General features: G+C 44.3%; 2 protein-coding genes across 2 annotated transcripts; one reads left to right on the forward strand and one right to left on the reverse strand.

The window, feature by feature from the left end:
- Nucleotides 1–58,531: 58,531 nt before the first annotated feature.
- Nucleotides 58,532–85,472, reverse strand: THAP12 (THAP domain containing 12). Its single transcript, XM_061150704.1, has 5 exons — nucleotides 85,129–85,472; nucleotides 71,682–71,802; nucleotides 67,950–68,057; nucleotides 62,874–62,910; nucleotides 58,532–61,419 (listed from the first exon to the last, which is right to left on the reverse strand). The coding sequence occupies exons 1-5, from the start codon at nucleotides 85,215–85,217 to the stop codon at nucleotides 59,486–59,488; spliced, it is 2,289 nt and encodes a 762-aa protein (XP_061006687.1). The 5' UTR covers nucleotides 85,218–85,472; the 3' UTR covers nucleotides 58,532–59,485.
- A 165-nt stretch (nucleotides 85,473–85,637) lies between these two features.
- Nucleotides 85,638–114,726, forward strand: GVQW3 (GVQW motif containing 3). The gene is made up of 2 exons (XM_061150716.1): nucleotides 85,638–86,672; nucleotides 114,466–114,726. The coding sequence occupies exons 1-2, from the start codon at nucleotides 86,208–86,210 to the stop codon at nucleotides 114,724–114,726; spliced, it is 726 nt and encodes a 241-aa protein (XP_061006699.1). The 5' UTR covers nucleotides 85,638–86,207.
- Nucleotides 114,727–121,896: the final 7,170 nt, after the last annotated feature.

The following is a 121,896-nucleotide window of genomic DNA, read 5'->3' on the forward strand; positions in this document are numbered from 1 at the left end:
GCCTCTTCCTTCACATCCCTCCTCTGGACTTTGTCACATGTCCCCCAGGCTCCCTGCCTCCCTGCGCCTGCCTCACCTCCTCCAGAGTGCACAGACATCACCCCACCCAATACAAACAGCTCCTCAGGGCAGGTCTCTGGCAGGTGCCTGGCACGGAGGAGGTACGTGGAGATGTCTGCTGAAGGACCAGCTCCTGGCACAGAGAACCGGACCGGAAATGCTCAGAGCTGGAGGGGACCTGGCCCATTGGGGCCCCGGCATGTCCTGGTGTGGCCCAGGGACCAAGACAGGGTGGAGACAGCAGTGGCAGGAGAAGGGACTGAAGAGCACATTCAGGGTAGACGGAGAGGGCCTTGGATGCTGGGTTGAGGGGTTGGAGAGGCCACCACACAGGACACATTTGCTCCAGGAAGGAGCCCTGTGTTCACAATCTGGAAGAGAGCCAGGAAAGTAGGAAGAGACCAGGACAGTGGGCCTGGAGACTGTGGCGGGGTCAGGAAAGATTCCAGAGCCTTGACGGAAGTGCCAGGATGGTCACAGGGGAAGGTGCCCAGCTCTCTAGACGGGGGCCTTGCTGGGACTGGGTCTCCCATCACAGGGCAGAGGCGGGGAGCAGGGTGCAGTGTTCAGTAGCCACAGTGCCAGGAGCCCAGTGCAGCCTCAGCGCAGTGGGGGCAGACCCTCACTCTAGGACAGTCCACCTGGGCAGGCCTGGGACAAGGGCAGTCACCACCCACCCCAAGACAAACTTGACCAGTGTGGGGTGGGGGAGCTGGCGCTCCCATCTACATCCCCTCAACCTAAGGGTTTCTACTTCATCTGGAGTTGGACACAGCCCCTGTCCCACCTCTCTCCTGACACCCAGGGCCTCCTTCCCACCAGCACCTCCTCCTCTGATTTCCCCGGAGCGTTTCTCTGTGCTTTAAGGCTGGGATCAAGGATGCCTCTTCTTGACAGTCTCCCTAGGCCTTCCCCACTCTGGGTTCCTGGGCTTCCTGGGCTTCCCAGCTCGACACGATGTGTTAGCGACATCTGAGTCTGCGTCCTTTGCCTGGTGCTCCCAGGATCACTCTGAAGTCTGGGACTCCTGGATGTGACCCAATCAGAGGTGTGTGTCCCCAGGATGCTGAGTGACTTTAGGTAATCCACGGCTCCTTGAGCCTTAGTTTCTTAGCCTGTGAAGTCTGATGATCACCACCAGACCCATCCTGCAAGCTGTCAAGGGCCTGTGGAGTTGTGTGGGTAAGAGCATCTCTAGATGTTCTAAGCATCTGGCTCAAGGGGCCATGTGTCATCACCGAGCATCCTCTGGGATGCAGGTGCTATTTGTGCCTGGCACCCATTGGGACAGGAGAGAGGAGGCTGCTCCCTGTCTGGTCTGTGGTTTCATCTGAGCCACCCGCACCTCGAAGGCCCTGCTCCTCCCTGCCCTGCCCTGTCTGTCCCAGAAGCCGCCCCCCACCCAGAACCTCATTGTTCTCAGAGTCCTTCCTCCTGAGATTCTGCTCCCAGTCTGGAGCTCTGGAGAAAGCACGCATTCCAAGGATTCCACAGCCCCGACATCTGCTCTCAGCCTCCTTCAAAGAGGCTGCTGGAACTGGGGTCCTCCTCACAGAGGTGCCAGGCAGTGTGCCCCTCCCAGGCCCCTCAGGCGTTACTGCTTAACTGCTTCTGAATTTCTTCCAGGGGTGCTGAGGAAGGGCTCGTGCCATGGAGTGTGCAACTAGGGAGGCCTGGCTAGGATGGTGGAGTTCAACCTAGACCCAAAGCCAGGGAGGCCCTGGTGAAACCACTGTCCTCCTGGGACCTCAGTTTCCCTGAGAGTTACAGAGGTAAACCCTGTGTTACAGAGATACAGGGTATGGTGGTCCTATACTTGGGTTTTGGACTCTAGGCCCTGGCCCTGCCTTTGACCTGCGCAGGGTGTGATATCTCTGTATGCCTCAGTTTTCTCCTCCATCAAATGGGAATAATACCAGCACCTAGCTCACAGGGGGCTGTGTGGTTTAGATGAGCTATATAGACACCGCTCCCAGCTCAGGGCCTGGCCACATGAGCACAAAGGGGAACAGCCATCCCTAAGGGGCCTTCCAAAAGTGCCCCTCACCCGCATCACCCCCTGCCACTCTTTGCTCCCCATCACAGACTCTCCATGCGGTCCTGCCCTGTGCCTTTTGCCATGTTGACCATCCCATCTCTTCATCAAGCCCCAACTGTGGACCTAGCACAGTACACACCACACAGCCACCCAGGGGTATGGAGGGAATGAGGGAACTTAAATAAGGGAGAGAATAAGAAGAATTCTTGCGAGCTTCTCAGGCTCTGGACTGAGCCTCTTTTATGCTCTCCTGGCACTTCTCTTCCTGGGCAATCTCATCCCCCACCCTCACCTGGACCCACAACAGCCCCCCTCACTTGTCCCTCTGCCCCCAAAGGATGCTCAGATGTCCAGGTGGGTTTTTTATGTCTCTTTTCCAAGACTCAGTGTTTCTTGGGGCAGGACCAGGACACGCTTATGGACCTGTCACCCCAGTGCCCATCTGGGCTCGGCAGTGAAGATACTCAGTCATGGAAATCCTCTAGTGATTGTGACCCTACCTAGGACTGAAACCTCGCCTTGGGCCCTCTCCCCAGGCTCCACTCTCCGGCTGCATTGACCTTGAACACGCACTGCCTGCTCCTTCTGGTTCAGCCTCCACAAGTTGTTTCTACGACTGGGGCCACCCTCGGCCCTCACTCCGGGCTGTTTCCAGAGCTCCTCTCTGCCTCCGAGGGGCTGAACGGGGCAGGGCCCTTCTGGTGGGCATCACACAGAGAGTTGAACAGAGAAAGGACTGAACCCAGGCCAGCCTAGGGCCATATGGCCACTTTCCTGCCCCTCACCTGCTCCTAGTACCCACTGAGGCCTGAGACTTTCCACCCACACCATCCCACGTCCTCCTATTCCCACCAAGACTCGACTCAGATGTTACCTTTCCCTGAAGCTGCTGCTGACCTAGGGCAGGCTTGGTCACCCCAGCCTCAGGGCACCCCTGCGTCATTCATTAGCTGTCTACCAGTCAGTCTCCTTTCCGCACACCAGGCCTGGAGTTCGTTGAAAGCAAGATCTGAGCCTGCCTCCATCTCTGAGTTCCCCACTCCCAGATAGGGGGATCTCAGTTGCATTTGGTGTTGACTGATGAGTAAAAGACAAGGAAAGGAGGACAGATGAATGAAGTGACTGAAGAACACACCCATCTCCAGAAGGCCTCCAGCCAGCCAGTCCTCAGCCCCTCTGGCATCCCTGCTGAGGCCTCCTAGGCCAGGCAGCAGTGGGCCTCACCCTGCCCTTGCTGGCCTTGATTTGCGGGATCCCTGAGGTGGTGAAAGGGGCCTGGGCCCCCTTCCCCTTCCTGCTTGGCCTACATGCACCTCTTGGAGGCTCTGAAGCTGAGAACTCCCTCAGAGGAGGCATCTCTCAACGGCATCAAGGAAGGGACACGGTCCGCTTGGTCAGCCCATTTGTCAGCTCAGTGGTCGACACCTGCCTGCCTTGCAGGAGATGGGCTTGCCCTGGCCCCCTCCCTGCCTTGTTTCCCTTGGAGCCAGTTCCCAGAGCTGTCTGCTCCCCATGAGCAAAATCCACTCATTTCCTTCTAAAAATACAAACCACTTCCTGCCTTCACAGAGAACTGCCCTGGTGAAATGGGCCGTGGTCTCAGAATAGTCTGGGCATCCCTCTCTACCACCCAGCTGGTCAAGGATATGTCCCCCGCCCCATCCCCCATCCCAGTTCATATATGTCCCCACAGACACACATGCTCAGCCCATCCACAGTCTTGACCCCAAGCCTCCCATCTGTCCAGCCCTGCAAAGAGGCCTGGGACAGGTGCAAAGTGTTCTTTTATTCAGTAGACTCACACCAAGCATCGTTTCCATGCCAGGTCCTGGGCTGAGCACTGGGATGACAGGAGTCCATGCCCTGGTCTTTCCTCAAGGCTTTGACCATCTGGATAAGGAGACCTAGGTATGGAGAAAAGCCAGATCCTGTAAGCCCACATCTGAGTTTGCATCCTGACTTGGCCACTCCCAGGGCTGTGTGGCCAGGGGAAACCCTGGAACCTTGTCCCTGAGTCCAGGTGGCACAGGCTGTGCAGAGGAGCAGAGGTGGTGAGCAGATGCCACGAGATGTTCTCAGAGGGGCTCTCTCCTGGGCAACCTTAGACTGTCCTTAGTTATAAGCCGGTTATAAGGCAACAGATACTCAGGGCGGAGGGAGCAATTCACTCTGAAAGTGCTGAAGAGATTCCCAAGTGGGTGAGATTGCCTGGAGCCTCCAGAGGTGGGAGCCTGGAGCCTGCCTCTCACTACCTCCAGAAGGGCCTCCAGCCCAGGCCTCCCATTGGACAGAAGGGGACACTGAGGTCCAGAGAGGAGTGGGACCTAATCTCAGTGGAGTGTAGCTGGGAGAGACTAGGACAGGAGGCGGCCCTGAACCCAGGTTCACTATAGGGGTCCCCACACCCTAAATGCAGGGGAAGAGGAGGATGTGAAAGAAGGGGTGTGGTCTGCAGAGGAATCGGTGGCAGGGGAGGGCACAGATGTAGATTCCAGGGCGCTAATAAAGAGTCTAACAGCACCAGGACACCCCTCATGCCCTGCAGACTCCACCTGTCCAAAACCTCAGCACCCACCCTTAAGCCAGCTTTCCCCGCATTCTCTTTCTCAGCGGGAGTGCTCCTATCCTCCTAAGCCAAGCCAGAGCTTGGCCATTCCTGGAATATCCCACCTCTCCCTCCTCCCCACAATGAGCCTGTGACAAGGCCTGGCGGCCCGGCCTCTTGCAAACCTTTCCCCTGTGAAGCTGTGAGCTCCTGTAACTCTCACGCACTTCTGGAGGAGGTCAGACTGACACAAGTACTTTGGAGGATGGTGCTGCTGTCCAAGCTGAATATATGCATTACAGCTCCTGTGAACCAGCACTAGGAATGGCCCCGGTGATGTGATGGTAAGTGCTGACCACCAGCTCTTTTTAAAAAGCCCCAATTTGTAGCACTTGGCAATGCCTATGGTGCAGATAGTTTCCCAGGGTCTGTTTCGAACTATGTACCCAGGCCATGTCACGGAATGCAGAGTTGGGAAGAGAGGCACGCAGTGGGCCCTAGTGCTGGCACCGCTAGATACATCCCACACAAAGGACTAGAATATCCATAGCAGCTCTGCTCCTAATAGCTCCAAACTAGATGCTGCCACATGCTGACCACAGTAGAAACAGAAAGCTAGCTCTGGTCTGTTCACACAGCGAAACATCACACAGCCACGTGAGAGGACAAGCTGCTGAGGCTCCGTGCAGCCCCACGGGTGACCTTCACGTGTTCTGTGTTGAACGAGAGCAGCCGGACGCAAATGGGGACACACTGCCCTAAGAAGCCCCAGCGCTGGCAAAATAAACCTGCAGTGATGGAGGGCAGGTTATCCCTGTCAGCCTGGACGAGGTCCTGCCTGGACAGAGCCCAGGGCGCTCGCCTCTCTCTGTTCCTGCTAAGTCATTACCCAGGCGGGTTCACTTTCGATAATTTATTGAGCCCTGTGTTTACAATCTGAGTGCTTTCCTGTATTGTGGTATACTTCAATAACGAGAGAAAAACCAACACCCAACCTTCTTGACTGCCTCCAACCACCCTATGCTAGCTCTACCAAGCTTCTTTTTATTTTTTCTCAAAGCATATCAGTGGACACAGCTTTTACTCATTTTTCCCCTTTTTTATATTGAGACATAATTGGCATACAATAGTATATTAGTTTCAAGTGTACAACATAGTGATTCAATATTTGTATATGTTGCCAAATTATCAGCACAATAAGTCTAGTTAACATCTGTACCACATATTATTACAAAATTCTTTATCTTATGATGTGAACTTTCTATAAAATAAATTTATTTATTTTTGGCTGTGATGTGTCTTCTTTGCTTCACGGTCTTTTCTCTAGTTGCGGTGAGCAGGGGCTACTCTCTAGCTGCCGTGTGTGGACTTCTCACTGCAGTGGCTTCTCTTGTTGCAGAATACAGGCTCTTGGGTGCGCAGGCTTCAGCAGTTGCAGCACGTAGGATAGACTCAGTAGTTGCCGCTCCCAGGCTCTAGAGCACAGGCTCCATAGTTATGCTTTATGTGGGATCTTCCCGGATCAGGGATCAAACCCACATCTCCTGTGTTGGCAGGTGAATTCTTTCCTGTTCAGCCACCAGAGAAGCCCTGTGATGAGAACTTTTATGATCTATTCTCTCAGCAATATACAGTGTAGAATTTTTAATGACAATACCCCCAAGCTTCTTCACATTCATTCAAAAGCTAGTCACTGAGGGCTAACCATGTGCCAGGCCCTCTGCCCCACCACTCTCTAAAGGATTGTCATTTTGCACATTCCCTCTGTTGTAGGACCTTCCCGTAGCTTCGCTGCCTGATGAACTCATCTTCAAAATTCAGGCCAGGCTTCCTCTCCCCATCCTCCCAGGGAACTCACTGACCCCAGGCTGTGTTAGGGGCCTCCCTTCAGGCCTTCTACAGCCCCTGAGCTTCCCTTTGTCCTAGCCCTGAGCAACTGGTTTGTTGTTGTCATTGCCTGTGTCCACACCTGTCTCCCCACCAGACTGTGACCTCAACCTGGACAAAGGCCACGTCTGATTCATCTCGGGGTCCCCAGCCCCAGCTTGGGGCCTGGAGTGGAGCCAGCATCAGGAAAGGGTGTATGGAGGGACTTCCCTGGCAGTCCAGTGGTTAGGTCTCAGCACCTCCTCTGCAGGGTGCATGAGTTCGATACCTGGTGGGGGAACTAAGATCCCACATGCCACTTGACACTGCCAAAAGGGCATATGGAGTAAGCGGAGGGAAGGGTGATAAACGAGCCAAAGGAGCATAGTCCTGGAGTTTTCCAGGAGATTCTGATTTCACGATTTCTTTCCAGTTGCCCCCATAAGAGCTCAGCTATTGGCAGACATGCAGACCATGTGTCTCTACTGATGTTTCAGAAAGCACAGTCTAGGCAGAAAGCATCTCTGTGCAGGCGCAGGGCCTGGGGGGGGGGGGGAGCATGGGGTACGCAGTGGGCTGTGAGGCTTGAGTTGGGGTTTGAGCTCTGAGTCTGTCTCAGTGGGTCCTTGTTCCCTCTGCTCCCCAAATTTCAGTCCCCAACCTGTGATTGGAAACTAGAAAGTGTTTGAGGGTCCTTGCAGGCAGCCATTTCAGCCCTTGGTCTTCTCCAAGTTGCCCTTGGGTTTCACGCTCTAGTGCCTGTGGCTCTGGCAGGTGAGACCAACAGCAGCAGGGGTGGAACCCCCAGCGCATTAATGGGACTTGTGTTTACCCAGGCCGGGCCCATAAAATGCCTCAGGCGGAACTGTGCTTGGCTTAGAGTGATCTGGCATTGTCCGTTCCAGCTCTTGAATCTTGGAATGGACCACCTGGATAGGCATCTCATTTCCTAGACACCTTGGGAAACTCCAGAGGGAAGCCTGGCAAGGTCTCGGAGCAGAGGAGTGAACAAAGTTGTGTTTGTAAAACTTGGGGCCCTGAGGGGTTGATTTGTCCAGCCCCCAGTCCCAGGCAAGGATCCCCTGCAGGCTGCATAATGGCCTAAGGGGAGAAGGACTTGAGCTTGTCCTGCATGCTAGCTCTTAGCAGAACCCTGCACTGGTACCCAGGAGGCACGGCCCTCTGACACGTCACCTCTGCCCAGTCTGTGGCTTCTTTCCCTACATTGTTTCTGCGCTCCTGAGGGCAGGGATTTGAGTCTCTTCACCCTTCTGTCCCCAGCCTGGCCCTTCTAAGCTCCTCCTTTGTGTTCTGCCCTGTGCTGAGCTCTTGGGGCCAGAGAACCATCAGATTCAATCTTTCCTTTGGGTCATTTATGTCTAGCAGGAAAAATAGCTGGATACTCAATGCACCAGATGGTAAGTCAGGAATCCATCCATCCATCCAACTAACCACCCACTGTCCATCCCTCCATCTACCCATCCATCCTTCCATCCATCTCTTGACAATAGTCTCATCAGGTTCTGGGAAGCAAAGCTATAAGTGCAAGCTTTGGGGTCACATGATTTCAAGTTCAGAACTGTCCTGTATTGCATGACCCTTGGCTTCTCTCTCCATCTCTCTCTGGGCCTCAGTTAAAAAACCTGCCTCGCTGGGTAGTTGTGAGATTCCCTGAGACAAGACAGGCAAACTGATGGGAACAGTGCCTGGCACCAAGGCAGACTCAGTTGGAAGGTAATGAGTCTCTTCTCTGGAAGATACTCTCAAAATATGTTCTTACAGCCACATATTTTTTAAAACTTTTGTAAAAAGTAAGTTATTTTGGCCACAAGGGTAGCACTTTTTCTCCCTGAATTCCCTCCATCTTCTTTTCCTATTGAATGGTGTTGAGTGGCTGAGGCACTTTGGAGATCTGGCTAAAGGGAAGTTGAGCTGAGGATACATCTACAGCATTGGGGGGTTAGTGATGTGTATGTATATCCTTTGTAGTCACATATGGATACAAATATTGTTAGCTGTCCTGGCATAGAAACAGCTTCCAGCATGAAGACCCCTGTCTCCCACTGTGCCAACTCCTTTTAGCCTTGGAACTGCACCCAGCCTCGGGAAGTATCAGTGGGAGAAAAACAAGTCTTGAAATGAATGCACCTGGAAGTTAGTCTGTGGAATATTCTTTCAAGTATCAGTTGTGCCAAACCGCAGGCAAAGAATTTGGGCCTTATCAAAATAGAAGCTCTCTCCCATCAACAATGGCACTGATAACAAAGCCTGTATAATTAGAAATTATAAATACAGCTTTTTGTCTTGCTGGGAATCATGTGGAATAGAACTGATCCAAAGTTCTGTGTTTGTAGGGCACTGTCTATAGTTGTACACAAATGGTAAGTAGTTCTCTGTCTAAAGGGACATATTGTATGTATCCCAACCAACAGTAAACTAGTTTTAACTGATCAGACAAGAAGAAAGACTGAAATATCTTTCTACAGATGATATTACAAAAGTTATTATGAGGAGGCAAAGAAAGAGCATGTAATCCAAAATTACATGGAAAAAAAGTGTTATAAAGGTATTTCTGACAATTTTTTTAAAGATTATATTTATATTTTTCCAAATTTTTTGGTGTTTGTGGTAGTCATCCACTTTTTAAAATTTTAATTAACTGTGACTTTTTTTCTCATTCTGATTATCCGCCTTTGTACTTGGTTTTGTAATTTTTTTTTTATTATTTTCCTCTCAAAGAGTGCTCCCAGAATTGTGTAGTTTTCGGGTCCCACAAAACTGGATCAGGCCCCGCCTAGCACATAGTAAGTGCTCAGTAGTGCTGGAAATTTCTGAGTTGGTCCTTTTTGCTCTAGCCAGGATGCCAGTCAAGGCCTTCCCCATCCTCCCACCATAGAACCCAAAGCCCCCCAACTCATGTTGCAATTATCAGCAGATACATGGTAGCAGATAGCAGGGCAGAGGCAAGGCCAATGCTGGCTCAGACAGCCAGTGTCTCTATCACACATCTGTCTGTCCCACCAGAAGGAAGGCTCCCGGGCAGAGATGTGTCTGACTTCTCTGGGTCCCCAGTGCCCAGCGCGAGCCTGGTGTGGGTGAGGCCCTCAAACCCTCGAAGCGATCTGTCTTGGGCTCAGTGCCAGCCATAGCTGGCACTAGTTCCTTCACTTTTCATCCAATGGACCAAGAAGAGTTTAGTTTGGTGGTGTTAAACTGAAACCTCAGGACCCTCAGAGGGGCCCGGGAGCAGCCAAGAGGGTGGAGGGAAGGCTGAGAGGTTGGGTTTCTGAGGCTCTCCACTCACCTCCCTCAACCAGGAGCACTTCCTCTTTGGTGGATGTATTCACTGGGGTTCTGCTTACGAGTTCCTCTGGAAATATGTTGCAATGTGAGAAACAGGATGGAAAAGCGCTGGCATGTCCCTGCCTCCCATGCATCATAGGAATCCAGCTGGGCAGAAGGGATGGCAGACCTAGGTACTATCCACGCTAAGCTCACAGGTATTTGCTGAACAAATGAATGAGTGAGTGAGTGAGTAGGGTCCCCTTGGGCAAAGTGAGGACCAATAGAAAGGCAGCACAGGGAGGGAGAGGTTTGGACCAGTGTCTGTAAGGACCTTCTGGGCAGGGTGGCCCCCCCACAGAGGCACTGCCCTGGGAGGAGGAGCTCCCCATCAAGGGAGGGCTGGAAGAGTCTACTCTGGAAAGGGCCCCCGGTCAGGACTGCTAGAGCCAAAGTTCTGGCTCCTGAAGATCTGGTGTCTCTGAGATTCTTTCCACAGAGGTTCTGGGGACCAGAGCTGATCATATCAGGAAGAGAAAAGTACGGGCAGACTGGAGATCCAGCAGGCTGAAAGGTGACCCCTCTGAAGGTCTGGAGGAGGCGGGGGCCTCCACACCAGACAGCCTCCTGGTCTAAGTGGCCCAGGCCAGCCTGCCACCAGCTCACCGTGTGGCTTCCTCTAAGTCTTGTCCCCTCACCGCCCTCATCTGCTCTGTCGGCTCTCAGGATTGTTCTACAGCAAAACAAAACCCTATCCTCCCACACAGTTCGCAACCTGAAAACACAGTTACATTATTCCACTTACATACAGTGGGGGAGGGGGGGTTTGGATGCATTTCTTAGATGCAAGAATTTCTTACTCTACTTGGAGGTGGAGGGCTGTGAGGTGGCCCCGAGAACAGGCCCATTCTAGTTCTCATCTTCCCCAGAGCCACCTCATTCTTCAAGTCCCTTTGGCTCTCCAAACCTCAGTTTCATATTCCTTAAAATGAGTGTATAAGACTGTTTTACAAAATCAAAACAAACCAAAAAAAGAAAAAGTTCTTAAGAAAGGGATGGCTCTTACCTGATCCTAGGACTTCAAGGACAGATGTGATGCCTAGGAGACACCCACCCTGGGCCTGGCTCCCACGGATGCCCCCACTGGCCCCCAGGCCAGGCGCCAGCATGGAGAGTAGGCCAGCGTGGGGAGCAGCCCTACCACACGCCGCTTCTGAAGCTGCTCGCTCCTCTCACGTTGGCCCCAAGCCGGGAGGACATGGAAACTCTGAGGGCCTCAGACTCCACGTGTTTTATGAGCTCCAAGAACACAGCAGCCCCGTAAAGTCACTTCAGATGGCTTACAAGCCCCAAGACCAACCGGGATCACCTGACCCAGGGAGCCCTGAGCTCACTGGGGGAGTGATGGGGCCTCAAAACCCAAGGACGGGCCTCCAGGGCCAAGCGACTAGACCACCAAGGTGAATCCCCCGCCTGCCTCACTGCTCCTGTGGCCTGACAGACTTGGGAATGCATGTCAACCCAGCCAGACCCAACTGAGAAGGCACTGCTAGATGCTCCCCTGTGCTCTGGGTGAGCTGAGGATGGACTCGTCCCCAAACCCAGGCTGAGCCTGTGTGGCTCCTGAGAGCAGTATTAGGAAGAGAGCCAGAGAGGCTGCTCTTCTGCTTCCATCCCGTGGGGCCCTGGTCAAAGGTGTAGTCTTCGCAGTCAGCCCCGGGTTTAACCCCACTTTTGTAGCCTTAAGTGCAGCACCAGCAAGCCAGCTCCCCACTTTATCAACTCTTCAGTGAGAGTAAGAGCGGCTGCTTCTACCTCACGTGGTTGTTGTGGGGGTCAAACAAGATAAATGTGCCCAACAGGTGCTATTATTTCATCCCAGCTTTGCCTTCCAGGCACGATGGTGTCAACACCTGCCTCAGTGGATGGGCACATTTTGTTCTCATCACAGCTGCTTCTCTCAGGGATTTACCCCACTCCACTTGACTCGGTCTTCTTTCTTTTTTTTTTTTTGACTCGGTCTTCTTGGTCCAGGATTGCCAAGATCTTCCAACAAAAATCTTGGCTCAGGTGTCCACCATCCACACCCAGGAGCTCCCCTCAAACTCTCTAACCTGATTTTCAGAGGGCCCTCCTCCACCCAGGCCACGTAGACCTATCATTGCCCTCTGGATCCCCCAACCCGAAGGACCCAATGTGCTTCACTCACACAGGTAATGTTACTACTACTGATAATAATAATATTTATGGAGTGCTCAGGATTCCTTCCCAGGTGGCTCAGTGGTAAAGAATCCACCTGCAATGCAGGAGACGTGGGCTTGATCCCTGAGTTGGGAAGATCCCCCGGAGAAAGAAATGGTAACCCACTCCAATATTCTTGCCTTGGGAAATCCCATGGACAGAGGAGCCTGGGGGGCTACAGTCCAAGGGGTCACAAAAGAGTTGGACACACCTGGGCAGCTAAACAACAAGAACAATGGAGTGCTCACTCACCGTATATCACATGTGATACATCATTGAGTTACATGAACACACTCAGTTGATCCTCACAGCCACCTTATGGGATAGGTGCCCACACTACCCCATTTCGGATGAGGGCACTGAGGCCGCGAGAGAAGTAACCTGCCCTGAAAGGTGGGTCACGCAACTGAAAAGTAGCAGAGCTGGGGTTCGAGCTAGTGAAGTCCGGCCACAGAGCCCCAGAATGACCACTCTTGACTCATACTATATGTTCACTCACAAGACCTGAATGGGGACTGGAGGGCATGGAGAACACGAGGAGGAGGGGGTGATGTCTGGTCTTGGCATTCTGGAGGGGCCCTGTCACCTGCAGTGTTATTCTCACCACAAGGACATCAAAGTGAGGGTGGTGTTTCTGGGATATGTTCTCTGGACCACCTACCTGAACTGGAGCTTTTCACAGGAGCTTGTGGAAATGCAGAGTCCTTGCCCTGACTCCTGATCTGAATCAGAGTTTTGGGGAGTTGAACTTGAAAGCCCCCCAAAAAAGTGCTAGAGTAGAAATTTCTGCCCAGATGCCTAAGTCCATTCAAATCCTGATTTAAGGGCCTCTGGGCAAGCCATTGAGTTTCTCTGAATCTATTTTTTTCATCTATAATTAAGGAATGATGATAAAATTGACTTCAGGAATGGTGTAAGTTTCCTTGGAATAACACATATGTAACTGGCCTGTGGAACAGGCTAAATTATGTAGTGTGCAAATGATTTTAAAAACTTAATTTTTTCATCATTGTCACTCAAACCTGCCCTAAGGTCTCTCCCTCTCCAGCCCTAACAAGGACCTAGGCTGGACCCCAGCATTCCCGTTCCAGGTTAGGTATAAAGAGACAGTCTTATTTTTAGGTGGAAATGGGTGCACTCAGTTTGACCTCAGAAGGTCACTCACACACGATTTAAAATTCCCTCTCCCCTACTCAGGCCCATTTCCAGATTTAGCCACTGGGAGGGGGACAGGAGCTGAGGGGCTTCTATTTCCTCACTTCCCTCCACTGTGTCACTCACTGTTTTCAGAGTCAGGTCTGGATGAGGGGACAGAGTAAAGGGGTGCATGGAGGGGTAGACTCAAAGTGACAACAGCCAGGCTTGCCTAAGGGGTGCTGGAACCTGGCTTGGGGTTGTGGGGGGTGTCCCTTTGCGGTAGCAATGTCCCAGACCAGCTTTCTATCTTTGGGTGTATTGTGGATTTTTCAATGTCTCCCACTCCTTGCTAAGAAAAATTTGTTGACATGGGTGATGCCCCCTCTTCCAGTTGATGTCCACTTTCCCCCCAGTCCCAGGCAGACACCTTTGGTTTGGGTCACCGGATCTTGACAGATAGCAGACCCTCGACTGGTCCTTGCTATATGATTCATGCCTCACTCCATTCCAGAGTGCCCAACTGACCCACAGAAATCTTGTTTTCTTTGTCTGCAAAGCCTAGCAGGGCAGGGTTGACCCTGCAGCCCGCTCTCCTCTCTCTCCAGCCTCAAGGTTTCAGACGCTGTTTCAGGAGAGAATCAGACACATAGCCCTCTGCCCCAAAACTCCAGGACCGACACAAGGAGGGGACAGACCTTGCACACCAAGCCAGTCCTTCCAACTCCTCCTTGGACTGAAAGTGAGTGTCAGACACAGAACTGGTCTGAGGTCATCCTTTTGTCCTGTCCTGCACAGATGCTTTTGAATGTGGGGTGCTGGGTATCAGTGGTATGCAATTCAGGGCCTCAGCATCCAAGTCAAAGAAGGTGTCCATAAAGAATTCCAGACCCTTCTCTTCCTAAAACAAGAGGAGCTAGGGATTCAAGAAAGGAAACAGAAAAGCACAAGCAGGGCTACACAAAAGCATCAGGCAGAGCAGAGCCTCCGCAGGCTCCCGGAGATGCATGTAAAACCAGGGATTGGATGGATTCGGTTTTAATTAAAAAGCAATAGAGGCCCAGATATAAAGTATCATGATACTAATGGTCCAGGAAATCTGGAACCTTAAATCACAACAATGTCTCCCCAGAGGGCAGGCCTGGGACCCCAGGATTAGATAGGGGGCTCGGCGTGTGCCAAGGCAGGAAATACTGAAGGTGAGTGCAGATTCCTCCCTGCTAAAGCATTCAGATAAACAGCGGGTGAGAGCTCAGAGGGCGCTGGTCCAATTTGGCACTGTCATTTCACAGATGGGGAAACTGAGGCTCAGAGGCAGGGTGGGTCCTGCCCTAGGTCACACAGAGAGCAGAAGCAAAGCCAGAACCAGAACCTGAGCTGGAGGCCATGTCCCTGTATCAGCACTGTGATCACACCCCAGGATGAATGCTTTCCCACAGTCCCTTCCCAGGGTCCTCCAGTGGGGTCTGGGCATCTGCCAGGGTCACGGAGCCCAATGATTTTTTTAGTTTCTGCATGGCTCTTGGGTGGTGGTGGTGAGCAGGGTTAATCTAGAAGCCTCACAAACAGGGTGAGCCAGCTGTCTCCCCTAGGTCAGGGGCCATCTGCACTTACATCATCCAGAGTGGTCCTCACCACTGGCGGAATCGCCTTCCATCAGCGACTCACCGAGTGACTCTAGGAAACCTTGACAGCCTCTCCCTATCCAGCCTCGGTTTTACCATCTGTATGATGAGAAGGCTGGACTGGACCCTCTGTAGAGGCCCCTCAGTGCTGACAGCCTGTGAGTCTATGAGTCTATTAGCCTGCCATTCCATCCTCCAAAGAGGGGTATTGTGAAGACAGCGACCAGCAGGGTGGAGTAATGATGAATGAGGAGAGAGGAAGCATTTTGAGCTCCCAGGGAAAGACTGCAACACAGCCCCCAGCTGCAGGGATCCTTCTGTGCCCCCCTAAATTCTCTGGATTTCCCTCCTCAGGGCTGGCCTGAGCCCAAAGTCAGACACTTCATTCATTCATCCCACAAGGATTTATCACTTCCTGGAATGCTCTGTGCTTCTACAAATCTTGAGAATGTCTGAGAGCATCTAGCCTAAGTGGGTGGGTCTCCCTGCTGCAGCTGAGTAAAAGGCAAGTGGCCAGCCATTGACTTCTTTGGCCATATCAATAGAGATTGTGTCCGAATCCAAGGAGGTGATTTTCTCAATCTACTCCACACTGACGAGATTCCTAGAGAGCAGTGATCAGTGTGGAACTGTGTGACCAGAGGAGGTGACTAGGGAGGTGAGAACTCTGGAACCTGGAGAAGAGCAGATGGGGGGCAAAGGTGCTAGTTCCGTATCTCTACAAGGATGCTGGGAATAGGTGGCCCTGTGTGTTCGGTGGAATAACAGACCCAAGAACTAGAAGACAGCAGAGATTTCTGGTTCAAGCTCTCTTCCCACAGCCTCCTTGACTGATAAACCCCTACCTGGCATCTGCTCCCATAGTAAGAAGACTTTGGCAAATACAAAGCTCTGCTTATTGGTGGTGCCGCCACTGGGTACCTCTGCACCGACCTCTGCCAGAACCCAGGTAGGGTGTTTACCAACCTTCTTTTATTTAATTCTCACAGCTCCCAGATGTTAGAATTATATCTCATTCTCTACAAACTCTGAGGTTCAGACAACCCAGCAACCCTCAGAGTCCTACAGCTAGTAAGAGCAGTGCTAGGATTTGATCTCAGGTCTCTTTGGTTCCAGAGCCATTTACACCAGGAAGCAGTCACCACTTTCCCAATTCAGCAACAAAGAACTTTGTGCTCCAAAGTTCTGTCCAAACGCACGACACCCTTTCATGGGTCACTGCCTTGCCTAGAGCTTCCTCTGCCAGGAATGCCTTCCCTCCACACCGGTTTGAAGACTTCTTTTCTCAGGGTTATGTCTTTCTTCGTCTCTGTTTTACACACAGCAGCATCATCTTCATCTAGTATGTTTTCTGACATAAAGTAGGTACTCACTCCATGTTTATCTAATCAATATATAAATGCATCAGCAATTCCATCCTCAACGAAACTCTCTCTTACTGTGAAAACTCTTTCCTGCCTTCTGTCTCCAGCTGAGTGACCTGGTTTTGGGGCTCCCTCAGTGTGCTTCCCTGTCCCCGTCCCACACACACACCAACAGGCCCCCAGCAACTCTCTAGACCCCAGCACTGGAAGAAGAGGGGGCTCAGAAAGGAATGCGAATTGCAGTGGAACACGAACCCCCTAATAAAACTTGTAGATGGCTTTATCTAAGCTCCGATTGTTACAGAAAAAGAAACTGAGGCCCAGAGAAGGCAGTCCTGACCAGAGAAATGTGAAGAGGAGGCCTGTGGCAGCACAGGGCCGGAGCTGGCCCCAAGCTGCCCACAAGTCAGCCTTTCCCGCAGCTCAGCCAGCGAGGCCTGCCTCTGGGGCCCTGGAGGGGTGAGTCGGGGGTCAGGGGGGTTACAAAGGCTCCTGCCTCCCCACGGATGCCTTTCGTTTTCCCAGCCAAGGGCCTGCTCCCGCTGGCTGGAGGAAAGGCCCCCGGTGGGCGCTGAGTGTGGGGCTGAGATTCAAAGGCTGCCTGCAGCAAGAGCTGGCCCTCCACTTCTGCCATAAATTTATAACCCCGAAAAGGTCCAGTGTTTTTGGACGGAGGTGGGGAGGGTGAGTTTTTCCGTGGTTGGCCCCATGGCCCTACAGAGTCAACGGCTTGTTGGAAAGTCTGATGGAGATAAAGTATACTTTCCACACAGCGCTGAGGGGTGGGGGAGGCAGGGCCTGCCCACAGGGACCCCACGTGTAGGAATCTTAAGGCAAGTTTATCGCCTGAGCCCCAATCTGAGCAGGCCATTTCCTGTCTGGCAGAGACTCCCACATTTCTCAGGTGATGTTCATGCTCCCTTATCTGGATTCAAAAAACAAAGGGTCAAATTGGGGGAGAGGGGGAAGTTGACTCCATACCCCTAGGCTCTTTGGGGGGCTCTCTGGGGCTCAGAGCCATGCCTGAAGTTCCCAGCCCTGCAGAGGGCAGCCAGGACCCCAAAGTGGAGTACCCCGGCAGAAGTGGCGGCAGGGACCCAGCACATTGAGCATTTGATAAAGATCTGTAGAAAGAGCCCCGCCTGCCCAGGAGAAGGCAGCAAGGAGGCCCAGTTCCTGGGGAACCCCTCACGCTGCCTGGAGGCTGGGGCTGAGCCCCAGGGCCCACCTCTGCCACCCCTCACCACATAGCTTCAGCACTGGCCTTTACTCTCTGCAGCCAGACTTACACCAGAAACTGCTGGAATCCCCAAGCAGTTTCCTCAGGTACGGGCCACCAAGAGCCACACTCTGCAGAATAGGAAACCAAAACGGGAAGAAAGTAACTGGTCTCAGGTCAGTGGCTGAGCTGAGTCATGAACGAGGCACCTGGTTCTTCACCCAGTGTGGCCTGTGCAGCTGAATGATCACCCGGGCCTGAGCTGGGGCCGTGACAGGGTCACAGTATTAGCGCTGTGGGCGACACTTGAGACTATAGAAACTTCCTTGGCACTGCCTCGGCCCCAGGTTCTGTTCTGGCCCTGGGGGCATGGGAAGGTGGGGGAGGTCAGATCTGCCCTGTGCCCCATTTTCTGAAGAGACAGGGCACAGCACTAGGGGTGTTAAGGGCAGAGATGGGGCAAGGATCAGGTGCTCTCTAGGGAAAGTAGGGGAGAGGGACAGCCTTACCCAGGAAACCACAAGAGCAAAGGCCCAGGGAGGTGGGAACAGGGGTGCAGACAAAGCTCGCAAGTCAGAGAAATACAGAAGGATACAGAGCATCTCATGTCTGGGGGGAGTAGGTGGGACTGAAGGAAGAGCGCAGGGTGGGGGCTGGACCAGGGGAGGGCTCTAGGAGCCTGTTAAGGAAATGGGCTTCACCCTCAGCCCAGAGGGGTTCAAATACATCCTTCACACAGCAAGCTGCAGGCAGAGCCTAGACAGCGGCCCAGATGCCCAGCTCTCTCTTGCACCCACCCACTCACCACAAAGAGCCACATGTCCCCTTGCCTGGAATCGTGAGGGACAGAGGCTTGGCCATGGGTGAGGACCTCCTCAAGTGACCCCTTCAAGCCCCCCACTCACCCACTCCACCCACCCACCCAGACCTTGGGAATCGGGCCTTAGCCAGACCTGCCAGTCCTTACCGTCCCTAACCAGGAATTTGCTTCCTAAAGTCTTTGTTTAATGAGGGTCGTTTTCTCCCAACTTGCAGATCAGGCTGAAAACAAAACAACAATCCTGGCCTCTCCCTCTGCAGCTCTGCTTTCCCACCAAGGAAGGAGCAAGCCCCCACACCCAACTCACTGCTGCCTTTCAGAACTCCCAAGGGTCAAGGTGTGGTGGGTCACACCTGCCCCACCACCGAGGGAGGGGCCCGAAGCACAGAGTCCATATAAATTAATTTAATTGGGCCCTATTATCACTTTGCTCCGAGCCTGCAAGTCTAATCTAGCGTTGAAGTAATTCATTGAGTGTGAATGTTCTGGAGCCAAGACTTCCCTCTGCTCTCGGAACAGAGCTCTCCATGGTTGGCCTGGGCCCCGGGCCACTGCAGCCTGGCTCAGCAGAGGGGCTGTGTGGGGAGCAGGGCGGGCAGGAGAGGCCTTAAAATAGTTCTTTGCTTTGGCTGCGTCCCCTGACTTTCCCAGAATGAGGCCCCGGTCCACACCTCCAATACACACACACTTGGCCACAAAGGCACACAGCAGGGGGACACTTGAGCCCTCACAGAACCCAAAGCTGGCTGAAGAGCTCCCCGGAGACCTCGGTAAACCCCAAACGACAACAAGAGGTTGGACAAGTCTTCCTTGCCCTTCTGTGCCTCAGTTTCCCATCCTGCCAAGTTTCCTGATTTCTCACTTTAGCAGCTGTGTGACCTTAGGTAAGTAATGAAATCCCTCTGAACTCAGCTTCTTCATCTGTGAGATCCAATGATGTTTATCCCATGGGGTGATTAGGGCGATGAAATGAATACATCTGTAAAATGATTAGAACCCTACCTGGCATACTGTTAGTGCTCCGCAGATGTTCTCCCATTATCGTTGTGAGACTCAGATGGGATGGGGGCAGAGAGCCCTTCATGCTACTGTAATTGGTGAGGCCAAGGTGCACACTGTAGTTACAACTTCAGGAAAGTAGGAGGAAGCTGTACGGAGTGGTTCCCACGGAAGTTTTGTCCCAGGAGCAGGGCACCTGAGAGCTGAGAGAATGCGAGTTTTGCAGCGTGGTGTTGTTATGCTTAGATTTGCATACTTTATGGTGCAATTATTCATACCCTGATGCCAAGCTCATTAAGCAATCAGGCACCATGAACAGAACCCACCTGGGCTGGGCCCCAGTCTGAAGGAGAGACATGGCCTGGGGGCCCTGGTCTGCGGGAAGAAGCAGCACACCCATGTCTGAATTCAAGGGTGCACACCACACCCCCACAGGGGACTCAGGCCCTGCCAAGGACCCTCTCGTGAAGAGGCAAGGGGCACAGGCCCTAAAAGGGGTGGGGCAGATGAGGATGTCCTTGTCTTCCTGCTCCTTCCCTTGCCCACCTTGAAATACCAACCAACCTGGAGCATGGGACCCTCCACAGCCGTCCCCCAACCCCAGCCCCTGTGCCCCAGGCCCTCGGCCTGTGCTAACCCCTGAGCCACACAGCGTCCAGAAAGGCAGAGTCTGCATATTAGCGCTACTCCTAACATTAATACTGATTTACAGATAGGAAAAGTGAGGGTTGGCAGGTCCAGCCAAAACCTCTCCCCAATAAAAATAAAGTCAAACCAGAGGTTCCTTCCCACTGATATTCGCTCCCTAATTTGGGGATTATATGAGATGGGAGTTATGGTTTGGGGCAGTAAGTAGGAAAAGCCAAGGGAACTTTAGGAGATCTGGGTAAGGCCCTGCATGTCTTTGGACCTCAGTTTCCCCATCAGAGCAATGGGAGTGATCAGCTCTGTCTCCCACTGGGCCCTGGTGTGGATTGGCTGAGACCACTACTTATAAGCCTCACATGGGGCAGGCACACATCAGGTCCACACAAGATAGAGCAGATGTGAACACAGTCCTAGAGCTGCCAGGTTAGGACAACAGTCAAATTGCTCTGACAAGTCTTATTTATTTATTTATTTTTATTTTTGACTACACTGGGTCTTCAATGCTTTTCGTGGGCTTACTCTAGTTGTAGAGAACAAGGACTACTCTCCGTTGCAGTGCATGGGCTTCTCATCGTGTTGGCTTCTCTTGTTGTGGAGCACAGGCTCTAGGTGTGCAGGCTCAGTAGTTGTGGCACACAGGTTTAGTCGCTCTGCAGCTTGTGGCATCTTCCCAGAGCAGGGATCAAACCCATGTCCCCTGCATCAGCAGGTGGATTCTTATCCACCACACCACCAGGGAAATCCCAAGAATAGGCTTCTTGATAATAAATCCTTGACCCCTACATCTAGCCCTAGATGGAGAGAATCTCTACAATGGGTTGGAAGGTAGGAAATCAGGCCCCCAGCCTCCTTACCCAGGATGGAACTTCTCTGGTTCTGTGGCTATTGACCGTGTTGTCAGGGGAGAGCATCTACTCCCACTTATTCTCTTCCCTCTTCCCAGGGCTCAGCAGAAGCAGAAGAAAGATTCAGACAAGATTCATCCAGGGCTCTGTGGCTGAGGCAGCTCGAACCTGTCCCACTTCAACTCCCCTCCAGGCATGGACTCAAGAGGAACTGGCCAGGCCTGCCCTCGGAGGGGCTGCTGCTGCACCCTCCAGGGAGGCTGCCAGAGCTCCAGGACAGTGGTGGTGGCTCCCCCTGACTCTCCATTCTGAATTCTCTTCCTCTCATCTACGTTCCTTCCGTCCACCGTTTATAACTGGATACCACTGTGCAAGTCACTGCAGCTCCCCAAGCCTCAGTTTCCTCATCTTTCAAATGGGATAATAAACTGTACATCTTCTCAGAGCTGTGAGAACTACCTGCAGTGTACAGAGAGCAGAGGTAAAGCACTTGACAGATACTTCTAGATGGCTGGGAAGTTGGGCATTTTGTTTTGTTTGTTTTGCTTTGTTGTTTATCCTGTCTAACCCTTGATCCTGGGAATGGCAGGGCCCAGCTCTGCCTCACCTGTCTTTCCACTAAAACACGTTACTTACATCACCTGCTGGCTCTCTGCCGGTACCCAGGCTGTGCCTCTGAAGGGCGTTGGGGGACCAGGGATGGAACCAAGGGCCAAGTGAGGACAGTCCTAAGGCTGTGAAACACCAGCAGGAGGTGTGAGATCATCCCCTCCCTCTTGGGTTCCCCAGAAGTGGCTTCTGCAACGTTCCTCTAAGTCCCAAGTGAGGTCGCCTGGCAGAGGGATCAGCCATTCACAGCCCCTGCACTGGGTCATTTAATTATGTGGCACCTCCTCAGACCCACTGGTACTCTGCTGCCCCCATGGCTCCCCAAGGGTGTAGCTGGTGCCAAGGGCAGAAAGAAAGGTTGGGGGCAGATGGACGAGCTGAGACTGAGAAGCCATGCCATCACACAGCAATCACAAAAGCAAATCTTGGAACCTCTGCAAGTCTCAGTTTCCCCATGCATCACGCAAGGGTGACGACATGTACCTCACACGTACTGTGCTGGGCCAGCCAGGACCTTCTCATGGAATGAAGTGCTGGGAATGCTATGTCAGCCGTCAGCCCTTCCCGGGGACTGGACGGCTCTACTGACAAGGATCGCTCCCCCTTCCAGAGGCAGCCTTTGTCAAGGATGGACCAACTTGCAGGAGGGAGGGCCCAGCTCCCCACCACAACTGGGCCAAGTCGGAGGCAGTCCCAGCTCCAGAGCTCCACATGGGCCTGGCCGAGGCCATCTTCTCCCTCTGCCCAACCCTGCTTCCTCCTTGCCATCCATAGCAGGTGGTTCCAAGAGCACACCTAATAAACACCTTGCGAGCCCGTCTCCATCTCAGAGAACGCCTCTCACAGAAGCCAACCCATGACAGATGCTGCCTGAGACATGATAAATGCCTGTCCCAGTGTGTCATTATTTACAGGGCGTTCTTTGTCTAATTAAGTCTCTCACTGGGCTCTAAGCTCCAAAAAGACAAGGACCATGCTTATTCTTGTGTATTTCTAATCCTCGTACGTAGAAGGTGCTTAATGAAGATGGGAAGAGAAGGAGGGTTTCCCAGGTGGCTCAGTGGTTAAAGAATCTACCCTCAGTGCAGGAGACACAGGAGGCTCAGGTTCGATCCCTGGGTCGAGAAGACCCCCTGAAGGAGGGCATGACAACCCACTCTAGGTATTCTTGCCTGGAGAATCTCCATGGACAGAGGAGCCTGGCGGACTACAGTCCATAGAGTCACAGAGTCAGACAGGAAAGAAACAATTGAGCACCTACGCGCCAGAGAGAAGGGAGGTAAGAAGTGGAGAAGTAAAATGATATTGACAGAGGGAAGAGGGGAGGGAGTTGGAGAGTATACATGGAAACTAACTAGATTCGAAAGGGCAGGTAAGACAGCTTCAGGAGAGCGATGTTTAAACTGAGAGCTGATGGACGGTGGAAGGTGGCCAGCAGCGGATGCCAGCAGGAGAGGATGGAGGGAGCAGAAAGACACATTCTTGCAGACAAAGACAACAGCCCAAGCAAAGACTGAGGCAGGAATTGGGGGAGTTGGAAGAAAACTGGGCATAGATGGCCGAGGGGCACAAGATGAGCCTGGAAAGGTGAGCACAGCTGGACACAGACACACAGAACATGGCTTTAGTCTACAGGCAATGGGAACCTGGAAGAGTTTCCAGCAGAGAGAGACAAGGTCAGATGTGCATTTTGGAAAGGTATCCCCCTGCCACATGGAGGAGGGGTGAGAGAGACCAGTCAGGTAAATGAGACCTGAGTGAGGAGGGTTCAAAGAGGGTGGTGCTGGTGGAGACAGAGAAAACTGGAAATAGCAGAAACATATTTGAAGGTGGTAGCCTCAGAAAAACTATGACAAACTTAGTGTATTAAAAAGAAGAGACATTAAAAAAATAAAATAAAAAATAAAAAGAAAAGACATTACTTTGTCAACAAAGGTCCGTCTAGTCAAAGCTATGGCTTTTCCAGTAGTCACGTATGGATGTGAGAGTAAAGAAGGCTGAGCACCGAAGAACTGGTGCTTTTGAACTGTGGTGTTGGAGAAGACTCTTGAGAGTCCCTTGGTCAGCAAGGTGACCAAACCAGTCAATCCTAAAGGAAATCAACCCTGAAAATTCATTGGAAGGACTGATGCTGAAGCTGAAGCTCCAGTACTTTGGTCACCTGATGCGAAGAGCTGACTCACTAGAAAAGACCCTGATGCTGGGAAAGATTGAAGGCAGGAGAAGGGGATAACAGAGGATGAGATGACTGGATGGCATCATTGACTCAATGGATGTGAGTTTGAGCAAGCTTCAGGAGATGGTGAAGAACAGGGTAGCCTGGCGTGCTGTAGTCCACAGGGTTGCAAAGAGTCAGACACGACTGAGCGACTGAACAACAATCCTCAGAGCTCACTGCTTGCTTGTTTGGGTGTCAGAGGTAAGTGGGAGGGAGAGAGGAGTCTGGAAAGATGCTGACATTTTAGGCGTCATTTACTGACCTGGGAAAACTGGAAGAGAAAAATGTGGAGCTAATGACGCTCAAGTGTTCTGATTTGAGGAGCCTGGGGGCACCCAAGGAGTGAAGTTCAGGCATCTGTGAGATATAAGAATCCATTGTTCAGTTGCTAAGTTGTGTCTGATGCTTTGCAACCCCATGGACTGCAGCACACCAGGTGTTCCTATCTTCTACCATCTCCCAGAGTTTGCTCATGTTCATGTCCATTGAGTTGGTGATGCTATCTAACCATCTCATTCTCTGCTGCCCTCTTTTCCTTTTGCTTTCAATCTTTCCCAGCATCAGGGTCTTTTCCAATGAGTTGGCTCTTCACATCAGGTGAGAGAATAAGAATCCATACCTGAGAATAAAGTCCAGGCTAGTGACAGAGATATGGGGACAGCTGGGAGATGGACTGTGGGTCTTTGAGGGCAGGGACCCAGTGGGGGTCTGCTCTGCCATCATAGTATAGACTAGGCTTGGGACAGCAACCCTGCTGGGTAAATATTTGCTAGATGGATGTATGGACTAATGGATATATGTGTTCTCCCTTGGAGAACTTTAAGATCTCTCAGGCTGTGATGCCCACCACCCAGCCCAGGCCTGAAAAGTGACCAGGACACAGGATGTTACTGTATTCACCACCCTCTGTGTGAAGCTGAGGGAGAGAGAAAGAAGAAGAAGGAGGAACAGGACATAGTCAGCGTCCTGTTTGTACAGACATGTTGCTGAATTCCAGAGAGAGACAGAGCCAGGCCTGGCTCCTAGTCTAGAGTTTTTTCCCCACAAACAGCCTCTCCATCTTTACAAGCACCTTCAGGAATACTGGGCAATAGTTATCTTCTTGAAACAGATAAAGAAACGAGGCCCAGAGGAAGTCATCCAGTTGCCCAAATTCACACCTTCAGGCAGAACTGGAGGTTGAAGTAAACCAGTTTGGAGTTTAAGACTTGATTTCAGATTCCCAGCTGGGTCACGGGTCACTTAGTGCTAAGGGCCCACCTGACCCCTCCCTCTGCAGGTCCCAGGTTCCTCACTGAGAGGCTGGCCCCTAAGCTGTGAGGAGGGGTGCAGGCTTGGTGACCTGCAGAGTACTGCAGACCATCCAACCCTGGGAGTGGATTCCAAGACCTGCCCCCAGCAAAGCTTTGGCTGATGTCAGTGGGTCCGCTGGCCAAGCAGGCTTGCTCAGGGCAGGAAGATCAGAGCTGAGATGGAGCAATTCTGAGATGAGGTGATGTGAAGCAGCGTGGGGTTAAAGCAACTTGGTAGGCCCTTCTCACACCCTGGCCTTGTGGGGCTCAGGGCTGAGGGGACAAGAGCGGGGCAGGGCGTGGGGGGCAGCATCATGCTGGGCATGCGCCTCACTCCCAGTTTCTGAGGGGCTGCTGGAGGGTCCCATCACCCCAGTGGACAGATGGGAGACTTGAAGCCAGAGTGGAACAGGGCTCTACCCAAAGTCTTCAGGTGCCTCTTGGTAGAACTGAGGCCCGAAATTTGCCAACTGAGGATATTTGACCTTTCTGTTTCTTTCATACATTTATTTGTTCATTCATTCATTTATTCACCCATCCAACGACCTTCCTTCTTGGCTGTGTCATGGGAGCTGCAGACTCAGAGAGGAATCAGACAAGCCCTGCCCTCAGGGAACTCCTGGTCTGATGGGCAAACAACCACATTACTAGTCAATGACAACATGGAACTGTTGTGACAACAATTCACAAGTCTGGAGAGCTGGGAGTGAAGCCCAGTGCAGCCTGGGGTACAAAGTGACTTCCTGGAGAAGGTGGAGACTGTGGGAGAAGAGGGGCCCCCAGGGGCGAATTCCCAGCAGAGCGGGGATCACAGAGATACGAGAGCCACGTGGGAGGACAAGACGCAGGAGCCCAGAGGGGACACCCCACTGCTAACTCAGTACCCACCCAAATCCTGGTTCTCTCCCCCTCCTCAGACTGGCACTGTTTACCCCTCAGTGGTGAGGGGGAATGGAGAGGAAATGACACTCCAGCCAGTTGCCAGGGACAAATGTGGCTCTGCGCTCAGGGCCCCAAGGGTCAGCTCCTTCCCTGGGCTGGGACTGAACACCCATAAGGGCAGGTCCCCTCATCCAGCCGCCTGTCCTTGAGACTTAGTTCATTCACTCATTCCTTCCCACAACAAACACTTCTTAGGCCCATACTACGTGGTCCATGGGGTCGCAGAGAGTCCTATCAGACTCTCTGCGACCCCATGGACTACAGCCCACCAGGCCCCTCTGTCCGTGGAATCTTCCAGGCAAGAACACTGGAGTGGGTAGCCATTCCTTTCACCAGGGCATCTTCCCAACCCAGGGATCGAACCTGGGTCTCCTGCACTGCAGGCAGATTCTTTACCTTCTGAGCCACCAAGGAATGGTTATTCTCACCAGTCACAATCATTTTAAGAAGGAGCAATCATGGTCTTTCCCTCTACATGAATGGGGACAGCTTTTTTTTAAAAGTAGGTATTTATTTGGCTGTGCTAGGTCCCAGCTGTGGCATGCGGGATCCACTAGTTGTGATGTGCTATTGGACTCCCCAGTTGCAGCATACAGGATCCAATTTCCCAACCAGGTATGGAACTTGGGGGCCCTGCATTGGGAGTGTAGAGTCTCAGCCACTGGACCACCAGGGAAGTCCTGGGAATGCTTCTGAATCTATAAAAGATTTAGAAAGACTCCCATTCAAGTCCTGGTTCCCCCACTGAGTGACTTGGAAATCTGGGGTCTCAGCTGGCCATGGGAGTAGTGACACCCACACCACTCAGAGTGACTGTGAGGACTGCCCAGAGAAGGCAGGCATACCAAGCACCAGCGGGAGTTCAGAAGAGGCTTGTCCCCTCGCGCCCTGACCGTCAGGGCGAGCACCCTTCCCCAGGAAGGGAGAGGATGCTTCAGGGATGAGGCAGGGCCTGAGGAAGAGCCGGGGGCCAGGGGCAGAGGCTCTGGGGCATGCTGAGACTTGCCTGATTGCCCCACTTGGGGAAGGGAGACGCTTTTCCCCACGAGTCCCCCAAGGCGAGCTGGCGGCACCATCCCAGGGGCTGATGTGACTTTTCCCACCAGGAAACCAGCAGGGATTTGCCACCAGAAACCCTGTCATCTAGAACCAGATGGCTGGAGAGGTGCCCCACCCTGAGGCTGATGATCCACGGGAAGAGCTGCCTGCTAGAAGTGGCTGGGCCCCTTGGCTGAGTCCAGGAGAAGACATGACTAGGACTCCACTGGAGGCCCTGGGAGCAGGACTCCCCGAGAGAGGATGACCTCACCAAGCTGAGTGATGCCACTGGGTGGGCATGCGTCAAGCTGAGCTGGGTGTCGCCACTAGGCAGACACCCCCCTCCTCACCAGGAACTCCACACAATGCCCTGCCCCCCACACATCCCCAAGCAGCCTGGTTGCAGCTAGTGTGGGCAGGGGTAGACTCAAGGAAGTTCTCCAGCACTGCTCATAGTGGATTTAGGCCAGCAAAGCACTCTGGACGCTACCTCCTAGAGGGTTAGGGTTAAGTCCAGCCATAGGGGCAGCCCTAAGTGACCCCCAGAATGCTTCCCCCAAAGAATCTGAGCACAAGTCTTAGAAGAACAGGAGGGAATGTGCTTAGAGTCATCACCAAGTCAGCCTGGGAGTCAGGAGACCTGGGTCCTGGGCCTGGCTTGTTGTGGGACTGGGCAGGCGCAGTCCCACTCTGTGCCTCAGTTTCTCCTTCAGACAACACAGGGCCCAGGTCTCGACACCAAGGGCCCTTCTATCTCTGACTTGTGCATGGCTTCAAAACTGGGCACCAGACCCAGGGGCCCCAAGGCGGACTACAGGCTAGAATTTTCCTCACTGGTGCCTAGACCAGGCCAAGGTCACACAGCAAGCAGAGGACATAGCCATCATTGTACTGTGACCCAGCAAAACACTCTGTGGGCCCCTCCTTTCACCCATCCCCAGCCCTGGGATTCTCTAGGGCAAATACTTGCAGCTCGTTACCATGTCCTGCTCCTGCCGGCTGGGTTCCTGTGGGCAGCCTAACCTCTGGCTTTTCCCGGCATCCGGCCCACTCACCACAGGGCTCCTTGGAAAGTCTTGGTGTCTGGGCCTGGTCTGATCTCAGACCATGAGCCACCCACCTGCCCAGCAGGGCCTGCCCCTCCCCAGATCACCGGGTCAGCCTCTTCCCTGGCCTCGGCCTCTGCTCGCTATCTCACAGCCACCATGTGACCATCTGGCACTCAGGCCCCAGGGCCTTGCCTGACTCAGAACAACTGAAGGCCTCCCAAGCCCCAAGACAGGGAAGGAGCTCACTTTTGAGGGCCATCCACCCCAGACACCCCTGACAGCCCCCCACGGGCCTTACTCAGACCCTTGGGTACTTGTGGCTCCTGCTACCCTTCAGCTGAAACCTTACCCTGCCCGTAGCCTGCCGATCTCCATTCCACTCACTCACTCACCTTCTGCACTTCTGTTTCCTCTTCTGCAAAACCAAGGTAATAACTGCAGCCTCTTACCTGCCCAGGCTTTGTTGGGATCAGAGAGGCTGTGAGTGTGCAAAAGCGCCTAGCACGGCGCCTGTCTCGTGGCAGCATGCACTGACCTGGCTAACGCTCTGCCCTGAGTGTTCCTGTTGGTCACCCGGTCACCCAGAGAGGCTGCCCTGAGCTCCAGCTAGCGCTCCCCACCCAGAGGCTCTCCAGGGCACCCAGCAGAGGAACCAGGCCCAGGGGCGCCCAGTCACACGGTACAGTCACAGCCTCGGGAGCCCAGGAAGGGGTACCTAAACTCCCACACCTCAGAAGCCCCACCAAGTCATGGAGGTTGAATAGGAGTCTGACAGAGGACAGGGAAGGATCAGCTTGACGGACCCAGGGCAGATGAGGTCTGTGAGAGAGACGTGGGCCTTGTTCCAGGGCCTGAATTCCAGGCTCGGAAGCATCCCCCAGGGTTGGTGGGGCGGGGAAGTGCTTCAGCAGCGAGAATGAAGGTCAGATCTGTGTATGAGAAAAATCCTTGGATTGAGTGGGGGCATGGTGGGGTGGGGAGAGGCACAGGCAGGCATGGAAGAGACCACCCTGCAGGGGTCTGCGAGGAGATGGGGACGAAGGTCCAGGCCAGGCAGATGGATGAGGACTGAGTGGAAAAGAGGCAGTGGGGATGGCGAGGCAGAGGCAAACTGGAAGAGGGACTCAGGAGGAGGAAGGGACAGCAGTACTTCCCACATCAGGCACTCAGGAGCACCCATGAGATACTAACCCACTTAGCGACTCAAGCAAGCCCCTCCCTCTCTGGACCTTAGTTACCTTAAACATCCTGCAATTCTGTAAAGCAAAGCAAGTGGCCCTCTTTGCTCTTGGAGGCGGGGGAGTAGCCCACCCTCCCCGGGGAGTAAAGCCTACCCGCCCCCGCCCCACACACATGCACCCCAACCCAACCTTTCTCAGCACCTCATCAACAGAGATAGAGCCCAAGCAGGCCTGGGGGTCTCGCCGCCCAGGTGAGGGGCAAGTAGCGCTGCCCACGGGGCTGGATGCACAGGGAGGCAGTGCCATCTACTGTCGAGCTGGGAAGAGCTCACCATTCCCAGGAGCCTGGCTCTGACCTTAACAAGCCCCCAGGGATTGAAGCCTACACAAGGGTTCCTACTGGGCCCTCTGCCCTGGTTCCCTCTCCCCTGGGCCTCTCCAGGTGGCTCGCCAAATACATTCCCTTCTCTAGTGGATTCTGACCACATCATTCTCTTGTTCAGAAATATTTTATGGCTCCCCATTGCTCTGGGGTTCCATGCACACTCAGCCTAACAATCAAGGTCCTACACCATTCCAGAGCCCCCAGCCTCTATTCCTAAATAGCAAAACACGCAACAGCCCCCTAAACTCTTCGCATTTTCCCCACCCCCATGGCTTTGCCTTTGTTGAAAATATCCTTCTCAGCCTTCTTGACTTAGAAAACTCCTGCATAGCCAAGTGAAAGTCACTCAGTCGTGTCTAACTCTTTTCGACCCCATGGACTGTACAGTCCATGGAATTCTCTAGGCCAGAATATTGAAGTGGGTAGCCTTTCCCTTCTCCAGGGGATCTTCTGAACCCAGGGATCAAACCCAGGTCTCCCACTTTGCAGGTGGATTCTTTACCCACTGAGCCACAAGGGAAGCCCAAGAATACTGGAGAGGGTAGCCTATCCCTTCTCCAGGGGATCTTCCCAACCCAGGGATCAAACCGGGGTCTCTTGCATTGCAGGCAGATTCTTTATCAACTGAGCTATCAGTGAAGCCCACACAGCCATCAAAGGCCAATGCAAATGCCACCTCTTTGGTGAAGCCTTCCTTAACACACCTTATATTCAAAGTTCAACACTGAGCCCCAAGCCTACTCCACTGCAGGGATTCAAGCCAATATTTTTCTGGGTACTCCTGCCAGTCCCTGGGCTGCCCTTTATTTCTGCATAAACCAGGAATGTTTCTGTGTTCATCTCTTGCTCTTCTCAGGCTCTGAGCTCCTTGAGGAAAGAGAGTGTGGGTGTGAACCACTGCTTCCCCTACATAAGGTCTGGTGTTCAATTAAGTAGCATTTATTAAGCATCTACTCAGTGTCATTGGACTAGAATCTTTCCCATGTCTTACCCCATTTCAGTAACTCAATTCACTTGTGTTGAACAAAGAAGCCTTTATCATTTTGTTCCCACCAGAGCCTGCTGCATGACCCTGGTGGCTCGCTTAATTTTCACTGGGGCAAAGAGAAGGGTGTGATAACACCACTGTAATGGTTCCTTTGGCGGGGATCTCCCATGGCTCTGCTCACATATGTCTCATCCTGCTGTTCCCAAGATGCCCATGTCCCATGCCCTGATACTTGCTGCAGCCATTCCAAGCCAGGCCCTTGACAGTTAGTTCTCTTGGAACTGCAGCTCCGGGCTTGTGTTCCAGGTGCCTCTGCCTCCCAAGGAACCCTAGGCCCAATCCCATGAGACTCCAAGCCCTCCTGGGGGACTAGGCCCAGGTCTGGCCTCTAGAGGTCTGCAGGAGGGGGTACTTTTGCTTCCCCATGAGGATGGCTATAGGGGGAAACCAAATTCGCAGGCTGGAGGAGGAGCTCATGGCAGCCTGGGAAAGAGTACCGCTAATCCCGCAGTGCTCAGAGCTTTCTGGGAGCTATGGAACTCCACTGGAAACTGGATGACTGAAGGGGCAACAGTGGGGACTCCAGGAACTATCTTACCCACCCCTGTAGTCCAAGGTGGACAATGGGGCCCTGATCTGCCTTTTGGGAGGTCCAAAGCAGAGCCTCGTGCCTTCCAATCCCAGCCTTAAAATCATTCTGCTAACCCACTCTGTGACTTCTTTCTGAAAATTCCAGAAAAGAAGTTTTAGGAGACACTCTTAGAGACCTTTGGTTGGTTCATGGCTGACCAACTTTAGTGGGGGGAAGAAAGCTCACTCACTGAGCAAGCCCCTCATGCCTGGCATACAGAACCCTTCAAGGGAGGATTATTATCCCCATTTATGGATGAGGAAAGCAAGGCTAGAGAGAATGAATGACTTTCCCAGGTCACAGAGCAGGTCTGCTACGATTCTGATGTGATCTTAACCACCACACTGGGCTCCCTTGAAGGCTGCTGCACACAGCTGAATTCTACAACAGTGCAAGACAGCAAATACCCAAACACAAGTTCTGATGTTCTGAAATCCATAAAGGAGCAAGGAAGGCTTCCTGGAGGTGGTGAGGTGAGGCACACTGAATGAGGCCTTAGATCTAAGCTGGATGGATAGGAAAGGAGGGGCACATGGTGGGAGGAACACATCATCTCCCTCCTTGCTTCCTACTTGGGAAAGGGTGGACCACCCTCCCATCATCCAGTCTAGCACTGAGTCCTATCCATAACCCTCAGAAGTCTTCCAGTCCATCCCCTTTCCTCCATTCCCACTGTAGCCACCTTGACCCAGGCACCATGACCTCTATCTACAGTCTCCTCACTCATGTCCTGCCACCCATCTATTCCACCTCCCACACATGCCAGAGTGCTCTTTCCTAAAAGCAAATAATCTGGTCAAAACACACGTCCTGCTTACAAGGCTACAGTGCCTGCCCCACAGGGTTTACAAGGCCGTTTCGGACTGGTACTTCCCTGATGGCTCAGATGGTAAAGAATTAAATTCTGCCTGCAATGTGAGAGACCTGGGCTCCATCCCCGGGTCGGGAAGATCCCCTGGAGAAGGGAATGGAATACTGCAGTATTCTTGCCTGGAGAATTACTTCCATGGACAGAGGCTACAGTTCATGGGGTCGCAGTGAGTCGGAAACAACTGAGAAGCTAACACTTTCACACTTTGCCACTTTCTCCAGAGCCATCCTGTGACACTTCACCTTGAACTCAATACTTCATTAACACAAAATACCTGTCATTTCCCCAATGCCACCCTCGGCCATTGCATATTCTGTTCCCTCTGTCCGGATGCGTTCCTCTTTCAGAGTTTGGCTTAAATACCCCCAGGAAGCCTTCCCTGACCCTTGGGTCGAGTGCAGAACCCTCCTGCGGATTTCCCTCATGTGTCTGTTCGCCTCCGCGGCCAGGGCCCGGCACTTGGGCAGCGCGGGGCTGGAGCTCGTGGCGCCGTAGCATTTATCCTGTCCGGGAGTGCGTATGCGCCCTCAGACTTCCCAGGCGGAAACGCGCTGACTCGCGTCCAGGCTTCTCCTCGCCCAGTTCGCGCGGAGAAGAGATGGTCCAGGTCCGGAAGGCGCGCTGGAAAGTCCGTTTCCGCCCGCTCTGACCCAGGGAATATTTATGGGCTGCTGGAGGGCTGGTCGGAGGGAGGCGGGGGCCTCGGCTGCCCAGCAGGCGGGGAGCGCCGTGCACTCCGGTCCCCTGCGGTCCCCGGCGGGGGGCCGGCGCGTGCGGAAAGGGGATCCCGAGCCCCCAGCCTCAGGGCGCGTCCGCAGCCTATTAGGGAGGCGACCACAGCCTGGAACTAAAAAGCCCCCAGCTGTTTCCTTCCACTCCGGGCGAGGCGGATGATTGCGGCAAGCAGCCTGGGGAGGGAGGCAGGTGTGGAAAGTGCTCGCGACACTTCGGCCCTCGGAGCCTCGCGTGACTCTCCCGCTTCGCAGGCAAGAAACTGAGGCGGTCCCAAAACAAAGCCAAGAAGGGCAGTGCTAACTCCAGGGTCGCCGCTCTGCCCACTGTGCCGTTTGGCATCAGTGCAGGCCCAGGGCGGTTCATTCTTTGGTGAGCACAAGAATCAAGGGGACAGTTGTTAAAATGCGGATTCTAGGGTCTCCCATTGATTAGGTAGGTCTAGGGTGGGAGCCAATAACTAGCTTTTTAAAATAGGCAAGCAGGCCATACACCAAGCATTGTGAAACATTGGTGAAGAGGTATTTTGGAATGGGGGGGCTCCCCTCAACTGATGGCCAGGATAAAGCTAGAGTGAAGAGGGTGGGAGAAGCAGGGAACCTGGAATTAGAAGGGATGGAATTGAATCCCGAAACCAACATTTTCTGCTGGGTTACCAGGAGCTAGTGATAAACCTCTCTGTGCCTTCATTTTTCTCTTGCCCAAAATGGAAATAACCTTCGGCCCACCAGCTTCTATGATATCAAAGAGATGTGTGTAAAAATACTTTGCACGCTGACCCACCACCATCATTATTGTTTGCTGTCACTGCCAATCCTCTAGGCAAGGAGAGAAGCCAGGCTGAAGTGGTGGTGGTGATGAGGTCAGATGCCACCCCCTCTGTAAAGCCCACGGTGATTCAGTCACTTGGGATGAAGCAGTCCTTCCCCTGGACCCCACACCACTCAACTTCTTTACCCCTATTCGGTGCTCCTTCTCTGCCTAGGGCTGACATTTTTTCACCAGAATGTGAGCTCCTTCTTTGGGGAGCCTCTGAGTTAAGGATGATGTCAGAGAGGCTGGGTAGTAGAGACAGGAGTTCAGTCCTATCACTCATTAGTTGTGGGATCTTGGTCTGTGGATCCACCTCTCTGAGCCTCTGTAGCTATAACCTATGAAAGATTAAGTGGAATGATGACTGTAAGTTTCTGTGATGTCTATCACTCAGTACTTGGGTAAAATAAAATATAAGCTTGGGAGACTAAGGAAGGCATCACAAGGGGTGGCTTTTGATCTGTGCTTTTAAAGCCAGGAGAGATTGTAACAGGTAAAGAACTGGTGGGGAGTGCCCCTTACAGGCCCTCTTCATATTCTGGTTACACTCTATTTACTTCTGTAAATTGGAAGCAGAGAATTCCTGCTCTGAAATGTGTCGCTGTTCATTAAAAAATCGAAATGGGATAAAGATAGCAAGTTGAACACACACTGTGGTCTTTCCTGAAACCAACTAAAACAACAGTAAAGGGATTTAATCAAAATATTGGAAACCAGATGCAGCCAACAAAGAATGGTAACTGACTGAATCCTAAACAGGCAATAAAGAAAGTTGAAGAGCAGCCCAGTTCACATGTGAAACCACCAAATGGTCCAGGAATTGGGTGTCCCAGGTATTTCTGGAAATTGGGTGGGTGGGGAGGCTTACAAACAGGAAAATTGTTTGAAAATCTATTTAAGAAGCAATCAGACTCCAGACACTCTCCCCACCTGGTCGAAAACTGAAGGTCTGTTCTCAGGAGAGGTAACAGAGTATTTCTATTCTGGGGGCACACTGACAGGAATAAAGCCAACACTTTTGTATGCAATATTGAGGCCTCTAGCCTTCTTTCCCCACTCAGCTACCCAGACTCTGGCTGCCAGGAGAGTACCCTCCAGGCAGGAGATGGGAAGAGTTTTCTCTTGACCCGCTCAACAGAAAATGGCCCAATAGATCCATGTAGACAGCCCCAATCATGACCATCATGTATCAAGTCTTTTAGTGTCCCATTCTTAATTATAAGAAGACAGTACAGGATGAGTAAATATTTGAGGAAGGCCTCTAATAAGAGTGAAGTTAAATATTGGGACAAAAAAAGGAACTTAAAAGATAGTGACTATGCAAAAAGAAGACTTAGAAGAGAAAACTGTCATTAATGTCTTAGGAGATAAGATATTGCATCCATGAACAAGAATGAGATGCTACAGGAAAAAAAAAAAAGAAAAGAAGAACAACTCTTCGAAATTAAAACTACAAAAGCAGAAAATAAAAAAACTTTTTAAAAAATGACTGGAATATAAATTTGAGAAAATAGAGCAAAAGGGCCAAGAGATGGAAAACAGAAAAGATATGATAGTTTGCGGGCTAGTCAAGGGAACTCAACATCTGAATAACAGGAATTCTAGAAAGAGGGATCAGAGAAAATGTCCTAGAACTGAAATACATCAATTTCAGATTGAAATGCCCAGTTGAGGATTCAGTACAACTGATAAAAGTAGATTGACACCAAGACATCAAAATTTCAGAACCCTGAGAACAAAGAGGTCACAAAAGATTCCAGTAAAAGAAAAAATAAGCAGGCTTCATACAAAGGCTTAAGAATCACAGTGGGGACTTCACTGGTGATCCAGTGGCTAAGACTCTGCACTCCCAATGCAAGGGGACCAGGGTGTGATCCCTGGTCATGGTAATAGATGCTACAACTAAGAGTTCTCATGCCACAACGAAAAGATCCCACATGCCGCAAATAAGCTCTGGTGCAGCCAAATAAATAAGTAAAATATTTTTTTAAAGATAAGAATCATAGTGACTTGGATTTCTAAATAACAAGGTGAGAACTGGGAGACAGTGGCAGGAGAAAGGTACTTAACACTAAAATGTCCCTTCAAAATGCTGAGGGAAATTATCTCCACCCCAGATTATACCAGCCACATGATCATAAGGGTGCAGATTAAAAACAGTCATGTAAGATCTCTTTGCACATCTCAGGAAGCTACTGGAGGATGTGCTTCAAAAGCAATGAGTGAGCAAACCAAGAAAAAGAGGACATGGCATTGAAGGAGGAGAAGATAACACAAAGGAGGAGGCAGAGGAATGCCCAGGTCAATGGTTGTACGGCAGAAAGTAGCTAATCCTGACTGGAACAGGATGGAAGACTCTGGAAGAGATTCCTTCAAGAAGGTGAAATTGGTAGACTATCCAATGCATTTAAACATATTGAGAGGAGATTACATAACTGTAATTGTTATGCAGGAAAGGAAAGGAAAAGTAATCACTGCCTATTACATGGCTCACTTGTCAACGGCATTTATACTGCCTAATAATGCACACAGTGAGTACTGTTCCAACCAAACCTGTGAGGTAATTATATAGGGAGGGTGACAGGGAACACAAAATGGACATGTGTGTGTGGAGAGAGCAAGGATAAGGGGGTGGGTGGTGAGAGAAAGGTACTTAACACTAAAATAAATCAAGAAGTAGCAATATAAAGAAATAATTTAGAATTGAAAGCAATTGCCTCTGCAGAGTGCCAAGTGGCCTGTGTGTGTATGTTGAGTGGGAGACTACTATTTTTCATTACCAGCCTTATAGATTTTCTAAACTACGTACATGTACAACTAAAGCTTGTAAAAACTGAGTGAATGGCAAAAAGCTCCTAAGCAAAGGTCACTAGTGCCAGAAGGGCAGTTTGTTTTCAGCACAAGGCTTAGCCTGACACTGACCAACTCTGAAATGCTAGCAGGAGAGGAACATCCTGGGGGACTCTGGGGAACTGAGTAAATGGAATGCAATTCATCTGTCAAGGGCAAATTCAAATACCACGCCTTCCAGAAGCCATTTTCTGTGGCTCCTGCAACCTCATGGGTACTTCCTTTCCCCTCATCCCTTATCCCACTGTCATTACTGTGTTGTGTGGCTTCAATTGTAGATATTCTGTTTGTCCCACCAAGCTGTCCACTCGCCCATAAGGACACTGACTTCAGCCAAGTGACTCAGAGAAGCTGCTCGAGACTTACTTGCTGAATGCATGAGTGGTCAGCATCTAGTGAGGCCTGGACACATACTGATTATCGGACACAGTAATACTTATTTGAACAGAAAGGATCGTCTTCCCTAGAATCACTCTCGCCTGAGTTCTTGATAAAATCAAGTCCTTGATAAATGTACATTGCCTCCGTGGAGCGCATACAGCTTCCTGGATTCCCAGTCTGCTGTATGATTTTATCAAATTTCTTAACCTTTCAGAAAGGTGCCAGGATTTCCTCAAATATCAATGAAGAGAAAAAAAAAAAGAGGTAAAGAATGATTTTCTGCATCTAGGAGGGTTGACCTGGAAACTGAGTAGCGGGGAGAGGAGGTGGTGATGATGGTGCACAAAGGAGCCTCGGGGGATTCTTGTGTGTCCAGGCGAGGCGAGTGGGTGGAAGAGAAGAGTTACAGCTAATGAAAAGCAGCTAGAGAGCAGCCTCGATGGGAGCAATGATTCATCCCCAGCATCGCCTGCCCAAAAGCCACTCCTCACTGTCTCTTGGCCCTGGCTTCCAGCAGCCAGCGGTGTTTAGTCCCACATCCGGAGGGACATTTGTCCAAATTCTCCCTATCTATCCCCCAGGACTGGCTGGCGGAATCCCAGGCCAGGACTGCTTCCCTCTGGTTGGTGCATCTCTGAAGATGCCAGTTCCAAGGACTCAGGTTGAACTGCAGAGTGCTCACCCTGCACAGAACATGAGGTCATCTAGCCAAATTTTAAGTCTTACAGATGAGTAAATTTTAAATAAAGAGAGGGGAGACCAGCCTAAAGTTGCCAACTTTTTATTTTGCTTGGTAAAAAAAAAAATTTTTTTTTTAAAGAATTATCACAACGTTCTGTTTCTTAATCGGGGTGGTGGTGATGGAGTGTCTTCACTTAGTGGAAATGCATCAAGCTGGACACGTGTGAGTGTAATTGTGTGTTAGAATTTGTAAAAAGTTTACTCGTAGAACTATCATGTACTATCACACCATCATTTAATCTTAAAAGACATTTAAATGGGAAAGGCATAATCTCAATAAAAGACAGTCAGTCGTCCTAAAAAAGGGCAGTGGTAAATTCACAATAGCATAGTTTGCATGTATGAAAGTTAAAAAAAAAAAAAAAAACTTCCAGGGATGAAACAAAGCTTTATTTTACACAATTACTCATACATCAGTTTTGTCAATTTAGGAGTCTATTTCCAGGCTGTACTTAAGTTTTATCACGGTTCTTGTTTCATTTGATTATCTTGAGGGAAATGGAATGTACTTCCACTGAATTTGGAAGGTTCCACTAGAGCTGAGAGAGGCTGAGGACCAGGAGAGCAACCACCAGCGCCTGCTCCCTCTACTGCTTGAGGGGGCAGGTGGCCAGGTGGTGTGGGAGTCAGAGCCAACAGGCACCCTGATCACCCAGCACAGAGTAGTAAGACATTCGCCTAAAGGGATGCTGCAGACAGAGACTTTCTAGAGACCTGGTTTAGTCAGTGCCTCTGCAAGCTTTTGGACTCCACCCCTCTACTAGATTGAGACCCAGAGAGAGGAGGCGGTTTCCCTAAAGTCACACAGCAAATGAGTGAAGGGTTGGGGCTAGAACCTGGGTTTCTGTCCTCCCAGCCCCATATTCTCCACACCCCTCTCGGCTCTGGGGCTCTTGGTGGTCTCCTTTCCTAATTCTGAAAGGGGCTCACAAGTCTTGCCGTGTTGCCATAAACTTTTCAAGGCTCCAGCTCTGGTGGCCAGAGATAGGCTGGTGCTGGGCTGCAGAGGATCAAGTTTCCTGCTTGGAGTGGGTCGCCCCCCAGGAGCCAGCCGCTCTCCAGCTTGGCTGGAGGACAACTTGGCGAGGCTGGGTTCATGGAAGATGCCAGAGTTTCTACAATGGAGGGCTTCAGAGATCCAACACCTCCTTTGGGGCTGCTGTCACCAAACCCAAACTGACACCCTGGCTCCAGGCAGAGGATGGTGGGGGCCACTACCGGGGCAGGGGGCGGAGTGCAGTGGGGGCGGGGGTGTTCAAAAGGCTCTGCCAGGTAGGGGAGGGAAGCGGGTGGAAGCCTTGGCCTCTGCAAGACTTCTTTCCCTCCTTGAGGGCTTTGCTTAGGCCATGCCTTTTCCTGCTTCTCTTTCCTCTTAGACACGCCTGCTTCCACAAAGCTTCTTTGACTAGGGACCTGAGACCTGTTCTACATTGTGGGCCTTCATTACCTAATCTGTGAAATGGACAGTTGTGAGCATGGGAATATCTCTAAGGGTCCTGTCATTGAGCCTCTCGGGTCAGCTCTGTGGTGGGTGGGCTCCCAGATGAGGACATGGACTCCTGGCAGCCCAGGTGGCTGATTCCTACCCTGAGTGGAGAGGTAGGGACCCTTAATTTTTCTGCCATATGTCAGAGTGCCTCAAAGCAGGAAGAGAATCCAGTGAACCATATGTTCCAGGCCCCTGGAAGGTCTCAATAAATACTTTGTTGAATGGATGAAAGAATATTAAGGTTTAGCTTAAGGTTATTTTTAAGAAAGTTACCACTGCTTTAAAAAAAGAGAATCAAAGACCTAGTCCAGCTGTGCTCATAAGACAAAGAGGAAACACGCCTGATGAAGGCCTTTCCTTGCTGAAGGTCACACATGGAACAGTCAGGGCCAGGCAAGTATCCTGAGCCCAGCTCTTAAGAGTGCCGCTTTTCTGATGGGTGAGAGCCCATTGAGGGTCAGGGCTGAGGGTCACTACTTCACCCTCAAATTTGTAATTTCCAGGGACACTCCCAGTCTTCAGTGGGTACCCTGAGTTTCTTGAAAATTCCCTGTCATTCCTTGGGCTAGCTTGCTCCACTCCACACCCCTCTTTTTTGAATTTCTCCCAAGTTCCCAAACCTCTGCTGTGTGACCTTGAGCAAGTTGCTCAACTTCTCTGATCTTGCATCATTACATTGAGATACATAGTACTGACCTTGAAGGGTTGCTGTGAGGTTCACAAGCTCTAGAAGAGAGAGAACATGACAAAGTCAATATTCGTGGGATACCCTTCCTTACTCTTTGCCAGTCACATGGGAGACACAGGGTCATTTTTTGTACAAAGCAGTGTAGAGGTTAAGGAGACATTAGATTCACAGGCAGGACTGACCTGAGGTAGAATTCTGGCCCTGTCTACCCATGATTCACTATGTGACCCTGGCAAGACACATAGCCTTTCTAGGACTCTTTTTCTCATCTGTAAAATGTAGATAATAATACCTACCTTGCTGGATTGTTGACAGGGTTAAGTGTGAAGCCTATAAATGCCCAGTGCTTGACATATGGTAGTTGCTCAGTGAAGGGCAGCCTTCATGCATTTCTTTCTCCATGAAGTGCCCACTGGGCCAGTGCTACACTCCAACCCCCAGCCCTCAACCCCGGGTCCTCAGGTAAGCCCTGGCCCCTGGTGTTTTGTAAGTCCTCAGCTCAAGGCTGTAGAATCCTACTTGGGTCTAACCAGGGGCACCAAAATATAGGAAAATGAGGAGGCCCCAAGATGGGGAGCTTGGAGTGGGAGTGCTATGCTCGGCTGGCAGCCAGAAGGGCTGGCCTTGAGCCCCCGGCAATCACCTTTCTAAATCATATCCTTCCCTCCGAGCAAGTGAGCAAGCAAGCAGGCCCTGGCGGAGGCCCTGGCCAAGCACAGCAGAATCTTTGTGAGCTCTTGGCTCTCCCTGCAGCTCCCCGCCGTCATCCTGTCATCACCTGCAAGGAGCCCTGGGGTGGGGCTCCAGGCAGGGGAGCAGTTCCCAGGCTCCCTGGCCCCCTTCACCTCCAGCAATCTCTAACTGCCTGAGCTACCATTCAAGGCTCAAGGTTTTGGTCTCCACCCTCTCTTCTGTCTCATCTCCCTCCAGGGTCCTTCCTCCCCTACCTGCCTACCACCTGGTCTTTGATTCTCTGGAGAGGTGTGAACAGGGCCAGGGTTATGGAGAGGCAGGAAGAGGACTTCCCTCCAGGAGAGGTCAGCATTGTCTTCCCACCAGAGAGCAACACTTCATTGCCACCCTGGCCAGTCCTGACCACGCACACCTCGGTTTAAGCCTCCACTGGCCAGAAGACTTCAGGCCCAAGACTCACTTTCTTCCCTTATACATAGAGAGGAAACCCCTGCCTAGAGCAGGCCCTACTGGAGCAGCTTTCAGTCTACTCAGCGGCTCAAAGAGACTCCTTGGGCTCTGTTCCTTGGCCCCCGGGCCCACCCAGGCATGGCTATGCCAGGTACCTCGTCACCCACCCAAGGACAGACTGGGCTCCAGGAACCTGACTCTGAAACCTTCGTCTCTTTGAGATTTAGACTTGTATGAGTCGCTGCTCAGAACTTTCCTGGACCCTGGTTGTCCCTCCTCATTCATCAGATAGAGCCATGGAGGGGCCCCTGTGACATTCTTGCTGAACACTGCCTGCCGCCCAACGCCCATCACTGCCACCACTGCTTGTCTCCTTCACCGCTGGATTCCCAGGGCCTGGAACAAGGTCGGGGCTCAACAGAGAGAACTATCTACCTGACTTAGGACCCCCACTCCCTCTGCCGCCAGCACTCAAATGCAACTTCACTTCACTGAGAAGTGAGCGTTTCCAAATTAAAAAAAAAAGAAAGACAAATGACAAATGGAGAAAACATACCCAAAACAGAGGAAATGCTAATTCCCTTAATATTTTTTAAAATTTATTTATTTATTTTTGGCTGTGCTGGGTCTTTGTTGGTGCACCCAGGCTTTCTCTAGTTGTGGCGAGCAGGGGCTACTCTCCAGTTGCAGTACGCAGGCTTTTCTTGTTGTGGAACACAGATTCTAGGGTGCATGGGCTCAGTAGCTGTGACACATGGGCTCAGTTGCCCCAAGGCAAGTGGGATCTTCTCAGACCAGGGATCGAACCAGTGTCAATTGCATTGCAAGGCGGATTCTTAACCACTAGACCACCAGGGAAACCCTCCCTTAATGGTTTATAAAGCAATAAGAAAAATGCCTTTGTTCATATTTTTTTATCCAACTGGAAAAAATAAAATCTACGAAAAAGAGAAAAATAGACATTTACACCTGTGAAAAGATGCTTAACCTCACTCAAAACAAAAGAAAAATCAACCAAAAATATCAGTGAAATGTACTTTTTGAATTATGACCTTCAGACTGACTTAGATCAAATAGGATGCTATTTATGAGAGAGTTATTTGCATGTGTTTACAGTAATGGATAAGGATATTCATTGCAGTATTATTTGGTTGTTTTTAGGGTTTACATTTAGGTCTATGATCCATTTATGAGTTAATCTTTGTATATGATGCAAGCTATGATCAGTTGTCATCGCTGTGTTTTTTTTTTTTTTTTTTTTTTGCATAGAGGTATTCAAGCTTTCTGGGGGCTTCCCAGGTGGCTCAGGGGTAAAAGAATCCACCTGTCAATGTAGGAGATGCAGGAGACATGGGTTGGATCCCTTGGTCAGGAAGATCCCCTGGAGGAGGAAATGGCATCCCACTCCAGTATTCTTGCCTGGAAAATCCCATGGACAGAAGAACCTGGTGGGCACAGTCCATGGGGCCACAGAGTTGGCCATGACTGAAACGATTTAGCATGCATACGTAGTTTTCCAACCCTTGGTTTGGATTAATAAAAGATTAGAAATGATCTCAATGTCCGTCAGTAAAAGAATGTCTAAGGATACATGACATATCTCTAGGATGGAACATGCCTGCAGAAAAGATGTACTTATTAGTTGTCTCCAACTGTCTTTTGAAAGGGTCTTCCCTGGTGGCTCAGATGGTAAAGAATCTGCCTGCAATGCAGGAGACCGAGGTTCTATCCCTGGATTGGGAAGATCCATGGGAGGAGGGCACGGAACCCCACTCCAATATTTTTGCCTGGAGAATCCCCATGGACAGAGGAGCTGAGCGGGCTACAGTCCATGGGGTCACAAAGAGTAGGACACATCCTGTGTAACCTAGAATTCCTAGGAAAATAAGGGAAAAGTTACACTTCACTTCCTCTGGAAGGAGGAATTTGCGAGACCAAGGGAGAAAGGGTGGGAGGACAACTCTTCAAAACATATCCCATTGCTCTGTTTGAAAATGTATTCATACTGTAAACAGATGCTAACTTAAAAAACAAAATTAATCCCCTAGTCCCCCAAATAAAGATGTCCCCTGAAACAAATGGATTTGTGGTGAAATAAGTTTGGTCCATGTAGGGTTAAGCAAAGTTAAAGTGTCTTTGTGCAGGATTTGGAGGTGAGGTGCCCTTTAAATACTACTGTGCCTTGTGGTTCCCGAGGAAGACACTGCACGTGCAGCTTCCTATGATTATTGCAGGACAGTGTTTCTACAGAGCATCTCTGGGGGCTAGTATTCTGTGACTAGATGCTGGGAATCCCCATCTCTAGGAGCAAGCACAAATGCCTTCACCCTCACTATATTCTCTCCCTCCCTTCTGCCCGCCCTTCCTCTCTCCTTTTCTCTCCCCCTCCCTCCCTCCCTCTCTCCCTCTCTCTCTCTCTCTCTCTCTCTCTCTCTCACACACACACACACACACACACACACACGCAAACAAAGGATACCAAAGAATTTCATCAAGGGCATTCTTCAGATCAGTTATCTCACAAGATGCTCTGTGGTCAAATATTCTGAGGAAATGCTGCTCTGCCAGTGCGGATGACAGATCACTGCTTACCCTTCTCCCAGATTTCACAGCTTCTCTGCCTTTGCTCACACCATCCCTTCCATCTGGACTGTTCTTTGTTTTAACCCACTTCTTCCTGCCAAAGATCCAGCTCATCTGTCAAGGTTTGTGTTTCATGTTTTCTGCACCATGATGAAGGCTTCTTGGATCCTGGAAAAATCCTAGAGATGCCTGACAAGTGTCCCAGACCCTTGTTGAAAGAAAGAAAGGAATGACTGAGTGCAGTAGAGGAATGCCTGAGGGAGGGAGGAGAAAGGGATGCCTGAAGGACGAATGAGTTAGTGTGCTGGGGGTGACTGTGATTGTGTTAATGAGTGGGGATGCAGTAGCTTGTCATACCTGTGTCTGCAGATCTATTCATCACGGTTGTTGCAGCACAACTTCAGCTCCGTAGATCTGACTGAGGGCCCCAAAGCAGCTTGTTGGCCTGCTCTTGGGCACTCCCAGGCAGAGGGGTGAGGTCTCTCTCTCCAAAGCCTCTCCCCTGGGCCCACATCCCTATCCAAAGGCCCACCGAGAAAAATGCCCACCTTTGGATGTGGATCTGGGGATGTCTTGCCACATTTTGTGCTCTTGTCCTTGTCTGCATGGGCACTCCCTAGGAGGTGGGTATCCTCTGAGTTCTTTTGACCAGAGAACCCGCAGGGGTCTGTAGAAACTAAGCTGTCCTCACTCCCCACCCAGACTCTTCAGCCTGATAGACACCCCAACCCATATGGCTCAGAGGCCATATGAGAGTGGACCTGCACAGGGATCCAAAATGGAGAGGCCATTTCGCCTACTTATCTACTTATCTTTAAGCAAGTCTCCTTATAAGCAAGTTTCCTCAAAGCAATTTCCTCTAGAACCTTTGGCAAAGTGCCTAATCTCTTTGAACACTCTTTTCCCTCACTCCGCAATGGGTATGTCTACCTCACTGACTACTTATGTGTATTAAACAAAGTAGATGAAAGTATCTGGCACACAGTAGGTTTTCAGCAGCAGTTTCTCACTCCCTTTTACCCCAGTGTGGAGAGGCTGCTACTTAAGTTTTCCACTGTGTAGTGTCAGCACACTGCATGAAGGATAAACGGGGACTGATGGGAGAAGGCAGCTGTGGCCCAGTCTGTGCCAAGTACAGGTATGCAAATTTCAAAAGCAGCCTCAGCCCCAGGGAAAGCGTCCCTGAGCCTTTCCCTGCAAAGGTTGCTTTGATCATTTCGCAAGTGACCAGCTGCTTTACTCATCAGCCTCCACTCTCACCCCCGCCCACCTTCCACAGATGTAGATTCCCCTCAGGTGCTGGGGATGACTCAGCTCTGTGTCTCCCAGTCCCCCTCAGTGCTTGGCACAGAGCAGGCTCAGCAGATGCAGTATTGGGAAAGGCTAGTCTCTGCAGTTGTCACTGAAGTTCCCTTCAAAGACAGTTTGACTTGTTGCCAAGATGGTATCACGGTCTCAGCCAGAGACAGGAGGCACCAGGAATCCAGGCAAGAAGGGATGAGGTAGTGAGAGGCAAAGATAGTCAGAGCTGGATGAGGGACAGGTTACTTTGTGATTTGCCCTTGGGTATTCATTCATCAAACACAATGAACAGGTATTAAGTGGCTGGTGTTTGCCAGACTCTTTGCACTTAATATTTGTTCATTGTGTTTGATGTTTGCTGGGCTTCCCTGGTGGCTCAGATGGTAAAGAATCCATCTGCAATGTGGGAGACCTGGGTTCAATCCCTGGGTTGGGAAGATCCCCTGGAGAAGGGAACGGCTACCCACTCCAGTATTCTGGCCTGGAGAATTCCCATGGACAGAGGAGCCTGGCAGGCTACAGTCCATGGGGTCACAAAGAGTTGGACACAACTGAGTGACTTTCACTTGCACATTCCAGCTTGTGATATACTACAGGGTGTTTGGTCAAGAGAGATGTGGATCTGGCTCTATGCATTCTTAGGCAATTTGCTTACTGTCTTTGAGCATCAGCAATAAGGCCATAATACTTAATGTCTCACAAAGTTGTTCTGAGAATTGTTATCAATTTATTTATGTGAATTGCTTGACACAATCCCTGCTAGGTTACTGTTTACAGATATAATTGTTAAAGATGATAATAATCCTGACTCCATCCTGTGTGTTTAGAGCCAAGACTTCAGGAAGCCTCGGAGCCCAGGCCAGCAATCCAGTTTCCTCATCTGAGAAAACTGGAGCCACAGAAGACCGAGGAGGAACAGAAACAGATCCCTGGCAAGGGTCTTTCAGGGCACTCTTTCCATCTGAGCTGTTGTTTTTCCCTGAGTTTAGAGCCTGCAGAGCAAGCGTGTGTGCTGATTGTCCAAGCACTCCTCTGGGAAAAGTGGTATGTGAAGCTGGGGCGCAGTTTGCACTTAACAGCGCAGTAAAGGCGACTTCCTGCATCCACAGCTGAGGATGTACTTAAGGCACAATCCACTGCTGGCCTGCAACGTGCTGCTCTGAGCACCTCCTCTCTCTGGCTGTCCCTTCTGCTGAGTTACAGCCTGGCCCAGGAGACTTGATTGCTTCACCCCCAGAACATTCTCCTATTGGAGTTGAGGCAATGATGATACAAGTGTATCTGTAAGATTTTCCAGTTTCCTTTGTGCTGTCCTATCCATGATTTCATCTGACCGCCACAACACTTTTTTTTTTAACAGATGGAGAAACTGAGGAACAAGGAGTTAAGTAACTTATCTGAGGTCCTGGTACCAGTCACAGTATTCTCACAAAGTCTAGTGCTTATTCAATTGCTTAAAATAAAGAGTGGACATTCACTAGTTGCCTCGTGGAAGGCAGTCTCCATTCAAAATGCTCTACCAACATTAAGTCCTAGTAATTGTCACAAGCACCCTCTGTGGTAGAAACTTACTATATTCTTTCCCAGATGACAGAGGTCAAGTAATTGACCCAAGGTTACAAAGCTCTAGCAGGGGGCAGAGCTAGGGTTCAAAACCAGATAGTTGGGCTCCAGAATCCTCTTTCTGTTTTTGACTGCACTGGGTCTTTGTTGCTGCGCATGGGCTTTCTCTAGTTGCAGCAAGCGGGGCTACTCTTGGTTGCAGTGCGTGGGCTTCTCTCGTTGTGAGGACAGGCCCTAGGTGTGAGGGCTCAGTAGGTGTGGCACACGGGCTTACTTGCTCTGCAGCAAGTGGAATCTTCCCAAACCAGGGATTGAAACCACGTCCCCTGCACCACCAGGGAAGACCTCAATCCACATTCTTAATCTCTATGTCAGGATTTCTTAGTCTTGTGCTATGCACATTTAGAGCCAGAAAATCCTTTGTTTGGGGGGTCTGTTCTGTGCAATGTAGGGTGTTTAACAGCATCCGTAGGCTCTGAATACTAGATACCAGTAGCCACCCTCCCAACCATAGTTATGACAACCAAAAACACCTCCACACATTGCCAGATGTCATTGGGGGGGGGGGGGGGTGCTAAAATCACCCCTCATTGAGAAATACTGTTCTGTGTTATGCTATTCTAAAATCACAGTATATGTAGTTTTTTGTTTTTTTAATATAGCAACCTCTGATTTCAGACAAAATATGTTCTGTAGATCTCTCTCCAAAATGAATCAACATTCAAATTCAAACTGCCTTAACTGCTCACCTCCTATGCCCAGGCAATTTATAGACCATTTAAAAAATGAATTGATGCTTAGGGAACTTAAGCAACCTGCCCAGAATAACAAAGTTGGTATGTGGTAGAACAAGAATGCGAACATCTGTCTCAATCTCTGTACGACAAACGTTTCTTGTAGTATTCATTCTAAAGTGACATATTCTGCATTTTCTCCATGCTAAGATACATTCTCTCCCTCCAATTTAAAAGCTTTGAAATTGAGATGCAACATAAAACCAATGTTCGTTTACATAGAACTATTTTTTAAATTCTCTCCAAAGCTACTATTTAATTAAAAGTGTGTCTCACAACTAACAGCCTCTTAGAATTGAGAATTGAGGGCAGGAGCTGTGAATGTGGGAGATGCTGATGGAGTCAATGGGAAGGAAAGAGATAGCAGTAGCACTCCCTGCACTGGGATGATGCCTGGTTCTCTGCCCCAGCTGTCCATCAAAACCCTGCATCCTTCCCTGCTGACTCCTATCCAGCCTTTGTGACCTAGCTCATATCACTCTCCTCTAGTAAGTCTTTCCAGGTCCTTTGGCATGAAGCTCATCCTTTCTAATTTCATCTAGAGGCGTTTTTCCTTTCACAGCATTTCAGGGACATGATAGAACATAGAGCTGACTTTCTCCTCAATCATGGGTGATATTTGCAACTTTGCCTTAACAGATGAAAAGACTGAGACCCAGAGGAGGGAAGCAACTTGCCTAGCCTCTCTCTCAAGAGCACAGAAGAGAAGGGAGTGTCTAGGTTTTTCTCATCAGTGTTCAGGCTTGTTCTGGGATCAATAACCATGACGAGCTGGTTAGCCATCACATTAGCGGTCACTTGGCCTCAGAGAAAGTGGTATTCCATTCTGTGGTGAGGTCTGACCATGACTGTACAATAAACACCATGACATCTGAGCTCAGAGTGGTGAAGTGGCTTGCCCAATGCCCCACAACTCCCAAGTAGCAGCCCTTGGACTGGGTCTCCTCACACCAGACCTCTGCCCTTTCCCCTGTTCCTTATGGCTGGGCTGTCCAACCTTCTCTCACTCTGATGTTTCCAGGTCTTGGCCAGGCCTGCCTCCACTCTCACCAGCAGGAAAGGGACAGCAGCTCTTCCAGGCCCGCCTCAGAGAGTGAGAACCCAGCCCCCTGCTGTCACTGGGGCTGTGGTCTGCCCCCACCCCGCCCTTCCCACGCCCATAGATGATCTAACTGTTCTAGAGCTGGGTTCGAATCCCGCATCCAGCACAGCAAGGAGCATGGGTCCCTGCCCAAGCCCCAGACTCCAAAGCAGAGGGCAGTAGGGCTGGAGGAAGTCGCCAGGCAGGTGCACTGTGACAAGTCAGCTGGGGATGACTCTGCCAGTCCTTCAGGTTGTCATGAAGACTGAATTGACAATGTCTGTGAAGACCCTTGGTGCACTCTCAAGTGCTACGGCAGGGTTGGGGCTGGCGGTGCAGTGTGTACAAGGACACAGGCTCTGGCTCTGGACGGACATTGACCATGTGACTGCAGGCAGATAATGTCTTTGAAATTCAGTTCTCTCATGGGGATAAAATACCAACCTCATCAAAATATGAGTCTAAACGAGATTATATACATAAAGCATCTTACACAGTGCCTGGCATATAGGAGGCACTAAATAAATATTAAATTCCTCCCTAAGTATAAGCATCATTACATGAAGCACAGCAGAAATCAATACCTTAATTCTATTATTCTTAATCACACTGACAAATCTTATGCTATGGGTAGGGATTCTAACCTCAATGAGAACTGAGATCACTAATGACTAAAGCACCAGCAGCCATCTTTGTGTTTAGTGATCTGTCTTTCAAGAGGACTGCGAAGCTGGAAAATGAACTGCAGCCCAGAGGAAAATGCCACTATGTAATGGAGGTAAATTAACAATGCACATCTCCCTCCACACTGTTTCAGGTCTGCTCCCCTTTCCTATAAAAAGGTTGGAGCTGAGACACAAGCAGGTTCTAAAGAGGGCAATGAAAATTATATGGGCTGTGGTTTGAGAAGGGAAGGAAGAGAAGAAAAAAACAAGGCAAAAATTACTTGACTTGGAAAGGAAAGGGTAAGACGGGTGATAAATAGAAGGGTATTATATGGCAGGGGAGGGTGGTGAGTCACATGCCAAGGCTGTTATTGTGGCAGGGTCTGGGGGGACCAAAGGGATCATGTCTCAAGACTTGGAACACTTTGGAATAAAGATTATACAAATCACAGACGCTATTAATTATGATTAACAGTGACCAGTGTGGGATTTGCTTTTTAGTTCAACCATGTTCTCTTTTTCTAAACATGCCCAGAACGTGCAGGCCAGACTTTACCACACACCCCACCTTTGAAAGGCTCCATTCCTATGGCCAGTTCACACAGACAAGGGATTGAGGCTCAGCATCTCCTGGAGGAGTCATCTGACCAGAGGGTAATGGCCAGCTCCTAAGCAGAAATTTCAAGAGTTTTCATGGATTGGTCCCTAATTGCCTTTACATCTTTACCTCCAGTTTCTTTCCTCTCCCCTGAATCTTCCAGCCACTCTGAATTTTCCATTGATCCTAGAACACATCTTTTGTGCATTTATTCAACAAATATGGAGCACCAGCTACACGTCAGGCACTACTAAAGGCAGTGGGATACAACCACAGCAAACACTATAATGTCCCAGCCCTTGTAGAACTTACATACTAATGTAGGAAGTCAACTCATTTCTAGAAAAAGGTAGGCTAGTTTCAAAAGGGTCATCAGAGAAAGTTGCACTGTGGAGATAATATTTAAGCAAAAATCTGAATAATGCAAAAAAAAAAAAAAGAGCTAGGAGTTAATTAGGCTAACAGCTTTCAAGGCTCAGTAAGTGTAAAGGTCGTGAACAGGCTTCTCTGAATTCGCTTGAGTGATCATCGTAACTGGGCAGAGTGAACAAGAATCAGACTAGAAAATGTGGCCAGAGGTAGGCATGGACCAGGTTACGTAGGGCCTTAGGGTCATGGTCAGAGTTTGGATTCTGGCCTAAGACCACTGGAAGGGTCTGAGAAGAGGAGGTTCATGATAACTCTGCCTGTTACATGGAAAATAGACTTGGAGGAAAAGATAAGTGAGAGGTGATAGGGGTGTGAACTGAGGTGATAATAGCAGAGGTCGTGAGAAGTAACTGGGAGCAACTGATTGGCTGGCACTTGAAGAATCAGTAGCCTAACAACTGGCCACCAGGGTCAATGACTTATCTTTGTAGACAAAACACCTGGCATAATGTTGGTCATGATGTGTATTAAATGGAACTGGAAACAGCAACTTATCTTTTGGAAAAAAGATTTTCATGTAACTAATCTTGAGTTTTCCATTTCAGAATGCTACACAATCCTTCCAAAGATGAGAAAAATAAATATGTTTTAGAAAATAAGGAAAAGATTGAATTCCCCATACTCTCACCACCTAGAAACAAACATTAGTAATTTGATGTACTTCCTTCCACCCCAGTCTTTTCACACCCACTTTTTTATTTTAAAGGTGAGGATTTCCATTCTGAGAAGCAGCCTACTCTACCAGCATCAGTTGGTCAGGATTTGACTCTTACTCCACAGCTGAATGGCCTTTTACAAGTCACTTTCAAATCTACAAAACAAGGATAGTAACACCTACTGCCTCAGATTACTGTGAGCCTAAACAAAATGATTCATACAAAGTGCCTAATACGACGCTTGGAACATAGTAAGTGCTCAATATATAGTAGTTGCTATTAATAAAAGGAAGTCCAAATCCCACAAGACACAATTATAAGGAAAGCTTTCAACATCTCATTTTTTAGGAAAAAGGCTTTGCAAACCCACAATCTAACCGCATGTACCATTCCAAAGAAAAATAATCATACCAAGAATAGGAATTTGCCAAATAAGATGTAAGCAATACCAAATATTTTTAAAACCAAAATTTTACGGTAACACAAAATAGCAATGTGCCAAGAACTAACCCCAGGCTCTGGCCTGTATAATAAATCTCTTTCCTATAAAGCTGACATACTTATGGGATTACCGTTTACATTAATAAGTTTTAAGGGTGGACACTGCTCACCTGCCAAGAAATGGTTCTTTCAGGCTTTCCATCTCCAGCTTTGGCTGTGTGGTGGGACGGACCACGGCACCATCAGGCACTTCTGCTCTCCCTGGCCTCTGCCACCACCGAGTGGTCTGATCCTAAGCAAGCTGTCCTGTTTAGTCATCTGTAAAATGAAGTGCTGGCTATACAATTCTGCTGCTCTAAAGCTTTTATAACCATGCAGATTTTAATATGTATAATACTGGTTTAAGTAAGAACTATCACTTCTTAACCAGCAATCTTGAAAACCTTATACAGCATACTGAATATCAGAATGATCATCTGGGGCTTTTTTTTTTTAACCAGGGGGTGGAGGGGGGGCAGAGAGATGAATCACATTATATGGATTTATTTCTATACTAAAATTGTCACATTTTGAGAAGGAAGTGAGAGGTTAACTTAAAAAATATTAGGGGTTATGTGGTCCCATGGTACATACCATTTTCACAGGTGGATTTTCTTAGCAAATGTTACTTTCTCAGTGGCTTCAAACTTACTCCAAATGGACCTCTTATTATGTTGGTGGTCAATTTGGCTTACTTTTACATACCATTATCACTCATTAATTAGATGAGGTAATATATGAGAAAATAAACGTTGCTGTTTTTATAGATTTCTGCAAAAGCTGTTGCCTATCCTCTGATTTCTACACTCAACGTTGACCATCTACTCTTAGGTATATTCCAGGAGACGTGCTGGACCCACACAGGTTCTTGCTGGGCTTACATCTAGTAGAAGATCCATCCAAGCAAACCTGAGAGGTTGTGTAAGGGACACTTGACTCAGATTTCAGGGGAGGGGAAGGCCCTAGGGAAAGTGATTCTCAGCTGAAGTCTGAAGGTGAACAGCAAGGGTTTAAGGGTGATGAATGGAGACAAGAGCGTCTCACTCTCTTCTAGGTCTAGCTAGGGCATCACCTCCTCTAGCTGCTCAGGGCTCTCCCTTCACACCTTAGGTTTTCCTGAAGCTGGGTGACTGTGGTTTGTTCCAGGCAGTCCTGCTGTTGTTCTGGCACTAACTAGTAATAGTGACCCCTTACACTATCAAAAGTGCCCTGGTTGGAATGATCAATGATAGGATTGCTCTATCCTAGTCCCGCTCCTGGCTTGCATGTCTGGTTCCCCCACATGTCTGAGCTCCCTGAGGATATGGGCTCCATCTTACCTCTGAATCCATGGCATGGGCTTCATCTCATTCATCTTTGTATCCATGACCCTAGTCTCATGCCTGAGGCTCAATTCAGATTGAACATCACAGGCATTCAATACAATATTTGAAGTAAGAATGAAAAGCAAATATGAGACAAAGAATTAGACTCGCAAATCTTTACATCATGTTAAAATCATGGTTACATCTTTTACTAGCTGTGTGGCCTTCTAATCCTTAGGTTTTCACCTGAAAAATTAGGGATAATATTACCTTTTTCATAGGTGGAAAGGTTTAAAGGAGATAATTCAGGTAAAGTGCTTGAGCACAGCAGTGAAATTCAGTGAGAACTCGTTTGCAGCAGCTGCAACCAGACAATGACGAGCACAGCTCCTGCTGCTGCAACCCTGCTCTAAGAAAATTAAACTAAAACCTAATGAGCATCCAGTAGGCACTCAAGAATTGTGCACTAAACAAATCTTGGCCTTATGCTAGACCAAGCTGGCAGTAGACCAGATTCTTGGATTACAAAATGCATTAAATTACAATTTAGTGAGACTTCCCCAGTAGTGGTCCAGTCGTTAAGATTCCATGCTTCCACTGCAGGAGACACATGCTTCCACCCCAGGGTTTTATCCCTGGTCAGGGAACTAAAATCCCACATGCCACAAAGCGTGGCCAAAAAGATAAAAAAAATTACAATTTGGAAGTCAAAAGATTGGACTCTTTTAAGTTCAGTGTAAATAATAACAGAAGAAAAACCCACCTCATATCCACAAGAACCACAGAACACAGAACATAGTCTCACAGAAGCACTATCTGGCCACATTTTAAACATGTTAATTAACAGCACTTAAACTTCATCTTTGTTAGAACCATGCCCTCTTTTAAAAGTTATTTTTCTGTAAGCATGCCAACTTGGATATTTGGGCCCATCTCCTCTCTTTTTGAACTGTCAGCCTCTCAAGTTTTATGTGATTAATGTATATAGAGAAAAGTAGAAAAGGCTTCAGATTGAGTCAACAGTAGTTTTCTTGATCCCTCAATTATAATATCCTTTTTGCAGTATATCCTTGTTGAACATTTGGAATGAATTAAAACTTTAAACTTCCAGATGTTTAAACTACTACTGTAAATTCAAACTCATTAAAAAGGGCAGATTTACTACCTCTACTTAGTTTTGAAGTCTGTTGTTCACCCTGTCCAAATAATTTATGAAACCAAATACAGTGGTAAGTAGTGTATTCTATTTATACAGTATTCATGGTGAGAAATAAGGGGCATGTAAAAAGGTCTGGAAATTAACTGCCATTTTAGCCAACCTATAGATCACACTTATTGTTGTTTCTAAGCTAGTAATTGTTTCCTGAAACTGATCTAGAAGATTTTTATGCTAATCTGTACTAAAAATTACTTTGCTTTTTCTGGCCACAAAAAGCTGGCTAAAGAAGAACATTTGATTACAGCAGAAGACAGCTGCACCCACTCTCGTGAAGTAAATGGACCTGGATCTACAGTCCTTTGTGGTAGTGCCTTGGCAGCCAAACAAAGGTGGCAGCATTTCTACACCTAGTTTGTAAAGTCTCAGAAGTTTTGGGCTTCACTTTTTTTTTTTTTACAAGTAACCCATGTTGACTATAATGAGCACATTTTTAAAGATGCTGTGCTGAATGTTGGCAATGGATAAAGCAAGAACATGAAAGAGGCCCATTCCTAAAGCAAATATTTCTTTTACAAATCTTAAGAATGAAGTGGCTTTCACAATCAATTTTAAGACTGAAGGACTGGATTGAAGTACCTAGTTCTGGCATTTATTAGCTATATAATCTGAGGCAATTCATTTACCTCTGTGAGCTTGATTTCTCAACTGAAAAATGGGGATAATTCTTGCCTGAATTTTTTTTTAGAACTTGAATGATATATAATCAAGGTGCCTTGTAAGTTCTAAAATATATAAATATTAAAAAACATTCCAAGTACAATTTTTGTATGTTTAATGAATTACTTTACACAGCACTTAAAAAGTAGCTATCTCTAATATGAAACAAAAACCAGATCCAATTAAGTTACTATAGAGGAACTGGTCTCAAGACGGGTGGGAAGTGGGGTCTCTTTCAACTCAATCAATTATCACTTACTTCATGGGGTAATTGCTAAGAGTTAAATAAAAATTACAAAAAATTATCAATAAAGTATTTGTTCTCATTAATTTACAGGTAACAAATCCTATGTTAGGCTCTAACTTTTAATCCCCCAAAATAAGAGTGGATATGTCAAAAGCAAAAATTCCTCCAATTGTATATGCTAAATCTTGAATATATTTCCTAGTATCTTTTAAAAATTGTTTCGATATGATATAGAATCTTTTAAAAATCACACAAAACTTTTATGGATACCCTATGTGTTATTTTAACTTCAGTAATATGATCCACTTAACTCTGTGAAGTATGTGTGTGTGTGTGTGTGTGTGTGTGTGTGTGTGCAGTTGTAAGCACAACTGTAGTCCCATGAGCCAGCTCGACACTAGAAGTTCTGTAAGAAAGCACATCTGTTATTGCCAGCAGTTAACCCAGAAGCCTGGCACACAATAAGCATTCAACTAATATTTGTGGAATAAATAGTGACTATACCAATTAAACCAACTAAAATTAGATTGATTATATTCTTTGCAGCCAAAGATGGAGAAGCTCTATACAGTCAGCAAAAACAAGACTGGGAGCTGACTGTGGCTCAGATCATGAACTCCTTATTGCCAAATTCAGACTTAAACTGAACAAAGTAGGGAAAACTATGAGACCATTCAGGTATGACCTAAATCAAATCACTTATGATTATACAGTGAAGTGACAAGTAGATTCAAAGGGTTAGATCTGATAGAGTACCTGAAGAACCATGGATGGAGGTTCATGACATTGTAGCGGAGGCAGGGATCAAGACCATCCCCAAGAAAAAGAAATGCAAAAAGGCAAAATGGTTGTCTAAGGAGGCCTTACAAATAGCTGAGAAAAGAAGAGAAGCCAAAGGCAAAGGAGAAAAGGAAAGATATACCCATTTGAATGCAAAGTTCCGAAAAACAGCAAGGAGAGATAAGAAAGCCTTCCTCAGTGATCAATGCAAAGAAATAGAGGAAAAGAACAGAATAGAAAGACTAGAGAGCTCTTCAAGCATATTAGATACCAAGAGAACATTTCATGCAAAGATGGACACAATAAAGGACAGAAATGGTATGGACCTAACAGAAGCAGAAGATATCAAGAAGAGGTGGCAAGACTACACAGAACTATACAAAAAAGATCTTCACGACCCAGATGATCATGATGGTGTGATCACTCACCTAGAGCCAGACATCCTGGAATGTGAAGTTAAGAGGGCCTTAGGAAGCATCACTACAAACAAAGCTAGTGGAGGTGATGGAATTCCAGTTGAGCTATTTCAAATCCTAAAAGATGATGCTGTGAAAGTGCTGCATTCAATATGCCAGCAAATTTGGAAAACTCAGCAGTGGCCACAGGACTGGAAAAGGTCAGTTTTCATTCCAATCTCAAAGAAAGGCAATGCCAAAGAATGCTCAAACTCCCGCACAATTGCACTCATCTCACATGCTAGCAAAGTAACGCTCAAAATTCTCCAAGCCAGGCTTCAACAGTACATGAACTGAGAACTTCCAGATGTTCAAGCTGGTTTTAGAAAAGGCAGAGGAACCAAAGATCAAATTGCCAACATCTGCTGGATCATTGAAAAAGCAAGGAGTTCCAGAAAAACATCTACTTCTGCTTTATTGACTATGCCAAAGCCTTTGACTGTGTGGATCATAAAAATCTGTGGAAATTTCTTAAAGAGATGGGAATACTGGACCACCTGACCTGCCTCCTGAGAAATCTGTATGCAGGTCAAGAAGCAACAGTTAGAACTGGACATGGAACAACAGACTGGTTCCAATCGGGAAAGGCTGTATATTGTCACCGCTTACTTAACTTACACGCAGAGTACATCATGAGAAATGCTGGACTGGATGAAGCACAAGCTGAAATCAAGATTGCTGGGAGAAATATCAATAACCTCAGACATGCAGATGACACCACCCTTATGGCAGAAAGCAAAGAACTAAAGACCCTCTTGATGAAAGTGAAAGAGGAGAGTTAAAAAGTTGGCTTAAAGCTCAACATTCAGAAAATTAAGATCATGGCATCTGGTCCCATCACTTCATGGGAAATAGATGGGGTAACAGTGGAAACAGTGACAGATTTTATTTTGGGGGCTCCAAAATCACTGCAGATGGTGATTGCAGCCATGAAGTTAAGCAATGCTTGCTCATTGGAAGAAAAGTTATGACCAACCTGGACAGCATATTAAAAAGCAGAGACATTACTTTGCCAACAAAGGTCTGTCTAGTCAAGGCATGGTTTTTCCAGTAGTCATGTATGGATGTGAGAGTTGGACTACAAAGAAAGCTGAGCGCCAAAGAACTGATGCTTTTGAACTGTGGTGTTGGAGAAGACTCTTGAGAGTCCCTTGGACTGCCAGGAGATCCAACCAGTCCATCCTAAAGGAAATCAGTCCTGAATATTCCTTGGAAGGACTGATGCTGAAGCTGAAACTCCAATACTTTGGCCACCTGATGAGAGGAACTGACTCACTGGAAATGACCCTGATGCTGGGAAAGATAGAAAGCGGGAGAAGGGGATGACAGGGGATGAGATGGTTGGATGGCATCAATGACTCAATGGACATGAGTTTGAGCAAGCTCCAGGAGATGGTGAAGAACAGGGAAGCCTGGCGTGCTATAGTCTATGGGGTTGCAAAGAGTCAGACACAACTGAGCGACTGAACTGAACTGAACACCAACCTCTATCTAATCTTGCAAAAATGATAATCTCTGTTTCATCTATGGAGAGACTACCAGACTCAATCTACCGTCCAAGACCAGAATTTATGAAGATGCTTAACAAATCAGGGTTTTCAAGCTTTTAATAAATTCCCCAGTTAACTTGGAGAACATACATAAATTATGAAAACAAGTGGTGGGCATCTTAAAAGCTTAACCAATGCTTGCTACATGAATGTTTTGGATGAATTATTATAGCACACTGAAAACAGGGCTCTATATTACAGTTCTGCCCATAACGATGAGGGGTCTATTATTCTTATCCCTTCTGAGCCAGCCTTGTGACTTGTTTTGACAAAAATATGTGGTAAAAGTGACGTTCTGTGAGTTCTGGAGCCCACGCTTTAAAGCTATTGCCTGGCCTTCTTGTACTCTAAGACCAGAAGTGTTAGTAGCTCAGTCGTGTCCCGTTCTTTGCGATCCCATGAACTGTAGCCCACCAGGCTCCTCTGTCCATGGAATTCTCCAGGCAAGAATACTGGACTGGGTTGCCACACCGTTTTCCAGAGGATCTTCCCAACCCAAGGACTGAACCTGGGTCTCTTGCATTGCATGCTGACTCTTTACTTCTGAGCCACCAGGTAAGTCCCTATAACCATGCCACAAGCCCAAGATAAAAGACTACATGGACAGGCCCAGTTGTCCCATCTAGGCCCCCAGTCAATCTGCCAAATGAATGCAGAGCCCAGATGAGACTAGCAAAAGAACTATTCAAAACTGGTGGTTTAGCTTTTTTTCTTTTCAAGCCACTAAGTTTTGGGATACCGTTAAGTAGTAATAGATGACTGATGATAAATTATCTCATCCTCATAGCACAGCATGTGGTTTTACAGTTGAGGAAATATACCCAGATTATACAATCTGCCAAGGTCAAACTGCTACTTAAGTGTCCTAAGAACTAGATGCAGCTATTAAAAGGCCTGCTGTGTTTCCTCCTCTGTCATCCTGCCATTGTGAACCTGAACAGTTCTGTCAAGGACAGAGGCACCTCTCAGAGCTCTGGATATAAGAAAAACCCTGTTATCATTTTTATAGCTTGCATGGGTAATGTGTCCTGATTTGACATATCTGCCCTGTTTGTCTACAAGAAGAAAATGCACTACTATCAGTAAGACCCAGCAATTGGCAAATACACTCTCATCCTGTTTTCTGAAGCTCAAGTAGCACTAACTTATCCCAACATAAACAATTCAATGTTTCTGCAATATTCATTCATTTACATTTTGGCCAGCAACAATTATGCAAAAGTTAACTGTATCAGGGGTTATACAACATATAATATTTTAAAAGTTAGATACATCTTACATTTAATAACTTCACAATTAAAATGGTTTTTTTAATACCCAAGTAGTAAACCATATACCAAAGAGAAAAGAACTTACCTTCAATTGTGAAGGTGATATTTTTGAAAAGATAATTTTACCACAAGAATCTGCTTTGTCCCCACAAAAAAAAATGTATCTGAACTTTACACAAAATTCACATTTTATTTAGGTTGAAATAAACTATACAAAATTGATTTTCTTCACCAAAAATAACAGCAATATTTTCTGTATTATTCCTAGATAAACTACAAAACACTTCTTTTTGTAGGCTTTCTAGGCTTTGCTTGTAAATCAAGATGAGGCAGTAGATACAGTCATGGAAAAAGACAGAAGAAAACAGACAAATCAGTTGTCAGTATCCATGGCCTCTGATCCTTTCTTGACCATGAAACTGAAGTGTTCAACATATACCTGCCAAAAAGCTTACGAAGACGTAGGCTCAATAAAGGAATGTAAACAGCAATAACCAGATGTGGAACAACAATGGCAGGCTCTTCCATTCAAATTTTAACTTGTTGCTTTAACTTCACTTGATAAAGAGAAAATCTACACTGAAATCCTTGTTTGACAAGCTTACACGTTTCTCTTGTAGTCTGATAATTTTCTTAACTGTCCTTTACAGATTTTTAATAGCATACTTATAACTCCTACTATTCAAAAGTCAGTCATGAGCTTCACTGTAACATTTTACAAAATGCATTCCTTCCTCCCCTACCTCCTCTAACTTTATTTTTTCAAAGATCTGATAACTTAATACCTGACAATTTGATCCACAGTGATAAACGTAATGTCTAAAATCACTTAACTAAAACAGTTCCGAAGTGCCATTAGCAGACATCACATAAAACTGTAATATGGTACTTTCAGTGCTATCTTCTGGAAGAACAGTTAGATCTCCAAAGCATGGGCATTCGAACAGGCTGTTTAAACAGGCAGATTATCAATGACTAATGTACTCAATGGGAGGCCTACAGGTCAAGATATTCAGTGATTAAGTGGCCTACCCTTACAACTTTTCTGTAAGATATTTTTAAATTTCTTACAAGTTTTTTTTTTCAAATATCAAATGTAAGAGAAAGTCTAGATTAAAAGTCCCTTAGGTATTTTCAATGGTTTCTGAATTATCTGTAGGAAGCTCTGACTTACTTGTATAGAGTTTGATATATGTATCCACCATTAAATCCAAATCGTGTTTTATATCAAAATTTATGTTAAGCAAAGCCAAGTTACTTGACCTTTGATCTGTCAAAGTGTTCCTCAAGTATGCTTTGAGACGCTTTCGCCCATTTTCATAGCGTTCATTCTCAACTTTCATCACAGGAAGAATACATAGGACCTTCAGCAATGCATAAACATTAGGAAAAAACTTGATGTCTGGTAGATGAAGGGCTTCATAAATAGTGGATGGAAGTTCTATATCTTTCCCTCTGTGTTTCCATTTGATTCTCCAACAATGCAGCTCAGCAGAGAGTGTGTCAGGATTAGGTAAGTCACTTCGGTACATGTCAGCATGGTGCTCCTCTGACGTATTGAATTTGAGCTGTCCCATGACAGAGGGTACCAGGGATAAGCACTTAAGAGCTTTGAGGTGCTGTTCTGAGAATATATCTTTCAGTTCCTGAATAATGTGTTCCACAGTTGGAACACTTAGAGTTTCTTTATAGTAACTCTCAGAGGTTAGCTGAGATTCCAGGTTACTGTGCTGAGCTCTGCGAAATTTCCCTGGGAGTTTCATCTGAATATCAAGTTTGGTTGCCAAATTGGTGGCTTCCTCAAACCAAAATTCATGATAAACTTCAATATTTTCCATCACTTCATTTAGAGAATGTAACACTGCAGTCAAGCTACTGGCTGCAAAAAAGACATCAGAGGTTTGCCCCTGAAGATTTTTCCCAAAGGCTCTTGTAAAAGATAAAACATTTTTAAGAACAACAATGGTAACGATGAAATCAAAATCTGTTATCGCACTACAGAGGACAAATGCTCGGCCAGCTATGTAGTTATTCCATCTAACATTTGTATCACTATTTATACCATCTAAACATAAAACAAGTGCTTGTAGGAGGTCCACTAAGATTTCAAAAGCATCATGCCTGCCTGTCCACTGAGAATGGCAAATTTCCTTCAGTTCTTTGCCCCTTTCTTCATTGTTCTGAAAGAGGACAGAAATTACATTTTCAAGCTCTAAAAGCAGTTGTGGTGATCGATGAAAAAAAGAACAAACTTCCTCAATTGTTCCTAATGCGACAGATACTCCCATAACAGGCACTGATTTTGCCAACCACATATTTAAGGCACAGGAAGAGCAGAGAGTGTAGATAGCTTGGGGATATTTCTCTAAAAGTCTAGAAGCAACAACTTTCATTTTGGATGAAAATCCACTAGACACAATGTAAGCCTGGCCACGACAGTACTCCATATTTAATCCCCATTTCTCAGTTATTGTAGTGTGAAATTTCACAGCCAAAATTTCTGCATCAGCTTCATAAGGCAGGAAGCCTACAAATTCCTCTCTCAGGTTGTGAGCTTCATCGACAAACCTCACCAACACAGGCAGGTGCTCTTCCCCCGCGATGTCCACCACATCGTCAGTGATGATGGAAAAGAAGTGAGAGTCTCTCACCTCCCTGAGGGTCTCTTCCCGAATGCAGCTCTCGCAGATCTCCAGCATCTGTTTCTGCTGCGTCTTGGAACAGAACAGTGTGTTCACTGCTGTTGTCTCAAAGCGCTTTCTCAGAACCTCTTCACCAGAATTGATCCGGCACTCCAGCAGTGCTTGAAAGTTATCAGGAGTAAAAAGACCTTCTGGGATTTCATCAGCTTCATGTCCATCCAGAGGTATGTTTTGTTTTCCCATAAGAATCAAAATTTCAAATAAAGATTTTAAATATTCTTTGTTTTCCTTCTCTTCAAGAGTTAAAGGTAAAATGTCCTCATCCTGCTCTTCACCCCCTTCTTCTGCACTGGGATTCTGAGCATTGCTGTTGTTTACTTCTTTATGTTTTGGTTCCTGTTCAGAAGTTTCATCAACTGGAAAACAAAGAATTAATTTTATAAACAGGCTCATAAGGAATCATACAAACAAAAAATTACGTATATGACTGGTTAAATATTTAAAATCCACAAATTCATTCATTCAACACTCACGAGTCACCTACTAGACCACAGATTAGGATGCAGAGATTAAATTAAGACACACTCTAGTGGAGGAGACAAACATTATGAATGAATATATATTCATCCTACATGTCAATGCTATTTTGAGAGGAACAATTTCTTATGAATTTAAGAAATTCATTACATTACATATACAGACGGTCCATGCCCTCACAAAAAGGACAGGAAGGACTAACATTTACTGGGGCACTGTGCTGTCCTCTATGTAGCACACTGCTCCCTCTACAGGCATGTTATCAACCCCATTTAACAAATGAGGACAGTAAATAATTGCCAAGGTCACAGATAGAGGTGAAAATTCAAATCCAAGCTTGTCTGGCTCCAAGGTCCATGCTGAAACTTTTAAGCAATACTTTTATATGAGAGATGAGACAATACACTACAAATTATATTCATGCAATTTCTAGAGCTATATTAGTATGTTATTAACAGAAATCTCAGCATAATCTCTTCATATGTGGATGGGAGAACTGAGGCCCTGAGGTTAAGGGTTCTGACCATAGTTACGCTCACAACCCTGTAAATCCTGGCCCCTGTGGCCCCTTTAGGTTCGTTTTTTAACCATCATGGGTTAGTAGAAGCCCGAACAACAAAATGCATGTGTAGTTCCCCAAATCTGGCACCCTGTTTCAAGACACAGAATATCCTTTGCTCCTTTCTTTGCCTGACTCCATGTCTCTTCATCTATAAAGGGGGAAAATAATAGTCCTTACCCCTCAGGGTTACTGTGAAAATTACATGAATTAATATATGCAAAGCTCTTAATGACTTGGCACACAGTAAGCACTCAGTAAAAAGTTATGTTAATAACAATAACAGTAGTAGGAAGAGATAGGAAAGGAAGATTAATAGTAATAATTGATAAAAACAAAAGCTCCTCTAGTCCTCCTTCTTTGGTGACACAGCTCAGGCACCAGCGCCTGGAGAACAGCTACTGTGACTCCTACTCTCCGTAAAGCCAAGGATCTCAACAGCACTTATTCTTTAAATATTTACCAAGAACTCAGTGTGCACCACAGGTTGCATGGACAGAGATACAGTGAGATACTCTGCCTTGTGCCCCACCACACTGGGAGCACCTAGTGGAAAGAGAGAAGGCCAAGTGCTTGGCATAGTGGTACTCAATAAAGACTAACTGAGCTAAGATTTTATCTCACAGACAATTGCAGACCACAGGACAATGCCTACCACACTCTTACATCATTCTCACAGTAGGTTTTGGACATAAAACGTATTTATTTGTCCTTACCAGGTCAAGGCCTTTTTAAAAGGCATTCAGAAGTTGAGTCATTAACACTATCACTTACTTTTTTTCTGTTTCAGTGTCCTGATTTCATCTTCACTCTAAATGATAAGAAAAAAAGAAAGAATTATCTCTAAGAAAACTGAACTCCAGTGTATCATCACAGACTCAAGTAAAAAGCATATTATGAGTCAAATTTAATTCTTTTTTTTTGGCCATGCCATGCAGCATGTGGAATCTTAAGTTTCCTGACCAGGAATTGAACCCATGTCCTCTGCAGTAGAAGTGTGAAATCTTAACCACTGGACCACCAGGGAAGTCCCAAATTTAATGCTTTCAAGAGCATAAATGCTTCATAAAGAATACATTCTTCAAACAGACGGATGGCAAGAAAACTAGAATAATCTGCTAATGACTCCAAGTTTATAATAAAATACTAGAGGGTAAAGAATACATCATTTAACTTTATACCTAAATCATCATAATTTGGGGTTACAAGTATGTGCTGGCTAATAAAAGGCATGAACATATATGATGGCACTTGAGGTCAAACTCAAGGTCCGTAAATCATGCCCCCTCCCCAAATCTAACCCCAGGGGATGTCATGTAAAAGGGATTTGCTGGATCCCAGAACCTAACATGAAAGCTGCGAGAAATCTCTGGGAAGGAGAAAGTGACAATGCCAAAATGGAAGAGAAATGGATACAAGCAGCACAGACAGCCAAGTGACATATTCAGGCTTAGACTGGGGGAGAACTTTCTAAATGTGTCCTTTTCTCTCCCTCTAACCCACGATAACTATTAGATCACAACCCAGCCCATGACTACTGCAGGGCATGAAAGCAGCAGTACCAGTGGCAGCTACAGACAGCGGGCACCTGCCGGGCAGCACAGGACGTGGCACTGACAAAACGTCAGCAGGCTGGGCAGTCTGCAGCACTCCCTCCTCATCCTGCGGGCTGCGGGGTTACAAGGATGGCAGACCCGGAAGAGTGTGCCTACTGTAAGCTATCTGAGGTTCCCTGAGGGGCAGAGAACAGGAAATGATAGCTACAGGATGGGAAGTGATTGGGCTCCTCACCCCTGCTTCATGTTACTAAGAAAGCTGATGTGCAGTGTCAGCATTCATCTATGAGAAGTCCCAGAAAAAAAACAGAGCAGAAGAAAAGCATGAAGAAATAAAAACTGAGGATTCCTCAGAACTGTACAGTATCAGTCTGGATAAGAAAAAACCTCACATTCAGATATAGTTTAGTGAAATTTGAAATATCAAATATGAAAAAAATATTTAAAGGAGAAAAATGCATTCACCTAAAAAGGAACAAGAATGAGACTGGCATTGACGTCAACAGCAATAATGGATGCAAAAAAAAATTAGAAAGAATATCACATAGACTATACATACCCTCTATGCATCAAACATTTGGGGGCATAAAGTTTTAAAAAATAAACCCATGTCTAGAAACTAAAAATAAAAACAATCTTATGTTAAAGAAACAGGGGAAATTACAAAACACTCACAGTTGAACAATGAAAGCACTACATGTCTAAAATTGTAGGATACAGCTAAAATATAGACATTTATAGCTTTGAATATACGTAAATAAGTTAAAAATTCAAGAAGCTAAAAAAGAGCCAAAAAATAAATCCTTCGAATCAAGCAGAAGCCGATAAAATAGTTCATAGGTATGGCAATCAGTGATAAAACTCACTACTGTTTCTTTGAAAAGACTATTAAAGTAATTTTAGGAGCAGAGGAAGGCAAGCATCTAAAACTCTAGGTGAAGCTCATAAAGTTTTGGAAACATATAAAGCACAAGAAGAAAGAGAAACAACAGAAATAAACAGAAATGGTAATCAAAATATTCCCTCATCCACCCAAAGCCCTCTGATGGTTTTACCAAGTTCAACCTAACTTTCAAGAGCAGACAATATCTACCTTATACAAGTTTTTCTAGGAAAATTAAGAGAGAAAAAAAGAAAAGTTATCTAACTCATTTTATGAGGCCCACGGATCCCTGATATCATAACTGTGTAAGAAGAAGACGTGAAAAGAAATTACAGGCCAAGACTTATAAATGCAAAACTGACCAACTAAATCGAACAGTATATGAAAATGAAAAGAAATATACTGCAATCAATTGGGCAAAGATGGTTCAACATCAGCAAATCCATCAGTGTTATTCACTAAGCATTAAAGAAGAGGGAAAAAAAGAACAGATGCAATGAAAATATTGATAAGTTCCGTAAGTTAAGACACACAAAAAACCTCTGAATATGAGGACTGAAAGAAAATAAAGGGTATTTCTTTAACTTGATAAAAAAAATTACCTAACAATACCAATGGAAACATCACGTTTAATGGAATAAGACAAGTGTATCAGCCATGACATTACTGGGACTACTCAATACAGTTCTAGAGATGATCCTGACCAAACAATAAGACAGGCAACAGAAAACATTAAAATTGGAAGACTGAAAGAAGAGGCAAATTTGTCCTTATTTATAGATGATACAATCAACTACACAGAAAACCCAGTAGACTATTAGAATTAATCTTAAAAAAAAAAAAAAGGAGGGGGGATCTTCAAAATTGGTGGAGGGACTTTCCTGGTGGCCCAGTGGCCACCTTGCCATGCAGGTTGCACATGTCTGATCTCTACTTGGGGAAAGAGGACCCCACATGCCATAGAGCAACTAAGCCCTTGTGCCACAACTGAGGCTGCACACCACAATTACAGACAGTCCATGGACCACACTAAAAGATCCCCGCATGATGCAACGAAGATCCCATGAGCCTCAACTAAGACCCAACACAGTCAAACAAATAATTTTTCTCTTAACCAGAAAAACATACTCTCACCGTAATTTAGGAAGTAATTAAGGAAGAATGTACACGTTCTCTTCTAAAGAACAAAAATCCTGAAAATTTTTCATAATTTTACTTTCTGCACTTCTAAATTATTATAATTTTTTGTGTGTGTTTATTTATTTACTTGGCTGCACTGGATCTTAGTTCCAGCACACAAGATCTATGATCTTCACTGTAGCATGTTGTTTAGTTGCTCAGTCCTGTCCAACTCTTTTTGACCCCATAACTGTAGCCCACCAGGGTCCTCTGACCATGGGATTTCCCAGGCAAGAATACTGGCGTGGGTTGCCATTTCCTTCTCCAGGGGATCTTCCTGATCTAGGGATCAAACCCAAGTCTCCTGAAAGTCTCCTGTATTGCAGGCAGATTCTTTTACTGCTGAGCCACACTGCAGCACGCAAAATCCTTTAGTTTCATGTGGCATGTGGGATCTAGTTCCCTGATTAGGGAGTAAATCTGGGCCCCCTGCATTGGAAGTGAGAAGTCAGCCCCTGGACCACCAGAGAAGTACTGTTTTGAAAGTATTTTAATAGTCTTTTCAAAGAACTAGTAGCTTTGTCAATGACTGCCATGCTACTTGATAGCTATTTTATTGTTTTTTTTTTTCATTCGTGGATATGACTAATTAACATTGCAAAAATATTAGTTCAAAGTACTTATAATGAAAATCTCAACAGAATTTCTAGAATATGACAAAAGGATTCTCAAATTCACACAGCAGAATAAAAGTCTACAAATAGCTAAGACAATTTTGAAAAAGAAGACTTAAGAAATCACTCTATGTGAAAATGATTTAATACAAAGCAATGTAAGGAGCAGCATCCTATCCAGGCTGATTAACAGACTATGTTGGGAAAACTTGATCCTTATAAATAGAAAGGTAAATTAGATCTCTACCGGACACCATACAAATTCAAATGGATCAAAGATCTGATTATGAAAGGTAAATATAGAAGAAAATGAGGAAAACTAGACAAATGTTATATTTAAAAAGCACATAGCCAATGGATTGAAATGACTCATTAGTACACGAGCACGGATACAAAATGGAGGAAGGGGAGGAATGGGAATGGTAATAAGGAAAAAAATAAGGGGCTTCCTGGTGGCAATGATGACAGAAAGCCATGGTCTGAGGAGTCTGAGTAATTTCATTTTGTTCATCTAAGGTCAACAAAAACCAGGTAGGTTTTAAGGATATCAAAGGTTTATAAAAACATGCACAAAGATGCCACAGAGAGAGACTTACAAGTTTTATAAACCCTGTCAGTACTTAATAGTGATGGAATCCTTATCTCTAGTAAAACTACCCATGTCTTAACTTTCACTCTTTCCCGTTCTTAATCCCTGTGTGCCAAAATATTCTAGAAATATGCTTCAGTCCCACTTTCTTTACCACAAAGGAAGAGGTGAGTTTTTTTCCTGCTTCCCTGGAAGAAAATGATTTAGTAGCCCATAATTAACAGCATGAAATTAACATGAAATTAAAAGATGCTTACTCCTTGGAAGGAAAGTTATGACCAACCTAGACAGCATATTAAAAAGCAGAGACGTTACTTTGCTGACAAAGGTCCATCTAGTCAAGGCTATGGTTTTTCCAGTAGTCATGTATGGATGTGAGAGTTGGACTATAAAGAAAGCTGAGAGATAAAGAATTGATGCTTTTGAATTGTGGTGTTGGAGAAGACTCCTGAGAGTCCCCTGGAGAGCAAGGAGATCCAACCAGTCCATCCTAAAGGAAATCAGTCCTGAATATTCCTTGGAAGGACTGATGCTGAAGCTGAAACTCCAATACTTTGGCCACCCGATTGGAAGAGCTGAGTCATTTAAAACGACCCTAAAGCTGGGAAAGATAGAAGGCAGGAGGAAAAGGGGCCAACAGAGGATGAGATGGTTGGATGGCATCACTGACTCAATGAACATGAGTCTGAGTAAACTCCGGGAGTTGGTGATGGACAGGGAGGCCTGGCATGCTGCAGTCCATGGGGTGGCAAAGAGTCGGACACGACTGAGCAACTGAACTGAATTAACAGCATACTTTGGCTCAAGTCAACAAGTATCAACTGGCTAAATTTGAGGAAGACTTTCCAAAGCAAATACTAAAACAAACTAAACATTTTAGGTCCATGCTACTTCAATAACCATGGCATTAATCCCCCATAATGCTACACTGATATAGAAAGTAACTTGGTTCAGTGTTAACATGAATGCATCTATACTTGATATCATAATATTATAGAGGATAGAAAAGCTGGAAGCACACTGACATACCAATTCTTTTATTCGTTTTCTGTGTCTACTATGTGGATTATTCAAATGACTGGTAAGATCGAATATTGTTGGTATGGCATTATCTCGGAGAACTGTCCTGTAAGGACTCTGAAAAAGAAAAATGTGTTAATGCAGAAACAGTCCTTAAGAATACATTACACACAAACAAAACTGATTGTTAATGATTTCCCCAGTAGTACTTCAATACCAATTCTAAAGCATAGAGACTTGCAGAACTGATGATGTCAGTCCAGATCAGCTTTCTAACTCCTTTTACATTTGTCCTTCTGGCAATCTTACTATTATAAATGAAGGAACTGAACTGATGATAGGCATAAAAAGTAACATGTATTTGTATTTTATAAATGGTTTTCTAATTCAATCTCCCAGCTACTTTTCTGTTCTTCCATGAGCCTACAAAGGAAAGCAGGCACATAAGTTTCTCAAATTAGCTATCCTCTTTTACGTTTCATAAAAACTCTTCCCTCCTTTACCTACCATTCACTCCTCCTTCGCTACTATTACTGAGAAGCATTAAGGCACTGTGAAATAATACCGACGAGGACCCAGGAGACCAAGAGCTTCCCTGGTGCTCAGACAGTAAAGAATCTGCCTGCAATGCAGGAGAACCAGGTTTGATCCCTGGGTTGGGAAGATCCCCTGGAGAAGAGAATGGGTACCGATTCCAGTATTCTTTTGTGTGGAGAATTCCACAGACAGAGGAGCTGGCAGGCTACAGTTCATGGGGTCAAAATGAGCCGGACACTACTGAGCCACTAATACTTCCACAGGAGGCTTAGGAGCTAGTCCTTATTCTACCCGTGACTCACTCTGAGACCATGGACAAATACTTTCCCTTTCTGGACTCAGTTTCTTCTTTTGAATAGAACTCAGGTATTGAATTAGATGAAGTTATTCACACACTAATGATCATAATGCTCGCCATTTCAGTTACCCAACCACCTATACTTTTTCATAGTTGACTCACTTTTTTAACTAACAAAATCTTAAGGAATAAAAACTACAAAATAATGATTTGATGAGCCAGTTATATTTTTAACACATATTACAAAATTTAAGATAAAAACTGATTCATGTGCCACTTGATATATGCCACAAGTGCCACTTGATATGTGCCACTCATATGCCACAAGTTATACACATAATCACATTTTTGCAAACACTGAACCAGGTATTTCTAATAATAGTCTTATCACTGAAGGGTGACCATTCTCTATCCTTATAACCTTATTCAATCTGACTAGAAGCTGGATGCAAATTTAGATAGTGACAGTCTCCCACAGCCAGATAGACCACATGTCAGGTAGGGACAAGAAGTTTATTAAGAGGCAGAGTAACAGATGAATAACTGCTACTACATTCCTTTAGCTAGTCCAAAGAAACCATGCCTTTAATGTCTTCCCAAATTTGCACTGATAAAAACAAAACACAGTTCAGTTTAAAAAGCTTTTGTGGGAGCAATGATTGTTTCAAAGCTAATAAAGCACATTCAAAGTATATGTCAAACAAAAGTAACAATCCCCATATGTTTTTAACTCAAGGAAAGAAGGTTAGGAAAATATGATGGAAAATATATATAATTAAAGAGAACACACTTATCTTAAGTTTTATCTAAAGAACTGTTAAACACATTTGGGAAGAATTTCTATTTCTATTCAACATTTTCTAGTTCAATCACAAGCCTCAGGGAAAACACAAAGAAGAAAATCTATTTCTTAATGACATTCAACTTCTAGTGCTGGGCCAATTATCCTCAGTCTACTATGGAGTTTGAATCAGGGATTGATACGGTACACAATCACTGAAGGGCACAAACACAATACCACACCCTAAGGGCTTTAGCTTTCCTGCTTAGCAAACATCTCAAAGCAAAATCGTATCCATATACAGAGTCAAGTCTTGATACCTTCCAATTAAATAAACAGAGGAGGGATAAAACACTGTGGAGAACTTTAAAATTTCATATAAAATTAATCTGTTATAAAGCAAAGGTATTATAGACCAAAAAACAATACATGAATGAAAAACATGCAATATTTTTACACCTACTCATAAGTACCCATGCCAAAAAAGGCTACATTCTATTCCTGTGCATGACAATTTTATTCAGTATCAAAATTTAATCTTTAACTGCTGAATGAAGGCTTGAGTATAAAGTAATGATCTTACTTTAGCATCAAAGATAATGTTTGGTTTTGGTTGAACTAACCACAAATGTTTACTGATGAGATCTTAAATGCCAAACTAATGAATTCAAAACTCTTACAACATTTGGGTGTAAACATTAGATAACCCAGATTTTAATAGCAATATCTTCTATACGTGGAGAAAGAAAATCTCTCACATTTGCAATAACTGATTCAAGATTTAAAAATTATGTGGAAATTTAAAAAGTAAAAATAGTTCTGTTCTATGCTCTGACTAAACAAGAATAGAACTATATATTTTATATTTTTCACATTAATCTTGTTGGAATTAACTGATTAAGAAATGGCATTTATTAATAAAATAAAAATTTTTTAATGCATATGGCATGTGTATTCAAAATAATTTGGGATATTTTTATTTAATGTCAAGAACATAAAGTTTGCCTTTTAAACAGATGAAATTTTTTTATTTTGATCATTACCCTGTTAACAAAGCAAGGCAAAAATATCCCTCAAATATTTGTGATTAAACTGTTGAACCGGAATAGGCTCACCTCCCAATGACTTCACAAGTATCTGCTTCAATTAATTTTGAGAAATAAAATAACCCAATCATTCTTTAGTTTTCTGATGCCTCTGCAAAATGTATCTGAAAAAAATATCAAAATAAATTGCTGCATAACAGTATATAGTGTATCTTCAAATTAAATTTATGTCTATCCCATTAACTGATGACAGTTATGCCTAAACAAGAATATCTGCTTTCATACCTAAGCAAGAATACTTAACAAAATTGTCTTCCTAACTAGTTTTTAATTGTTTCAAGTCTGCTTTATTTCAATCAAATCTGTCTTATCTGTGCCTTTTACGAATCAAAGCAGTAACAGAATCACAGACGGTTAAAAATCTTAGACCTCAGGAATTATCTGGTTTAAATTCTTCATTAGAAATTGGGGCTCAGAGAGGAGAAGTGATCTGGACAAATTCACAGTTAACTGTAATAAGACTAAGAGATTCAGGTCTTGATATGAAATTGCAAATTACTGATGAAAATGTTTTTGTCACATGAACTGTATGATTTGCTTCCTGTTGTATCCAGCACATAAAAATTAAGGGTAGGTTCTAACAGTACACACAAAAATTTGCAAAGAGCTCTATCCCTTGATGAAGACTTCACTCATATAAAAGCTCTAGAGAAGCTGTTCCAAATAAAAATGTCAAATTCACCTTAAACATACACTTTTATAATCATCTAAAATTTTCTGAAGGCTACAAAATAAGTTTAAAAAGTGGTGACCTTTGATAAAGTGGGAATAGGGCATCAGAAATAGAAGGGTTAAAACACACACTAAAACACACACACACACACACACACACACACACACACGGAGGTTTTTAAGAACAAAATAGGTACTATTAAGTTCCAAATCTGTCTTCATCTTAAAGGAAAAAATAGTGGCAGGGTGTAAGGATACGCTCCAACATTAATATATAAAGATTTACATTTCCAACCAAATAGTGAGTGAAAACAAAACAAACAGAAACAAACCCTCTGCTCACTTACAGTTCTGCAGATCATAGAGGTCTCAAAGTGTTTGGCGCACAGTCGATAATGTTTGTTTAGCTGATCAGGTGTTTTATCTTCTAAGTCTGCCCTCCTACAGTTCTCCACCCACTTCTGGCATCTACAAAAATAGAGCCAAAATAAAACTATGGACTATGAGCTCAACATTTAAATTTCAGCATTCAGTTTTAAGGTAAATATCTGTTATGGACAATAGATTTCTGTTCCCCTAGACCCCAAAAATATAACATAATTTGGAGAAGTTGATTAACAGCAAACTGAGAGCTGGAAGAAACCTCAGAAATCATTTAGTACATTCATTTACAGAGAAGGTTAAGAAGTAACTTGTCAGAGTCATGTACAAAATTAGCAGTAAAACTAGAACTTAAACTTGAATCTTTCAACTCCCAAGACATCCTAGCATCAGAGAGGACTTAATCATCGGCAGTACAAGCAAAAAACTGCACAACCATGAGGCCAATAGCTTAACATTCCCACTAGGATTTCAACTTAAACAAGCATATGAAAACACATTGTCACTGTAGAAAATCACTAAGTAGATGTTCTGTAAATAACTATAGAGTTTATTACGGAAGCATAATGGCTATATTCATTTGCTTTATTATAAACATGATTATCTACAATGATACGTGCAAAGTAGATTGTAAGTTCCATGAATGCAGGGATTGTGTCTACACAATCTAGTACACAGATGGTGTTAACAGATAGTGACTGAGACAAAGTCCATGTCCTCTAGGTGCTTAAATATCTGTAGGAAAAAATTAACATCATCTTCATCACCATAACGCTTATTAAGCCCTTATCAAGAGCCAACTGCTGCTGCTGCTGTTTAGTCACTAAATTGTGTCTGACTATTTGCGACCCCATGGACTGTACCAGACACTGCTCTAAATTGTTTCCAAAAAGGACAGAAATGTTCTATGCACCTAAAAGAGAAAAACTAAGCTCTCGGTAAAAATTTCAGGAAAACAAAATTACCATGGTAAAATGTTGATTATCTAACCTAAAATTGTAAAGCATTTCATTTGACCAAGAGGTATTAATTACTATACACAGTAACGATGCCTAAGATGTCTGTATTTTAATCACATTCTTACATAGTTGTACAATGTGATTATAAATATTTCGATTTCAACATCTAAATTATTTGGTATAAAAACTCACTATAAAACAAATGCCATATTGCTAGAGTTTAGTTTGCTTTTTAATTCTTAAATCTCTGGAGATCTTCCACACAGAACATCACTGTCTGTATTATTTCTGAACCAAATTGAAATAGCTTTCTGATAAAAAGAACACTCAGATTCAATCAAGAATAAGTTGAGCAGTGGGCCCAATTAACTACACCTACTTGTTCCATATCAAATAACTAGAAATAAATCTAATGAAAGATATATAAGACTTCTAATAGAAAAAACTTTTAATTTTTATTGTTTCTTTTAGAAAAAAATTTTAAATGAATAAATGGAGGGATACACAAGCTCATGGATTGGTACACTGACTCCTAAAGATATCAATTCTTCTCAAAATGCTTTATTGATTTAATACAATCACAATCCCAACAAGTTCTTTTATGCATGTCTCTTCGTGTGAGAGAGAGAAATGACAAAGATCATTCTAAAACTTTTTATATAGAAATTCAAAGGATCAGCATAGTCAAGACAATCTTGGGGGGAAAAAGTCGAAAGACTTATATTACCAGATAGACTTATAAAGCTTATTAAAACTGTGGCATTGGACTTCTCTGGTGGTCCAAAGGTTAAGAGCTTCCACTGCAGGGGGTGCGGGTTTCATCCTAGGTCGGGGAATTTCCACATGACTCAAGATGAAGTCAAAAAAATTTTTAAAAAAAGCATATATCTTTTTAAAAATAAGTGTGATAATGGCACAAAGATAAAAAAAATAGAACAAAATGGAGAGCTGTGAATGCTTAAGAAAAGGAATCATTGCACAGTGGTGAAGTTAAAAGTTTTTCAATAGTCCTGAACTGGCCATCCGTATGGGAAAAAATGAATCTTGACCTGCACTTTCATCTATGGAAAAATAAATTCCAAGTGGATTATAGACCTAAATATGAAAGGTAAAACAATATAGTTTCTAAAAGATAACATAAAAGACTGTCTTAATCACCTTGACACAAAGAACTCTTAAAAAGTCAACAGAAGAAAAGTCCAGCAGAAAAGATGAATAAATCAGGCTACTTTATAGTTAATAACTTATTCATTAAAAGCATCATTTAAGAGTGAAATGGCAACCCACAAAATGGAAGAAGGGATCTGTAATATACCAATCTAACAATGAACTCATATCCAAAATATGTATGAAGAACTCCCTACAAATAATTCAGACAATCAAATGTAAAAATGAGAAACCTGAATAGGCCAACAGACATGAAAAAAAAGCTCAGTAATAAGAAAATAAAATTTTTTAAAAAGCTCAATCTCACTAGTCATTAGGAAAATACTAATTAAAACTGTAACTAAATTATTACCAATACTGGTTAAGAATGACTACAATGTAAAAGAAGTAATACCAAATGTTGACGAGAAGGTGAAACAACTTTGCCCATCAAGGATAGAAAGGATAAACTGTGGTATATTATTACATACAGACTACTATTTTGGCAATGGAATGAACTAGCTAGATCTCACAAACGTGTTGAGCAAAATAAGTCAGGAGTACACAATATATAATTCCTTTCATATTAAGTTCAAGAGTAGGCAAAACTCATATATGGTGATTGTACAGAAAAAGAGTTATTTAACACAGCAGGCCTCAAGCTGCTATCTTCAGAAAGACTTGTTTGTAAGGCTGGTCTTTTGGCTGATGTTGGAACTTGGCTTCTCTACACTGATTTAAAATTTCCTCTAACTGATAAGGTGACTTTTAGTGCCTTGACTGTTCGTGCAAACAGTATGACTTTTAATGAAAGTCTGTCCTTTTTCTGGGAGCCTGGAATTTTAGCATATACTAAGCAGACAGTGTCTAAGTGACCAGAACCCAATAAAAACTTTGGGCACTGGATCTCTAAGGGCTTCTCTGGCACAAATGTTGCATTTTCACTGCTCGGGAAAAGTGGACTCTGAGTGACCAGACATGGGAGGGAGAGAACATAAGGAAGACTACACACAGATCCTTCCAACTCTACCTCTGTCTTTTCCCTCTCAGGATGCAGATGCGTGCTCTTACTACACTGCTGTAAGAAATCTTAGCTGTGAGTACAACTATATACTGAGTATATACAGTACAGCTATACACTGAGCTGTGATACAACTATTTACTGAGTGCAACTATATACTGAGTTCTATGAGTTCGAGTGAATCTCTGAATATGGGGGTGGCTTGGAGACCCCCCTCAACATAGTAATGATAGTGAGAACAATGGATACATTTAGGGAGAGGTTAACAACCAGGACTGGGGACTTTCTGAGGTGCTAGTAATGTTTTTGATCTTGAACATGACCTGTGTATATTTACCTTACAAAAATTCATCAAATTCTAGACTATCATTTTTGCACTTTTCCCTACGGATGTCATATACCAATAAAACAGCTTCCCATCACACTTCCCCTCCCCCTCAATAACCAACTAATCTAATGTGCATGTAGTCAAACAGTGCCTACCACGGGAGACAGTAGGATAATAACTGAAAGGACCACAAGGGAGAGGAAGTTTAGGATGTTAGTAATATTCTTTTTTTTTTAAATCTGGGCAAAATTTTCATGGACATGTTACTCTGAAAATCTAACAAGCTATATACTTATGGTTTGCGATCTTCTGTGTATATATGTTTCACATCAGTAAGTTATAAAAATTACATATGACCACAAGTCTTTCTTAACACACAACTATTTGTGTACATGTTAAAATGCACATACACACTTCTACAGTTATCTCTCAAACTTTTTTTTAAAACTAATGTCTTCCCTGTCCTAGCTCTCCCTGTCACTGTTCTGTGTCCTTTTTTTCCCTTGGCACAATGGAATGATTACCCAAATCCATCAACTTCCAAACTGGTCTTACCTTTCTGTGACCTCTTCTCCTAGTGGAAAATGCTTTAAAAAACCAATTTGAGAATACTATCTTTCTCTGAGTAAGATCCTTTAGTGACTTCCCATTACTCTTAGGATAAAGAACCAACTCCTCATATGTCTTACAAGATTCTGTACAATCTAATCCTTGTTTTCTTTTCCCTCTTCATATCACACCACCCTTTCACTTTGCCACCTCACATGCCTTATTTCAGTTTCATGAATGCACTGTGATTCCTTTTATCATAGGGCTGTTCCCCGGGCTGCTTATTCAACCTAGAATACTCTTCTTGTTGCTTTTTTTTCACTTCCTTTGCACAGGAAAATCTATACAAAGATCTGTCTTTAGATCTTCACTCACATGTCACTTACTGAGGAACAATTTTCAGATTTTAAAACAGTGTGTACATCACACACACACAAACACCTAGGTAGGTAAGACTATTCTACCTCCATGTACAGTAGTCTCCTCCTTATCCATGGGGGATATATTCTAAGACCCTCAGTGGGTACCTGAAACCACGTATAGTACTGACCCCTATATATACTATGTCTTTCCAATACTAATGGGTAGGTAGTGTATACAGTGTGGATAAGCTGGACAAAGGGCTGATTCACATCCAGGACAGGACAGAGTGGGCCCATGTAAGATTTCATCATGGCTACCCAGGAACAGCTAAAGGTTATGAATTTCTTCCTGCCAAATCCAAAGGTCACTTCCTGTCTTCAACTTAACCACCCTTTCGGTACTAGTCAACCATCACTGACCACTCCTTTTTAAGGTTTGAAAGTTTTTCTTTCAATGGCCTCCTACTAATGCCAAGATTTCCAAAACATATTCCAAAGAACACTAGTCAAAGAATTGCTCCAATTTAAAAAAAAAAAAAAAGGTTTCATGGTCAAATAAATTTGGATAATATTACATACTTTATCCTACATTTGGGGTTTTAGATATTTCTCTGGGATCTTGAATAATTTAGCTAATCTCTCTGTGCCTGCTTTTCTCATCTGAAAGCAGAGACTATCTCAAAATTTATTGCAAGGGTCTACATAAAACACATAGAATACTGCCTGACACACAGAATATGAAGTATTCTATAAGTATTATTGTTATTATTATAATTCACAGCATTGTTTGGAGGATTAAATAAGATCATATGAAAGTACTTTAAGATTGTATCTTATAGAAGTGATTCTCAAACATCATCGTCTCAGGAGTCCTTTACCCCTTAAATTATTGAGTAACTAAAGAAACTTTGTTTACATGTATTTTATCTATCAATATTTATGACTATAGAAACTACAACTTAGAAATTTAAAATATTATTTCATTAAAAAATAGCAATTCCATTATAAGTTATCATAGATAACATTTAATGAAATAACTATACTTTCCAAAACAGAAACCATTTAGTGAAAATAATGGCACAGTTCACCACCTTTGCAAATCTCTTTTATGTCTAACTTTATAGAAGAAAGCTACAGTCTCAAATCTGCTTTTGCATATAATCTGTTGCCATACGTTGTTTTGGCTGAAGTACAAGAAAGAAATGACTTCTCAATGATATGCAGTTTGAAAGACTATTACAATATTCCTATTTCCTACATAATTGTGGATGTTCTTTGATAGGACACTAAAACTCCACAAGCGGTGGTTTCTTAAAGATTAGCTGCAATGTGGAATTTGAAACCAGACCAATGAGCCTTTTCATACTGTTTGATTAAAATCCACTACTCTTAACTTGCACTTTGAATAGAACTTTTATCCATGTATGTCTTTGTAAAACCATGAATTTATCAGTTTAGAAAATATTAGTTCAGTAAGTTTGGCAGACTGGCTAAATGGCAACACATTTCATTATATGATATATTTTTTAAAAATCACATTTATCAATATCACCACTGATTTCATCAGAAAAGTCTAATTAGAGAGTTGTCTGGCTCAAGGTAAGGAATATAAATTTTCCAAAATTATAACTTTTGTTTGAATGCTTGGCTGTCAGGTGTTTTTCTGTAACTGGCAGGCTTATTTTGTTCATTTCCAAGAAAATGTCTACTAAACACCTATATCTGAAGTCATACTTAGAAAATTTTATAAAACACAATATATAACTTATCTGAGTAGAGACTTCATAATTTTATAAAGTCCCTGAAAAACTCCACAGTACACTCCTGAGATAACGAGCACAAAAAAGGCAAATAATGTCAGTGTTATTATGAAGTAGTTTTCACCACTTAAATTCCGTGAAAGGGTCGTGGGGACCCTCCTGAATGCCTGGAAACCACCATTTTACATTTTATACATTAGAGTATACCAACTCTGTTAACTTTGATTAAACTACCAAAGAATCTTATAAGACCTCACCACCTCAGGGGAAAGTCGGTACTGTCTGAGAAGAAAGAAGAATGTTTCAACTGCCCAATTCACTCTAATAATAAGAGCAATTCATTAGCTCTAGTTGTATCTTCACCTGATCTGGGGATCAGTTCTACTAAGCTAGGGCAATAATCAAGCCACCCTGGGGCAATTTAGGTATTTTTAAAGAAATTTTAATTTTAGGTAACTTATCTTCCTGCCACTGCCCTAAGGGGAGTTGATTATATTATATATATATATATATATTTAAAGTGTATTAATGCTACTTTTTCTAAACCAATATGAGGTATTAGGGTACGAAATTCCACAGAGTGCCATGTATTAATTATACTCTTGAATTTTAAGTTACTTCTAAATAGTTGTTTTTCAAAGTGTGCAGAGGGACTTCCCTGGTGGTACAGTGGGTAGGAATCCCTCTGCCAATGCAGGGGACATGGGTTTGATCTCTGATCCGGGAAGACTTCACATGCCACAGGCAACTAAAGCCAGCGCACCACAGCTACTGGAGCCCCCATGCTCTAGGGTCTTCGAGCCACAACTAACGACCCCTTGTGTCACAGCTACTGAACCCTGTGTACCCATGCTCTGCAACAAAAAAAACCACAATGAGAAGCCTGTACAGCGCAACAAAGAATACCCCTCACTCACTGCAACTAGAGAAAACCTGCGTGCAGTAACGAAGACCCAGGGCAACCATAATTTTTTTTTCATGTGCATGGAATTTATAAATATAATGAATGGGAAATATACTATTTAACAGCATTAGATATATCTATATTTGTGGTTAGCTAACAATGTGAGTTAACTTTTGAATAATAGATGGGCTGGCAATGTCACCTTTTATCAACCCTCCCTACAACCCATTTACAGAAGGAAAAAAAAAAAATGAGCTATAACCACTAACTCTAAGAATACAATTATTAATTCAGTATGCAACTCTGGAAACTATTTCTTTATTATAATAAACTCTAGGCACAGTGAAAATTTGTCAAATACAGTAGAATCTGAAATCCTATAGTACTGATTTTTGGTTCTGATACAAAGTTAAGACTTTTAGTACATTAAGAAAATTTGACAGACACAAAAGAACTATTACTGTGTGACTGACTTAGATAATATGAGTATAAAGTACCTAAAACAGAAAAATTCATGAAGACTGAAAATGGACTGGGGTAAAAAGTTACTGCTTAATAATTAAGTTTTTGCTCAGGATAATGAAAAAGCTGTGGAAGTAGACAGCGGTGATGAATGCAGAACACAATGAATGGTAACTAATGCCACTGGATGATACACTCAAATATGCTTTTTAAAAAAATGATTAAAATGGCAAATTTTACACTACTGCCATTTTACATAAGGGACTTGAGCATACATGGATTTTGGTAACTGCAGGGGATTCCTGGAAACAATTCTCTACAGACACCAAGACACGCCTGCATATTTTTATCAAAAAAATGTTAACTTAATAACATGACACACCAAAAGCCATTTAACTGCACATTTTAAATAGGTGAATAGTATGGTATGCGAACATCTCAATAAAGATGTTTTTAAAAGAGTTTTTAAAAAGCTCGTAATTTGGTCATGAAATACTCAAAGGGCTCTTACATATAGGTTGGTGCAAAAGTAATAGCAGTCTTGCCATTGTTGAACTTTGCTGTTTGAGAGTGGAATACATTCTTATATAAATGTGGTTAATACATCATTTTAATGCTACCCATCTGATCCACTATAGCTTTCTGAATCCTGGTGAAACTATTACATCTGAGAAGTATGCTCAGCAAATCAGTGAGATGCACCAAAAACTGCAATGCCTGCAACCGGCATTGGTCAACAGAATGGGCCCAATTCTCCTCCACGGCACATCGCACAATGAATGCTTCAAAAGTTGAACGAACTGGGCTATGAAGTTTTGCCTCATCTGCCATATTCACCTGACCTCTCATGAACCAACTATTGCTTCTTCAAGTATCTGGACAACTTTTTTTTCAGACAAAACGCTTCCACAACCAGCAAGAGGCAGAAAATACTCTCCAAGAGTTCGTTGAATCCAGAAACACCATTTTTTACACTACAGGAATAAACAAACTTATTTCTTGTTGGCAAAAATGTTTTGATTGTAACTATTCCTCTTTTGATTAATAAAGATGTATCTGAGCCTAGTTATAATGATTTAAAATTCACGGTCCAAAACCGCAGTTACTTTTTCACCAACCTAATAAAACAGGGCAGAGTCCAGTGCCAGTCCCTGAGAGTCCAGTGGTTAAGACTCTGCCCTGCCACTATAGGGAGCACGGGTTCAATCCCTAGTCAGGGAACTAAGATCCTGCATGTCACAAGGCAAGGCCAAAAAACAAATTAAAAAATAGATAAAACAGGACACGCTTTGTTCATTGTCACCTGAGAACAAAAGTAGGATCTCCAAAGCATAAATTATAAGGGGGAGGCACATTTCCACTCAATACAAGGAAGAAACAATAGTCAATGCTGTCCAGAATCCTCAAGTATCCCCTCATAAAGCAAAGGAACTGACACGAGAGGTGTTTTAGCAAAGGTCCACCTGTCAGAAATGTGCAGAGTCTCTTAAGGGTCCATAAATAACTTGATACGAAAACATGTCTATGTCTTTTTTTTAACAGTCCTTACATTAGATTCTCAAAAGGAACAGAGACCCAAGAAAGTTTAAAAGCCACTACTCCTGAGGGAATTCCAACACTTCAAAGGATACTGCACTAGATCTACAAACTCCTTCCAAATCTGAGACTTTAAGCCCCTACAGGCCATATTCCTCAACTATGGAGTATAATGAAAAGAGTATTCACTACCTATAAAGATTAACAACCTGTGGTCCAGAATTGACTGGTGGTGCCTTCATCATACAAGCGAAATATACTTCCAATTGGGCTCAAAGGAATTAAGAGAGAGAGGCCCAATCAGATTAAGATGCTCCTCTTCTCTGCTCCCACAGAACCCAATGGCTATTCCTCACTCTCCTGAGTTAGTTGTTCCTTCTTATCTCCCTGAATTTTAAACACTAAGAATACAGGGCTCAATCCTCAGACCTAGTCTACTTCACTTACCCAGTTCCATGGTTTTAAATACCCTCTATAAACCGAGAATGCCCATATTCACAATCTCCAGTCTGGAAGTCTCTAAAATTCCAGACCTGTATATCTTTTAATAGTTTTGGCTCTTAAATATTTAGGTCATTGACCTAAACATGGACAATTCTGAGTTCACTTATGGATATGTATGAAGAAAGACATCTATTTTTGAATGTCTATGAGGGCTCTCAAACTTCACATGTCCTAAATCAAATTTTTTATAGTCCTCCACTGAACCTGCTCCTCCCAGTCTTCTATAGCTCAAAAAAGGCTCAGGTTAAAAATCTTAAGAGTCATTCTTCATACAGATGGCCAACAGGCGCATAAAAAGATACTCAAAATCACTAATCATTAGAGAAATGCAAACCAGAATCACAAGGTACCACCTAACATGAGTCAGAATGGCCATCACTAAAAAATCTACAAATAACAAATGCTGAAGGGGGTATAGAGAAAAGAGAGCTCTGCTACACTGTTGGTGGGAATGTAAGTTGGTGCAACCACTATAACAGTATGGATGTTCCTCAGACAACTAAAAACAGAGTTACTGTATGATCCAGCAATCCCACTCTGGTCGTTTATCTGGACAAAACTGTAATTCAAAAGATATATGCACCCCCATGTTTATAGCAGCACTATTCACAATAGCCAAGACATGGAAACAATCTAAATGTACATCAAAAGATGGATAAAGACAAGGAGGTACACATCTATAATGGAATACTACACAAGACATGACAAAGAATTTAATAATGTCATGTGCAGCAACATGGATGGACTTAGAGATTACCATACTAAGTAAGTCAGAAAGAAAAAAACAATACCATATGATATCACTTATATGTGGGATCTTAAACATGACACAAATGAACCTATCTACTGAAGAGAAACAGACTCACAGACATAAAGGACACACCTGTGGTTGCCAGTGGGGAAGGTGGTGGAGGAGGGTTGGACTGGGAGTTTGGGGTTAGCAGATATAAACTATTATACATAGAATGGATAAATAGCAAGGTCCTATTGCGTAGCACAGGGAACGACATTCAATATCCTTGATAAAACACACTGTAAAAGAATTTTTAGAAGAATGTGTGTATTGGAAAATTTTTTTAAAAGAATGTGTGTGTATATATATAACTGCATCACTTTGCTGTATAGCAGAAATAATACAACATTGGAAATAAACTATACTTCAATTTTTTTTTAAAGGCAAAAAACCCTGGAGTCATTCTTGACTTCTGTTTTTCTCTTACAACCTATATCTACACCATTAAAAATCCTGCTAGCTTCACCTTCCAAATAAACCTCAAACGCAACTACTTACCACCTCCACCTCTATAAACTTGGATTACTGCAATTAAACCTGGATCATTGCAACTGCCTTTAACTGGTCTTTCTGCTCTCACCCTTGCTTCCCTACAATGTACTCATCAAGTTAGCCAGTGATTCTGTTAAACGTATAATTCTCTCTCTTCTAAACCCTTTGATGACTTCCTATTTCACTCAGGATGCCATCCTGCTTTCCGCAGCCTACAACAACCTACACAATTTGCACCTAACACAAACACATGTACATTTTTCTGGTCTCATCTCTTCCTCTTCCACATCCCTCTGGGCTTCCCTGGTGGCTCAGAAGGTAAAGAATCTGCCTGCAATGGGGAAGACCACAATTGGGTCCCTGGGTAGAGAAGACCCCCTGGAGAAGAGAATGGCAACCCACGCCAGTACTCTTGCCTAGAGAATTCCATGGACAGAGGAGCCTGGTGGGCTACAATCCATGGGGTGAAGAAAAGAATCAGACGCCACTGAGTGACTGACCTTCCTTAAATCAGCTTGAGGACTCCTGCTTGTACCTCTAACAAGCATGCCCTGCCTTTACATTTACGGTTTCTACAGACTGAAATGTACTTCCCCTGGATACTTCCATGGCTGACTCCCTTACCTACCTCAAGTCTTTGCTCAGATAGACTCTCTTACTGAGGCCTTCTCTGATAATCCTATTTAAAATAGCAACTGTGCCTCCCCTACTACTCCCATTTCGCTACCCTCCCAGCCCCCTCCCGTCAAAGATTTGCTTTTTATCCATAATATTATGACCAACCTAGAAAGCATAATAAAAAGCAGAGACATTACGTTGTCAACAAAGGTCCGTCTAGTCAAGGCTATGGTTTTTCCAGTGGTCATGTATGGATATGAGAGTTGGACTATAAAGAAAGCTGAACACCGAAGAACTGATGCTTTTGGAGGCTAATTACTTTACAATATTGTAGTGGTTTTTGTCATACATTGACATGAATCAGCCATGGATTTACATGTATTCCCCATCCCGATCCCCCCTCCCACCTCCCTCTCCACCCGATTCCTCTGGGTCTTCCCAGTGCACCAGCCCCGAGCACTTGTCTCATTCATCCAGCCTGGGCTGGTGATCTGTTTCACCCTAGATAATATACATGTTTCGATGCTGTTCTCTCGAAACATCCCACCCTCGCCTTCTTCCACAGAGTCCAAAAAAATAAATGAAGAAAAAAAAAAAAAAGAATTGATGCTTTTGAACTGTGGTGTTGGAGAAGACTCTTGAGAGTCCCTTGGACTGCAAGGAGATCCAACCAGTCCATCCTAAAGGAGATCAGTCCTGGGTGTTCATTGGAGGGACTAATGTTGAAGTTGAAACTCCAATACTTTGGCCACCTGATACGAAGAGCTGACTCATTGGAAAAGACCCTGATGCTGGGAAAGATTGAGGGCAGGAGGAGAAGGGGACGACAGAGGAAAAGATGGTTGGATGGCATCACCAACTCAATGGACATGGGTTTGGGTGGACTCCGGGAGTTGGTGATGGACAGGGAGGCCGGGCGTGCTGCGGTTCATGGGATCACAAAGAGTCGTACACTACTGAGCGACTGAACTGAACTGATTCATCACCATCTGACAGAAGGTGTATCTACTTAATTTTCCCCACTAGAATGTAAACTCCATGAGAACAGAGACTTCGTTTTATTTATCTATTCTCTCCCAATGCTCAGAACAATGCCTAGTACATAGTAGGCATTCTATAAATATTTGTAGAACAGCACGCTATATTATAATCGCCTATTTATATATATTATACATCTACCTCCTTAAATGGATTGTAAGCTTTCTGCAGGCAGGAATGCTGTTTCATAAACTCTGAATTTCCGGGACCTCTAACGTTAGTGCCCTGACACACACACAGTAGGTACTGACCGGAAATGAATGAATCAACAAGACATGCCAAGGAAAATCCTCAGACTTTCAAATACAGCCCCTATTCTATCACTCTAAATACAAGTGAGAGCGGGTGGGTTACCTCAAGGAAGACGTTTCAATAACAACTACCAAGCCCTCTCGCGTACCCCGTCCTCTCCCACGCCCGTTATCCCCACATTAACCAAGTGAGATAATGAGTAACGGTCAGAAACAGAATTTGAACCATGAGCAAGTCCGAAGGAGGGAGCAGCTGTGACTGGAGATCAAAGGTGGTCAAACTCCAAAAAAAACACTGTCCCGGGGGCAGAAGGGCCCCGGAGACCACAACCAGATTCCAGGTCCCTCTTTTGACAGCTGGATTAACTAAAGCCCAGAGAGGAAAGCGGCTTGTCTGAGGTCACACAGCAAGCGAAAAAGGGCAAGAACCCACCTTACCCACTCGTGCCGCCCAGTTGCCTCTTATTTCGGGTGGTGCCCAACACGCAGTGCCCCCGCGGACGCACGTGCTCCGAGGCCCCCGCGCGCCCGCCCGCCCACAGCTCGAGGCCCGCTCCCCACCTCGGAGCCGGGTTGGGGTCGACAATTGTGTCCCACGCCCCTCAGCCCCGGAGCCTGCCCAGGGCCGGCGGTTGGCAGCGCGGACCGCGGAGGAGGGCCCGGACTGCCAGCTCGGCGCCCGCCGCTCACCTGGCCGGATCCCGAGGGAACCTGAAGAAGGCCAGGTCCGACTGCGTGCTCTTCCGCGTGCAGTTGGGGGCCGCGCAGAAGTTCGGCATCGTTGTCTGCCCGCCGGCCGACCCAGCCCTCCCCTCCCCGCCTCCTCAGGGCAGCCCGCCCGCCCGTCGGGGCCGGGGAGGGGAGCCAGGCCGGCCGGCCGGCTCGTCAGGGCCGGTTCGCTGGGGGGGAGGGGCGGGAGAGAAGCCGCGAGGGGCAGGAGGGGCGCCGCGGTCCGAGGCCGGGCTGGGGACGCGGCTCCACAGTGCTGTGAGCGGCCGGGAGGATTTACCGCCGCCGCCGCCGCTGGTGCACCTCCCGCCCGCCCGGGACGCTGCCGCCTCCTTCCCACAATGCACCCTGGCGCCCGGGGGTGCCCTCTCTTCCCTCAGCCTTCCTTCCCCGCCCCCTCCTTTCCGCCTTCTCCTCCGCGGGCGGGTACGCGCAAGGAAGCGCGCCCGCTCGGGTGTGGCGAGGCAGAGGTGGGGCCTGGGCAGGCTGCCGCAGTGCGCCTGCGCGCGGCCTACCCGCGAAGGGACGGAATGGCGCATGTGGGCGTGTCTCCAGGGACTCTAGAGGCTCCAAGCCCTCTGCAGCTCCGGTAGGTTTGGCGTGCGCGGGTTTCCGCGGATCTGGAGCGAGCCTGCACGTTACAACACCAATGCGTAGTTTCTTGCTTGTTTAAATTGCCACCACGTAGGCTTCTACTGCAGAAATTGCCTTAGACTCTTCAGAGCCGCAGGCAACGGGACGATCTTGGTGACTGATTTGCACACCCCCATCAGATCTTCGTGCCCGAGTTGGACGCAGACGTGGGTTGTAGGAGATTTCATTTTACCCAGCTTTGCAGCTACACTGTGGCCCCGTTAGCTTCTAGATTGGAAGCCCCAGGGGCTAAAATTCAGAAAAGCAATTACTCTTTTACCTCATGAGGCTTCCAGAGGAGCAAGAATAGCGGCATGATTCCACCTGCACCCCTATAGAGATTTATCCCTCCGTCTTTCCTTCACAGTTGTGGCGTTTTAACGTTCTTGTGTTGCTTAAGCCCCAAAATGAGTGACCGATATCTAGAACAAAGGATTAGCATCAAATTTTGCGTGAAACTGAACAAGTCTGCAAGTGAGACTCACCATCTTTTAAAAGAAGCTTACGGGAATGAAGTCATGTCAAGGGCCAGAGTTTTCGACTGGCACAAAAGGTTTAAAGAAGGACGCGAAGACATTCGAGATGATGCCAGAAGTGGTCGTCCTGTCACCCACCGGACGGATGAAAATATCAAGAAAGTCAAGGACTTGGTCTGTTCGAATAGGCAGTTAACCGTGAGGATGATGGCCGAAGAGTTAAATTTAGATAAAGAAACTGTTAGGCTCATTCTGAAAGAAAACTTGAATATGAGGAAAGTATCTGCAAAAGTTATATCGGGTATTTTGAAGGATGAGCCTAAACCCCGAAAACTTCACTTTTGCTCTGATCTTTCAAAGGAAACTAGGAAAAACAGCTCATGTGTGAGGAGAAAGGTAAGGAGTTCTGAAGCATGCAGTCATCTCCAGTGAGAAGCTGGTGGGGAAATGCCTCTGCCTGTATCCCATCCCCAGATCCGTTCCCCTGCCAGCCAGCTGCTGCAAACTTGTCTTCAACCAGCCTTCCCAGCAGGACAGCTCAGGATTGGTTCACACCGTGGTGAAAGGAATGTGGGGTGGCTGAACCCAAACTGGAAAGCTGCCTAGCAGTTAGGCACCTTCATTTGATGCTCATCTATTTTCAGCTTCTTTACTGCTCCTCTCTGTATGTCATATCTCTGCTAGTTACTCTTTACTGAACTATTGGGCCAGCTTCGTTGCTGTTTCTCCACAACTTTGAAGAACTTTTGGCTATTGACTTCTGGTACTTGATTGTGCTTGATCTTTTTTTTTCCCCCTTAACAAGTTTTTTCTTCACTGACCAGACCTTAGCTTGATGAGGCTGTCCTCTTCCTTTGTTCTCAGTATTCTGCCTTGGGATCATACAAATGAAAGGTGGGAGCATGACCTCTTGGAGTCTCTCTCTCTGTGTGCCCAGGGAGGCATACTCTGCTGGGAGGACTCCAAAAGAAGGCCTACAGTTCCAACTTGCTTCACAGTCAGGGCCTGAGGTATGGTACAGAAGGCAGTGGCATGCTGACATATGGAGCAATGCTAAGGGCCTGTCCAGTCCAAATGACTCAGAGGGAGCCCCTCAGAACTCAGGGGTTAGCCTCCCATCCTGACCTCACAGACCTACCCCTCACAGAAGAGCTGGGTTTGTTTCATTCTAGTCTTGTGGTTTGGATTCCCCTCCACGCACTTCATTTGGGTGTATCCTGTCTCATGGAGAAGGAGGCTCTGGTCCTGAAAAATATAATATAAACCAGAGGATTCAGGTCCAGGCTGTGATGTGTATAGAGTAAGAAAAGGTAACACTCTAGACCTTGAATTCAGGCAGTCTTTTGCCTCTGTGCTGATTCCCACTTATCAGCTGTTTTTAGTAACTAATACCAACATTGTCAGGTATTTTTTTTTTTTTTTTTTTTTGAGCACTTGTAGTGTTTAGAACACTGCTGAGCATTGACAATGTGAGGTTATGAAATAAGATCACCAAGGGCTGGGTGGACTTCATGCATGAGGTGGTTCCTGGGCTGGGTCCTTAGGAAATAAGGCACATTTCCATGCAGGTAGAACAGGATGAGGCTTCAAACCTCTTGTCAGTAGGAAAATGAGGACACTATTGGCTGAAATAGCAAAGTCTGAAGAGGAAGATAATAGTATTGTGCAGAAGATGAACAATTTAAGATAATTTGCTTCCTGTCCTCCACCCCAAACTCTGTTCTAATAGTTTATAAATTGCTTCCCCTTGAGTCTGTAGGCAAGTTTGTAATAGCCCACTTATTTGATTATCTAATTTTCTCATCAAACCCTCAAAAAAAAACAGCAGTCTTTACTAGTTTTAGACTCCTTTATCTCTTCCTGGCTCTCTGCCAGGATTTATGAAGTGGAACTTTTCCCAAATGGATTCCAAGAAATACCACATAGACTGGAAACATCTCAGAATGCCTGGTGGAGGGGTGTGTGTGTGTGTGTGTGTGTGTGTGTTGAGTAGAGGTGGGGATGGTTAGTAACAGCATTTCACAGAATTGGCCAATGTCTATGTTTTAACCCAAGGATTTTTACATATAATAGCTCCTATTATTTAACTGGTAAGTTAGTAAACAATACTGGTTGATGGTAGAGGCACAACATTTATTCAACACAGTTGTTTTTAGTTCTTGCACTCTCACCTTCAAAAAATTACAAGTTTACAACCTGTCAGTTTTAAGGCACCCTGAAAACTAGACCTTATCTTGCAAATAAAAGATATTTTTCAGGAAAACTCTAAGCAACAGCTCACAGACGCCTGCCTGCAGAGCAGTTTCTAGGCGTTTCATCTCAGGATCATTACATCTTCCTACATCAGATAAAGCCCTGTGCTCCCCATAAGGCCTTTCCAACAAGGACACTGCACTTCTAGGAAGAAAACCCCACAGCTGGCAACCAGAAGCAGGTAATCAGGAGGGTGAATTCAAATTGTTTCAAGTAGCTGTAATGAGAAAGACTTATTTATTACCTACCTTACTTTAGATCATGTCCTAGGCAGTAGTCAGGTTGAGCTATATCACGTGAACCCATTACCCTTTTGCAAGGTCTCTCAGAAAATAATCAATAAGATCATAATACACTCTAGAAAGTGTCAAGTTTGAAGGGAAATAAAAATACTCATGCACACCAAATCATTCACATACGGCTTCTCAGGATCGCTATACCCCATTTTAGAGCATAATCTCTAAGGAGTGTCCCCAGACAAGAGAGTTCTCATGTAACAGTACCCCTTTTCTGTCCACCTGTCAAACCTGTTTTATTTCTGACAAGAATTTTGCCCAGCCTGCACCTTGCTGCCTAGGCCCCTTGAGCTTTTGATTTTATAATCTCAGGGATCCACCCATCATCAAGCCCCGGGCCCCTGGCCTTGACTTTTCTCAGATATTGCTCAGTTCATTCTCCAGTCTACTCTTGCTCCTCTGCTTCCCTGGGCTTTGTTTTCAAATTCTGGACCACACCTTCCAGTTGCTGCTTTTGACCTCTTTGGTATGCTGACCTTAAATTCCCCTTTTAATCTTGATTTTCCACTCCACTGCAGCTCTTCTCTCTTCTAATTTTTAGATCCCTCTTTGACTCCCTAGTTCAGCCCTATAAGTCTTTTTTTGTTGTTGTTGTTCGTTTGTTTTGGCCATGCCATGTGGCTCGTGGGATCTTAGTTCCCCAATAGGGTTTGAACCTGGGCCCTTGGCAATGAGAGTACAGAGTCCTAACCACTGGACCACCAGGGAATTCCTGGCCCTATAGTCTTGAGTAAATAAATTACTCCATCCCTGGCCCCATATTGCTTTCCTATCCTCAAGAAGAGGGGTGGGGGAACATGGGGAAATGCAATCTTTTTTGTTTGTTTCTAGCCACCTGTCACCCTTAGCCACCAGGGGTTCCACTCCCCAGAGGCAATCAATATTACTAGTTTCTCAAGGCAATTTAGTTATCTCTGGTACTCAGGAATTGTAAAAGGATTTCAGAGGTATAATATGCAAATCCATTCTCCCAGCAACTGTATTTTCCTGGGCAAGAGAAGCTCCATTTAACCATAAGAGATGAAGCCTGGCTCTCTATGGGTTGTCAGGAAGAGCTGGCCATCTGCAAACCTTGAGCATAATTCTCAAGCTCAACACACAATCAGGGAATCTCTTTGGCTTTCAGGCTGATCTTCCCCATCCCAATTATGGTTCAAAATCCACATGGAATGTTATATATGTTTTATATATATATATATATATGTTATATACCATGGCTGCAAGTCTGGGAGGAACACACACTTTCCAGGGCAGATCATCCCATCATTGAGTTTATCCAGTTCTTTCTTCTCCCATTATCCCACCTTCCTTCCACCTGTCCCACTGGTACTAGGACAGAAAGAATAAAATATTCACCAATCTTTGATTTTGAAAAACATGGGTAAGTTCTGCAGTCTTCTGAATTCTGCTCCCGGCTCTGAATTCTCATTGAAGTGTCATTGTTTGGGAAAAATGTGTGCCTGGGACCTGCTTTCCAGAATCTTCCTTTCAGATCCGTTTCTTAGCATTCAGACTTGCCTTTGGAGATGCCTAAGTAAATCTGGATGCTGAATGACTTGAAGATGTCAAATACAGGAATGGGGTACTATTGGGAACTGTCTGTCACCATATCACATGTACTGATCAGCCAGCCTGCTATCTGCAGACATCATTGCCAGCAAGTCTCACTGGGCTTGTTGGAATCGGTTACCAGGGTCCTACGTGGCTCACTTTAAGAGTCTTTTTTGCTGCTGGTATTGTGTATGTAACCCTGCATTCTCCAACTGTTCCTTAGTTGGATTAGACCTCTCAGATTTTATCAGGCTTTTGCATCCTATATGAGGCCACACTCATGTATTTATCTCCTACTGTCCTCCCTTATCAGGTCCTTAGCAAATCTGTCCCAGTTGCATCACCCCTCTCGCAGTATTAATGTCCAGGAACAAAAATTCTGTAGGGAGAAACTTTAATACCTCTAAGGACACACTTGGATTTGATGAAGAGATCAACAAACTTCTGTAAAGGAAATGTCTTCGGTTGTGTGGGTAACTTTCTCAAAATTTTAATGCAAAACCAGACATAGCTAATATGGAAACAGATGAGTGTGGCTGCGTCCTAATAAGACTTCATTTATGGAGACTGGTATTTAAACTTCATATATTGTAACATGCCACAATTTTTTTTTACCATTAAGAATATTTTAAAAATTCTAAGCTTGTAGGTCATAGAAAAACAGATGATGGGCCAGATTTGGTCCAAGGACCATAGTATGCTGGCCATGGCCTAATGTTTAGAAAGTGTGTTTATAAAAATGACAGATGACTGATCCTTTTCCGTCAATAACATTGTTAATGTTAAGTTGATCTGGCAATATCTGGCAACTTACTACTATAGAAATGGTGGAATACTGAAGAGAATCTTTATGGTGACAGGAGAGTGAACCTGAGCTGAATGATTGACTGTTTTACCTTGACCATATTCTGATTCACAAAATAAATTTTATGCCATCCTTTACTAAAAATTACAATATACAAACTACTACCTATATTTTGCCCTTGTAATATCTCCAAAAAAAAAAATTGGCAATACTGAGAATGGTGCCAAGTTACAACTAGTAGTAACAGAATGAACTGAAGATAATTCCAAAATTGCCTTGACCATGGATAGCATTTGAGTAAGTTTATTATCAGGAGGTGACAAAACTCATTGAATTACATTTTTTGCATACTTGTAAAAAAAACTATATATATATATTTGTGTGTGTGTGTGTGTGTGTGTATACTTGCAGCTGATGCTAAGCTGTGTCCTTTCAGGTGTTTTTTTACTTGTTTTTCTCCCAAAGAGAGCCATATTGTGTCACCTTCATTTAAACTGATTTTCCAAAGTTGAAATAGAATCTCAGGATTGAACAGACATTTGCAAGTGTGTTTAATCCAACCAGTCATGTTTCCTTTGAATCCAGGAGTGGCTAAATACTACAGCTGCTGAAAAACTGCATCTGAAAGAAGATTCTGTGTTAATTCAGCAAATTTTTATTGAGTGGCTCTATGTGCCAGGCACTGTCCTGTGTACTGGGGTGCAGGAATGGACAAAGCAGACACAAGCCTTAGATTTGATGGTCTGAAATCCAATTATATTTCTCTTCACTCTTACAAAACTTCTGTTCCATGTGCTCATACTCACTCTTTTTCAATCACATACCTGGAGAAAGGTATGAGCCTTGTCACAGGCCTCTCTGCTGTGGTCATGATGCCTCTCCAGCTGCATTAATAATTTAAAGACTGTATTATATTTTATTATCCTTTAGACCAATCTCTATTGGTAGAAAAACACGCTGGCAATGTTGGAAGTGTAAATTGGCAACAGCTTTCTGAAAAGCAATTTGGCAGTATCTATTAGGAACTTTAAAAATGTTTATATCTTCTGATCCTCTAGTTCCACTTCTGGGAATCTGCCCTAAAGAAACAGTCTAAAATGTGGGCAAAATTTATGCTTTAACAATTCAGAAGTCCAACAGTAGAAGGTTGGTTAAGTAAATTACAGTATGACTATACAGTAGACTATTATGCAGTCATTGTAATTAACATTTGAGTTAAAACAGCATGGCAAAATGCTTAGAATGTTAAGTGAAAAGAGTGATACACAAAATTACATACATAAATCCAGAAGTATTTTTCTAAAATATTATTACTTTTATTATCAGAATAAAACAGTAGCACTAAAAGTTAGCAACGGAGAGAGTTGGGCCAAACCATGACTTTGGCCCAGGAACTGTTAACTGGCTGGGTCCACGTAGAGACTAATACCATTGTGTTGGTAGTAGGAGTGGAACAGAAGTGAAAAGGGCCTTTCTGAAAGGAGAAGGTGACCAGAATCCCTACAGAAATCCCAGGTGGCATGAAAAGACACCATGAATGGCATGTTCCTGTTACGTGGTCCTAGGGAGGTAAGGAACACTTATGGATCAAGGATGTTCTGACAAGTGGAAAGGATTTGAAGTACTCTCCTGGGTAAAATTAACCTCATTCTTGCATTCTCTCATACAAAATGAATATTCTTGAGATAGATTTTGTTACAGCTGATTCTCTGAAGAACCATTGAGCCATCCATATAATTTCTTTAGGACAGGAATGACTTTCCATGTGCCAAGTCTACCTCCTCCCATACTGGGATACTCAACATGGATGTGCACAAGAATATTGGATATTCTGCCCAGAGAATACCACACACATATTAATGGTCATCTTAATGATGTAACTTACAAACTCTAAGACTTGCAGATATGTTTTGATGGTGTCCAGAATTACTGTGCTTTTATTTATATCTGAAGAGTAATCATGTCATGGTATTTTCAAGTGAGAAATGACGTCGATAATGTCATAGAAGTTGCTCTGTTGGGGAAGTGTGTCTTTCATTGTTACTTTAGCAAAATGTTTATCATTAAAATGCCAAATACATCTCCATGGTGAATTTCTTATTTTTCAAGTGAGTACACAAGGTAAATACATGTTTTATAAGCATCTAGGTTACAGATTTGTCAAGCTGGAAGGGTTCTTCAAGGTCTAAGTCTCTTGGTCTATAGAAAGAACAAAAGAGTGAAACTGGGGTTTTAGTCCTGTTCCTTATCAAGCCGTGTGACTTTAGGCAGTTCATTTGCACCTCTGGAACACTTCAGGTTATTCATCCATAGAAGGAGAATAATAAAACCTACCTCGTGGAGGTGTTCATTTGGTTCATTCAGCAAATATTTATTGATTGCATATATGTATCTGACTCTCTTCTAAACACTGAGACAGCAGTGAACAAGACAAAAAAAAAAATGTTCCTCTTTATGAGCTTACCTTTAAGTAGGGGAGACAGACAAGAAATAAGATAAATAAATGAGTGAAAATTTGGTATGTTAGTGATTATTAGATGTGAGGCTTACATTAATGTATTTGAGGTGCCCAGCACAAGATCTGGCGTGTAGTAAGTATTCAACAGAGAGTAATTTCCTTTGCTTCTTCAGTCTTCCTAACAGCTCCTCAGTTAGTCTGTAGCATGCTAGTAATCAGCAAAAGGCCTGACCCAGTGCTTTCTACCTCTTGCCAGTTAATAAAGCCTATTTTGTTTAAGAAGACAAAAGAATTCTTAGAGGTGTGTTTTGCACTTCCTGTGTGGCAAGTTAATCAAGGTGGTGCCTAAACACTGTTGATAAATGTCCTTTTCTGAAACCAGTTGGCAAGGGCCCTTGCCTGGAGCTAGATGGCATTTGTCCACAAAGACAAATGCATAGTGTCTTTGCTCTTTAAGCAAAATGGACTAGGAAACTGTACTGGCTGTTTCTCTTAAAGAAAAGATGTGTGACCTATATCCTGTTCCAAACATTGGAGAACTGGGCAAAGTTTACATTATTTATGGGAAATCAGGGTATTGACTAAAAGCCAGGAAAAAGAAGGTTTAATACTTGTGGTTTCTATATATTTTTTGCCCATTGTAGAAAATTTGGGGAGTTCAGAAATGTTTGAAAAAGCAGCCAAAAGTTCACCTCTAGGGTTCAGGAATTCCACCATTTGTGGTGGCTTCTCTTGTTGTGGAACACAGGCTCTAGAGCATGGGCTCAGTAATTGTGGCACATGGGTTTAGTTGCTCTGCAGCATGTGGAATCTTCCCAGACCAGGGATGGAATCCATGTTCCCAGACCAGGGATCGAACCTGTGTCCACTGTGTTGGCAGGAGGATTCTTATCCACTGCATCACCAGGGAAGCCCCCGAGTTCCTCCTTTAGGCCTGCGTCTGTACGAGGAACAGAGGGTATAGCTCTTGCCGTCCAGCAGTACCAGCCTTGTGGGGTAGGGAAAGGCCAGATGTGGAGACACCCCTGAGAATGGGCTCCTACCTTTGACTGTCAGGCCCTTTCCCCACAAGTCAGCTCTAGAACAAGCTTTTGTAAAGAATTGGGAACAAAAGTTGGAATCGTCACACTTAGGGTGATTGTGGGGATGAGAAAGGGGAGTATAAAGAGGAAAAACACAGCAGTGGTAACTGCCCGACTGGCGTTGACATCCCCAGCTCCTCTGTGTAAAAGGGCCTTCAGTTCTGTCCTGTGATGTTACCTCTCAGAAGAAACTGGATGTCAGGCTGTGGGCCATCACTCCTGTGGCTTGCTTTAAGAGCCTAATAAGTGAAAATTCAGAATTACAACCCAAATTAGATGAGGAAATTGGCCCAGGGAGATTGAGTGAATTTTCTTGAATCACACATCTAGTTGGTGACAGAGCCAGGATAATAATGAAGGACCCTGAATTTCACTCGGTCCAGTCACTTTTTTTCCATTACTCAGTTGGTAATAATTTCCTTCACTAAAGTGTACATTCTTCAGATGACTTTAAAATAATGGTCACCCTTGCATTTGATAAATATGGTTTATCAGTAACTGATTTACATGCAATTTGGGGAGAACATATTTATGACATAGAAGGTGGTAAAAATGTTTTTCCAAGTTTTCCTGGGATGTCTGGGCTCTCTCTTCCTTCTCCCAGAGGTGTGTATTCACAAGTAAATGTTGGCATTCTGTCATTCATTTTTTTTCCAGATGTTCTTCCCAAGTAGTGTGTTAATGTTTTATGTTTTTAATATTTATCACATTTTTCAAAATCTGGGCACATAAATCTTAATAAAATTCTCAACTATCTTCTCTCTGCTGTCTGAAATTTCTGGGTATATTTATATTCATGACAGTATCTGAAAGCATGAACACTGTCACACCATTAGGGCTTATATTCCTAAACCCTAGATTTGTGTTTCTAGATGTTCTGAAAATTCTTTATACTTCACTTGTAAATGCCACTGTACTGCACCATGACATTTCCATAGTAACATATATTTCAAACAGGAAAACAGAAGAAGCCCAAGAAAAAGGGAAGGAGGTCTCAAATACAAAATAAAAGTTAAAAGTAGACTAAATAAGATGGGGAGGACTATAAATTCTAGTTTGATGTCCCATAAGAATTGAATGTCCTTGGAAGCAACCTAGATGCCCATCAGCAGACGAATGGATAAGGAAGCTATGGTACATATACACAATGGAATATTACACAGCCATTAAAAAGAATTCATTTGAATCAGTTCTAACAAGATAGATGAAACCGGAGCCCATTATACAGAGTGAAGTAAGCCAGAAAGATAAAGACCAATACAGTATACTAACGCATATATATGGAATTTAAAAAGATGGTAATGATAACCCTATATGCAAAACAGAAAAAGAGACACAGATGTACAGAACAGACTTTGGGACTCTGTGGGAGCAGGCAAGGGTGGGATGTTCTGAGAGAATAGCAGTGAAACAAGTATACTATCAAGGGTGAAACAGATCACCAGCCCAGGTTGGACGCATGAGACAAGTGCTCAGGGCTGGTGCTCTGGGAAGACCCAGAGGGATGGTATGGGGAGGGAGGCGGGAGGGGGGATCGGGATGGGGAACACATGTAAATCCATGGCTGATTCATGTCAATGTATGGCAAAAACCACTACAATATTGTAAAGTAATTAGCCTCCAACTAATAAAAATAAATGAAAAAAAAAAAGAATTGACTATCCTGCAAACCCACTTTAAGGACTGGCAATTTCCACCACCAACAAAGTAGCCCAATCTTGGAGTCACACTTCCTCTGATCCTTACATCCTGTCAAGTCCAGGTCATCCCCCTAACATGTCTCAGTGTCACCTACTGCAACCAGACAGGTGGCCACCCATCTGTCACATCACTGTTCTGAAGTCCATTCTCTGCAATGCTGCACACATCCTATTTAGTTTGGAATTTGCTTTAAAAAAGCCACAGGCTTTTTGATGCCAGCTTTTTGAGCTTGATTAAGTCACACCCTCTGCCTGGAATCCATCCTTGCTGCTATCCACCTAGCAAACTGCTACTCAGCCTTCAAACTTCAGCCTTACCATTGCTGTCCTCCACCCGCTACTTCTAGGTAAAGCAGACCCCACAATGTACAGTGCCCATTCTTATGTCAAGGAAACCATATCACTTATCTGAACTTAATTGTTTGCAGCATGTTTTTCCTCCCCTACCAACCCATGAACTTAAAAGCCAAAACCACATTTGATTACTCTCTGTATTTCTTGCATCCAGAATAAAGCTTGCCTGGAGCTGTTCAATAAATGTTTGATAGATGAATGAAAGAATAGACTTTTATGGAAATTGCTTTTTTGTGTGTGATTAAATTCACCATTTTAACCAAAGTGTGCATTTCAGTAGCATTTGGCACGTTCATGGTGTTGTGTGATCATCACCACTGTCTAGTTCCAGAACATTCCAAAAGCAAATTTTGTATCCATCAACTATTCACTCATTTAACCACTTCTGCAGCCCCTGGAAACCACTAATCAACTTTATGTCTATGGATTTGCCTATGCTTGGCATTTGAAATAAATGGAATCATGCAACATGTGGCCTTTGTGTTGGCTTTTTTGACCTAGCATAATGTTTGCTAAGTCATCCATGTTGTAGCATGCATCAGAACTCCATACTTTTTAGGGCTGAGTAACAGTCTATCGTATTGATATACCACATCTTCTTTATCTATTGATGTTTAAATGTCTGATAGACGTTTAGGTTGTTTCCACCTTTTCACTATTACGAATAGTGCTGCTATGAACATGTATGTACAAGTTTTTGTTTAAACATTTGTTTTTAATTTTCCTGAGTATACACGTAGGAATGGAATTGCTGGGTAATATGGTATTACATGTTTAACTTACTAAGGAACCACCTGACTTTTCCACAATTACACCATTTTATGTTACCACCAACAATGTACAAGGTAAGGGTTTCAATTTGTCCACATTCTCTCCAACACTTCATTTCTTACTCTATCCGTGCTAATGAGTGTGAAGTGGTATCTTTTGATTTTGATTTCCATGTCACTAATAACTGGTATGATACTGAGCATGTTTTCATGTATTTTTTGGCCCTTGTGTATATTTTCTTTGGGGAAATGTTAATTCAGGTCTTTTGCCCATTTTATTTGGGTCATTTATCTTTTTGTTGTTGAGTTGTAAGAGTTCTTTATATATTCTGGATACTAAACCCTGATCGGGTACATGCTTTGCAAATACTTCCTGCCATTTTGTGGTCTGTCTTTTTATTTATAAAATTGCTTAATTTAATTTTATTTTTTTTGCCACATTGCATGGTTGTGGTATCTTAGTTTCCCAACCAGGGCTCAAACCAGTGCCCCCCTGCAGTGGAAGAGCAGAGTCCTAACCACTGGACCACCAAGGAATTTCCATGGATTGTCTCTACTTTCTTGATAGTGTCCTTTGATGCACAAATTTTTTTTTAATTTTGATGAAGTCTAGTTGATCTATTATTTCTTGGTTGCTTATGCTAAGAAAACATTGCCAAATCCAAAGCCATGAGGATTTACCGCTATGTTTTCTCCCAAGAGTTCTATAGTTTTAGCTCTTATATTTAGATATTTGATCCATTTTGAGTTTGGTTTTGTAAAATATAGTGTGAGATGAATGCCCACTTTCATACTTTCACATGTGGATGTCCAGTTGTCTTTACATCATTTGTTGAAAAGACTGTTCTTTCCCTATTTTCACATTTGTTTTTGAAAAATATTTTCAAATTATAAGTAAACAATTCTTTTTTTCTTTCTTTCCATATTTGAAAGATTTTGCTTCACTATCTTCTGGGTTAATTCTTACCTTTGTTCCTCTGTATGTACTATTTTCTCTCTTGCTGCTCTTCAGACTTTATCATGGACCTTCACAATTTTATTAAGATATACCTGGTGTAGTTTTTGTCATGTTTCTTGTGCTTGAGGTTCATTGGGATTCTTGAATGTGTGGTCCTAAAGTTTTCATCAAATTTGGAAAATTTTTGTCTATCATTTCTTTCAAAAATTTTTTTGCCCCTCTTTCCTTTAGGGTTTCCAATTACATATATATTAGTCCACTTGAAGTTGTTCCTTAACTCAATGACTCTCTGTTCAATATTTTCTGTCTTTTTTTCCCTCTTGTGTCTTTTTGTGTAGTTTTTACTGCTATGTCTCCAAGTCTATGAATCCTTTCTTCTGAAATACCTAATTTATTTTTATTTCATTTAATGTACTTCTCATCTGTAGTTTCTATCCCAAGGAATTTGGTTTGGGTTTTTTTTTTTTTTTTTTTTAAGTTTTGGAATAATTTGGAATAAATTTCTAGTTTTGGAATAATTTTAGAGTCATAGAAAATTGGCAAAACATTCCACATGCCTTTCATCCAGTTTCAGTTTCTTCTAATGTTACTTTCTTACATTACCATAATACACTTACCAAACTAAGATATCAGTATTGGTGCATTAATAGTAAATAATTAACACATTTTACTCAGATTTCAACACTTTTTCCATTAATGTCTTTTTTGTGTTCGAAGAATCAGCTGAAGATGTCACATTTCATTTAGTTGTTGTGTCTTCTCTTCTCACCCACTACAGTTTCTCAGTCTTTTGTTTGTTTGTTTGTTTTTAATGACTTTGAAAATTTTGAGGCGTACCGGTCATGTATATTACAGACTATCCTTACTTCGGATTTGTCTGATGTTTTCCTCATGATTAGACTGTGGTTGTGGGTTTTGGGAAAGAATAACATAGAAGTGAAGGGTCCTTATTATTACATTAAATTAGAGGGCACATTATACCCACATTTCATCATAGGTGATGTTATTTTAATCACTTGGTTAAGGCAGTTTTGCAGATTTTCCTACTGTAATGTTACTATTCTTTTCTTCCCATACTTTCTTTTTTAGAAGCAAATCACTGAGTTCAGGCCACATTCAAGGAGAGGGGAGTGATTAAGCTCCACCTCTTATGGTGGGGGTAGTATCTACATATATTATTCAGACTTCTTCTATATGGAATAGTTATTAATATATTTTCTCCCCAATTTATTTATCTATTCAATGACTGGTTTATGTCAGTTTGGACTCATGTGTACTTATTTAACATTTTGGATTATAATTCAATACTATTTTATTTATTTTATTGCTCAAATGGTTCCAGCTTTTGTCACTGGATGCCCTTTAAGATTGATTTCTGTGTCTCTTTGACATGGTCCATCCTTTCATTTTCAAAACACTTCCTTACTTTCTACTATTGCATTATGCTCCAAGATCATCTTACATTTTCCCCATTCCAGATCTGTAATCAACCATCTCTCTAAAGTCATTTGGTTCCTTTTATTGGAGAATGGTGTTTTGAAACCAAGACACTGGTTGTAGGGAAGTCCCTGGGTCTTTTTTGTGTTGTCCATGACTCTATTATCAAGCCCACTCTTTTCTGTAGTTTCTTGATCATGTGGAATATAATTATAACTATTTTAAAGTCCTTATCTCCTCATTCTACCTATCTTAAATCAGTTTTAGGTGACTGACTTTTCTCCTTTCATTATGGGTCCTTTTATATGGGTCCTTTGGCTTTTGGAAAAGAGATTTTTGGCTGTTATTTTTAAGCTTTGTTAGATGAGACTAGAGCAACTAAGTTATCCTAGGGCTAAATTTGCCCCACTATTGTGATGAAGCCCATCTGATGTCTTATTATTTATGCCTTGCCACTCTTAATGTTGGGAACAGGCACTGGACCTCTGTGATATTCAAGAATTATTCCTTCTAATTCTTTTGGATGATTCTTTTTCTGGATTCAGGTAGTTTCCTCACATGCATGCTGAAGATTCAAGGTGGACCCTCAGCAGATAACCAGAGCTTCCTTTCTGTTCATCTCTCTTTTTTTTTTGGCATTCTTCTCTGTGAACTCACCACCTTAACCACCCCAGATTCCCCACTCCGTCTCCTCAACTCAGGGAAACTATTGAGTTCTGCCTGCGTTTGCTCTCTTGGTACCAAGGCTAGGAAATCCTCTCCAGGAGGAAAGCAGAGATAATCATGGGGCTTACTTCACTTATTTCCTATCTTTTAGGAATCACTATGTTTAGTTACCTGATATCCAATGTTTTAAAAATCATTGTTTCATATATTTTGTCCAGAAATAGGTCTAATCCCTATTACTACATCTTGGCCAGAAGCAACACAGAAAATTAATAGAGCTAGGGCTTATAATTAGCTCAAGGGTGTGCATACCATAAAACTTAAAGATGTAATATATATAGTGGTTAAGAGTATGGACTCTGGAAAAAGACTGCCTGGATTCAGATTCTAGTTTTCCATCTTACTAGCTATTGTCAACTACAAATTGGCACTTGCTGTCTACACGGATTAAATCATGTGCTGCTGCAGCTGCTGATTTTCAGCACCCCCTGAAAGGAGCTCAGAGTGGAGAGCAGAAATGAGGCACTCTGTACTCCAGGAAACACTGGCAGAACAGGCCTTCAGATATTTGGATATTTTTAGAAGCTGATTTTATGAGCCCAATTCTTATATCTCCTCATTTCTAGAAAAGCACTAAAATCCTTCATGGTGATGACTTCTCCTCATGACTAGCAAAATCCTTCTGCAAAAAAAATATGTGCTTGATTGCATGTAGTTTCCCCTCACCAAAATCACATATATATTGGCCTTCCCCTCTGCCTCTCTGGAGCAGTTTCTCAGAGCTATCTAAGATGCTGTCTCCCAGGTGATAGTCCTCATTTTGCCCCAAATAAAACGACTCACAACTCTAATGTTGCACATTTATTTTTTTTTAAAACCCTGGGCCAGTTATATAATCTTTCTGGGTCTCAATTTCCTCATCTTTAAGGGAAGATCTTAATGATCCTATCTCATTGGAATGAGATGAGGGTTAAATAGATTAGTACATGGAAAGCATTTGGAACGGTGCTAAGTTCAGAGCAAGCATTCAATAAATATTAGCTATTATTATTCTGAATACAGTAGTCTTGCCCTTTTATTTGCAGGGGATGTATTCCAAGACCCCCAGTGGATGCTTGAAACCACAAGTAATGTGAACCCTATATGTACTGTTTTCCTATACACATGTATTTATGATAAAACTTAATAAATTAGGCACCATAAGAGATTAACAACAACAACAATGAATAACAAAATAGAATAATTATAATGAGGTACTATAATAAAAATTATGTGAATATGGTCTCTCTCAAAATATATTATGTCCTGTACTCACTGTATGGTGTAAGATGATAAAATTTCTGTGTGATGAGATTAAGTGAGGTGAGTGAAGTTGATATTGTGATGTATCGTTAGGCTACTACTGACCTTCTGATGCACTGATGAGAATCATCTGTTCCAGGTGATACTGGATCATTGAGAACTATGACAATGTTGATGGTTGGATGTCAGGAACGAATGACATTATGGTTGGGGATCCTGGATAGAATAGAGCAGGCAGCATGAGATTTTATTAAGCTACTCAGAATAGAATGCAATTTAAAACTTATGAATTATTTCTAGAATTTTCCACTTAGTATTTTCTGACTATAGTTGACCACAGGTAACTAAAACTGTGGAAAGCAAACAGCAGACAAAGGAGAACTACTGTACTTACTAAAAGTAGCTAGCAAGCTTGGCTGTGAGTTCTCTACTGACCCTAGTAAAGTGGAAATTGGTTACTTGATTTAGTGTTCATACAATACATACAAACTTGTATACGAGACATACAGATTTCAGAATATTTCCTCCCAATAGTCCTCACAAAGAGGTTACAGTGTGTGCCTAGAATAATATACCATCCAGAAGGAGTTTCCCAGGATTCTGTCTTTACCATCCCTCCAAATAGCCGATAACCTCTCACCAGAGCTCAGTTCAGTAAAAGTAATTCCACTGGGACTGAAATATTGTAGTACTTTTGGTCTGGTTTGCTGCTGCTGCTGCTGCTAAGTCGCTTCAGTCGTGTCCGACTCTGTGCGACCCCCTAGATGGCAGCCCACCAGGCTCCCCCATCCCTGGGATTCTCCAGGCAAGAATACTGGAGTGGGTTGCCATTTCCTCCTCCAATGCATGAAAGTGAAAAGTGAAAGTGAAGTTGCTCAGTCGTGTCCCATTCGTAGCGATCCCATGGACTGCAGCCCACCAGGCTCCTCCATCCATGGGATTTTCCAGGCAAGAGTACTGGAGTGGGATGCCATTGCCTTCTCCGTTGGTCTGGTTTAATCCAACAATAAAATGTATAGTGTCAACATGAAATTCCTAAACCACATGTCATCTGGGCAGTTCTCCATAAATATAGGGGGATCAATTAGGAACCAATTACAATGGTTCAGGCAAGACAACTAAAGCCTGAGCCAAAGAATTAACTCCAGGATGAAAGGGTGTTGGCAGGAAACCAGCCCACTTTACAGTGAGAATCCACAATGCTTGGCAATTAACTCAGTGTAGAGCTACAGGAAGGAGGAATTTTCAAGGCCCAGGAATGGAAGTATGGAAAGATAGAAAGAAAAAGTGTTGCTCAAATCTTCTATAGCCTTACAAATATTTTGTCTTCTTACTCTATCAGCTACTGAGGGAGATGTGTCAAAATCTCCCACTATGTGGATTTGTCCATTTCTCCTTGTAACTCTGTCTTATATATTTGGAGGCAATATTTCCAGTTGAAACAAATATGTTCTGGTCATTATATCTTCCTGGTGAACTGTCCCTTTTATCATTAAGGCATTTGACTCTATCCCTAACAATGCTTTTTGACTTAAAATCTATTATTGTTGCATTATTTCATTTTGTATTTGCCTAGTATATCTTCCCCATCCTTTTAACGCTTCTGTGTCCTTAACTTTTGAATGCATTCTTGTAACCAACATACAGCTGGATTTTTTAAAATCCAATCTAAGAATCTCTGTCTCATAAGCATGTTTACATTTCTTTTCATTTTGATATATTGGAGATATCTTCCCCCTTTGTTTTGTCATTTGCTACGTGTTTTATTTGCTTTATTCTCTTATCCTGCCCTCTTTTACTTTGGTTATTTTCTTTACCCCCTTTTTAGTCTCACTAGTGGTTTGGAAATTATACTTTCTAATTATATTCCTTCAGTGGATATTCCTCCCTTACTAATGTGCATACTCAACCTAACATTGTTAAGTTAATCACTAGGTCATTGTGAGGATTTCAGGAACTTTAGAATTCTTTAATTCTGCTCTCCAGCCCCTTCTATCTTCCAGGTAATTTGGTTTTCAGTATTTTGGTTCCAACTTACTTTTAACCACTCAACTCCCTCCATTAGATGTTTTAACAGCCAGTATTTATTCAGATTTACAAACACACATACCAATTTCTCTGCCTACCTTTCTTTATTTCTTTCTCATTTTAACTTTTTATTTCATGTTGGAGTATAGTTGGTTAACATGTTTTGTTAGTTTCAGATGTACAGCAAAGTGATTCAGTTATACATATATCTAGTCTTTTTCAAATTATTTTCCCATTTAAGTTGTTACATAACACTGAATAGAGTTCCCTGTGCTATAGAGTAGATCATTGGTGGTCATCCATTTTAAACATAGCAGTGTGTACATGTCAGTCCCAAACTCCCTAACTACCCCTTCCTGGTTCCCCAAGTCCTTTCTTGCATACAATAAAATTCACCCTTTTACAGTTACAATTCAATAATTTTCAGCATATTCACAAGATTGTGCAACCACCACTATCCCCCAAAGAAATCTGATACTTATTACTGGTATTACCCCCTACCTCCTATCCCTACACCCTCGGTTCAGTTCAGTTCCGTTGCTCAGTTGTGTCCAACTCTTTGCAACCCCATGGACTGCAGCATGCCAGGCTTCCCTGTCCATCACCAATTCCTGGAGCGTCCTCAAACTCATGTCCATTGAGTCAGTGATGCCATCCAACCATCTCATCCTCTGTCATCTCCTTCTCCTGCCTTTAATCTTTCCCGGCATCAGGGTCTTTTCCAATGAGTCAGTTCGCATTAGGTGGCCAAAGTATTGGAGTTTCAGTTTCAGCATCAGTCCTTCCAATGAATATTCAGGACTGATTTCCTTTAGGATGGACTGGTTGGATCTCCTTGCAGTCCAAGGGACTCTCAAGAGTCTTCTCCAACACCACAGTTCAGAAGCATCAATTCTTCCGCGCTCAGCTTTCTTTGCCTAGCCCCTGGTAACCATTAATCTACTTCCTGTCTCTACTGATTTGCCTATTCTGTATATTTCATATAAATGGAATCATATAGTGTATGGCTTTTCATGTCTAATTTCTTTCATTTAGCACGATGTTTTCAAGATTCATTCATGTTAGAATATGTACTTCAGTTCTTCATTCCTTCTTATGCCTTAATAATACTCCATTGTATGGATAAACTACATTTTGTCTGTTCACTAGTTGGTGGACATTTGACTTATTTCTACTTTTTAGCGACTATACATAACACTGCTATGAACATTTGTATCTAAGCATTTTTGTGGACATATGTTTTCAGTCCTCTTGGACATATACCTAGCAGTGGAAACCATTATTTCTTATATTCAGCACTGTGCTGATGCACGCTAAGTCACTTCAGTTGTGTCCAACTCTTTTCAACCCCATGGACTTAGCCTTCCAGGCTCCTCTGTCCGTTGGGATTCTCCAGGCAAGAATACTGGAGTGGGTAGCCATGTCCTCATTCAGCAGATCTTCCCATCCCAGGAATTGAACCCACATCTTTTATGTCTGTCTCCTGAACTGGCAGGCGGATTTTTTTTTATCAGCAGGGACACCTGGGAAGCCCCACGTGCTGATAGATAGTAACAATCAGCTCTCATGTGGTAGGGAGTAAGGGAGTCTTTTTTTATTTTTTTTTTTAAATTCATTTTGGCTGCACTGGGTCTTCCTTGCTGCATGCAGGCTTTCACTAGTTGTAGAGAGCAGGAGCTACTCTCTAGTTACAAAGCACTGAGCTTCTCATTGTGGTAGCTTCTCTTTGTGCAGAGTATGGGCTCTCGGGCTCACAGGTTTCAGTAGTCGTGGTGCATGGGCTTAGTTGCCCTGTAGCATGGGGAATCTTCCCAGACCAGGAATCAAATCCTTGTCCCCTGCATTGACAGGTGGATTCTCATCCATTGTCCAAAGGGAGAAGTCCAAAGGTAGTCTTGATTTGTAGCATTTGTTGATCTCTGAGGTGCTCAAGCTATACTCAAGCTAGCAATATGACATCACTGAAATCTGGAGAAAGGGAAAAGATGCCCAGCAGCACACCATTACACCATATTTCAACCACACAGATACGAGAGATATAAATAACCTCAAGAGGATAGATAGTAGCAAAGTTGTAGTAAAATAATTAAGAAGTGATACATTGTGAGGATTTTAAAGCTTTATTTTAAAGTAATTCATTTAAGTGTAAGTTTGTGTGATTTAACTTTTAGCAATGACTGTTTAACATCCAGTTCTCAAAATTCCTGAAATTTTAAGAGTCGGCTCTTTGGGCTGCTGTGAACTGACTCTAGCACCTTGCTTGCATCCCCCTCCTTACATCTAACTTATTTTTCTGGATTGAATTATTTTCTTCTTACTGAAGTGTATCCACTCATTTTCTTTCAGCAAAGTTTGTGTAAGGTAAACTCATCATCTTCACTTGTCTGCAAATGGCTGAAAATTTGGTGTCACTTATGAATTTAACTTGTACAGAATTGTAGTTTGAGGTTTATTCTCTTTCCACGTTTTGAAGATATTATCCTCTTGTATTCTGGTTTCCATTGTTGCTGATGAAAAGGCTGCTGTCATAGTTAACATCCCTTTTGGTAATCTGGCCCTTTTCACTGAGGGCTTTTATAGTTTTCTCTTTGCCTTGTGGTTTTGCAGTTTCATCAGGGTATGACTAGTTATGAAATTGTTGGTTCTGTTTCCCTGGAGAACCCTGACTTATATAGCTGTAATATTTTTAATAATGATTTTCCATCATTCCCTCTATTAAATCTTTCTGGAATTCCTATTAAACATCTGCTTGACTTTCTCTTTTTATCGCTCATATCTCTTAAATTCTTGTTCAGGTTTTTTATCTCTTTTCTCTCTTTTTATTCTGTTTTGGGTAATTTCCTCAAATTTCTCTTCTAAGTCCCTCTTCAGCTAGATCTATAGGTAGTTTAATATCCTCTGAGTTTTTAATTTCAGTGGCAGTGTCTTTTATTTCAGGAAGTTCTACATGGTTGTTTTTTAAATCTCCCCACTCTTTTCCTCTTATACTATCCTGTTATTTTATTATGGCTTCTATTGCTTCTCTTATATCTATTTTAATCATCCTAATTCATAATCTCTTTCAAATGGTTCTGTTTTTACCCTTTTTCTTTCTAGTTTGTTATGTCGATTGACTCTCCATTCTGCTCATTTCTTTCCTAATGGGGTTGATGTTTTTTGTGAGCATCTTCATCAAGGATTGCTTTTTCTAGTGGATCTGCAAGCCCTGAATTGTTAAGCACCCTGCAGAGCTATTTTGAATTCGCTTCAGCCTAAACCTAAGAATTTTAATAGGTCTTACTTCAGCCCTAATCCAAGAATTTTATGTTAACTTATCTCAGTAGCTGTTTTCACATACAGGTAGAGTAAATTTAAGCCCCCCATAAGCATTTGGCAGTGATTAGAGTTTCTGTTTCTCATGAGTGCCATTTTTTTCCCTACCCCAGGCCTCATCAGACATATAGCTTCCTTGAACTTCTCTGACCTTGGGATAGAGTTTTGCTAGTCTCCTTTTCATGGAAGGGGACAGAGCTTCCAATGTCAGGGCTTTTTGCAGTGGGCTCTGTTCCAACTTTCTTACTTGTCCAGGACTGAAGCTCCATCTCTACTCCTTACTGTACAGTGTAACCCTGGCCTGCAGCTCTCAGGATCTATAACTAAGTGTGAAATCTCTGTGGCAGCTCAGGCATATCACCTGTGCCCTGTTCTGGCTTTGAGTTTTCCATTTCTTTTTCCTTTCTTATATCTAGAAATTTCTCTTTATATTTTTTTTCAAAATTGGCAATAAAAATATAACTTGTCTGTTATAGTTCATACAACATCTCCACGTGTCTATAGTTGGGGGAAGAACCCATCTATGTTAGGATAATTGGTCATGTTTCAAAGTTTCTCAAATCAGAAACAAGCATCCTATGAGGAAGACATTTATTGTCTCCATTTTGTGAGTGAGAAAACTGAAACTCAGAATGGTTGTCTACATTGCCAAAGCCATAAAACTTTAAATGGGATTTTTGTCCAGTCTATTTGCAGAATCCCATGCAAGATATCTAAGCATCTTCAAGGTGACTTGGTACCACTGGCTTCTTTCCATTATTGACTTTTATGGATAATTCATCTCTGGCATTTTGCTGAAGCAAATACTCTGTAAAAGATTCTTCCTGCTTCTTTAGGTAAGGCTGTTTAGAAGAGAAGGGAAGGGAGTACAATGCAGGTCATGGAAGCCGGGCTGTCCTGAGCCTGAGAGCCCTTGGTAGGAGCATTTGCCTGGGAGGAGGTGAAAGCCAACAGGCATTTCTGCCACCATCCAGAAGCACCCCCAAACTCACTCGTGCAGCGGGTAGTGAAGGGGACATACCGAGGGTCCCGCACATTGTCTCTGGCTTGCCTCTGGAAAAAGGAAGAAGCCCAGGCAATGGCAAGACTTGCCTGTAAATTTTGCTGAGTTTAGGGATGTCTCAGCAGAGACCATCACACTCTGAAGCTTTTCGCTTTGCTCCTTAGACTAGCACACCTCTTGCCCTGTGCGTCCTGCACAGAACCTGGCCCTGAGTGGGTGCCCTAAAAAGATGATATGGATCAATGAGTGTAACTTGAGGAAAAAGAGGACACATCAAATATTTACAGTGGAGGAACCTAATGAAGTGGACTGGTTACACAGGTGATAAGATAGGGGATGGAGAGGCAGCCCAGAGCTTAGGGAAACCACTGCTGTCCATAAATCAAAGGGGCAGAGGGAGGAGGCAGTCTCACGGAGTATGGGGAGCCAGGAGATGGAAGCCAGGAGCCACGTGGTCAGAAGCTTGAACCCTAGCACTGGGAGCAGGAGCCATTGAAAATGTGCAGCCAGAAATGCCACTGAGGCAGAGGGTGGTGGGGGACAGGAGGCAAAAAACATCCCAGCCTCTTCCTTCCCACCCCCACCCAGCTCCAATCTCCTGCTAGCATGATACTTTCCCTAGGCCAAAGTCAGACACACTGGAGCCTGGATTCCAAGCCTGAATGGATCAATGTCCCTGCATTACAGAGCACAACAGAGCAGAAGAAGGCTGAGGGGTGAGTCTGAGAAAAACAGGCCCAGGGTTGGCATGGAAGGAAAGAAAGAAGGAAAAAAGGAAAAAAAGAAAAGAAGACAAGCCTATGTGTAACATATGAGCATTCTAAAATACTTATTAAATATCCTTTTGCAATTGAAAAGGATTTTTCACATAAAAATTTGCCTTCCTTACAGAGTTGTAAGGAACAAATGACAAAATGGATGTGAAAATCTTTTGAAAATTGCCAGTGCTACATAAATACGAGATGATCATCATTCATATCATTAGTTCTCTGAAAGGAGGAACTGTGTTTGAATAAGTGTATCAGTGGAAACACTTTATAGGGCATCTTATTATGTGTGGATATCTTTTATGCATGTGTATTAGAATACTATTAGCTGCAAGCAATAACTAACAGTGACTTAACCAAATAGGTAGTCACTTTCTTACATAACAGAGGTGCTCCTTTGGTCTTTCCATCTAGATTACAAGATGATTGCAATGCCCAACCTTTACCTCCAAGATCAAGGCAGAAAAGGGTGGGGGGGCGGGAAAACAGCTTGGATTTAGCAGTCCTGTTTCCTTAGGAAAGCAAAAGCTCTCCCAATAACTCCCAGGAGAGTTTTACCTAAATCTCACTTGCCGGAACTGGGCCACACAATCACTCCTAAAGAAGTAGCAAGAGAGAAACAGCTTCTAGGGAGTCAAACAGCGGTGTTGGCCACATGCATATAAAGCACAGTACTGGGCACAGAGTAAGTGCTCAATACATGTTAGCTATTTTGTGTGACTGTGCATCTGTGTACGTCTATGTTGGTGTGATTCTATGTAGTTCCCATTTCTAACAATCCTGTGAAGTAAAATCATCTAGGTGCCTGCTCAGTCTCTCGTCATGTCTGACTCTTTGTGACCCCATGGACTGTAGCCTGCCAGGCTCCTCTGTCCATGGAATTCTCCAGGCGAGAATACTGGAGTGGGTTACCATGCCCTCCTGGAGGTGATCTTTCCGACCCAGGGTTAGAACTAGTGTCTCTCACGTCTCCTGCATTGATAGGCGGGTTCTTTACCACTAGTGCCACCTGGGCGAGGTGGCCGAGTGGTTAAAGTGACAAACTGCTAATCCATTGTGTTCTGCATGCTGTAGGTTTGAATCCCATTCTTGAATGCTTGCCGCTTCCGCAACCTTTGTTGTTTTCCGGGGGCTTCCCAGGGGTCACTAGCGGTAAAAGAACCCACCTGCCAACGCAGCAATGCTGGAGACACCCTCCCCCTAAACTGGCCCTTTAAGATCTTGGCCTTGGAATCACATCAGGGCCAAGTGGGCTCGATGAAGAGAGAAAGTGGAACAGGACCAGCTCTGAAATGAATTGACGCCTGTACCTGGGGTTATAATGATGAAGTCCTGGGTAGACAGATCATGCCTCCTCATGGAGGCCTCCTCCTGCCTGTAGGCACTTTGAATGGTCCTGTAGGGACTCATGCCTCCTCCTGCCTGTAGGCACTTTGGTCCTGTAGGGAGGCCTGGCACTTGTTATGATGATGCCACTTCTGCCCAAGAACTCCTGTGGGACTCCTCTTTACAAGTCACAAAAAGACCTCAATCTCATTACTGTAAAATTACACCTCATTTCTGACTCAAACCCAGCTGCAGCTCCTCATCTCATTTGCCATGAGTTCCAAATGGCTTTTGAGGCTGCTGAAAATAAAAAATCATTCCCCAAAGACAGAATTATATTGCAATTGAGGTGCAAAAGAGTGAACTTTCTGCTCTTTGGGCAATTTTCAAATCAAAAGTATAGAAATATTTACAGCCGTAAAAGATCTGTTCAAACAAATATACCCTCCTTAGGTTAATATCTCAGAAGAAGACAACTCTGTATGGTTGAATAATTTTTGCTGTGTTTAAGAAAAATTACCCAGGCTAAGGGAAATTGTGAGAAGATCACTGTGGTTGGGAAAGATTCCAATGAGATAATACTAATTGTAGGTGAGGACACTGTAAGATGGGCACACTTATGCACTGCTGGAAGTATAAATTGGTTCTTAGAACAATTTGGCAGTGAGCATCAAGAACCAGCGTAAGGAGTTTAAACCGGTTGACCTAGACATTCCATTTCTAGGAATCTTCCTGAGGGAAATAGTCAAAGATGTAGATAAAGACTTATTGGTACAGCTACTCATTTTATTTGGAAAAGCAGTAAAAAGAAGTAACTAGCCTAAATGTCTCTCAGTGAGGAAACTGTCAGGTAAATTGTGGTCAACTCATTAAATGAAAATAGTGCAGCCATTTAAAATGATGTTTTTGAAGAATGTCAATGATGTGTTTATGTTCACAATGAAAAGATGCTAAAGCCAGACTCTGAAACTGCATGCATTATATAGTCCATTTTTACTTTCTATATGCTACAAAAAGGCTCAAGATATATTAAACATGTTACCAGTGGTTTTATCTGGGTGATGAAATTATAGGTGATTTAAAATTTTCTTCATTATACATTTATATATACAATTTTGATCATTATAACTATAAATATTACTTTTATAATTAGAAAAATATGTATGATGAAAAGTACTTTTTAAGAAAGAAATGTGTTTAACTAGGAGAGAAGAAATCTGTCATCAAGAAGTTGATGGTTTAATGAAGGAAATGAGACACGTACACAAATTCATTACAAGGTAATAAGGGATCTAATGGATGCTCTACAAAGTGTGGAGGGAAGGATTAGCTCTGCCTGGGAGAGTTGAAGTTGAGTGAAAAGAGGTGCAGGGTCTTGAGGGATGAACTGGAGTTCTCTAGGGCTTTGTAAATTGTTGAGCACTGTGTGTGTATAAGCTAGTTTGGGGCCTTTATTATGACTGTCAAAGCTTACCTCATACAAAGCTCTCTTTCTTGTCTCTCTCCCATGCTCCCTAAAGCCCAGCATCACTGGGACAGGAAGCAGAGGCAGTTAAATAGTCACACATCAGTGCTCTAGCAAGTGAACTGAGGTGCATCCAATGAAGAAGCAGATTCAGGACCAGAGGACATAAAATTATCTGGGAGCAGGGCCAGGAAGGTGCTGGTGGGTAAACAGTTCCATCTTATTTGCCACCCTGTGGAAAGGCTATCCTTGCCTGGGGCCTCCACCCTGAGTTATGGGGCCATCTCCACGTGGGGGATGGTAAAAACTGAGAACAAGCATCACACATCAGTTCATGATTTACATTGGCAGGAAATGGTGTGTCAGATGTCCTTACAGACTCCAGACAGGGTGGGTAGAAAGGAGGGGTGTGATGAGGAGACCCCAAAGGGTGGCAAGAGATGATTTGTTTGGGAGACAGTCTTAGAAGCTCAAGGTTGGAAGAGATTTAAAAGCTATCTTACTTAATCCTCCTGAAGCCCTTCTAACATCCCCATCATGTTGTCACCCTTCTTGGCCTTCAGGGAGCAGCTCGGAGACCACCTCTTCTGTTACTTCCTATCTTAATTCCTCCAGCCTGTGCTTTAGGTGAGACTTCCCAGGTGGCTCAGCAATAAAGAATCTGCCTGCCAATTCAGGAGATGCAAGAGATAGTGGGTTTGATTCCTGGGTCAGGAAGATCTCCTGGAGAAGGAAATGGCAACCTACTCCGGTATCTTTTTTTTTAATTTTTTGTTTATTTATTTTAATTGGAAGCTAATTACTTTACAATATTGTGGTGGTTTTTGCCATACATCAACATGGATCAATCACTGCTCCAATATTCTTGCGTGGGAAATTCCATGGACAGAGGACCCTGGCAGGCTACAGTCCATGGGGTCACAAAGAGTCAGACACGACTGAGCACGCATGTGCTTTAGTTGTTTCTCATTCAATTTTATGAGAAAAAAAATTAAATGCCAACAGTGCACCAGGCAGTGTGTTTATATTTCCTTGATGGCAGTATGCCTTCCTGAGCCTCCTGAAGTTTATTTATTTATTCAGGCAACAAATATGTATCAGACACCTACACTGTGGCAGGCAGTGTTCTAGATGCTGTGATAGAGTGAAGAGAAAAGCCAAGATCTCGTGTTCTCTTGGATCAGTCATTCTAGTGAAGGAGAAATACAAGAAACAAAGGAATAAATGAGAAAATACCAGGTTATAAATGTTAAGCAGTCATTTTGGGAAAATCTAAGGAAAGAACTTTCCATAAAAAGAGAGAAGCTGATTCCAAAATCCCAGGGGATAATCATTGCTTGTGCTAGAAACAAAAAGAACATTGTGTTATTGTGTGTGGAATACCCCTTTGTGTTCTAGCTACAAATGAAAATCTTCTCATTTTTCAGGACTTGGCCCAAGCGTTGCCTTTTTAGGCATATCTATCCTATTTCTTTACCCTAGGTAAGAGAGACCATTGTCTCCTTTCCTCCCCACTGACTCAGAGCAGGCTTCTGTCAGCACACCTGTAACGATTTGCCATTCTTACCATACATAGCAGGCTTCTCTGGTGGCTCAGGTTAAAGATTCCACCTGCGATGCAGAAGACACAGGAGACTGGGGTTCGATCCCTGGGTCGGGAAGATCCCCTGGAGGCGGGCATGGCAACCCACTCCAGTATTCTTGGCTGGTGAATCCTGTGGACAGAGGAGCCTGGTGGGCTACGGTCCATAGGTTTGCACGGAGTTGGACATGACTGAAAGGACTTGGCATGCACACGCATGTGCCGTACTATACAGCATTGCTGCTACCTAGTGGACCTGTCTCATTGCTGGCAGAACTTCTTTTCTTAAATCCCTAGAGCCTGGCACAGAGTATGTGATTGGCAAACATTTGTTTCCTGAATACATGAACTCTCACATAGCACTTTCTTAGAACCTCCCTGGTGATGCTTATTCAGAATTGGCAACCCTTTTTTGATCAATGCCAGGCCCTGTACCCTGTTCTTTCAACTCTGCAACCTCTTATAAGCTTCATGATTACACAGTGCAGTGTTTTTATCCCATTCTGTAGTTAAAACTCAGAGAATCAGGGTGACTTCTGTGATGACTAAGAAATAAGAATCAGAGCTAAGATTTGAACCCCAGTCTTCTTGATGGCAAATCTCAATGCTTCATTTTCTGTGATGCAACCATTATGCATTAGATCATCTATGGACCTGTCCTCTGTTTTCCCCTAGTTAACTGTTTTCCTTAGGGAAGGATCTGTACTTGACTCTGTTCTGTATTCCCCAGAACCGTGCTATGTATTTAAGACACACTCAATACAAATCTCCAAGGAGGGAAAAGAAAGAATGAATGTGTGAATGAATGCTTCACCCAAAGTGGATCAACATCTGATATCAGTTCAAAGGATGTTGATGTGCCAGAGGAGCAGATGTTTCTGAGGGGAGAGGCCTTCCCAGATACCTCTGCGCCCATCTGGGAAAGCCGAGTGTGCCGTCTCCACACTAAAGCACTCATTTCTCAGAAATCACACCTTTCACTCGGTTGTACATCTCAGCAGGCAGGCAGGGGCACAGAGGGGAACATGCATGGCTTCCAATGAGTTGGGAAAATGAGGTTAGGTTTCGATTCAGATAGTTATTTGTGTTTTCTGGGTCTGCACGGTCGATAAATTTTCAACGAGCAGTGATTCTGTTCCTCATCTTTCATTGCTTTATGGGACTTCAGGGAATGAAAGCATAACATCCTGCTTTCCCATAAGTTCTCTGGCCACTACCCTGGCACCAATTAAAGACATGTCCATGCAATTAATCAAAACCAATTTGGAAGCACTCTGGCACTGCTCCTCTGATGTGCTGTCTGCTCCACATACAGTAGTTCCTCAGCCGCAGTGATGGAGCCAGGCACATAGGAGCTTTTGATGAACTGGTTGTGCTGGCCCCAAGTGTTAACTATGTCATCTGACATGACTAATGAGGCTCCCAACTTGATCCGTGTGAGCGGGGCAGCCCTGCCGTCTGGAGGAGGCTCAGTTTCCACGGCCAGCCTGGGAAGAGGCTGCGACGTGCAAGGTACACACTCCATCATGTCAGCTGGAGTCCTGGAGGCCTCTAGCGTTGGAGCTGAGAGTCGTCCACAAGGAGGGTGATGGAAATCGTGGGCCAGGCTCTATGCTGGGCGCTGGTGGGAATGTGACCCGATTTAAACTTCTAGCTCAGCCTCCCCATTTTACAGACATGGAAACCAAGACCCAGCAAAAGTGAGGGGGCCGCCAAAGGCCTGAGCTGTGGGAAGAGAAATAAAGGAGCAGGCATAGATTCTGTCTTTGAGGAGCTGAACCCCTAGGTGAGAAAATAAACATGCATGAGGACAACAACTGGAGTCTGATGCAGGTAAACCTTCTCAAGGGTTAAACTGTGGGTATTCTTCTTTCATTCCACAAACATTTAACAAAAGTAATCTCTTACTTCTGTGTTCTTGTCACCTCTACAACCCCACGAGTGTGTGATTTGAAATCAACAGGTCTGGCCTGGAGTCTCAGCTCTTCTTTGAGTTGATGTAATCTTGAGCAAATCATTTTTCTGAGCCTTTGGTTCCTCAGCTGTATGTTGGGACAAGCCAAATATTGCCTACCCAGCCTACATCCTACAGTCCTTGTGAGACCCAGCAGAGTTAATGGGTGTGAAAGTGTCAGAGTCTATGCACATGTTAGTTATTATTCATATTACTGCCCTCTCTAAGGACCCCTGGCTGAAATCTCTGCAATATGGATCCACAGATAGCTTTAACTCTCTTCCTCTTCCTGCCCCTTTCAAAATGCACAGGAAAGAAACAGATATATAACCAATTGGTCATCTGCCTACAATCTCAACAGCTTTCCCAGAGAGTCCACAACCCAAAAAGAGGAAGAACTCAGCTATTTTAATTTAATGTCATTCCACACTTTGACTGAGCACCTACCATATGCCAGGCATTGGCCAGGGTGTGTGGGGAATCAGACTTGGATAAGACAGGCTCTATGGCCACCTTGAGAAACTCACCATTTAGTGGGAGAAACAGACGTGGACATAAATAACTATAACATACTGCAGAAAATTACAATTGCCATAGGAAAGACACAAATCAAGTGCTGCGGGAGTCAGAGAAGGGAATGATTTATTTCAGAAGAGGAGATGGGGAAAAGCTTTATCAAGGAAGTGCTATTAAAGAATGGGTGGGTTTTGGCTCTGACAGGAAACATCATAAAGAGCGCTCTACACTGAAGGAATAGCATGGCCAGTGCATGGAATCCTGAAAGGAATGGCGATCTAGAGGACAGAGTAAAACTGAGTGAGATAGGGAGTGTAAGGGCTTCCCAGGCGGCTTAGTGGTAAAGAGTCCACCTGTCAATGCAGGAGATACAGGTTCAATCCCTAGGTCAGGAAGATCCCCTGGAGAAAGAAATGGCAACCCACTTCAGTATTCTTGCCTGGGAAATCCCACTGGACAGAGGAGCCTGGTGGGCTACAGTCCATGGGGTTGCAAAGAGTCAGACGCATCTTAGTGAATAAATAACAACAAAGGAGTGTATGCACGAACAAAAGAAGACTTGCTGGACCCTTGCTCTGAAACCAAGGCATGGATATTTCTATTTCACTATTCTTTTCGCTGGCTGAGGTCACCTTGGCCTCTGTCCCTCAATCAGAGAGAATCCTATACTGGCTCTTCCTCTAGCAAGCCCAAATCCAAGCCAGGATAACCAACAATAAAAATGAATGGGGAACAGCAACAACCATCAGATACAAAGTGGCCTGGTCTAAGAAGCCCTGGTTACAGCGATGCCTCCTCAGTCCAGGTGAGAGGTTCACCGATGCAGCTATGACACCAACAAATGAAGCATGACAGCGAGGACCTGAGGCCTCCTGGCTTGGGTCATGCAGTACATTTCTCTCCTTTCCTCCTTTGTCCAGAAGAAACCAACTTCTTTAAGTGTGCTGCCATCCAAGTGGCTTTGGAAGGCCAGGAGCTACTGGTGGTCTCAAGACATAGCCACAGGACACCCCAGGGTTTCATATTTTCTCCCTGTTTCCATTTTTCATTGTAAATTGATTTTTTATTGTGCGAATAAAATAGTGATTAAAAACAGAAACTTCAAAAATAAGAGAAAGAGGAAAGAGCATTCACTCACTCATCATCTGTTTCCATTTCTTCTTGCCCCTTCCTGCTATTGACTGTGAGCACAATTTGGGGTAGGCAGCTTTTTTTTTTTTCTCTAAATGTAAGACCTTCAGCTCAGACTTCCCTGGTGGTTGAGTGGTTAAGAATCTGCCTGCCAACGCAGGGAACACAGGTTCGATCCTTGGTTCAATCCCACACGCCGCAGGACAACTAAGTCTGTGTGCCATCGCTACTGAAACCTGTGAACCCTAGATCCCCCATGCGCCACAAGAGAAGCCACCACAATGAGAAGCCCAAGCACCGCAATTAGAGAAAGCCTGCATGCAGCAATAAAGATCCAGAGTAGCCAATAAATCAAATAAAATACAAAGACCTTCACCTCATGCACTTTATTATTTTTTAATATTTATTTATTTATCTGGCTGCATCAGATCTTAGTGGAGGCACATGGGCTCTTCATTGCAGTCTAGGCTTCTCTGTAGTCTCCAGAGCGTGCGGGCTCAGTAGTTGAAGTTTGTGGGCTTAGTTGCCCTACATGTGGAATCTTCGTTCCCCAACCAAGGATCAAACCCATATTACCTGCATTGGAAGGTGAATTCTTAACCACTGGACAGCCGGGAAGTCCCTGGGGGGCGCAGCTTTGATCACTGATAAAATTACATATTCTTATTGCTCAACATTGTATCATGCAACTTTTTCTGTTTTTCTACTTACTGTTCATCTCTGGTGTCCACACAATCTTGACTTTGTTTGCTTGCTCAAGACTGAAGAAAGATTGCCAGCGTCATATAAAAGGGACGCCCCATAGATAACATCGTGGTCATTGACTCTTGGCATCATGGTGCAGAGGAAAGCACTGGCTGCTCTGCCATCGCATAGACTTGGGCTGGAATCTACCTCGAAGCTGGATAGCCCTGGGCAGATCACTCCATCCTTTGAACCTCAGGTCCTTTTCTGTATTGTGGGGATGCAGTTAGTACCACCCTCATAGGATTGCTACTGCTGTGAGAATTAAATAAGATACCAAAAGGCAAATGCCCCATAATGGTGGCTCCCCTGCCTCTGCCCTTGCTGGGACTGACATAGGGTCTACTCTGCTTCTGCCATTCTTCTTCTGCCCACTTTGAACTTTCTCACCACCACTGAGCCCAGAAAACCTCCTGGATGAGTCCACCTTAATTCTGACAAGAACTCCAACCTGTATATTTATTATTCACTGGTTGAATGCATCATCTTTTACTTAGGTATTCTCTGATGGAAATGTTGCCTGTTTTCCAGTTTTTTGCTGTTTCCAATAATGATGCAATAAATATCCTCATATATATTGCTCACTCCATCCTTTAAAAAAAGTAGTCCTTAAGAACAACCCCCAGGTGGGAATGCAAACTAGTACAGCCACTATGGAGAACAGTGTGGAGAGTCCTTAAAAAACTGGAAATAGAACTGCCATATGACCCAGCAATCCCACTCCTGGGCATACACACTGAGGAAACCAGAACTGAAAGAGACACGTGCACCCCAATGTTCATCGCAGCACTGTTTATAATAGCCAGGACATGGAAGCAACCTAGATGCCCATAAAGCTGTGGTACATATACACAATGGAATATTACTCAGCCATTAGAAAGAATACATTTGAATCAGTTCTAATGAGATGGATAAAACTGGAGCCCATTATACAGAGTGAAGTAAGCCAGAAAGATAAACACCAATACAGTATACTAACGCATATATATGGAATTTAGAAAGATGGTAACGATAACCCTATATGCAAGACAGCAAAAGAGACACAGATGTATAGAACAGACTTTTGGACTCTGGGAGAAGGCGAGGGTGGGATGATCTGAGAGAACAGCATCGAAACATGTATATTATCAAGTGTGAAACAGATCGCCAGACCAGATTGGATGCATGAGACAAGTGCTCAGGGCTGGTGCACTGGGATGACCCAGAGGGATGGGATGGGGAGGGAGGTGGGAGGGGGGTTCAGGAAGGGGAACACATGTAAATCCATGGCTGATTCATGTCAATGTATGGCAAAAACCACTACAACATTGTAAAGTAATTAGCCTCCAACTAATAAAAATAAATGAAAAAAAAAAAAAAAAAAAAAACAACCCCCAGGAACAGGATCACCAGAACAAATGTTAGACTCATTTTAAAAATGTCTCATGTATATTTCCAAGTTTTTAAAATATTTTTATTTTCATTTATTTATTTAACTATGTTGAGTATTAGTTATGGCACACAGGATCTTTGATCTTCATTGCGACATGTGGGATCTTTAGTTACAACCTATGGATCTTTAGTTACAACCTATGGGATCTTTACCTGAGGTATGCGGGATCTTTTAGTTACAGCATGCAAACTTAGTTGCGACCAGTAGAATCTAGTTCCCTGACCAGAGATCAAACTGGGGCCCCCTGCATTTGGAGCTCGGAGTCTTAGCCACTGGACCATCAGGGAAGTCCCTCCAAGTTGTTTTTCAGAAGCCTTGTATCTATTATTTTGCCACCAACTCAAGAGATAGGACCACTGGGACTACATTACAGGCTCTTGGGTTCTGGCCACAAACTCTCATTCCTGCTTTATTTTCCACCATTTTCTTCCCCAAGATATCTCCCACACTGCAACTGCACAGAACAACTCAATATTTTCCCTCCAAAATAATGTTCCAATACTTTTGTGCCTTTGTACTTCCTATTACTCCCTATCACCCTTGCTTGGAATATCTTTTCTCTTAACATATCCACTCACCACAGATCTCATCCTTTGTGGAACTGAGAACTTCTGTGCTATATTCAAGACCCAGCTCAAATATCCCTTCTCTGTGAACTAGTTCCAATCCTCCTAACTAGAGTTAGTTACTCTTGCTGTATGTGGTGATTGGAGGGATCCTTGGCATCCAAATGCTTGCCAAGAAACAGTCATCCTTGTGACTTCCCTGGTGGTCCAGTGGTTAGATTCAGTGTTTCCATTGCAGGGGGCCCAGGTTTGGTTTCTGGTCAGGGAACTAGACCCCACATGCCACAACTAAAGATCCTGCATGCCACAACTAAGACCTGGTGCAGCCAAATAAAATAAATAAATAAAAGTATTGCATCTCCATGTTAAAGAAAAAAGGAAAAAAACAGCAGTCCTACTCTAACCCCAATTTACATGCTGAAATCTGTGTGATTCTGCTCTCTTTTCCTCCCTCACTCTCTGCACCTGGCAATTACCAAGTTATGCTAATTCAAATCCTAATAATAACTTTGGATCCATTTTTCTCTCTCCTTGCCATCACCATTGACCATCACCTCTCATCAGGATTCCTGGAATAGTCTCCTAAAAGAAAAGGAATGTGTACACACTTCAAAAGTCAAATTTTCTCTGAAGCTTCTAATAAAAAATGGTAGATTATTGTCCCATCTCTCCCCATACTAAGCCCTTCTCCTTGGAGATAACTAGACAGTTTCAACTCTTCCAGCTGTTTCTTTTGGAGTTTACTTCTGTTTTCCAAATAATACAACTATCCTTTTGTTTCTTGATTTTTAAGTGCATTGTATATTGATTTTGAACAATGGAAGATTTCTCTAACACCACTTCCCTGCCCCATCTTCCAGTATAATTATATCACAATTCTTTGTTACATATTATGACCAGGAGTACCATTAAAAATATTTGCCTTCTGAGATGCCAGCATTCTTTCCAGGACCACTGTCTCAAGGGGGGTGAGGTTTGAGCCTGCTGGGGGAAGGCAGAACATTATGAAAGGGGGTTGAAGTGTGGGAGGAGGGGCATGCTGACCACTGGCTGATAGCCTGGTGTTCCTATGCATAACTTCCTGGGCCCATGTAAGTGTAGCAAGCAAGGCTGAGTTAAGCCTTCTGGGGATGCCAAGGCAGTGCCCAGGAGGGGCTGGAGACTGCCTACTTACACAGGCAGTGACTGATCCAAACAGATTCTGGTCTTTCCAGCAGGGTCTGAAGCCCCAGGCTGTGCTAGCTGTTGTCTCTGCAGTTGTGAACCCTGGGAAGGTTCAAGGAGTTCTAAAACGGGGGTGGGGGGTGGGGGTGCAAGGCGGGCAGTGAGGGCAGCTGGAACAGTGGCAGTGGGGTACTCAGGGAGCTTGGGGTAGCTACTGTTTACTAACCAGTGTAGGAAAATGTCAAAATGTTAACAACTTGTGAAGTCTAAAGTAATTAATACAGTTCTGTTGACTCTGATTTTGACCATGTAAATATTATTCATAGTCAAGCCTCATAGGACTTTGTGATTGAACTTCCATTTTTGTTAAGATTTTTCCTTGGACTTTTTCCTAGAGTTAATAATTGTCCTGTTATTTTCTTTTGCTTAGTTTCAATACACTCATCACTAAATCTTCTCCCAAACTCTTTGATAGAATAATATGATTACCAAATCCTTCAAGTCAACTCTCACCTTCAGTTATATCCCAGGCACTGTGCTAGGCACTGGGGAATGTGTCTAGAAACTATGAAAAAGAAAGACGTGGTCTCTGCTTTCGCTGAGTTTAAGTCCAGCAAGGGTTAAGATATAAGTAATTACAGTAATTTTAAGAATCACAATGAGAGAGGTCTGCATTCCTCTTAGAACATACAGCAGAAATACCTCACTCAGCTAGAGAGACAGGAAAGATTCCAGACCTGAAGAATGGAAGGAAGCAATTCATCTAGACAATATATATTTGTTGGGAGCCTTTTATATGCCAGCCACTGTTCTAAATGCTGAGAACACAGTATCAAAAAGGCAGAGCAAGCCCCTGCCTTCCTGGAGCTTACATTCTAGGGAGGGGAGACAGATAATAAACACAAGATAATTTTCAATTGAAACAAGGACTGTAAATAAATAGGATGATTTAATGGATGAAGCAGGAGGTGGGGGAGATGAGGCTAGTTTAAACAGAT

This window comes from Dama dama, chromosome 1 (genome assembly GCF_033118175.1).
Source record: "Dama dama isolate Ldn47 chromosome 1, ASM3311817v1, whole genome shotgun sequence".
Classification (NCBI taxonomy): Eukaryota; Metazoa; Chordata; class Mammalia; order Artiodactyla; family Cervidae; genus Dama; species Dama dama.

What these genes read in the sequence shown, in the direction of transcription:
- THAP12 (XM_061150704.1), bottom strand. Translation starts at nt 85,217, where the DNA reads ATGCCGAACTTCTGCGCGGCCCCCAACTGCACGCGGAAGAGCACGCAG. An exon ending in TTCCCTCGGGATCCGGCCAG is followed by an intron (nt 71,803 to 85,128) that starts GTGAGCGGCGGG and finishes CTATTTTTGTAG; the next exon opens with ATGCCAGAAGTGGGTGGAGA. An exon ending in CCTCTATGATCTGCAGAACT is followed by an intron (nt 68,058 to 71,681) that starts GTAAGTGAGCAG and finishes TTTCTTTTTCAG; the next exon opens with AGTCCTTACAGGACAGTTCT.
- GVQW3 (XM_061150716.1), top strand. Translation starts at nt 86,208, where the DNA reads ATGAGTGACCGATATCTAGAACAAAGGATTAGCATCAAATTTTGCGTG. An exon ending in GCTCATGTGTGAGGAGAAAG is followed by an intron (nt 86,673 to 114,465) that starts GTAAGGAGTTCT and finishes GTTTCGATTCAG; the next exon opens with ATAGTTATTTGTGTTTTCTG.